The sequence below is a fragment of the Pleurodeles waltl genome, chromosome 4_1 (genome assembly GCF_031143425.1).
Source record: "Pleurodeles waltl isolate 20211129_DDA chromosome 4_1, aPleWal1.hap1.20221129, whole genome shotgun sequence".
Lineage (NCBI taxonomy): Eukaryota > Metazoa > Chordata > Amphibia > Caudata > Salamandridae > Pleurodeles > Pleurodeles waltl.
The window spans coordinates 926,320,732-926,464,910 of NC_090442.1; positions in this window are offsets into that span (position 1 = coordinate 926,320,732).

Genomic DNA, 144,179 nt, shown 5'->3' on the forward strand with positions numbered 1-144,179 from the left:
TAACAGTATGAAATAGGAAAGAGGTGAGAGGGGAGGGGTAAAAGTTCTGGAGGGCAAAATGTCTACGGATTTGCCCTCCGTACTGTTCGCCGGATGGAGCGCACCTTCTTTTTCACCTCAGCCATGTCCTCCGTCAGGGTGTCAACTTTTGCAATCAACCTGTCCAATTTCCTGGACAATGCGTGGAAGTCCGCTGGGTTGATCGGAGAGTCAGTGCAGGTCTGGGTGCCGGTGGAGGTGGATTGTGTTGGTGGAGTGGTGTGGGCACGGGACTGCCCTGCTCCCACCACACGGCTGGGTCCAGGTCTGGATGAGGATGCCTGGTCCGTTGCTGGGTCCACTTGGCCAGACCTGGTGGATGTAGTGGCGGGGGTTGTTGGGGGCACCGTTGGGGGAGCCTGTGGTGTGGCATACCACGCCCCGGAGGCCCGTTCCGAATTGTATCTGCGGGCCATCCTCCGATACCCACACTGCACCTGCAGGATGTGTCTGTACCTCATTGCCCGCCGCTCAAACTGGTTGCGAGCTGCGGCACTCAGGTTTGCAGCTGTGAAGGGAAAAGGCAAATATTGAGCATAGAATTTACAGTGGGTTGAATACCACAATGGGTAATTTGACCATTACTAGCAATGTATTGGTTGCAGCAATTGTTACAACATATTTCACGGGAAGGCTCAGAGGAAGTACATGTGAATCATGCATACTGAAGGGCATATCACATATAGCATATCCATGTCTCTACATGATGGATGACATCACCCTAAACTACTCCTACAATTCATACCTAAGCCATTATACATTATGGCACCAGCTCGTCCGCATACTGACTTCACTACATATGTCATTCTATGTGATAAGAATCACACTCCTCACTCAATGGCATTTCGAAATAGTTGTGTGCTAAGATTGAACCCCTGGCCATGAATCATATGTCGACACTATGGGCCAGATGTAGGAATTGATGGGAAATCAACTAGCAAATTGCAAAGCTGAACGGTGTCTCTGACACCGTCTGCGAGTCACTATGGGGTCCCTAAATCCCACCTCATGAACATCAATGATGTGGGTTCCAACTTGCACCACCTTAGCAACTATGGGCACTCACGGGGATGGAGGCCTGCTGGGAATAGCAGAACTCCATAGACGTGACTGCTTTTAAATGAAGCAAGTTATTTTTCACCAAGTGTAGGCCCTTTATCTGAAAGGAAAATGAGCTGCGATTTGTTTAAATTCACAACAATTGATTGTTCGTAATTTACACAATAATTATTGCTCCCCTAGACCACTGGCTGTTTTGTGCAGGAGTATTTTGGTCCACTCACAAAGGTGAAGGTTCACAATGAGGACCCCTTCCAGTCAGCAAGTTGGTTAGCAGCCACTTCAAGTGGATGATAACAGCTACTCACTTTGCAACCACGTACTCGTTAGCAAATGGGATTGCCTAACACTGTGATTTGCAAGTAGGGCTGGTAAACTCCTTTATTTTTTTACTTTAGAAAAGCATTTTGCGAATATGTACATGACCACCAAAAACATTTCGGATTAGGAAACAGACGTTTGCAACTCACTAACATCAAATTATGCTATTTGCAATGTGGAGACATTTTGCTACATCTGGACCTAGGTACAAACTCAAGTCACAAAAGGTGTTAAGTACGTGTAACACACTGTTTGCTACAGTCCTAGGTACCCTGTTTCACAGTAACATCCCAGTCTTTGTGGGTGGTGTGGGAAGAACAAACAACAATCCCATGATCAATGCACAACCAGGAGTGTACAGAAAGTTCAACAAGCATGTGCCTTCACACACAACACCTATGAAGGGCTAGCAACACGTTGGAGTCAGCCCAACCTTGTCACATCCCAGGTCCACACATGTCAAAATGATATGACTTAGCCAAACATAACATACTATTAGTGAGGCATGTTTTACAACACACACAGAGGAGGTAGAACACCCATTCACATGATTCAACAGAACACCTAGGCCATTGCACTCAAGTCACACACACTTCGAGGTCACCTTGTGGAAGTACATGCCCCCGGAAGATCCGACCTACAGTGTACACAGTCCATCCTCAACTAGGAAGAAGCACTTGTCATCAAAGCCATGTGCCTAAGCTATCTGGGAGACTGTCAGTCTGATATGCTGACTCAGTTAATGGCAAGTTCCTGACCAAGTCTAACATTGACCAGTGTATTCAAAATGAGTCATGCTATTCCCAATTGTCGCACTAATTGAATGACCTACTGCCCCTCAATCTGAGAGATGACTAGGTATTGCTTTACCGAAACATTATTCCAATTTGATATCACACCAAAACAACAAAGCCAATGAACGGCCAGCACATCATATCATGAATTGTCCTGAACACACAGTAATCCATCATGCTTCATTTCCAAACAATGTAAATAGCACTTAGGCAACACTCACTGTAGGTATTGGGGTCGTCAAAATGGGCTACCTCACCAACGGTGTACGGGGCTGGTCCACCTGTAAAGCATGAAAGGAAGATTATACTCAGACTGGGTGAACAGACAAATAATTTCTGTTACAATGACAGTGTGTGAATATTACATGGTAATGATACACTTTCACACATGCTCATCCTGCCTGGCTGACTTTGTATTCTAGATTATCATTGGATGAGTCTCCTGCTCCAGTGACACACCCTACTACACTCATGCAGTGGCCAGGACAGTCATGTGTCGTCCAAGTTACTCCTCCATTAGTAGGCCCCAACAATCATGTGATCCATACATCTCAGCATGTGCATCCCAGAGAGAAACATTCCACAACTGGTTCCATGAGGACTGCATGACCACTCACAATCAAACAGGCTATGTGGACAGGTTCAACACACAGCAACCAGACACACATGTGACATATGTGTGGACAACATGACTAACTTCATGTGACGTGAAGGCAACACACAGGTGTTGCATCATCATGTGTTTGCAATTTTCGGTCTAGCTATGGCGTCTACATATGTAGGTATGTTGTTTCTACATGACGTACTCACTGGCCATTATGACCAGTAGAGTACAAATAGAGCAGTTCACGTGTTGCTTTTCAGACTCAAATGCAACACTACATTACATGCAGCTACAGCCATCTGGTATGTGTTGCAAAAATGAGGCATCGGCCTGGTAGCATAGGTCTTCATACACACCCGGCAACAAATACACATTTGGACACATATGTATACCTTTGTAGCGCAGCATTTGCATCATTTTGTGACGCAGAGAGGGGGCTACTTAGCAAAATACAAATAGATGTTGCATTTTACTGCTGTTATTGGGTGTACATGTGTAGCAAAAATGGGGATTTATGTGTATGCCCATGGGCCTAGGTTTCCCTAGTATAACACGCAGTCAGCTACTTATTTTGCAGATTGGCTACCAATCATCACATGTTCACGCACACATTCCTATTATTCCCATGTAATTGATTATTACTCACCAACATAGCCACCAATCCGGAGTCCCAGGTGGTCCAGCAGGTCCTGTTCCCTGCTGATCAGATCTGCCCAGCGGTGCTTGAGTTGATGGATATTCCTCAGACTCCCGTAGACCCGGACCAGGTGATGGCGCACCTTCTCCCAACGGATTTTCCTCGCCTCCGTGTGATACCCCTGTATCACACGGCCCCCAGCCTCCAGCATCAGTGGGAGGAAATGGCTTACGAGCCATATGAAGCCCCCCAATTCGTCCTCACCCATCCTGGACAGGCGAGGCCTACCTGACATGATGCGAGGTGTAAAAAAAGTACCAAAGAAAAATGAAAGAAAAAGTGGGAAATTGGGAAAGGTAGAGGTGTGAAAGAAAAAGAAGAAGGAGAAAAATAGCCCAACTAACCCCCCAAACTATGCTACCCACAACAGACTCCCACAGACAATACAAACTCTCACAGGTATAGACAAAACAACACTAAACAGACTGAGACAATGTTTGACAACAATAAAAGATTGACACAAAGACAAAATACAAGGCACACAGGACACTAAAGCAGTAAAACACAGGACAACACCTTTCACACAACCACACAGTCTAGATAACTCTGAGACTGCAAAGTGAAAGTGAAAGTCAACTCCCAGTACAGATTTGGTAAACAGGATATCCTATTACATCACTTCCTGCATAAAATGGCCGCCGTTTTTATTTTCGCGTAATGCGTCATATTTTCACGCATACACAGATGTGCGTCATATTTTTTTGACGCATTACAGTGCACATGATGCGGAGTGTAAAAATATGCTATGAATATTAATATTTCAAATTGTACATGAGATGACCAACATATTGTGCATGTAGCGTCAATTTCACCACGCATACATCATGGGCGTCGTTTTTTTTACACGTACAGTGGTGCACATGATGCGGAGTCAAAAAATATGATATGAATATTAATAATTAATAATGTACATGAGATGACCAACATATTGTCCATGTAGCGTCATTTTGACCACGCATACATCATGGGCGTCATTTTTTTTACACGTACAGTGGTGCACATGATGCGGAGTGAAAAAAAATGGTATGAATATTAATAATTAATACTGTACATGAAATTAGCAATATATTGTGCATATAGCGTCATTTTGACCACGCATACATCATGGGCGTCGTTTTTTTTACACGTACAGTGGTGCACATGATGCGGAGTCAAAAAATATGATATGAATATTAATAATTAATAATGTACATGAGATGACCAACATATTGTCCATGTAGCGTCATTTTGACCACGCATACATCATGGGCGTCATTTTTTTTACACGTACAGTGGTGCACATGATGCGGAGTGAAAAAAAATTGTATGAATATTAATAATTAATACTGTACATGAAATGAGCAATATATTGTGCATATAGCGTCATTTTGACCACGCATACATCATGGGCGTCATTTTTTTTACACGTACAGTGGTGCACATGATGCGGAGTGAAAAAAAATGGTATGAATATTAATAATTAATACTGTACATGAAATTAGCAATATATTGTGCATATAGCGCCATTTTGACCACGCATACATCATGGGCGTCGTTTTTTTTACACGTACAGTGGTGCACATGATGCGGAGTCAAAAAATATTATATGAATATTAATAATTAATAATTTACATGAGATGACCAACATATTGTCCATGTAGCGTCATTTTGACCACGCATACATCATGGGCGTCATTTTTTTTACACGTACAGTGGTGCACATGATGCGGAGTGAAAAAAAATGGTATGAATATTAATAATTAATACTGTACATGAAATTAGCAATATATTGTGCATATAGCGTCATTTTGACCACGCATACATCATGGGCGTGGTTTTTATTACACGTACAGTAGTGCACATGATGCAGAGTCAAAAATATTGTGGATGTAAATAATAATTTGAAGGTGAAATATCAAGACACTTTTGGATACATTTGTATCTGACTCTGCATTGTGTGCACTCATGTACATGAACAAATTATGACGGCCATGCTGTATGCGTAGAATATGGAGCAAATTTATCCAAATGTCTTCATGTGTTTAGCTTTGGAAAGGTGATTTGTCATGGTAAAACGGTGCGATGTGAGACACATTTGTGTTTGTATATGACAAATGTCCGTACTTTTATGTATAGACGGCCTTCACACTGTGATGTTTGGGATACGTTAACTAATGTATTGACCATATTTGACAACATATTTGGTGTAATTGCTGATGGCTATTTTGAAATGAGATTTTTGATACCATTATGTATTCCGTCTCCAAAATGTCCCCACCTTTATGATGGGGATGCTTTTATCTGTAGGCCTAACAGGGAGTGGGAGAGTCACTTTCAGTTTTTAGGGGGCTGACCATGTCCCATTATGATTTTGTGTTTCATATTTGTGTAGGACTTGTGACATGGAGGCCACATATGTGCCTTATGCATGTGTTTAGTTCACAAGTACATGATTCCTGTATGTTTTGGGGGGGTAGAGGTGGAGTTAGGCCCCCAGCACCCTAGGATTTGACCATCCAGAATAGCTACTGTATCCATGGAGTATTTTTATCATATCCTGGCAAACCTGCAGCAGCGGGCGAATGTAAGGCCATATGGTATGAATGACTGTTGACCATTCATTCATCTCATTAGCCCATTTGACGTTTGCAGTATTGATGATTTGGAGCTAAGTTGCATACCATTTTCATATGACTAAGGGGGTCATTCTGACCGCGGCGGGCGGCGGTCGCCGCCCGCCAAGCGGTTCCCGCCGAAAGACCGCAGCGGTCATTCTGGCTTTCCCACTGGGCTGGCGGGCAACCGCCAAAAGTCCGCCCGCCAGCCCAGCGGGAAACACCCTTCCCACGAGGACGCCGGCTCAGAATGGAGCCGGCGGAGTGGGAAGGTGCGACGGGTGCAGTTGCACTCGTCGCAAATTTATGTGTCTGCAAAGCAGACACTGAAATTCTTTGTGGGTCCCTCTTACGGGGGCCCCTGCAGTGCCCATGCCATTGGCATGGGCACTGCAGGGGCCCCCAGGGGCCCCGCGGCACCCCCTACCGCCATCCTGTTCCTGGCGGAAGACCCGCCAGGAACAGGATGGCGGTAGGGGGTGTCAGAATCCCCATGGCGGCGGAGCGCGCTCCGCCGCCATGGCGGATTCTCAAGGGCAGCGGGAAGTCCGTTTCTGGCCGCGGCTGAACCGCCGCGGTCAGGATGCCCATCGGTGCACCGCCAGCCTGTTGGCGGTGCTACCGCCGACCTCCGCCATGGCGGTAATTACCGCCAGGGTCAGAATGACCCCCTAAGTTTGCAAGACTCTCAGCGTTCACGATGTGATAATGTGAAGATTGTTTTGCTTGTCTGTGTCCCTTTCTGCATAAACTGGTTTAGTGTCATGTTACAATCTTCCTGCTCGGTTCAAACTGGGACACAACTGTGATGGTCTACTTTCAAATATTAGGTTGGTTGTATGACATATGTGTACATGTGTGTGGGAATGTGGATCCAGTATGACCTGTCTGTGTGTATGTTGTCACTGTAACTTCAAGGTCTCCTCCTGAGTTAGTGTCAGCTGATGTTGTTCCAATTGTGTATTGCTCACATCATACACTTGAGAGAAGCCATTGATGACATGTTCACGTACACATGGATGGTCCCACCCTGTCTCTGAACACGTGTGATGTGACTTTCAAATGATCTCCAATTTTGGGCTGGGTGACAGACTGTTTCAGTTGTTTGGATCCGGCATGTGTAATTGTCACATTTGTACTCTTGTTGGGCTCTGTGTATGGTAATGTAACATGTCACATCCTACCCTCTGTGCATACAGTTGTGATGTTTATTTTTGGTGTGATGAATTTTAATGGCATTCTTGATCAATGAGACGACATTCATCTTCAGCTATTTCAAACTAAAGGTGGTCAGAAATGAATAGGCCAAAGCATGATGTGGTGTTTGTGATCTGTGTTTATTTACAAGTGTGGAATACAAGTGATTATAATGACTTAAGTAAAAAAATTGTTCACAAGCTGTTGGCGCCTACGCACTCCTGCTGCGGTGTTAGGTTGTTCCCCCTCCTGTTGCAGGCCAGCATCCTCCTCCTCATCATCCTCAGGCATGTCTGGGTCCGGTTCAAGGAGGGGAATGTTCCTTTGAACACAAATATTGTGTAATATGGCACAAGTGAGTATGATTTTGCATACCATCTCTGGGGAGTATAGTAGGCTTCCGCCAGTGATGTCAAGACAGCGGAACCTTGACTTTAGGATCCCAAAGGTCCTCTCCACAATGCTGCGTGTCCTCTTGTGGGCGTCATTGTATGCCCGCTCAGCAGCAGTATTTGGGTTCCCATATGGTGTAATTATCCAAGGCTGGATGCCATACCCCTGATCAGCTGAAAGAGAAACACAGAATGGTATCAATTAGACGTAGGAGGCACTGTTGTACGTATCTTTGATGGCAGTAGTTGTGTTGTGTTGTCTGTGACTATGGTTGTTGGTGGAAACTTTGGCATTGTTTTTTTTCATTGGCTGAGCAAGTGTTTGTTGTCTAACTGTTTGTCAGCAGGATGTATTGGTTTCTCAAGTACAGTGTGCCCTCCCTTGCATTGTGACTTGTGACACAGGTGTCCGTGTGTCCTCACTGGGGGTGTGATGATAGTTCCATGCAGAGTTGAAACATGAAAGGGTATTAGAAACGTCCATATGAACATAGCCAGGCCATCCCATCCCTTAAAAGTTATGCATTGTATTAGTGTACAGGTTATTGTGAGACTTCCAATTTGCAAGGTGACATTTAGGCAACCACAAGTCATGAATGTCTTCACACTAAGCTGTGGAGTAAATTCAAATGTGTGAGAGGTTCAATGGTGACTTGTGACACATGGCTAGTGATGTGAGTACCTCAGTGTGTCCCTGTCTAGGTGTTGCTATTGTGGTGTATGTGTTGTTTATCCTAGAGGGTTTCTGTGCAGTGAGTATATAAGTAGATTTTAGTCCTTACCAACAAGTAGTCCATTGCCATACCGTCCATCCTGGAAGTGTTGGTTGATGGTGCAGTGACGGAAGATGAATGCGTCATGTACACTCCCAGGATATTTAGCCACAATGTTGCTGATCAGTCCTTGGTGATCGACTATGGCCTGCACGTTGATGGAATGTGTGTGCTTCCTGTTGCGGTAGAGGTGTTCACTCGCAGCAGGTGGCACAAGGCGTACGTGTGTGCAGTCAATTGCACCAAGGACGTGCGGAAAGCCACTGATGGCGTAGAACCCCTGTTTTGTTTCCTGCTGCTTCTGCAGTGTGTTAGGGAAGCAGATGTGGCGGGGTGTCAGTCCAATGATGGCATCCAGTACTTTAGGCAGGAATGCGGAGAAAGATGGTTGTGAGATTCCACCAACCAGGGCACCGGTTGTCTGAAAGGAGCCACTTGCCAGCATGTGAAGTACGGCAAGCAGCTTTGTTTCTGTTGGGATAGTGCGTGGAGTCACTAAAGTGGGGGCCAATTGCTGTTCAATATTTGTCAGCAGCTGCTGAATGGCCTGCCAGTTCAACCGGTACCTCTGGATGATGTCTCGTTCCCTGAGGCCATGCAGGGTTGTTCTTGGGCGGAATATCCTCTCCTGCCTTCTGCGCTGTCTTTGGGGTCCCTGCTGTTGTTGTTGTGGCTGCTGTTGTTGCTGCAGGGCTCTGCGTCTACGTGCACGTTGAAGAAAAAGCACCTCCATGTCTCCCTGTTGCTGCTCTGCTGCTCTGCTGCTCTGCTGCTCTGTTGTTTGTTCTGTGTGTTCTGATTAAGTACAGGTGTGTTTGCCCCATTTTAACGCCTGCCCTGACCCAGGCGTTAAAATTTCACGCTATTCGTGCTTTGCGCCATTTTTTTGCGCCGCCTGCCGCGCGGGAGTGATTTTTGCCCTGGAGCATAAATACCACGCACCGCTATGTGCGTCTGTTTTTAGACGGGAACGCCTTCCTTGCATCTCATTAACGCAAGGAAGGCGTTCACGCCAAAAAATTACGCAATTTGCCCATACTTTGGCGCTAGACGCGTCTAACGCCAAAGTATAAATATGGTGTTAGTTTTGCGCCGAATTTGCGTCGAAAAAAACGACGCAAATTCGGCGCAAACGAAGTATAAATACGGGCCAAAGTCTTTGCATGAAATAAGTTATGCTGGAGGTACCTGCTACTGTAGTCCACTCCATCCTCCTTCTTTCTTAATTTATGGTGGTAGGAGGGTGTACGGAGCTATAGTAAAAGATTTGTCAGGCACGGGGTATTTCACCCAAGGTAAATATGTTTTATGTAGAGGCTGATGAGGGATTTAATCACAGGACACCGGGTGCTGCTTGGCAGAGGGAGAGCAGGAGAATGGGAGAGATAGGGGAAAGCAAGCTGGGGGAAACAGGTGCCATAGTGAGTGGAGGCCCTAGAAAAATGAGTGCCAAAGAAAGAGGAGGGGCAGAATAAATATGCCACGGACAGGAGGAACACACATGAAAATGTGTTCCACGAGTTTGGAGGGGCCAAGAGAACACCTGATGGGAGCAAAGGAGGAGGTGCGATTGGTTGAAGGGGGCCATAAAAATGGGTGCAAATAAGCCGAGGTGCAGCAATAAGAATTGGTGACATTAGAGGAGGGGAAGCCTAGAAAAAAGTGCTAAGGGGAATGGAAGAGAACTGGAGTCATGGAGGAAAAGGGGCCAGGAGCATGGTGGCTACAAAAAATGAAGGCTTCCAAGAGAATGGCTGTCAAAGAAGGCCAGGATGATCACATGCCAGCTGAGTCCCAGGCTCCAGAAGTCCTGGCCTCCTGATGGTGGAATATGTGGATCTTCAGGCTCCACTTCTACAGGAAGTTGGTCACATGCCAGGCAGTGAAGGAGAGAGGTAGAAAACGTCTCTCTCCTTTAAACCATCCGCCAGTAGCGCTGGGTCAATAACACCAGAGACAAACCACGTTTGCCGATTTTGCAGAGGCTTCTGTAAATAGTGCAGTGTTTTTGCAAAAGTCCCGATTTCAGAATTATTTCAAATCACGACTTTTCCATGTCCTTGAACGTGTGATGGTGGATATTCTTCACAGATACCATGTGGATGTAGACTTAAAGTGCTACCGCAAAGAAAGAGCAAGATCATTCATTCGAAAGCACGGGAGTGCTGCTTCCGCCTCAAAATCAGATCCTCCAATAGCTGCTTTATTTTTTAATCACTGATAAACTCTGTAGCAGAGAAATATGCAAGACGAGGGGACACTGCTGTTAAATCAATAGGACGCCCTTTCACCCGTGAGCAATACAGTCTGGTTTCTAGAGTGCCAGGGCATGGAATTACAACTTGGAATACTGCTTGCTATACTTTGGCTGACATAATCATCAATACCGTAAAAATAGATTCGTGAAAGGTCATGCTGCTTCCGGCATGCTGTCCCATGTAAATTTAAGTATGCAGTGAAGGATTTGTACTGACAAGGGAGAAGGCCAGTATTACACGTTTAGGTTGAATTATATCAGGTATGAGATGGTGGCAGTAGGGGCAAGCTGCAAGGACAGAGTTTGCATTGTCTAGAAACTCTACAAAAAATCATTTGTGTGTTCAGATGGTTGCTATAAGTGCAACATGCATACTTCTCACTGCATTGCAGCACTTTAGTGCATTTTCAAATATAATAACAGGATAATTTCACAATGCCTCTTTCCAAGATGAGGTAAAGCCCGAAAATGGGTTTCTGCCCTGTTGGTTCCACTCGAACATTTAACAATACCGAGATCTCTTACCAGGAGATGTCCCTTAATCCTTTATCTGCACCAGACATATGCATATATAGTATGATTTCACATAGTTAATGTAGGCCTCATTCTTAAAACTGACTTGTATCAATTTAAAATGCTTTTCGGTCTGCTGTGTATTTTTCCTTTCTCTAATTTCAGGAGCCAAGCTACAACAGTCCACATTAATTAAATAGTATGCAGTTGTTTTTGATTTCTGTGTCGATGCTTATCTATATATGTTTCTTGGAGATCTGAATAATGAACCCTGCACCTGTGTGAATGAACACTTGATCACTATGACCGAACTGTATCATCCAGCTACAAGATATCCACTGAAGGTGGTGCAGCAGTGACTTCATTGTGTGGTAGGTGAGAAGAAGGCTGTAACCATGTCATCATGAAGTGTTCTATCTTGATTGGTTCCCTCCATTGGAGCAGTGGGGAGTGAAGTACCATAGAATACACAATTTAATTATACATTGCTGAGTTAATCAGACTAGACCACTTTCCTCTCTCTTGAGAGCAGATGCTTTTCTTTGCCACTGCCCAAAGAGTTAGGGGTCTGAGTAAATCTATCATCACTTACCTTAACCAAAGGGTTCACTTGATTCTGCATTTAGAGATTTTACTTGCGGACACCTTCTGCCTGACTTCTTATTTATTTTCCAATTCCTTTAGCTTAGCAAATTAAAGAACTTCCTTTCATTGGAAAGTGTGCCTGCTTGAATTTGCTTAGTGACAACTTTGTCTTTGTATTTGATGTTTTGAATTGGTTTGGATTATATACAACTGAAGAATTTTTGTGTTGATTACTAATTTATGGCTAATTTGGATGATCACCACTCTGTCATCATTGTGGGGCCTTGTGTGCTTCACTGCCATTGATGTATTTGATCTTTTGAATCATACCTCAGTCTGAGACTAAAGGTCTTTCTGCTAGAGTGCAGCTTGAACTTGAGTTTGCACCAAAGATTCACATGGTGCAAATGCCACTAGATGAATAGACCTCTCTGCAGCTTTCGACACCGCATGCAACCAAACCCTTCATACACGCCTTTTTGACGCCGGAATTCGCCACAAAGCCCTGACTGGCTCACCTCCTTCCTTTCTGAAAGAACTCAAAGAGTTCACCTCCCCCCATCCCGGATGACACCATGAAAGCAACATGGAATTCCATATCTGAGTACTATCCATGAAACATCAGGCTTAGCTTTCTACAAAAAAACAGGAATTTCCAGTCTTAGACACAGTTTTAAAAATAACTGCTGATAAAATTAATTTGCATCTTTTTTGCCAGATAGAATTCCACAGACCTGCAAAACGTCTCCTTCTAAAACCACCTCCTTTGCTATTCTGCCAAGAACAGTAGCCACCCAGAACCGTTAGAAAAGCCCAAAATTACTTCAAATTATGTGAACTGACATAACTGATTCGTTTTCAGTAATTTTGCACCTCAAGAGTAATATGAAATTACACAAATTAATCCTGTTACTACAGCATATTTAAAATTTTGCCCAGGTGTACTAAAATGGAAAAACGATGAACTAATCCTAGTGATTCTCAAGACTTTTGGGATCAAATGTGCCAGCTAAACATAGTAACAATAGGTAAGTATTGTTACACTCAAACACCAGCGGGAACAAGTAAATCTGAATCCTTTTTCAAGCAATTCTATATACTGCAAACTTGCCCGAAGACATTAGAGCACCAGATTACATTACTCGAGGTCAGATTTATCATTTTATATTTTGATGACATGGCGAGATTAAGCATTTTGCCTAGAATTACTGGATATTGAGCTAAGGCCAGGACACGACCCCGGGTCTCCTGTTCCAAACCTCCAGCCGTTTGGCCATATCTGCGTTGATATCAATAGATGATTGTTTGGCCCTGCTGCACAAAGCCAAGATGCTTCAGGGTTTAGGGTGACACAACCTCAAGCGTTTTGCTTGAATCCAGTTTATGGTGCATAGAAAAAATGGCCAATGAAGAACATCTATGCTCAATATAATAACAAAATGTATTCAGTTTGCATTTGTTATTACAGTTACATTTGTAGTTTCGATTACTGTGTGGAAATATCGAAGACAATTCTGCTTTTTTGTCAGCTAATCAAGACACATTTATTTTTGGAGAAGGGATTTGTTTTTGGTTTATCTCACTCTCAGGGAAGCCAGGAAACTCCCTGATATTCCATCACGCATCTCAAATCTTACATAACAATAGCACACTCATATATTGATGTATTACTTGTTGTTGAAAAAAAACAACCAACACCAAATTATAAAAAACAAGGGGTTTCATATTGTTAGCAAACATGTAATATTGAAACCCACCTAATCTGGTCACAGGGGTCAGTATTAAAATTAGAAAGGAGTAATTCGTTGCCAGGTGCTGGTCTTCTTCTTTTATTCAATGAATCAGGCGCATCATCATCTGTGTAATGGGCGTAGTGCATCGGACTCACACACAACAACTTGCCGTCTTGTTTTTTATGATGTTTCTCAAAAGATGTGTTGCAGAGGAATTATCTCACAAAAATGTAGGCTTTGTAGTGTTATTGTTAAAAACAAATCGACTGAAGACTTCCATTATCTATGTTCTTGTTTAAAGTTCATGAAGTCGGCAAAGCCACCTTTCTAGTATGCCCTAATGTCAAGTATTCTTCCAAAAAAAGTACGTTTTTGTTATTTTTCGTCGATAGCCAAAATAATACTCCTACGATGCTCTGGAAATTTTGGAAAAATCATTAGATTATTTTGACAGATGCTAGCATTTTGCCTTTTTCTGCAGAGAGGAATTTCACATTTTCAGATAATGTTGTGTATTACCATGTGTTGTTTTTTATGTGCATATTTGTAAACGTAAGAGAATTGTACATTGATGTTTTAAGTGCAGTTTTCTCCAGGTACTAGCTAACAGAAATTATATAGTCTAAGAAGCATGGAAATTGGAATTTACTGATCGCAGACTGTTTTTGCAGATTAGGTACACTTTTTGCAGCTGGTTCTTCTGCAGCACTCAAAATGTCGTTATCAGTGTGTTGTAGGATTAAGTTGTAACATTATATATTTGTTTGATAAAATGCACTGAGAAACATATTTTAGGGTTGTCTCTGTGTATCTTTTGTTCTTAAGGTGGAACTCATAAAGATGTCCAATTCGATCCTAACACACTGCATCCCACGTAGTAAAGTGATGTAAATGGGGCTACATTTAGCCAGTTGGTTTCTATAGTTAAAGACACATGAAGAAGATGCACAAGAATGCTTTTTTTGAGCTATGAGGTTGTTGAGTCATTTTCTATAACTTGTGTGTTGTGCTGATATTTTGGCTATTGCTTTTGTTTTTCAGATCCTCCCACCATGATTTCAAATGTGGACCATAAACACTCAAAGCTTTATGCACTTTAGTGAAAAGTATATTTAGGTCTCACCTAGAGGCAGCCTTTAGCTGTATATGGTGGCTGTGGGGTCAGCTGATTTCTCACCACTAGTTGGGTTTGACTGAGGTTTTGCAGACATTGAGACATTTGGTGACCCATCCACATCTTGTGGTTGCCTGTCAGGGTGGGCTTGGCCTTCTCAGAGAGCCTCTTAAGATTTAGTACTGCAAGGGAACGTGACCCTGTGAGCTTAAAATTATCGCTTGGGATCGCTAGACTGGTTTTCTTTACTGTGGGTCCCAAAAACAAGGTTAAAAGCAATTATGATGTGAAGGGGTTATTCTTATTAACACATCAAAAATGCTCTACGTGTTTCAGCCTGAGTGAATGTTATAAAAGGTCAAAAGCTTTCAACAGGGCTGCGATCCAGTCTGTAAAGCCTGACCTGTCTCAAAACTGATCATTCATACAATGGCATTCATTCAAGTATCCAATCATGCACCTGTAAAACTTAACAGGGCCTGATTATGACCTTGGCGGATGGGATACTCCATCACAAACGTGACGGATATCTCGCCAGCCGTTTTACAAGTTCCATAGGACATGAGGGATATCCGTCACGTTTCTGGTGGAGTAAACAATCCGCCAAGGTCGTAATCAGGCCCTAAGTGATAAAAGACAACATAGGACATGCACATTTAGGTATTGGAAACTTTGCCATATTAGAATTCTAGAGCTTACCCTAAAGAGCATTGTTAGCAGGTCCCGTGGGGACACAGAAAGGGCAAACATTGTAGACACAGAAATCAAAATAAGAATTATGAAAGAGGCAGTTACCGTGAATCCACCAAGCATTGTGAACAAAAAAAATAATAATTTCTATATCATTTCATCACGGTCCCAATTACCTATGACGGTCCATGGTATTTCATTATTCATTCCTGTTCTATGTGAAACTAGTGTATATATCCACTGTTGCCCCCCGTTCATTAGATACTCGAAATATAAGTGGATTTTCCAGATAATTCTTCTATGACAACCCACTGAATGTAATGTACGGTAGTTTCTGCTTCAAGAAAGTGGTTTGTCATTTTGATGAACTATTCCTTATGTCTATTGGTGCTTCATTATGAAGTCCCTATTGCTGGCCCCATTAAGTCTGCTGCCCATATTTACAAATACTGGTGTACTGGTAGTTTACAAAGGTCAAAATTAACAGGTTCAACAGGTGGAAATCAGAGAATCCCCTGAGAAGTAAGAAATGACTGAGGGAATTGGATAATGCCACAATGAATATTTATTTTTACAAGTAGTTTCACAAAGAGGGTTTGGCTGCTTTCCGCAGCAGGGTCTGTGATTTTAACTACTGACGTTGCAATCCCTTATAGAGCACCATTGGAAATTCTGTGGACTTTGTAATCTGCCCGAAGCAGTTGTTTATGAAAGTAGAGAAGACTGCCATAGCTTTTGCAGGAAATACAACACTCTAGTTATTCAATGGTCTGCTATTGACTGGATCGGTTATTTCACAGCAACGAATGTATTTTGTCATAACATGGATTGGTACCATGCCCTCCATCTCTGACATTAGATTTCCTGTCAGGCTTTTGAACTTTTTGTTGTTTAATACTATATGCAAACCAAAATATTTTTATAGGAAAGGAACCATGTAAAACGGAAGAGTAAAAGTATTACAAACATTTGATCAAAGAGAAACATTTGGTTTAATGCTGGTCCAGAAAATAACAAAGCTATACAATGGGTTTACTATTTTTTAATTCAACATTCATATGTGCAAACCCATTCCAATATTATTCTTTACTATGAAAAACAAAAGGGCTGCATTCGTAGATAACTAGATGTAGCAGTGAAAAGCTTCATAATAATCAAAACTGTTTTAGATTTCCAGTGTCATACACTCAGCTGAAATAAACGTGTGGCAAATATAACTTTAGCAAAAGTATTGCCTTAAAATGCACTTGCTTGAAAGTGAACAACTTTTCCTGTATTTGTGAGAGACATAGGCCCTCATTACAACCCTGGCGGTCGGTGATAAAACAGCAGTAATACCGCCAACAGGCCGGCAGTAAAAAAAATGGAATTACAGACAGCCACTTTAACACTCCGACCGCCGTGGCGGTAGCAACAAGCACTGCGGCGGTAACCGCCAACAGCCAGGCTGAAGACAAGGTTCCACCCACACTATTGCAACAAGCCAATCCCCCACCTTTTCCGGGGCGGTACCAACACCATCAAAAGCACGGTGGAAACAGTACACAGGAGCCTCTCACAACTACAGTGGCTCCAGAAACGACAGTGGCTGTGGACTGGGTGGCTGAGGTGCTAGCCTGGCTCCTGACCACCCTGGCCCGAAGTGAAGGATGGGGGCGGGGGGAATAGGTCAAGGGTGGAGAGAAAAAGCTTTTTAGGGACACTGGGTCTGGAAGAGGGTGAAGGCTTGGGAGTGGAGGAAGAGGGAGTGGTGGTAGGAGGTGTCTGTCTGATGTGTTTGGGTGCAGGTGCATGGGCTAGATGCTGTCGTGAGGTGGATGGCTGTGGGTGTCTGAGTGCTTGCGTTTGTGTACTTTGGGAGGAGGAGGCACAGACACAGTGGGAGAGGACACAGGGGACGTGTGCATGGGTGTGGGGATGGTGACTGCCAGTGAGGGGCATGTACTGATAGGCGTGATGGTGGTAGTGGATGAGGATGTAGTGCATGCAGGTGTGAGTGGAGACGCTACTGGGAGGGAGGTGTATGAGGAGGGTGACACAGAGGAGGCAGTGGATGTTGGTGTGTCTGCATCTGGATGGTGCTTGTGTGAGTGCCTGTGGGTTGAAGTGTGGTGCTTGTGTTTGCCTGAGCCACTTCTGTGTGTTGATTTGGGTGTTTGCTGGTCTGATGGTGTATTTGGGATAGGCTGGGGTTGAGGGGAATGGGACTTGATAGAGGAAGTTGGAGGGGGAGGCTAGAGTCAGGGACAATGGCTGCTGTCGGGGAGTTGGCCAGAGCCTGGAATGATCTCTGTTGGGCCGCCGCGCCTGAGTGAATGCCCTCCAGGAATGCATTTGTTTGTTGCAAATGCCCTGCCAGACCCTGGATGGCATTCACTATGGTTGACTGCCCAACAGAGATGGATCGCAGGAGGTCAATAGACTCCTCACTGAGGGCAGCAGGGCTGACTGGGGCAGGGCCTGATGTGCCTGGGGCGAAGGAGATGCCCACCCTCCAGGGTGAGCGGGCATGGGAAACAGGCTGAGGGGCTGCTGGGAGGGCAGTGCTGGTACAAGGGGTCTCGGCTTTACCTGTAGTTGGGGTGGCCACAGAGGTGTCTCCCACCACCAGGGAGCTTCTATCAGAGGAGGTATCGCTGTCCGAAGTGTCCCCTCCATTCTCTGCCGTGGTGCTCCCCTCGCCCTCCGTCCCACTGGTGCCCTCACCGTCGGTGGATTCGGCCTCATGGGCCATGTGGGATGCAGCTCCCTTCATCGCCAGTGCCTCTGCTCCTCCGCCAGATGATGCTAATGCACACAAGGACAGGGTGACAAAACAAAGAGGGGGGAGAGAGACAGAGAATACACTTGGTCAATGCCAGCAACAAGACCACCGTTGGCATACACAACACACAGGGAACAGCCCTGTGCACTAGGCCATGCACTACCAGTTACAATGCTAGTCACCAGGCCATGAAGTACAATGCCTAACACCGTTAGCAGCACACCTGAAACCCACAGGACCTTGCCCAGTAGTAGATGCCCACTAGCATATTTGGGGCTGGAGTGTATCAGAGCCTGCCCAACATGGGACCTTCCCTGCCATGTTCGTTCTGGCTTAGGGGCACCCACAGGCCTCATCCCCCACCCTGGTAGCACCTCACCATGCGCACTTTTCAGAATCTGAAACTGTACTCACACCCTTGTGGCTGCTGTGATGCCTTCAAGTGCCCATCTAACTCCGGATAGGCCAACGCCAGGATGTGGAATATCAGGGGGGTCAGGGTTCGACGGGCACCCCTTCTTCGTTGGGAGGCAATCCCCAGCTGGGCCTCTGGCGTCTTCCTTGCCCAGCAGCACAGGTCCTCCCACTGTTTGCGACAGTGGGTGCTCCGCCTGTCAAAGTCCCCCAGGATCCGCACGTCCTTGGCGATGGCACGCCAAATATCCTTTTTCTGATGGGCGATGACTTGCAGACAATGAGACATAGGAAATGGGATCTGCCATACCGTCCGGCCTGTTACACTCATGGCCCACCATATCCCTCCCATCCCCTTACATAAAGACATTGTCCACCATACATGCAGCACTCTGCCCAGGGCCCCTCAGCCACCCCCCCTTACACGAGGCTTACACACACAGCACTCCATGCATTCATGCCCCATGCATTGTTCTTACAGTGTACTCACCTGTTGGTCTGGAGGACCATAAAGTAAATGGTACTGGGGCAGGGCCCCATCCACTAGTCTCTCCAACTCCTCTGAAGTGAAGGCAGGGGCCCTTTCCCCAGACACTCGAGCCATGGTCGCTTCCAGACACAGGTCACAGCACTTGCAGTGTAGGTCCTCTCCTGTTGAAGGTCAGGTAGCAAGTGAGTGAACAGATAGAAAATGGCGGTCACGTCTGCGGCGGTGCGTACCGTCACCACCGGCGTACATCACCATTGGCTACTGGAACCCATAGGGCCCAATGATAACCAATGAGGTGTTGCACGGCGGTCCTTGACCACCTCCCGTAATGGCGCACAACGTCAGCGGAATTACCTCATTTCCACTTGTCCCTCCACACAGGTCAGGCGGCTGCCATTTCAGGGGGGAACAGGCCATGGCACCTAACTGCGTCACAGCAGACATAGGCACATTTACGGGACTACACGTTAACATACTGTTTCTGTCAAAACATGCAAGCCATTTTACACTGAGGATATGTTTGAATATGACCATCTGCTCACCGTTTTTCACCCTAGAGTTCAACTGCTGAGGATGAATAGGAGATGGAGAGATACCCCGTGTACAGACTCCTGGTGGACCTGGCAACAATGGAGGACAGGCACATTATCCTCACCTACAGACTTGATAGGGCCACAATCACAGAGCTGTGTGCCCAATTGGAGCCTGACCTGGTCTCAGCTATCCGTCACCCCACAGGGATCCCCCCAACTTCTGCAAATCCTATCAGTGCTCAATTTCTTGTCAAGTGGCTCCTTCCAAGAGACAGTGGCCATGGCAGCAGGGATGTCACAGCCAATGTTCTCATTAGTACTAACTAGAGTGTTGTCTGCCCTTATGAAACACATGCGTAGCTACATCATTTTCCCACGGGTGGAGGATTTGGCCACAGTGAAGGCTGACTTCTATGAAATGGGACATATCCCCAACATTATTGGTGCTATGGATAGTACATATATTGCCTTTGTCCCCCCCTGGAGAAATGAACAGGTGTACAGAAATCGAAAGAGCTTTCACTCTATGAATGTGCAGATAGTGTGCCTGGCAGACCAGTATATCTCCCATGTCAATGCAAAGTATCCTGGGTCTGTGCATGATGCCTATATCTTGAGGAATAGCAGCATCCCATATGTGATGGCTCAACTCCAGAGGCACCGGGTGCGGCTAATATGTGAGCCCACCCAGTGTAGGTTGGTATATGGGTGTGGGGTTGGACCTAAGGATGAGTGTCTGGCTAACAGGTATCCCTCAATATTTGCAGGTGACTCTGGTTATCCCAACCTCTCATGGCTACTGATCCCAGTGAGGAATGCCAGGACAAGGGCAGAGGAACGTTACAATGAGGCACATGGGCGAACAAGGAAGATCATTGAGCGCACCTTTGCCCTCCTGAAGGCCAGGTTCAGGTGCCTCCATCTGACAGGTGGATCCCTGTGCTACTCACCCAAGAAGGTCCACCAGATAGTAGTGGCATGTTGCATGTTGCACAACCTTGCCTTGAGACGCCAGGTGTCTTTTCTGCAGGAGGATGAGGCTGGAGATGGTCGTGTGACAGCAGTTGAGCCTGTGGACAGTGACGAAGAGGAGGTAGAGGAAGAGGATGTGGACAACAGAACAACTATGATACAACAGTACTTCCAGTGACACACAGGTAAGACACTGTAACCTCACCTTCCATTGCTGTTTTGTGAAGTGAATTTTCTGTGGCTGGCTGCTGTTCCCGCTACAAAGGCCACTTATTGTACCCTTTGGCATGTCTATTTACAGATATTTGTGCCCTTCTGTAGCTCCTGGTGTATTGATTGCAGCACATTACAAGTCATACCTATGTATACATCACTGCACTGTTTATTTGCAATGTCTACAGATTGTTAAACAACTACATCCTTAAATCATTTGACATACTCCATACTTGTTTTTTCCAAGGGTGCTTATTTCAGTGCTGAGAAGTAAATGGGGATGTGCAAGGGGCTGGGTGATGGTGGAGGAAAGTCCAGTATAGAGTCCAGTCTATTGGTATCACAGGTGCATTGTCCAAGGGGGCATAGGAAGGGGAGCAATGTCAGTTGAAGGTGGACAGGGTGACAGAGTGGGACACAAGGGTGACAATCAGATAGTCTTATTTCCTTTTGGGGATCTTGGCAATGTTCTCTGGCTTCTGCCTGGATCGCAAGGACGGTTTGCGGGGTGGTTCTCCTTCTACAGGGAGAGGGGTGCTGGTGGCCTGTTGGTCCTCTGGCGGGGCCTCCTGTCCACTAGCGACAGCAGATGTGGAAGGTTGTTCATCGGTGTGGCTAGTGTCAGGTGCCCGTCTCCCTCATGGTGTTGGCCATGTCTGTCAGCACCCCTGCAATGGTGACCAGGGTGGTGTGAATGTCCCTCAGGTCCTCCCTGATCCCCAGGTACTGTCCCTCCTGCAGCCACTGGGTCTCCTGCAACTTGTCCAGTATCTGGCCCATGGTCTCCTGGGAATGGTGGTATGCTCCCAGTATCCCTGCAAGTGCCTCGTGGAGAGTCGGTTCCCTGGACCTGTTCTCCCCCTGTTGTATAGCAGTCCTCCCAGCTTCCCTGTTGTCCTGAGCCTCTGTCCCCTGAACTGTGTGCTCACTGCCACTGACCCCAGGTCCCTGATCATCCTGTGTATGTGGGGTTGCCTGGGGTCCCTGTAGTGGTGGACACACTGCTGATTGATGTGTCCTGGGGACAGTGGTATGGGCCCGCTGGGTGGGTGCTGTGGTGGTGTTTCCTGAGGGGGGAGGCTCTGTGGTGGGATGGGACTGTGCCTGGGTAACCAACTGTCCAGAGGTCCCTGATTGGCCAGGTTGGTCATCCTGATCCAGGCTTGCAGAGCTGCTGTCATCACTGTGGGCCTTTTCTGTGGGGGGAGTGGATGTTGCTGGCACCTCCTCTCTGGTGACGTTGTGTGGGGGTCCGGTGGGGAAGTAAATGCAGTGTTATTGTTTCTGCATGTGACATCTTGTGCATGGGTATGTTTCACTCTATGGTTGTTATTACCAAGGCAGCTTCGGCTTGTGTGAGTTGTTATTTGGTTGACTAAGAGATTGTCACTAGTGTGCATGCTGTGGTGATGGGTGTCCATGCAGGGCTGTGAGTGGTGTCCATGCATTGTTGTTGCATGCAGTGCGGGGTACTGGGATGGGTGAGTTCTGATGGTGGAGTGCATGTGCGGTGGTGGGGTGACGGGGGTGAGGGTAGTGGTGGGGGTATGTGATGGCATGCAGGTAGGGGGGTGATAGTAATAGAGATTTGACTTACCAGAGTCCAGTCCTCTTGCTACTCCTGCCAGGCCCTCAGGATGCAGTATTGTCAAGACTTGCTCCTCCCATGTTGTTAGTTGTGGGGGCCCATCGCCAGTCCTCTGTTCAGCTATATGATGTCTTGCAACCACAGAACGCACCTTCCCCGTAGGTCGTTCCACCTCTTCCTGATGTCATCCCTTGTTCTGGGGTGCTGTCCCACGTCATTGACCCTGTCCACGATCCTCTGCCATAGCTCCATCTTCCTTGCAATGGATGTCTGCTAAACCTGTGATCCGAATAGCTGTAGCTCTACCCAGATGATTTCCTCCACCATGACCCTTAGCTCCTCCTCTGAGAACATGGGGTGTCTTTGTGGTGCCATGAGTGTAGTGTGTGTGGTGTGTGTGTGTGTGTGTGAGGTGATGTGTTGGGGTGTGTGCTGTGAGGTGCGTGGATGTAGTATGGGTGATGGTGTTCTGTGGCTCTGGTTCTGTGGGTGCTCCTGGTGTGTGTCTCTCTCTGTTGTAAATTGTTTGTGGTGGTAAAGGGTTGTGGGTGATGTAGGTGTGTGTTTTATAGTGGTGTGGGTGTGTGGGTGTGGTGTGTGTATGTGTGTCAGGTGTGTGTAGTTTGAATTGTCCAATGTGGTGGTGTTTTGTATGTGTGTATGTATTTTGAGCGCAGCGGTATGTACCGCCAATGGTTCATGGTGATTTGTGGGTCATAATGTTGTGGGCGTAGTTCTGTTGGCACAACCCATAATGTGGGATTTGGTACCGCCACTTTATCACTGACCTTTGGTCTGGCGGACTTGTGAGTGTGTCTGTATAGTGGTGGATTTCTATATGTGGGTCATAATACGGGTAGCAGTATACCGCTGCGGTCGTGGTATGTTGGCGGCAGTCAGCATGGCGGTAAGCGGCACTTACCACCAATGTCATAATGAGGGCCATAATGAGTAAAAACAGCAGCAGACCAGAAGGACAAGAGGCAGTAGAACTCTTGGTGTTGGTCAACTGGCGCATTTTAGTATACCGTCACCTCTGCCACCACATTTTAAAGGCACAAGAGAATGACTGCTGATCAGCAAACAGCTGCCTCATGGGCTGCTGGAAAGAAAGCTATACTAACACATCAGGAACGAAGGTGGGACACTACATGAAAGCTCAGTTGTGTCAGAGGTGAATCATACCCTTGGTTCCATATTGTATGGAGAGGCAATTGAAGTAGGAGGAGAGGTAACAAGGAGTTCAGTCCAAGGCCTGGTTTTTGTGGGATCTTCTTGAGTGGTGAAGGCAGCTTCAGGCACCAATGGTGAGACGCCATAGATGTATCTTCTTGTCCCGCCTCTTCTGTTAAGAAGGTCTCCTCTTTCTGTTCCCATCTAGGGGTTGAGGTCCTCTATCATCTTCATCTCTGGTCCTGCTGTTCCACACTTTGTTGCTGGCTGCCAGATGAAAAAAGATTTGAAAAAAAACCTCACAAGTGCTTATGCCCAGGCTTTATGTACAAAAAATACAACTTTCAATATTAGACCCTAAAATGTGACATAAAATAACATTCCATAACCTCGTCCACTTTGTCATGCCAGGTTAGAATTAACTCATGCCAGTTTTTATAATGATTGACTTAGGTTACAAAATCTGCTGCTGAAGCCATTTCAATGTCCCATATTAATTCCCAAATAAATATTGTAGTTTTTCTATGACTTTGAAATGGGCATGTCATCTTATCAAATGGGATTACTAGACTTGCCAAGAGAATATGACCATTACATTCTTTTATTTTGTCAAACTGGACCACACATGATTTGAAGGTCAAGAGGTGATGATTGATCGGTAGAGCATGCATGAGTATTATATGAATGTATGATGGCTGATACTTGTCAATGTACATAATATTTATATCACGGTAATGATCATTATGAGTCTGTTACTTTATCAAAATGGCCAAGGCACTTGTTTCACATTGTCTATGCCATATGACTGGAATGAAAATATGTACCTCATATGTGTTATTATATGCACATAACATTGCTAAATCACTCATTTTAATACATAAGCCTTTTAGGGGAATGGTTACCTAAACATTTTAGTCAAAACAAAGCCATTTTTTCAGTAACAAGTTCCTGAGTTCTAATATATCATGCAATTAATTAAAAAATATTAAGAATAAAAAAATATAAATTAATTAACAAATATTAACATTGATAACACTAATTCAACTACAACTACACATTTTAAAGGACCACATATAATAAAAGCAACAAGGACATAAAAAGAGACTTTAAACGTGTATAAGAGTAAACCTTTGATCCATACATAAAATATTATTTTTAAGATGCTAAATCTTACCTCTTTGCTGCTGCTCATAAGCCTCCAATGGAGCATGGGTATTCAACCAAACTGCTCTCTGGGGTAGCCTGTATAGGGCTGCGAGAATACTCTCAGCAGATCTCATATCTTTATCTGTATTCAGAGCCAGCGGTCCTCCTGTCGCTTGAGGCACTCTCTGGCTGTTTGAGTGAAAATGCCCACTGCCCTGCTGAGTGTGCCAATGTCCTGCCAGATCTCACCTCAGGCCACAATGCAAGGCTCAGCTGGGTGTCAGGCCATTAACAGAGCTAATGATACTTTTTGAGGACCCAAACCTCCATTCCATTTCCTCCTGGGAGAAACTGATGGCCCTCACTTCCCAATCCTCAGTCATTTGGGGGATTTGAAGACAAAAAGAAGCATCAGGATTAAGAGATGGCCCTTGGGAGGATCATGAATGCACTACTTCTAATTTGTGTATATCTTGTCTGTCAAACAATTCTGCCCTTCTATGGAGGTTTCCACCACTACTATGGAGTTCTCTACCTATCCAGATCTATGTGAGTGTTACGTTGTATAAATGTACTTCTACATGTGTTATTCTCCAGACAATACAAGTGGGGTGTAATGATGGAAATTCCATGTGTGGGTGAATGATGTATGTATAGTCTGTCCTGTTTTCATTTTTTGCTTTTTGTGGATTTCAATGGTATTTTATCAGTGTTTTTCAAACCTTTTTAAATCTATGCTTATCAATGTTTGTTCAGCTGCCTAATCCCCAAAATAGACAAAAACTGTGTTTTCCAGTGCTTACAACACATGCTGTTATTGTAGTGACTATTATAAAGCACACATGGAATTAAAAGGAAAGTAATGCAAAGCATGTAGTGTGTTCTCATTGGCAGTGTGGCCAATGTATTTATGTTAGGGTGTTTTAAACACAGAAAGTCTGCGTAGTGCACTCTCACTCACATCTCATTATCCTCCCTCACATCTCATTAGCTCTCACACACACTGTCAAGACTCCTTCTGTTTAAAAGGACTATTAATGGATTAATAAAGTAAGAGTTCTATGTTAAAATGTTTGGACAAACAAATTCTTGGATGCAGTTGGGGTTTATTCATCTACTCCTTACTGAATATGATGACATTGTAAGGGTGGTGAACCCTGCCAACAGTAAAGTACAATTGTGAAATACACCAGATTAATTTGTAGCCCTGCATTCTAAGGCACCTGAAACGTAAAGTGTTAAGCATGATCACGACTGCTTTTTCTGCACTCTATGCCTGACTGTACGGAAATGCCTTTGCATGTTCAGCCCCACATTTTATGAATGATGCTGCTAGTTTTTCGACTCTGACAGTGCACTGAGGCTTACCCACCAGACCTCAGTGCCAGTGCTCTGACCCTGTACAAATTACATGTCAAATTGGATACCCCACAGTTAGCAAGGATTGATTTACTTATAAATCACTAGTATATGGTACCCATGGCATGTAAGGCAGAGTGTCCACTCAGGGCCACAGCATTGTTTGTGCCACCCTGTGTGTGACAAAGTACAAAATGACTCCCAGCCTGCCACTGCAGACTGGAAGGGCAATGTTTTCACTGCCAGTTCAACTTTACCATTCACTCCAAAGGCAAAACTCACCCTAACCCTTAACATTATATACATGTATCCCCTAAGGAAGGCCTATAGAGCCCTATGGCAGAAAGCTCTATTTGTTAAGTAAGACATCTATTTTAGATATGTTTTAATAGCAATGCTTCCGAATTGTTGTTTTGTTGTAGATAAAGTTAGCAGCCCTATTGGCTAACACTGGGTACCGTTGGCACCCGAACCTGGCTAACTCCTCAATGGGACTACCTAACTGGGACATGTAAGATATTAAATTAATCTTTTAGAAAGTTGCCACTCCAGCTAGCCCAGTGGCCTCACAAAGACCTAACTATGTCCCAATGATGCAAATAACATTGAGGTGAGGGTGGTCATTGGTTCCCAGATTTCCATGGTCTGTTTGCAGTGGGATCGAGCATTGAGGATAATGCACTGCATTGGTTCCGGTGGGTCGTAGTCTTCCGGTGGGTTGTGGCGGAAGATCCGGAATTGGCGGATGGTTCTGTGTTGCAGGAGAAGTGGCAGTGACAGCAGGTGAAAGGTACTTTTGTGATGCCAGCAAAGGAGGCGTATCAGTTGTTGTTGGCTCATCTGTGGTGAGTGCTCGGGCTTCAGAGGAAGGGTAGCAGTGGTTGGTCATAGGGCCAGGGTTTTTGGCACTGAGCATGGTCCAGGCACAGACGGGTGAGGATAGGCTTGTCTTTGCAGCCTCCATTAAGTAGATCCTGGGAAGGGAGGGCATGGGAGTCATTGGGCGGGCCTGGTGAGAACGGGTGAGAAAAGGAGCGGTGGGAAGAGGGCGCAGCAGGAGGGCAGCAGTACACAGCAAGAAACAGACTGACGCTCAGGACAGAATGGCACAAAAACAGGAACAGAATGGCGGAAAATAACTAAACTAAATGACAGAGAGACAGAATAGCACAAGAACAGAACAGAATGGCACAAGAAACTGAGTGACAGAGAGACCATAAAGCACAAGAGCAGAAACAGATTGGCATAGGAAACTATATGACAGAGAGACAGAATAACACAAGACAGAAGCAGAATGGCACAAAGAAACTGGATGTTAGAGAGACAGAATAGCGAGATACAGAGGAAGGCTCAAGAGGCTGGCTGAAGGGAGCAGGTCGATGAGCACATGGGGTGGGAATGGCCTGTTGAGGCAGGTCATGAGTACAGGAGAGGATGAGCGCTAGCAGCTGAGTCAGAGACCGTGCAGATGAGAGCTGGCAGAAGGACCTGCTCTCACTGGTCCTGGGAATAGTTATGGCACCCCTGGCACTCTGCCCCTCAGATCATCCTGGAATCAGAGGAATGACTGAAGAAGAACTGCCAGGCTGCTCTTGAAACCACACAAAGAGAGGCTCAACCTACCATCAGAAGAACTGCACCTACTGCACTTCGGCCTAGCAAAGTTTGGACAGTGCCTGCGGCTGCTGGCTCGGGGAAAAGTTGACTCCCAGCCCCAAACGCCAGTGACTCTAAGGATCAGCTGGCTGATCTCCTGTAACTAGCTCTAGGGACCCAGGAGCTGAAATAGCCCGACCCAACAAGTTTGTAGCCACCAGAGACATTTTGCTGCTACCAGTCGCTGAGTACCCAAGAGGACAAATCTGAGATTGGCAAAAGTTGCATCTAAGTCTGCATGACCTGGGAGAGGTATCCAAGTCCAGATTCGTCTTATCCAAGAGACACTAGCCCCCACCTAAGGATTTCACCCCCAATACAGTGCAGATTGACTAGTAACCCAGCATCAGCTGGCCTGCTGCTGCAATGTAGAGGACTTTGAGGGACCCTGATCTCTGTGGTCAAATTCATCCCACTTCACCCATGGACCGAGGAGCACCCACAAAGAACCCCCCGTCTACCGTACCACAACTGGAGCATCCTTTGACATCTTTTGCTTGTATCCCTCAGCATCAGGACCACTCTATTGAAGTCTATGGTGCTTGTCTTTTAAAGTTTTGATTTAGCTTAAAAAATGCTCTGGTGGACAGGTAACTGTCAAAAGTGTCTACTCTGGACCCCTAGACCTCTGTCCTGTTAGAAGTGGTCACCCAGCTGTGATTGGAGTAGCCAAATTAAGTGTTTCAAACTTTTCAAACGTTTTCATAACTTTTGTTGTTCAATACTTGTTTTACGATTGCATTTAAACTTGATATCTTCTATAATCTGTATCGCAGAACCATCCTGTGGAAAAATTCTTAAAAATGTAATCTGTTTTTATAAATTGGAGTCTTTGTCTTTCATGTGTCATAGCTTTCTTATTTCATTGTATTGGTGCTTTACACACAGTCCCTTTGCTAGTCCTTATTGCTCGCAGCCACAGCTACCCAAGGCTGAGCTTGAGGTTAAGTAAACAATCCTGACTGGACCCAAGATGGTGTTGGTGAGTGTACTGCACGATAGGGCCCCACAGAAATATCATATAGTACACTCAGATCCTCACATTGGTGCCTACCAGTGGGATCCAGAACTTTTGTTTGGCTGTACCATACAGTTAAGAAGTCAGTGACCACTGAAAGAAAATATCCAAGTGAACATTGAGAAAAGGTTTTTCTGAGACTGCCAAGTTCTGTTATAAGGCATTTGCTTTCCAAGTAAAAAAGTTGCACAGCTTACAAAGCTTGCAAAACCTTTTTGCCAAAGGTCTTCAAGATGGGGAACCAGGGAGTCGACTAGGCCACCTTGTCCACATTGAGGATCAATGAGCTAGAAGCACAGTGAAAGGAGAGGAAAAACATTTCAGGTCACTCTCCCAAGAATGAGGAACTGGAGAAACCACTGAGAGCCTGTGAAGAAGGCAGAAGGAACCAGGCTAAAATGAAGGAAGTGATCACCCCAACAAAGGCAATGAAGAAGAGGGCAGCAACCATTCTGACGCAAAGATGGACACTGAGAGTGTGGTCCCCTCCATGAGACCAAGGAACAAACCTCTGTCTGGGAGTAAAATGAGCTCCACAGTGGTGAGAAGACCAAGAAACCTAGATGCCCAGCTTACCCTCTTTGAGATTCAGGAGAGAAAGCTTGCCCTGGAAGTAAGAAGGTTGCCCCTAGAAGAGAAGAGTTTCAAGCTGGGGATCAAACCCCAAGGAATTTGTGGCAGCCGGCAGTAAAGAGGCAGAGGTACCTGAAGATGGTATCTATGATCCTAGATTGTCCCAAGTAATTGTGCCTAAATATGTAGAGTGGAATGACATTAATAAGTGGCTGGAACCCTAGGAGACAGCTCTTAGAATGAAAAGGGTGGATGCACTTAATTGGGGGTCCTTGCTGTGGGAACTGACACTTGAGGATGAGTCTTACACTCACCTGAAGTATGTACATATTCATCCCTTTGGCTCACCACAGAATAGTACAGACAATTGTTTAGAAGCACACAGAAGGGAGCAACACAGAAATGGGTAGATTGTGTAGATGCCTCTTTGAAGTAACTGGATGGCTGGATTAAGGATAACAAGGTTGATACCTATGAGGACTTGAACACTTTAATGGTTAAATAACACATACTTACCAATTGTTTCTCAGAGAACTTACACCAGCATCTGGTAGACTTCAAGTTATCTAGCCTTAGAGATCTGGAGAAGATAGCTGATAAGTGGATATGCACTAGGATATCCAAGGTCCTCAGGCGGTGGACTGAAAAAGAAAGGACAGAAACCCAAAGAGTACCCAAAAGACATCTGGGGGAGTGGGGGTGGCATAGCCAGTCAAAGGGGGGGTGGGGTATCAGGAAAATAACTTTAACCCCCAAAGGCTGGGGTGTGCTTTGACTGTTGGTTGTCTAGGCACAAGAGGGATGATGCTGCATGCACCAAAAAGTCACCAACTGGTGACACTCCAAAGAGGATAGCCAGTTTAGGGATTGGGTGTGAACGCCTTTCCCGGGAACTGCAAAGGGTACACTAAAGACGCATTAGTTTCTCTGGGTGGTGAGGAAGTTAAACCTTTGGCCCATTGGCCTACCAGTATCCTAAAGTACAGGCAGTAGACAAAAATAAACGGGGCAGTAGTTCAGACCTCGAGGGATACATAACCATTTTGATGGACAAGCTGGTTTCCCCAAGCCAGATCTTACCAGATAACATGCACAAGATAGTCACCTCTGACAATGTGACAAAGTGCCATCCAATAGCTGTGGAAGACTTTGAATGGGGAGGGGGTCAGGGACCCTAGAAAAGTAGCTGTGTTCCCTGCCATCTCAGTGGAGTGTCTATTGGGCAATCACCTTGAAACTTCTGCCTGGGCAGAAGTGGAGAGTAGGACTCATGCAGCAATGCTGGGACTCCCTGAATGGATTTGTGTCTCACTAGAGCACAGAAGGCCTTAATGGAAAAGTAAGTGATTGTGGATCCTTAAACAGTGAACCATATCCCTTGTAGCAATAAGAATGGCAGGAAGCCTGGCAAGGCTTTTGAAAAACGTCCACAGATATAGGAGGAGCCTAATTCTCAGGGGGAGGGTCTGGCCTCTGAAGAGGAGTGTGTTGCCTTGAGAGACTTGTCTGACTTGGCAGAAATTCAAGGAGCAGGTGGTCTCTCCAGGGAGGACCTGAGTCAGGGATAGAAGACTTGTCTCACTGTTGAAGGCTTGAAACAGTTGGCTTTCAAATAGGAGGAAGGAGATGTCAGTGGTACCCGTAAGATAGACTGGGAGGAGGGAATCCTATACAGCAATACAAGAGACCACAAAGAAGGGGCAACAAGGAGAGTGGTGGTCCCCCAAATGTACATAGAGTTCCTCTTTAACCAGGCCCATGCCCTCCCCTTATCTAGACATTTGGGACAGACCAAAACTTGGAACAGGTTCGTCAACCATTTTTATTGACTCCAAATGTCTGAGAAGGTGAAAAAGTTTTGCTGCTCCTTTATCACCTGCCAAGCCAGTGGCAAAGCTGGTGACAAGCCAAAGGCTCTCTTGATTCCACTTCCTGTGGTGGGGACTCCCTTAGAGAGGATGGGGTTTGATATTGTTTGTCCCCCAGGCCCACCTACTGCCTCTGGGCATAGGTCTATCCTGGTGGTTGTGGACCATGCCACCAAATATCCTGAAGCCATTCCCCTTAGGATAGTTGCTGCTCCTGCAGTAGCTAGCACACTACTTTTTTTCACCATAGAGGGTTTCGCTAAGGAGGTTATTGCACATAGAAGCACAAACCTCATATCTGCCTACCTGCAAGCAATGTGGGACGGGTGTGAGGTGACTTATAAGTTCAGCACACCATACCATCCATACTATCCATACTATCCACAAGGAAATGTCCTTATTGAAAGATTTAACAATACCATGAAGGGCATGATTATGGATCACCATCGCTGCATTCACTGTTCAGGACTCTCTGTTCCACTGGGCTTAGCGGCAGGAGCTGCCCCCAGGAGTTGCCACGGGACTGGCGCACAAATTCCAGCTGCACTCCTCCTGCGCCGGGATCACCATCGCTGCATTCACTGTCCAGGACTCTCTGTCCCAGGGGGCTTAGTGGCAGGAGCCGCCTCAGAGAGTTGCGACGCCATTGGGTGTATAAATTCCAGCTGCACTCCAGATGCGCAGGACGTGCATGGACAGGCCCACCCCTGGCCCAGGCTTTGCTCATAGACACGGGTACTGCACGATCCCTTGTTTTGTAGCAACATTATTTTACCTAGGATGTTGGCCTATTGCCTTTAGTCATTGGCGTACCCAAACTAAGTTGCATTTGCGTGAAGCAATTTGTAAAAGAAAGATGACCAAAGGAGGACCAGGAGTTGGGGAGAAGAAGTGCAGGAAAAACATAAAGAAGACGGGTGACAACTATGTGCTCGACCGCATTGACAATCTCCTGTCGGTCTGTGAAGAAATTCTAGTTCCACCGGCTGTTACTGCACCTTGTAAGAGTCCTACCCGGAGCCCAGTGCCTCATGTGGTGACAAACAAACAGGAAAGTATATCTAAAATGTTTAGCAAAGTTAGGGACCGGGCTTGGCGTAAAGTTAATTAATCATCTTACAGCTCCACAAATCCATCCCCCAGTTTCGATCCTCCAAATGGTTTGGTGATAATATCCCCCAATCTTCCCATCCCCTGTAACAACTGCTTCCAACCACTTCAAAGCCCTTATGATATTTTCACATCTCAGCGTCCCTCAGCCGTTTCAGTCCAAGATGGGGAGGCACAATCATTCACCCACCAGGCTCATCCACCTTCTACAACTGCTGATTTACCCAGTTGCGTTTACGTACTAAGGTCAGAAATAGCAGCCCTTAAGTCTACGATTGGTGACCTCGTGGGTATTGTGAGGCATTTTGTGGCAGAGAGGGTGGGGAAATGTTGGGAGGGCACTGCTAAATCTGTCACAGCCAATGTTTTAGCTTCTACTACTATCGACTCTTTCCCCCCTCCCGCAGGTTACCCCATTGTACACACATGCCCTACCCTTGAAAATATGAACTCAAGAGTTCCAGTTGGTGTTCACCCTGAGGGTCGTTTTGCATCTGTGGGCACACCAGCTGGAACTGCCTCTAGTTATCCTCTGAGCAAAGGCCCTAGCACCTCGCTTCCCGTATTATGAGACGGCCAATATTCTCATAGATGAAACGATGATAGTCTTATCATTTCTTCCCCCCGTAAAATCTTTATGATCAATGTACCAAAACTTGATTTGCAGGTGGTGCTATAAAAGGGGGTTCTCATTGACAAACAAGGCCATAGATTGGATTTGCCATAGCAGAGGGTGTCTCTCGGTAATCAGAAAAGACATTCTGAGGGCCAGATAACATAGCTCCTTAAGTTCCCCTCTCAACTGCATTGAACGTCTCTTAGCCAATGGGCACTAGTTGAAGACCTAGTGGATCTGGACCAAAAAAACAACCCCCAGGAGGGTCCACTATTCATTTTAAGCTCAATTTGCCCCACATTCGGCAAGACCCTCCCCCTCATTGTGCCCAAGATGATGGCTCTGCCTGCAACAAGTTAGATTGATCCCAGCTGATCAAGGCACAGGCCTCCTCAGGTAGCTCTAGTGGTCCTGTGAGATCTGCCAGTAGTTGCTGTGACAAGGGTTATTTAGATGATATGTGGTTCCTCAGTAGCAAAGAGGTTTCCATTACTTTACCTCAGACAGTTATATCTGCCTCCAATGATGCTTGCAGTTCATCTGTACCCTGGTCCGACCACCTTGTCAATTCTTCTCTTTCACCAAATGGCAAGAGTGTTCGACCTAAAGTAAACAATGTGTCTTGGAATGTGGCAGGGCTAACGTCCAAACTACTGTTGCCCCACTGCAATGTCTTTATGGACGCCTATGACATTTGTATTCTGCAGGAAACCTGGCTTGTTGAACCAGCCTATAAACCTGGCTATGCAACTTACCATCTTCCAGCTATCCCTAGTAAAGCAGGCCGTCCATCTCTGGGCCTACTAATCTGGGTGAAGATTGCTCTACAGTGCTCAGTGAAATGGTTGACCACGGACAGCTCTGATATTTTAGGTATTAGCCTTAAGGGGCCTGGAAGAACCACCATTGATGTATTTAATATCTATGCCAGGACAACAAGGGGGGGTAGTTACTCCACTACCCTGTAATCTCTTGAGAATCTGCTGTGTGAGAGACCTAGCAATCATGCCCTCACAGTAGCAGGGGATTTTCAATGTTACGTTTGAACTTCTTGGTTTGAGCGACATGGGTGATTGCTTGGAAAAGGATGATTTTTGGCACATACTGAGGCTCGAGCTCCCCCCGTGAAGAAGTGGTTTCAGACCGCTCTGCAGCTGAAGGCCTTGTCCCTTGGACTAGGCCTTAGGGCAGTCAATGGAAGGGCAAAGTCCAACAGGCATGCTGCTCGTACATTTATTGGTCCTCGGGGGAAGAGTCACACTGACTATATCTTGATTGATCTTAGACATTGGCTTTTGGTGGACGACATATTAGTCTGGAATCTAACTGACAGTGACCATAATCCCCTTTGCCTTAGTCTAGTGTCCCCATGGGAAAGGGCACAAACTGCTCTCCTTCCTGTTCAGTTCACCAGGGAGGTCCAGTCTTCAAACAACAGAGGCCACTTAAGATGGTGTAAGGTTGTCCTTGACGATGATATCCTCTGCCACATTAGCTAAGACCTGGCATCTTGTGTGGCATTAATTGACAAGTCGGATGAGGAGGCATGTTCATAGACATTCATACTGGTTTCTTTAAAAGATTACAGCTGTCGTTCACCTTGCCAAACCTCTCATTTCTGCCAGTGGTTCCCAACCTGTGGTCCGGGGACCCCTGGGGGTCTGCGAAGCCTACTCAGGGGGTCTGTGACTGATAAGAAAATTAAATATTATTTAATTTAATTATTTAATAGATTAGGTCCACAGTTTTCAGTAATAAGTCAGTGGGGGGGTCCCCAGATCCAAATAATGATTCAGTGGGGTTCCTTGGCTTGCAGTTGTGACAAAGTGGGTGTCCACTTTAGTCAAAAGGTTGGGAACCCCTGGCTTCGGCCAATACATGGTGGTGGACCTCAGTGGTTTATTAGGGAATGTAGGGCAATAAAACTGAAAGATGTTTCCCACATTAGGACCTTGCGGAAAAGGTATAAGTTGACACAGATCAAGGCTAGGCAGGATTGGGATGAGGAGAGATGGTGGTCTATAAGGGAAGCTTGGGAACACAAAGACTCCAAATCTTTTTGGTCTTTCGTCAAAACAACAGCCATGGGGGGGGGGGGGGGTTGCCCTCTCAGGTAATAATATACAGCCTTCGGATTGGTTCATCATTTTAACTTCCTATTTAATGTGGAAAGCTTACTTAGGAGTAGCCCTGTCTCTATCTCTCCTACCCAGTTGGGCAATAGCAGCTGTGATGGCCTATTCAACTTGGGTGACATATGTAATTCTATTGATACCATAGTACACTCTAAAGCTGCTGGTCCTGATGGTATCCCTGGGGATCTTTTCCTGCAGATCTGTATATTTTACTGTTATCCAACGCAATCACCAGGGCAGCACCGATACATGAGTCATGGAGGGGTGCAGAGATGATACCATTTATAAGAAAGGCAATAGGTGTTCACCTGGCAACTATAGGCCCATAAGCCTTCCAGACTCAGTTCAGAAGGTGTTTTCCAGCGCTCTTCTATCAAAAATCCATGATTGGATCATTGATAATAATATCTTGTCACCATTCCAGGCTGCCTTTAGGTCCAAAATGAGCACTATCGATCAAGTTTTTGGTTTTATGCTCTTGTTTTGGAAAGAAGTAGTGATTGGAAAGGGAAGTCTTTATGTAGCCTTCATAGATCTGAAATCTGCTTTCGATCTGGTCCCTGGGAAGTGCTCAGTGATATGGGAATGCCTCCAGCGATTCTGGCTTTAGTAGTTCGCCTCCACTAAGGCAATTTTTCAACAGCACGTAGAGTAGACAGGGCCAGCTCACCGATCCCATAGGTTTTGCTAGAAGTGTACCGCAGTGATGTGGACTGGTTCCAACCCGTTTTTATATATACCTGAACCAGGTCATCGAATACCTTACCTCTCAGCCCTCGGATGCTCCAACCTTAGACAAGGATAAAATTGCCAGACTTTTGTTCACTGACTATACCCTGTTGGTGTCCAAAACTCCAAGGGGACTCCATGTGTTACTGAATTGTTTTGAAGAAATTTGTACCTTGAGAGGGCTAGAAATAAACAAAACAAAAACCAAGTTTATGGCGATTAACCCACACAGATCTTATAGGGGGAACCCCCCTGTGGGCGGTACGAAATTAAAACAAGTCAATACCTTTGAATATCCCAGTCTAAAATTGTCTGACAAAGGGGTTCATTACAACCCTGGCGGTCGGTGTTAAACCGGCTGTAAGACAGGCTGGCGGTCTTACTTTGCGGAATCATGACCATGGCGGTTACCGCCATGGTTATCCGCCGGTTCTCCGTTCCGTCCGGTGGCCGTCACAATACCGCCGCCGGTATTTTGACCAGGCTTTCCGCCGTGGATTTCCAGCGGTAGGAACCTCCATGAAATCCATTGCGGTAAGCACTATCAGTGCCAGGGAATTCCTTCCCTGGCACTGATAGGGGTCTCCCCCACACCCCACACCCACCCCGACTCCCTCCCCTACACCCCCCACCACCCCTGCCACCCCCCCCAAGGTGGCAGGGCCGCCCTCCCCACCCCGACATTACCTTACACATACACACCCGACACGCACGCAGGCACCACCAACACACATACACGCGCACACACCGACATACATGCCAACATCCACACACACAGTCAGACACGTACACCCACATTCAAACATACACCCACACATCCATACAGACATACCCACAGACATACACGCACTAATTCCCAAACACACAACACCCCCGCAAGCATACACGCACTCACACACCCCCCTACATACACAGACGCACACCCCCATGCACCGACACAACACACAACACCCCCCACCCCCTCCCCTAACGGACGATCGACTTACCTGTTCCGTCGATCTGCCGGGAGGGGACGGGAGCCATGGGGGCAGCTCCGCCGACACCACACCGCCAACAGAACACCGCCGCGCAGAATCACAGGACGTGATTAGCTGGGCGGTGTTCTGTTGGCGTGGCGGTGAAGGTGGAGCAACCTCCACTTCCCCGCCGCCCGCAAGTATGGCTGTTGGCGGCTCTCCGTTGGAAAAACGATGGAGGGCAGCCAACGGTCATAATACGCCGAGGGGCAAACCGCCACTACTGGCGGTCTTCCGCACGGCGGTCCCTCGGCGGTCTTGTTAAAAGACCGCCGAGGTTGTAATGACCCCCATAATGTCCTGGAAAGCACATATCAACTCTATATACTTGAAGTTCAGACAACTGGTTAAGGTTTTATTGAGGGAGCGCCATTTAACTGCAAACAGACCTATAGCTGCAGCCCTCCAGACCTATGATGTGAAGTCAATTAGAACAGCACTCTACAGGGTGGAATTATGGGCATTTGAGAACCTTAACGACCTTGCCTACATTGAACATATATTCTTGAGAAAACTTGTATCCCTCCCTCCAAGTACTCCACTTCTTCCCCTGTACTTGGATATGGGTCGAAAACCATTAGCTGCCACAGCCATCCTTAGACCATTGCTGTTTTGGAGGAGAATCATGGTGACACCTGAATTGTCCTCCTATGCCAACACTTTCATGGGAGTCTGTTTGCTAGACACATCTAAAAGGATCATGTGGATACATTCACTAAAATCATCCCTATTTGCCATTGGGTTGGGAGAGTCGTGGAACTGTCTCCCCTCTGGGCCTTTACCTTCCAAAGAAAGGGTGAAGTTCCACTATTAAGAATGGGTAGCACACGTCTGTTATGCTTGAATACCAGCCTGGACAATTGGTGTGGGTGTTAGAGCCGGTGGCACATAGAGCCTCCCAAGACAAATGGACTGGGCCTCATCCCATCTTGCAGAAGAAAGGGGAAGTCACATGCTTGGTACCCCAAGGATCCCTCATAGAGTGCAATAAGTGAATAAGCTCAAGTTGCAACATGACAGAGCAGATGAAGCAACGCTCATGGTGACAGATGATGGAGAAGAGGTCGAAATTGAACCTCTCCCAGGCTTGATGTCAACCAATGTCAAAGATGGTTCAGTGGAGGGAGAAGTTCTCTCTTCCACTTTGACAAGCCAGCAACAGAAAGACTGTTGCAACTTACTGTTTTCCCTGACTCCAGGTCTGACAACATGGTGTACCCATGTTGTGGACTAGTATTCCATGGGCCAGGCCATTGGCTCTGGTGCCCAAAATCAATCCAAAAGGAGGGAAACCAGAGATAAGATTATGTGTCAACTACAGTGGCCTAAATGCAGTCACCAAGACTGATGCTCACCACATACCTAGAGATGATGAGCTCATAGACAAGTTGGGGGCTGCAAGATATCCAAGTACCTTTGACCTGACATCAAGTTATTGGTTCTCACACCAACAGCCAAGGAGAAGTCTGCCTTTTTAACCCCCGAAGGCCACTTTTAGCTCAGAGTGATGTCCTTTGGGTTGCCAAAATGTACCTGCTACCTTTGAGTGGTTGGTGAATAGAGTACATTCAGGATTGGAAAGTTTCAGTGCAGCATATCTAGGTGATATGGCTGTTTTTAGTTCCTCCTGGGAGGATCACCTTTTCCAACTCAAGGAAGTGTATCAAGCCCTTCAAGACGCAGGGCTGACTATCAAGGCAAGTCAGTGCTAGACAGGGAAAGGTTCTGTAGTGTACCCTGGCCACCAATTAGGTAGGGACCATGCACAACCTCTCCAGCCTAAAATCCAGACAATTCTGGCCTGGAAAGCTCCAAAAACTCAGACTCAGGTCAGAGCCTTCTTAGGCCTGACAGTGTGCTATTAGAGGTTTGTAAAATGTTGTGGTACCATAGTGGCACCTTTAACAGAGTTAACCTCCTATAGGCAGCCAAGGGAATTCATATGGACTGACTCCTGTCAAAAGTCCTTTGACATCTTTAAGGAATCTCATTCCTCAGCACCTGTCCTAATAGTACCGGACTCTGGTAAAAAGTATTTTGTCCAAACTGATGCTTCATAGCATAGGATAGGGACAGTTCTGTTGCAGCTATATGGCCAGGGTCAAGATCAAACAGTTGCCGTTATCAGCAGGCGGCTCCTCCCCAGAGAGCAGCATTGGAGTGCGATTGAGATGGAAGCCTTTGCTGTGGTTTGGTCCCTGAAGAAGCTAAGGCCCTAATTGTTTGGGATGCACTTCACAGTTAAAACTGGCCACAATGGTTGATGCAGATGAAAGGAGAACTCCAAGTTGTTAAGGTGGTCCATTTCCCTACAGGGTATGGACGTTACAGTAGAACACAGACCTGGGACTGACCATGCCACTCCAGATGTCTTCTACTTAGCTGATGAGAATGACCAGGATAAGGGTTTGATGAGCATCACCTTTCATGCGGAAGGGGGCTATGTAATGGAATGCCTCTTTTCGCATGTTAACCACCACATTTGTAGACTCTTCCTGCTGGTTTTTGACTCTGATAGTGCACTGAGGCCTGACAACCATACCTCAGTGCCAGTGTTCTCACCCTCTAGAAATCACATGTTGATTTGGATACACCCAATTGGTAAGGACTTACTTACTTATAAGTCACCAGTATATGGTACCCAGGGGATGTAAGGCAGAGTTTCCACCCAGGGCTACAGAACTGGTTGTGCCTCACTGTGTGTGACAAAATATAAAATGGCACCCAGACAGCCACTGCATACTGGAAGGACAGTGTTTTCACTGTCAGTTTTAAAAGCAACACTTTTAAGCTGTCATTTTGCTGTGGATAAGGATAGTAGCCCCAATGGTGAACACAGGGTTACTGGTTATCATGCAGTACACTCACAAATATTGTTTTGGATCCAGTCAGGCTTGGTTACTTAACCTGGGTGGCTGTGGCTGCGAGCAGTAAGGCTTGGCAAAGGAACTATGTGTAAAGCATTTAACAGCACCAATAAAACAAAATAAGGAAGAAAAGACATGTGAAAGGATGAAGACACAAATTTATGAAAGTAGATTATATTTTTATGAATTGTTAGAGACTTTGATTAACAAAATCCACAAGAGGGTTCCTGAGATACAGATTTTAGAAGATATTATCAGTTCTAAATGCAACTGCAAACACACATTGGTCAACAAAAACTGAAAACTTTTGATTTTTTTAAACAGTTAGTTTGGCTACCCTGGCCTAGGTTGGGCAACCAATCTGACAGGGCTGTGGTCTAGGGGGTCAGAGTGGACACGTTTGACAGCTACCTGGTCACCGGAACATTTTTGAAGCATAATCAAAACTTTACAGGACAACCACCATAGCCTTCAATGGAGTGGTCCTGATGCTGAGGGATACAGGCAAAATATGCTGAAAGGATTACCCAGTTGTGGTGTGGTTGACAGTGTTGTCTTTGAGGATGCTCCTTGGTCCATGAGTGAAGTGGGATGAACTTGGCCACAGAGATCAGGGTCCCTCGAAGTCCTCTATGCTGCAGTAGTAGGCCACCCGAAGCTGGGCTACTGGTCAGTTGCAGTGCAGTTGGGGTAAAACTTGGATAGCACTCCCTGGACAGGCAGACTTGGATGTAACTTTTGGCTATCTCAGATTTGTTCTCTTGGGAACCTGACCACTGGGAATGGCAAAACGTCTGCAGTGACTACCAACTTATCAGTTCAGGCTACTTCAGCACTTGTGTTGCTGGAGCTGATTTCAGGAGATCAGTTGACTGATCCCTTATGTCACTACTGTAGGTTGGGGCTGGGATTCAACTTTTTCCCAAGCCAGGAGCTGCAGGCACAGTCCAAACCTTGCTACCCCAAAGTGCAGCAGGTTCAGTCCTTCTGACTCTGTAGCTTCTCTTTGTGCAGCTTCAGGGGCAGCTGGGCAGATCTTCTTTGGTCCTCTCTCCGATTTCAGCATGTTTGAGGGTCAGAGTGCGCAGGAAAGTGTGCTGAGAGGACCATGAGGTCACTAGCCAATGTGCTTCTGGGTCCCCTACCTAGTGATGAAGCTCCTGTGATGTGTGGCTTTCCCAGAATATGGCACAACACTTCTTTTGTTCTTAGGAGCTTAGTAGCTCATCCCAGAGGTGTGGTTACCAGAGGGCTACACGCCCATGGTAGAATCGGGTTAAAAGCAAGTTTTCCCTTCTTGACCCTGTCTCTACTACTTCAGGAACAAAAGGCATCCTGCTCAGTGGTGTTGGTGCTATTTCCCTCACAGAGGTCTCTTCACCCTTGAAGCAGCTGGCCTTTTGGGCTAACACCTTGAGTGGCCATCCTGGTGGAGGAGGTGACACCTCATGCCTCAGCAACTGCCTTTGTTTCTGTGTTGGGGAGTCATTCGTACTTCTCGCAAGGCTGTCAGATAACTGTATGTGTACCAGAACCTTTGTGAGGCCGCTGGGCTCCCTGGAGCACAGAGTGGCAACTTTATCAGGTTGCATGCCATTCCACTATTAATTTGATGCCTTACAAGACCCAGTTAAGTAGTCTCATTTAGCGGTTCGCTGGGTTGGCGTCACAATAAGGCCCCACAGCCATATCTCATAGTACACCAAAACCTCACACTTACTACGTTAGGTGGTGCTGGTGTTGTGTGGACATTCATAGCTGCCAAGTGTCCCCACGGCAAATGTTTTACTTTGTCAGTCCTGACTTTTTAACAGAAATCACATTACATTCTGGTACTTGAAATGTTGTTGTTAACACTGTAACAGTGACCTCTATAAACCCTCACATTAAAGTGCAGATGAGAACAGAGCCAGGGTTCGCTGAAGGTATCATGTATAACAATGGGACACTTTTGCCCATATTTATACTTTTTGACGCAAAACTGCGCTGACGCAGTTTTGTGTAAAAAATATTACTGCCGGCTAACGCCTTTTTCTTTGCGCCGTGCGGGCGTCAAATTTATACTTTGACGCACGGCGGCGCAAACCACAGGTGTGAGTCATTTTTTTTTACTCAAACCACTGTGTCACGTCATAAAGGAAAATTACGTTAACGTTGCGAAAATGACTGTGAGCTGGTTTTTGATGCTGCAAACCGGATATGCGCCGTTTTTGACACAATTGCGTCAAAAAGCGCCACAAACAATGCAAAATGTGCATAGGAGAGCCAAAATGGATCCCAGATGCTTGCACAGACCCCAGGAAGATGACAACAGACCAGGAACTAGCCAGGAGGACCCAGAGAAGACCCAGGACAGGGAGAAGAAGAAAAGAAAGTGTCGCTTGAGTGCAGAGGAGCAGGAAATTTTTGTTAAAGAGGTGACGGAACACCAGCACCAACTGTTTGTCACCTCAAAGTTGCCAATCGGTAGGAGAGAGGCAATATGGCAACAAATTGTTGACAAGATCAACAGTGTGGCAGAAGTACAGAGAACAGTCATCGAGTGCAAGAAACGCTGGCATGACTGCAAGCGCAGGACCAAGGAAAAGATGGCCAGGAACAGGAAGGCAGCACTGCAGACTGGAGGTGGGAGTCCAGCACACCAGGAGGCCCTGGACCACATGGAGGAGATGGTGGTAGCTGTCATCCCTGAGGAGATCGTCACAGGGATTCAAGGACAGGACAGCACAGACTACCAGGAGACAATGCACATGCAGGGTAAGTCGCATGGGGAATTAAAATGCACAAATGTTAACTATAAGCGGGGGGTGGACATACCTACTACAAAATGCATGTAAGTCATCATATTCAGGGAGTGGAATGGGTAAAGGGGCACGGCACGGGGGCATGGCCTGTTCTGAGGAAACCTGGGGCACCCTACTACACAACACCAACGACCTTTGCATGGGGGTATACTGCCATGCCAAGGATGTTGCAAAGGTAAAGCCAGGGCAGCAGGGCAGGGTACAATGTAAAACTGTCAGCACATCACACATCAGCCAGTATTCTCCCTACATTAAAAAGGGCCCAATTAACAACCTCCGGCCATACCTGCAAGTGGAATGTAACATTGACAACAGTTGCCACTACCACCTCTGCTGTGTGTGCAGGCCAAGTTGCTATTGGCAGTAACGTCCCCATGGATCAAACACACCCAAATCAGAGGGTTCAGGATGACAATGTTATCAATTCCCTGAAATCTAGACAAATGTTCCAATCCTGTCAAATGTGATTGTCTAAAGTTGCTACAAACATCAGCCATTGTCATTAACATTAGGAGGTACACAGCACTAATGTCATACCCATGCTGCATATGTCAGGGTCCACCCTGTGCCTGGGTCACAATAGCTCCAATGAAACCATGCAACATCCCAAATGTCATACTGCTCAGACAACAGCATTGAGGGGGAGGACACATGTAACTAGTTACAGAAATACACCTGCACAGTCAGAGGCGGAAATAGAACACTGCTACGACTATCAGTGCAATCCAATGTACCACACATTACCCAACATCAGCAGTACACTTTACCAATGCTGACATCCATATCGTGCCATTACAAAGCTAGACAAAGTATATGCTACATCTCAACTACAAATAGGTGGACGTGAAAGATCAGAGGCTGGGGCAGGTCCAGATTATTAAGTGTGGTGCTTCTGCCATCAGAGCACCCACAGCCAGTGAAAGGCCTCACCATGAGAATGGAAGTAGACGGAGGGTTGAGTAGGACAAGAAGGTGGCAATTCACAATTTGGCCAGAACCAACACCTAGAGGATGTGATGCTGAGAAGTCCACAAACTGACCACAATACATGTGACATGCAGGTGGGGCATAGGCCTGGGAGAATGCTAATATGAAAGACAGGAACAATGAACAGGAACCAAGATCACAATGTTACAATGATCGGAAGGCAGGCATGTCACATTACAAAGCCCACAACACAGACACACTAATTGTACCGTATCTCATTGCAGAGGACGATGGCTCTCCTGCGGATATGCCTGTCCTGGACTTCCCTGATGACATGGATGACGAGCTGACAAACATCAGCCAGCAGACTCTCCAAGATGTCCTTGGAACCCTCCAGAGCCCACCTTCAGTCACACGGAGGAGCACAGATACAGCAGCCATCACGGAGGACACACCCACCACCCCAATTGTACGACCTGGCAGCTCCTACACAGCTGAGGACTCTGGCGACCCTGGCACCAGCTTTGAGCAAACTGTAGTTGGAGTACATCGGGAGTTGGCCAAGGAGGTGCTGGTGGGGATGCAAACTATGGCAGCCAGCCTAGAGGGGGTACGTTCATGCATGGTGTCAACTGAAGAACAGGCAGCAGCTATGCAAGGGCGAACAACAATCATGCAAGAAGTTGAAAAAAGGTTGAAGGAAATCAGCACAGCTGTAATAGAGTTGACCCAACACCTACAACAACAATCCTGTCAACGCGTGCACAAATGCAATATTGAACCCCTCAGGGCCGACCTGGCTACCTACCACCGTGATGTGGCTGCTATTCCTAAGAACCAGCAGCTCTTCCTTGCTGCAGTACTGCCCTTAAGACCCCCACAGTTAGCAGCTACCCGGATGTCTGACTCCACGTCTTCAAACACTGAGGTGTGTGTTGCCCCTTCACAACCACCACCACCAAGGGCAGAGGAGACAACACACACATCAGAAAATGAAGACGTGGAGCAGATCACCTTCACTCGTAAGAGTACCCAGTAGCACTAGTCCCTGCCACATGGCCACCTATTACCAAGGTCCTGTGCTTTGTAACATGCCAGTCTTGCAACAACTGTACTCAAGCACTGTTCTTTAACCCACTGTTTATCTTGTCAGCCTGCCCTGTGATTGTCTCTCACTAACTGATTGGCAAATCCTGACCCTCTGCACTGTCTGACACTTCACCCAAGCATGTCCAATGACATGTCCTTTTGCACTTGTGTAGCATCACAATGGAAGATGTCACACTAATGGACTCACAATCATGGAAAATGTACATATAGCACTAAAGCACTTTTAAATAAGTAGCACTTACACAACAACTTTGTCTCTGTGCAATGTGACAGATCAACCGTGAAGGCCATCAGTGATGTTAACCTCAGGTCAATGAGCATTGATTGTCTAGACACCTGACCTGAATGATTCTTGGCTGATAACTATGCACAATGGCCTGGATTGTACCATCATCTGCCCTCCCTGAGGGTTATTTCTGAGCAAAATATAAACTATCCACCAAAATGCTGTGTTGTACAGAATAACGCTTCCTCAAGGGATGTCTAAGCCAGAAAAAAGTCCCTTCGATTGTCACTGAAAGTCAAAACTTACGTATGTGACATATTCGCCAAATTTTACCTAACACACACCAAACAGCATGAAGGGATGTGTATGAGTTTCCATACAAATAAGTAACCGTGCTGAACATTGTAAAAAATGATAGGCGTGAGTTATGTATACCATACTACATGAGAGCATACTACCACTCACCTTATAAGGATTTGCTGGGACATCAGGCTGCAGGCAGACTTTACACAGTGTCCCCAATACCAAATGTGGTAGCAAAGTATGCGACTTTGAAAACATACAGCACAAAATAACCACACTTTGGGATCCATAGTAACCGTGAGTGGAGGGTGCAATGGATGGCCGACTCTTAGCTAAGTAGCTTTGGTGTAGCTGCCAATGTAACAGCTCAGTTGGGATCTGGTTGCAGCATGGGACACAAAAGCTAATACAAAAGAGACACTGTTCACTCATGGCAAGGCCCTGATTTACAAGCATGTGACACTTACTATAAAGGGTTACCTAGATATTTATTAAACCGTAAAAACAGAAGCTAAAACCAGGGGAAACACATAACCTAACCTATTCTACTCTAACTACACATTACCCACAACTGTCCCTAACTAACCTAAGCTAAACTTACTTATCACATTTAACTAAACGATCTAAACTTCAACCCCCCACCTCCCTTATAAGACGGGACACATGGAGGACAACAGATACTAACCTAAGCACATACTATCTTATACTAAACAAATATGTATTTTTTTGTATATATATATTTTTTTTAAACACCAAAACCCCAACATTGCCCCCCACCCAACTACCCACACACATAATAAAAAACAGTTGAAAAAAGTTTGAACCCCCCACCCACTACTACTGACTAAACTAACAGCCTATACTAACCTAACACTAAGCCCTCTAAACCCACTAAGTTAAAGATCCAGGAAAGAGGAGGGAGGTGAGAGTATGTATTTCTTTGTATATATATATATATTTATATATATATATATATTTTTTTTTTAAACACCAAAACCCCAAAATTGGCCCCCACCCAACTACCCACACACATAATAAAAAACAGTTGAAAAAAGTTTGAACCCCCCACCCACTACTACTGACTAAACTAACAGCCTATACTAACCTAACACTAAGCCCTCTAAACCCACTAAGTTAAAGAACCAGGAAAGAGGAGGGAGGTGAGAGAATCATGTTGGAGTAGAAGCCTACAAGTTTGCCCTCCTCAGGGTCTTTTTAATGGCACGCACCATCCCGTTAACTTGTGCCACCTCCTGCTGTAGTCTGGTCATTTTTTGTAGGATATGGTCCAAGTTCCTTTGCATCTGGGCAAAAGCTGCAGGGCCTATGGCTGCATCAGGGGTGGTCTGGGTGCCAATCGATGAAGTATGAGCCCTTGTCGGTGCCATGTCCGTAGGCTGAGGTGCAGGTGGTGCTGTGACTGGTCCTGGTGCTGTTGCTGTAGATGGTCCAGCAAAGGTCCCAGCTGCTGTTGGTGCCACCTGGGTGGTAGTGGTGGTGGTGGCTGTGGTGGACACGGAAGGGCCCCCTTGTGCAAATGCCCTCCATACTCCGGAGGCTCTCTCATGGCGATATCATCGTGCCATGTTGCGGTACCCAGACTCCACATCCAGAATGTGACAGTAAGGCATTGCCCTGTGTTGAAACTCTCGAAGCTGGATGGGAGTCATATTAGCTGCTGTTAAGACAAATAGAAAACCAAACATTGGGTACTGCATTGTGTGAAATGGCTCAAGAAGTAAATCAGACAATACATCTGATGTACCTGTAACAGCCCATATCATCATACAGATCACTGATAGTCCCTGAGTAAGTACATGGCAAGCCAGCCTACAAATGTCCTATCACCAAATAGCACATCCAAACCCTAAAAGATGGGTAAGAACTGGAATGACTTTGGCATCATAGTACCGTGTTTGTGACAGAGAGTCCCAAATATAATACACAATTGTAATGTTACGCCACAGTTAGAGTCATATAAATGAGCCATGTCTCTCCTGTGGCAGTGGAGGACCAGCAGACCAAGCAGCACGTGTTCACATATTTCCAGTGGTAAAAAGCACAAAGGTGTCTGGTTCATGTGTGTGGGCCAATGTTTAGCCTGTATAATTATTGGGGTCTATGTTGTCACAGTTACGTGCTGGTCTAGTCATGAGTCTGTGGAGCTATTTCCTGTATCTACAAAGTATTCTTTGCAGATCAATAGAAGGAAAGCCAATGGGGATTTGAGAACACACATAGGGATGGTCCAACCCTGTCACTGCAGACATGTTATGAGACTGTCAACAGGGCAACCTTGGTGTGCTGACAAAGTTAATGTCTCAGGATTCTTATACCGGCAGGTTTCCTCACAGAATTTGTACACAGGTTGGCCTTTAAATTCCCACAGCATCGGGGAACATCAGTGCCTCTGTGCTGATTACTCTCACAGCTATTCACCACACAAGCCCCATCAATATGTTGGGAGCAATGTGAATCAGCGTGTGGACTGTCAGGGTCCTAACATGTGTAGACATTTCATGCACATTATCTGACGTTGTTTGTTGTGCTGGAGGCACCATACCCAATCCTTGCATACAGCCATGGTACACTGTCACAATTTGTCACTCATGCATACATGAGACCCAGACAAGGGGTAGGCCATGATTGGGCTATTTGGAAACAAGTTTCCCCCCATGGTGCAATAAATAAACTGATTATACCACACAATGTCTTTGAGTATGCATTGTAGAACCACCTGACACAATACCTCAGGAGGAATATGAGGGTTTGGAAAGCAACTATGATACAATGTAGGCCCAAGGAACCTTTAGGGTAACGCTAAGACAGGAGCCAGTCAGGCTAACAGGATGCAGGGTCAATCAGGATCCAAACATTTCACAAGGTAAATACACAGTGGTCAGATTGAGAGTGGTCAAAGGAGGAACAAGACAGTGGAAACGGAAAAGTGTGTTTGTCCTGTGCGTTGGAAAGTAACACATTAACCCAAGTGCTGTGTGTCAGGGAGACCAGATCCTCGGGGTCTGCGCACGTTCCCAACATGTCCACCACCAGACAGCTCCCAGACTCTGATGGAATAATCACAGAGACTGAGAGAGTCCAAGCGGGGGGAAAGGGGATTAGGATGGGAACAGCTGGGAGGGAGACCTGTAGGAAACAAAAAGGTTAAACACACACAATATAAAAATTATATCACATTATTTTTTACTAGACTATGATTCTAAGCATTGTCATACTGTAACCATGGATAACTTAAGCATGGACTAAATAACTAGGCCTCAAGACGTCTGGTTACCTGAGAAGGAATCAAGAATGATTAATACAACTTCTCAATGAATCTCTTAATGAAAAGTTACACATTGACTAGGAACATAAGAACCCTCTAGAATATTGTTTTCAAAAATCAAACATGGTCTTTTTGCATGAGGACAAGAAAATAATCTGAACGTTTTTCTGGAAAACAATAGGAGTTGTATTAAGGGACTTATTATGCACATATAATGTAACATCTAGAATTTTAACTCTTAGTTTTAAATGCAGAAACATGAATTGCACACATTGCTGATTTCAACAAGAATATGCTAATGCCATGAAATAAAATGATCGCGCACACTGCAAGCGATCTGAAACATCAAGTTTTTGAATTGCGGGAATGAATCGCGCGTTTTGCCAATTCAAATGCCACCTTGTAAATGCCAAGAAATGGTTGCGCACAATGAGTATCAAGAGTTAGACACAAGGAATGAATCGCGGGTCTTGCCAATTCGAATGTCACCCTGTAAATGCCATGAAATTGTTGCGCACAATGAGTATCAAGAATTAAACAAAAGGAATGAATTGCGAGTCTTGCAGATTCGAATGTCACTATGTACATGCCATGAAATGGTTGCGCACAATGAGTATCAAGAGTTCAACATGAGAAATGAATTGCGTGTCTTGCCGATTCGAATGCCACCATGTAACTGCCAAGAAATGGTAGCTCACAATGAATATCAAGAGTTAAGCATGAGAAATGAATCGCGCGTCTTGACAATTCGAATGCCACCATGTAACTGCCAAGAAATGGTAGCGTACAATGAATATCAAGAGTTAAACACGAGAAATGAATCGATCGTCTTGCCGATTCGAATGCCACCATGTAACTGCCAAGAAATGGTAGCGCACAATGAATATCAAGAGTTAAAACACAAGAAATGAATCGCGCGTCTTGTCGATTCGAATGCCACCATGTAACTGCCAAGAAATGGTAGCGCACAGTGAATATCAAGCGTTAAGCACGAGAAATGAATCGCGTGTCTTGACAATTCGAATGCCACCATGTAACTGCCAAGAAATGGTAGCGTACAATGAATATCAAGAGTTAAACACGAGAAATGAATCGATCGTCTTGCCGATTCGAATGCCACCATGTAACTGCCAAGAAATGGTAGCGCACAATGAATATCAAGAGTTAAAACACAAGAAATGAATCACGCGTCTTGTCGATTCGAATGCCACCATGTAACTGCCAAGAAATGGTAGCGCACAGTGAATATCAAGCGTTAAACACAAGAAATGAATTGCGCGTCTTGCCGATTCAAATGCCACCATGTAAATGTCAGAAAAAACCAAGAGCACATTCACAAGCACAAGGTAAATTCTCTCAACATGAAAATTAGGCCAAAGAACTTGAATGCCTTTGAAAACGGGATCAGGAACCCAGCCCGACCTCCGTCTTACCGCCCTGATCAAGGACCGCCAATACAATGAAGGGCAAGGCCTGGAAGATCAAAGTAGGCCTCCGGAACAGGAGCTCAGGAAGTTGTTGCTGCTCTGCACCGAGACCTCTGAATAGTGAGCACTATTATATAGAGTCTGGCCCAGCCCACAAACCACACCCAGTCATGCTGCAGAAAAAGCTTCTAGAAGGCCCTGGAAAGGGACCACACCCTAACACACTCTGAAAGCCTGCAGCAGTACATTGCAAATGAACAGTATTTATAAGCACCTTGAATATAAGTCTTCAGGATTAAACTCTGCAATGCAAAAGGTTAAACAACAGCATATTAGCATAATGCATGAATTACGTTATCTCATAAGTGCTGGGTTTTTGCATTCCAGTCACCCGTAGAGCGCGCACTGCCCTGATGTTGACACTGTGTTACACAGCTGATTTATACGGCAAGGCATTACAGTGTTGTGGATGAAATGGCTGCTTTTATGCTGTTCCAAGCAGCTGCAAGGGCAGTGCATGTTCAAATGGCTGGTGTCCGTGGAGGTGCTTACAGGTGTGTGCAGCATCAGTCTCTCACATGTCCTGTAGGTGGGATTCAAGTTCAAATGGCCAACAGTACCTTTCACATGGGAAGCAGGGCTTAGAGACTACAAGCCAGTGCATTATTTAACCTGACGTCCATGCAGACAGAAGTACAATGACTATGACATACCATACTAAAGAGGGTAGCACACTGGATTTACATTGTGAGTCTGGGAGTGTGTAGAGGAGGGATTATATGGGGACACATATTACCATTCCAGGAACCTCTGACGAAGGGTGGGGTGAGACCGGGAACATGGGTGTGTCAGGACTTAGGACATGGGCTGCCATGTGCAGGGGATGTCATGTGAGCAATGCTAGTCACACCTGGGGCACTTGTGCTATGAATTTGCTGCTTCTATGGAAATCTAGTCACACATAGTCCTTGCAAAGATAGGTGATGTATGACTTACTGCTGTCAAGGGTCTGATCATACATTCCTGTTACCAATGCAATAGCACATTCACTGCCTCATGTATGAGGCATTTTTTTCCATTATTGACTGACGGTGTCTTAGTTGTGTGCCATATGCTGCGATGAACCATGTTGCCAACATGTATTTGTGATATAGGTGTGGCCCTATGCTATTGCCCTTCAAATGTGATATGAACAGGATATATGTCATTTACAGTGTGAGTGAATGTGGCTGTACATTCATACGCATCTAACTAGTTTAGGAATGTTCTGTGTCCTAATTGGTATTTCAGCAATGCTCCATTAGGCTACACTCTGATTCTGAAAGTTAGAGATAATGTTATCCAAAAATGATTATCCAGACCATGATACAGTGATTAGTATAGGTGTTTATTTACATATGGTAAGACAGTGGTGATGGGCGAGTAGAGTTAAAAGAAATTTTGGGCAATATATTGTCTCCAACGCAATCCTGCAGCTGTGTTTGGATGGTCTCCCTCATGTTGATGGACAGCATCCTCCTCTTCCTCCTCTTCAGGCATTTGTGGGTCGGGTTCATATAGGGGAATGTTCCTTACACATATATTGTGCAGGATGGCACAGGTCAAAATTATTTTGCACACCATCTCAGGTGAGTATAGGAGGCTGCCTCCGGTGATGTCGAGGCACCTGAATCTTGACTTCAGGATGCCAAAGGTCCTCTCGACTATGGTGCGTGTCGTCCTATGTGCCTCATTATAGGCATGCTCTGCTGCAGTGCTTGGGTTTGCAAATGGGCTCATAATCCATGGCTGGATCCCATACCCCTGATCAGCTGAAAGAGAAAATGAGTGAGAACATGTTGATGTACCTTGCACCATAAATATCACCTTGCATGGCAGTTGTTCTCTTGTGTTGTCTGTGACTCATTGGTGTTTGTGTTATTGTGTGGATTCCTAGGCTTCTAGAATGTACCATCAGCATTGGGTTGTTTCCTTATCTGAACGGGTGTTTGGCTGTTGACCGGATATCAGCAGTATTATTGTAGAGTTGCAGTACAGTGTGTACTCCCTTGCATTGTGACTTGTGAAATAGGTGTCCCTGTGTCTTAACTGGGGGTGAGATGATACTTCCATACACAGAATCAATTCGACAGTGGTGGTAACATGGTTGCATCTATGTACCCTGGACATCCCATACAATTTGATATATGCAATAGATTAATTTAAGCATCAGTGAGACCCTTACATTTTGCAAGGTGACAATGTGCAAACATCTCCGTACGTTGTAAGCACTGACGTGTTAACAATTGACTATGCACTAATTTCACATGTGTGACAAGTTCACTGCAGGCCTATTCCTCTTCTCTTGCCAAGTCGACTCAGGTTGTAACGTGTAGCTATACTACTGAACATGTTCAGGTTCAGATAGCTAACTTGGTTGTGAGGATGTCATTTAGAGTTTCAGAAGGTCCGTATGGCAGTACATCTGTTGTGAGTGTTAATTTGTCGCAATGCGTATGTGTAGGAATGTGCACTTTCAATATTGTCCCATCAAGATGGGTTCTTCGCACAGTCCACTTGCTTCTTGGTAGTGGGCAATGTGAGAGCAGGAGTGATGTGAGATATTGGTACAGACTCAATGATTGCACGTGACCTTCATTGTAGTCATCATCATGCTATGTGTGTCATAGTGTTTGACCTGCAGCAAAACACATTACACACCCCTTACACAGTACGTATTGGTTTAAAGGGTGTTGGATTGAGTGTTAGTGATGTGATATTGAAAGTTTAATCTTCCCAGATGTACTGCCAGTTGGGGCCATATGTTTGTCATTGTGTTGTTTTACATTTTCCCTTGTGTCTGTGGAGGGGCATCAGTTGTTATTTGGAACGGTCATTTGTCCCTAGGTGTGTCTCCCATTGGGTGAGGATATCAAACATGCCTAGCGGTGTCACAACCTAAGTGTGTTCCTGTCCACGTGTCAATGTTGTGGTGCATGTGTTGTGTGTCCTAGAGGGTTGCTGTGCAGTGTGTATATGAGTAGGTTTCTGTACTTACCAACAAGTAGGCCATTTCCATATCGTCCATCCTGGAAGTGTTGATTGATGGTGCAGTGACGGAAGATGAATGAATCATGTACACTCCCATGATACTTTGCCACGGTGTTGGTGATCAATCCCCGATGATCGACAATGGCCTGCACATTGATGGAGTGTGTGTGATTCCTGTTGCAGTATAGATGTTCGGTTGCAGCAGGTGGCACAATGCGTACATGTGTGCAGTCAATGGCACCAAGGACGTGTGGGAAGCCATTATTTTGGTAAAACCCCTGTTTTGTCTCCTGCTGCTTCTGCTGTGTGTTGGGGAAGCTGATGTGGCGGGTGGGAGTGAGATGATGGCATCCAGTACCTTGGTTAGGAAGGCGAAGAATGATAGCTGTGAGATCCCAGCAACCAGGGCGCCAGTGGTTTGAAAGGAGCCACTTCCCAACATGTGTAGTACAGCTAGCAGCTTGGTTTCTGGTGGAATGGTGCGGGGTGTCCGCAAGCTGGGTGCCAACTGTGGCTCAATGTTGCGCAGCAGCTGCTGAATGGCTTGCCAGTGAAGCCTGTACCTCTGAATGATGTCTTGTTGGCGGATTCCCATAAGGGTTGTTCTGGTGCGGAATATACTCTCTTGCCTTCTGCGTTGCCTTTGGGGTCACTGCTGGTGTTGTGGAAGCCACTGTTGTTGGTCCTGTGCTCTGCGTCTGCGTGCATGCTGGATGAAAAGCACCTCCATGTCTTCCTTTTGGAGCTCTGCTGTTGCTTCTGTGTGTTTTCCTTAAGTAGTGGTGTGTTTCCCCCATTTTAACGCCTGCCCTGACCCAGGCGTTATATTTTGACGCAAATCGGGTTGTGCGTCATTTTCCGACACCGCCTCCTGGCCGTGCGTCATTTTTGCGCAGTAGCATAAATAAGGTGCACAGCTGTTTAAGTCATTTTTTGGACGGGAACGCCTACCTTGCATGTCATTAACACAAAGCGTTGTTTTTTTTGCGTTCGCGGGCTCGGGCGTCAAATTTTAAATATGGTGCACGGTTTGTGCCGATGGTGCGTCAAAAGTTTTGACGCACATTCGGCGCAAACAGAGTATAAATATCCCCCTTTGTCCCTATGAATTTTGTTGGTATGTGGAAAGTCTTGTGTCATGATTTATCCAATGTACAGGGTGACAGCCCTCTTCACTACACCTTTTACTGAATGTTCAAAGCCCGGGTTCTTTGGCAGTTGACCTCCTCTCAATTCTGACTTGTTACAAAAATGACCTGAGATATCAGAGGATGTACCTATTCTGAGTCTATGGGTAAATTTGAGAGTACATATTGGCCAAGATTCTTATGAGCTAACCATATCACCAATCAATGAAAGAATTAAATACTGCTAAAAGATCAAAAAAGAGTTTAACATTCCCGGTTCCCCACAGTGTCTAAAAAAATTAAATCAGCCCTAACCTTGCTTCCAATCCCTGCACCGTTAACCCAAGCACACAAAGCTGGAGAGAAAGGCAGAATAAACTATATTTTAGTGACATCCCTCAACATACATAACAAACCTCAAACAGAATAATCATAGGCTACCCTTTCTTACTGCTAACATGTATATGCAAGTTACATTGTGTTGGCCCCTTCAGGAAGAAATAAAAATTGATAAATTCTCTCAGACTTTCCTATCCTTGAACGGCATTTTAGTTTGTGGTTTGGCAGTTGTTTATCATTATTTATATATTTATACAAATGAGGGCTGTTTCCCTTTCAGTGTGGTTTTATCAGTTATTACAGGTTTAAACCTAAAACAGGATAGCCTCTGTTTGTAGTTGTAAGATGGAACAATTGTTTTAATAAGCATGTTTGCGTATTAATTTTTTATAGAAATATGCACATTTGCATGTGAGATCATAGATAGCACAACAGTGGTGTCTTATGATGGTATATGTGGCAGGTGACATAGTCCACCATTGGACTTTGACTCAACACTGTCCAATCACTGTGATGCAGCAACCAAAGTAGCATCTCAGGTAAAATATGCGGAAACTACTTGGTCACATTCCTGCAGACACTGACCTTTGTTCTTTGTCCCACCCTGAGAACCTGGATGGAGAAATGATTCAGCGTTAAGGCATAAATGTAAGCACCGTTGTATGCTGATATTGTGCAAATGCAACAGATTACAATTGCTCTGCACACTATTTCTGAGGGGGTACTGAAACAAAGTATGGTCAAGACATCTGAAGCATGTCTTGAAGTTGCCAAAGTGGGCTTATTAATGTGTGCCATATTATCCATTTTTCCAAGCTATTTGGTTGGGTGGTAAATGGGGGTGAGGATATGGAGAGAGGGAATCCCTGGTATCACATCTAACAAAGATATGTGGTAGTTGTTAGGAGATGGTCACTTTGAGAATGTAGCCAACATTCTATGCTTATATGTATTTAATGTTATTATGATGTGTGTGTATTGTAATGGGGTAAAGTTATGAGTGACTACATTTGTGATGCCATTCCTGAGTTATAATGCAATCCCAATCTGAGCTATTTAGACCTAGCTAGTAGTCACATGTCAACAAAATCCCCATCCACCAACTGAATTTTAAAAGAGGACTATTGGAAAGTGTAGCAGTTATATATGCACCCTGGAAAGGCAAGTAACTGCTCCTCAAAATGAGGGGAAATGCAAGACAGATATTCACTAACAAGGTAAGAAATTGTTTTTGGTTCTATCTTGTCAATTTATGTGGATAGCTTGCGTACAATTAGTTGATGTTATGGTGAACTTCACCTGTCGATGGGTGTTGTGGAGTCCTGAATTTTCTGATCCTTTGCATCAGCAAGTGTATGGAATGTGACGGAAGGATTGTTACAGTATATGGCCCTCATTTCAACCCTGGCGGTCGGTGATAAAGCACCGGTAAGACCGCCAACAGGCCGGTGGTAAAAAAAATGGAATTATGACCACAGCAGAAACTGGTCACAAAGTCAGACACTTTAACACACCGACCGCCATGGCGGTAGCAACAATCACCGCAGCGGTCACCGCCATCAGCCAGGCGGAAGACAATGTACCGGCCACACTATTACAACAGGCCTATCCGCCACCTTTTCCGGGGTGGTACCAACGACATCAAAAGCACGGAGGAAACAGTACACAGAAGGACCCACCTCTGGAGACTCAAGGAAGAACCATGATGCCATGGAGCCTGAGTTGCAGATGTTCCCCATGCTCGTCTATCTTCTTCTTCACTATGAACACCAACGTCAGCGAAGACGACCACAGTGAGTACTGACGCATACCACACAAGGGAGGGGGGAGAAAAAAGAGAGTGACACACACACACCCAACACGCTACACCCCCACCCCCAACACCATACACACAAACAGATGCAGTAACATTACATTTTCACCCCGTACCCCTCAGGAATAATGCAAGGACTACAGGAATTGAATAAAGTGAGTGTAATAAGATAAAATAGTGGAAAGTCGTGCTACAAAATCAAAACAGTATATACATATATACAAATGGAGATACACTGCCCAGTCCACAATGTCCGTGGCCCACAGGGCCACATCACATAGGCCAAAGCCCCACTTGACTCCTGCAACAACACAGAGAGAACACTGCAGGGGCATCAGGTCAAAAAATACACAGGCACTTCAGGGGGACGAGGAATGGGGGGGCACCTCAGCCGGAAGATGGTACAACACCACTGGTCCTGGAGGGGCTACATGCCCTGTGCGATGTCCTGGGGAGTGCAAGGTCACAGTCTCACAAGTGGGTGGTTTGCTGACTGTTTGCTTCTGGGGAGTGCAAAGCCACAGTCTCTCAAGTGGGTGGTTTGCCCACTGCTTGCTCCTAGGGAGTGCAAAGCCACAGTCTCTGAAGTGGGTGGTTTGCCCACTGCTTGCTCCTTGGGAGTGCAAAGCCACAGTCTCTCAAGTGGATAGTTTGCCCACTGGTTCTGGAGGGGGCCTTGTGCCCAGTGTGCTTCATCCTGGGAAGGATGGGGTGAGTGGATGGCTTCTTTCACCGGTTCCGGAGGGAGCCTTGTGCCCAGTGTGCTTCATCCTGGGAAGGAGGGGGTGAGTGGGTGGCTTCTTCCACTGGTTCTGGAGGGGACCTTGTGCCCAGTGTGCTTCATTCTGGGAAGGATGGGGTGAGTGGATGGCTTCTTCCACTGGTTCTGAAGGGGGCATTGTGCCCTGTGATGCAGGACTTTGGGAGTGCAAGGTCACAGCCTCTCACCTGGGTGTCACACCTACATGATTTGCAGGTGCCAGGATGCACTATAGCCCTTGGAGTGACAGCTGCTCAGTAGTGGCATTGCCGGTGGTGGTGTCGGGGATGCTAGTGGTTGGGGGAGGCTCCAGTCCTTCCCCTGCAGCCTCGGACAGCTGCCCACTGGGGCTGCTGCTGCTGGTGGGGGTGCTGGTGTTGGGGATGCCAGTGGTGGGGGGAGGCTCCAGCCCTTCCCCTGCAGCCTCGGACGGCTGCCCACTGGGGCTACTGCTGCTGCCGGTGGCGGAGCTGGTGGCGGTGCTGGTGTCGGGGATGCCAGTGGTGGGGGGAGGCTCCAGCCCTTCCCCTGCAGCCTCTGACAGCTGCCTACTGGGGCTGCTGCTGCTGGTGGCGGTGCTGGTGGCGGTGCTGGTGTCGGGATGCCAGTGGTGGGGGGAGGCTCAAGCCCTTCCCCTGCAGCCTCAGGTGGCTGCCCACTGGGACTGCTGCTGCTGGTGGCGGTGCTGGTGTCGGGGATGCCAGTGGTGGGGGAAGGCTCCAGCTCTTTCCCTGCAGCCTTTTATGGCTGCCTATTGGGCTGCTGCTGCTGGTGGCAGTGCTGGTGGCGGTGCTGGTGTCGAGGATGCCACTGGTGGGGGGAGGCTCCAGCCCTTCCCCTGCAGCCACCGACGGCTGAACCGCCGTGGTTGGTGGTGGGGGCTCAGAATCAGTCCTAGCACCAGGCCTTCTGTCCTTCCTGCCTGCAGATGCAGGCCTCTTGCCCTTCCCCTTGGCACCTGGTGGTGCCTCTTTGCCCTTCCCCTTGGCAGCTCCATCCCACTGGTGCCCTCACCGTCGGTGGATTCGGCCTTCTGGGCCCTGTGGGATGCAGCTCCCTCCATCGCCAATGCCTTTGCTCCTCCACCAGATGATGCTAATGCACAGAAGGACAGGGTGACTAAACAAAAAGGGGGGGAGAGACAAAGGATACACTTGATCAATGGCTGCTCCAACACCACCGTTGGTGTACACGACACACACACACAGGGAACAGCCCTACTCACTAGGCAATGTACTACCAGTCACAAAGCTAATCACTAGGCCACGAACAGGAATACCTAACACCAATAGCAGCATACCTGAGACCCACAGACCCCTCCCAGTAGTGGATGCCTTCTAGCTTGGTAGGAGGTGGTGTACATCATACCCTGCTCAACATGGGACCTACCCTGCAATGTCTGGCCTGGCGTAGGGGCACTCACAGACCCACATCCCCCACCCCGAGACCACCCCACCACGTGCAAGTAGCATATTGGGAAACTGTACTCACCCCCTTGTTGCTGCTGTGATGCCCCCAAGTGCCCATAAAGCTCTGGATAGGCCACCGCCAGTATGCGGGCCATTAGGGGGGTCAGGGTTCGACGGGAACCCCTTCCTCGTTGGAAGGCCATCCCCAGCTGCGCCTCCGCCGTCTTCCTTGCCCAGCATCTCAGGTCCTCCCACCGTTTGCAACAGTGGGTGCTCCGCCCTCCCCCAGGGTCTGCACGTCCTTGGTGATGGTTAGCCATATACCCTTTTTCTAATGGGCGCTGACCTGCAGGAAAAGAAACATAGAAAAAGGTATCAGTCATACCGTCCGGCCTGTTACACTCATGGCCCACCAGAGCACTCACATCCCCTTACGCACAGACATTGCCCACCATACATGCATCACGCTGCCCAGAACCCTTCCACCAACCCCCCCTACATGAGGCCCTCACACACAGCACTCCATGCATCCATGCCCCTTGCATCATGCTCCCAGTGTGCTCACCTGTTGGTCTGGAGCCCCATACAGCATTCGGTACTGGGGTAGGACCCCATCCACCAGTCTCTCCAACTCCGCAGCGGTGAAGGCAGGGGCCCTTTCCCCACTGACACAAGCCATTGTTGGTTACAGACACAGGTCACAGCAGCACTTGCAGTGTAGATCCTCTCCTGTTGAAGGTCAGGTAGCAAATGAGTGAACAGATAGAAAATGGCGGTCACGTCCACGGCGGTGCGCACCATCACCGCCGGCGTACATCACCATTGGCCACTGAAACCCATAGGGCCCAAAGACAACCAATGAGGAGTTGCACGGCGGTACTCGACCGCCTCCCGCAACGGCGCACAACATTAGTGGCATTACCTAATTTCCACCTGTCCATCCACACAGGACAGGTGGCTGACATTTCGGGGGGGGGGGGGGGGGGGTCAGGCAATGGCACCAAACTGCGTCACAGTACACATAGGCACCATTTGGGCCTATTCAACAATATACTATATCAGTCACAACATGCAATGCAGTGTAGTGTTTGGAAATGTGGAATACTGACCAGCTGCTCCCTGTTTTGCACCCTAGATTACAACCGCTGCGGATGAATAGGAGATGGAGACACCCGCCCGTCCTGAGGAATAGGTGCATCCCATATGTGATGGCTCAACTCCAGAGGCACCGGGTGTGGCTAATAGGTGAGCCCTGGTTCCCACCCAGTGGATGTTGGTGTATGGGTATGGTGCTGGCCATAAGGTTTAGTGTGTGTCTAACATGTATCCCTCGATATTTACAGGTGACTCTGGTTAACCCAACCTTTCATGGCTACTGACCCCAGTGAGGAATGCCAGGACAAGGGCAGAGGAACATTACAATGAAGCTCATGGGCAGACAAGAAGGATTATCAAGAGGACCTTTGGCCTGCTGAAAGCCAGGTTTTTCGTTGCCTCCATCTAACAGGTGGATCCCTGTACTACTCACCCAAGAAGGTCTGCCAGATCATCGTGGCATGCTGCATGTTGCATAACCTTGCCTTGAGACACCAGGTGCCTTTTCTGCAGGAGGATGAGGCTGGAGATGGCCGTGTTGCAGCAGTGGACCCTGTGGACAGTGAAGAAGAGGAGGAAGAGGATGAGGATGAGAACAACAGAACAGCAATCATATGACAGTACTTCCAGTGACACACAGGTAAGACACTGTAACTTCACCTTCCATTGACAGTTTTGTGCTGGACATTGTACATGGCAGGCTGATTTTCCCACTTCTAAGGCCACTTACTGTACCCTTTGGCATCTCTATTTTCTGATAATTGTGCCCCACCCTGGCTCCTGGTGTGTTGACTGCAGCCCACTACAGGTCATAACTATGTATTCATTACTGTACAGTTTAGTTGCAATGTTTACAGCTTGTTAAACAAAAAACAAAGTTCATTCATTTGACAGACTCCATCCAAGGTGTTTATTTAAGTGCTAATAAGTGAAGGGGGTATTGCAGTGGGCTGGGATGATGATGGAGGTAAGTCCAGGGTACAGTCCAGTCTATTGGTAGCACAGGTGCATTGTGGAAGGGGGCATAGGACGTGGAGCAATGGCAGTTCAAGGTGGACAGGGTGAGAGAGTGGGACACATGGGTGACATTCAGGAGAGTCTTATTTCCTGGCGGGGGTCTTGGCAATGTTCTCTGGCTTCTGCCTGGATCGCAGGGACCGTTTGTGGGGTGGTTCTCCTTCTGCAGGGGTAGGGGTGCTGGTGGCCTGTTGTTCCTGTGCTGGGGCCTCCTGTCCACTAGCGGCAGCGGAGGTAGAGGGCTGTTCATCGGTGTGGCTAGTGTCAGGGGCCCGTTGGTGTGCCACTGCCTCCCGCCTGGTGTTGGCCATGTCTGCCAGCACCCCTGCAATGGTGACCAGGGTGGTGTGGATGTCCCTCAGGTCCTCCCTGATCCCCAAGTACTGTCCATCCTGCAGACGCTGGGTCTCCTGCAACTTGTACACTATCTGGCCCATCGTCTCCTGGGAATGGTGGTATGCTCCCAGGATGTTGGTGAGTGCCTCCTGGAGAGTCGGCTCCCTGGGCTGGTGGTTCCTGAGGGGGGAGGCTCTGTGGTGGTATGGGACTGTGCCTGGGTAACTGACTGTACAGAGGTCCTTGATGGGCCAGGTTGTTCATCCAGATCCAGGCGTGCAGAGCTGCTGTCATCACTGTGGGTCTCTTCTGGGGAGGGAACTGGATGATGCTGGCACCTCCTCTCCGGTGACGTTGGCTGGGGGCCCTGTGGGGATGTAAATGCAGTGTTATTGTTTCTGCATGTGACACCTTGTGCATAGGTGTGTTGCCCTGTATGGTTGTTATTGCCCCGGCAGCTTTGCCTTGTGTGAGTAGTGATTTGGTGGGCTAGGTGACTGTCTCTAGTGTGCATGCTTTAGTGATAGTTGTCCATGCAGGTCTGTGATCAGTGTCCATGCATTGGTGTTGCATGCAGGGCTTGGTTTTGGGAGGGGTGGGTTGTGATGGTGGGGTATGTGGGAGGTGGTGGAGTGATGGGAGTGATGGTGAGGGTGGGATATTTGATGGTATGCACGTTGTGGGGTGATAGTAGTAAAGATTTGACTTACCAGAGTCCAGTCCTCCTGCTACTCCTGCCAGGCCCTCAGGATGCATGATTGCCAAGACTTGCTCCTCCCATGTTGTTTGTTGTACTGCTATCCGGTGTCTTGTTAGCAAAGAACGCACCTTCCCCCGTAGGTCGTTCCACCTCTTCCTGATGTCATCCCTTGTTCTGGGGTGCTGACCCAAGGCGTTGACCCTGTCCACGATCCTCCGCCATAGCTCTAGCTTTCTATCGATGGAGGTCTGCTGCACCTGTGATCCGAATAGCTGTGGCTCTACCCAGATCCTCCACCATGACCCTTAGCTTCTCCTCTGAGAACCTGGGGTGTCTTTGTGGTGCCATGGGTGTAGTGTGAGTGGTGTCTGTGAGGGTGTGTGGGGTGATGTGTTGGGGTGTATGCTGTGAGGTGCGTGGATGGTGTATGGGTGATGGTGTTCTGTTGCTCTGGTTCTGTCGGTGCTCTTGGTGTCTCTCTCTCCCGCAGTTGTCAATATTTTTTTGTCGTAAAGGGTTGTGGGTATTGTGGGTGTGTTTTTTATAGTGGTGTGGGTGTGGTGTGTGTATGTGTGTCAGGTGTGAGTTATTTGAATTATCCAATGTAGTGTTGTTTTGTTAGGTTGTGTGTATTTTGAGCACAGCAGTATGTACCGCCAATGGTTTACCGCCATTGAATGTCCGCCACGGTGCTTCGTGGGTCATAATGTTGTGGGCGTAGTTTTGTTGGCGTAACAGTGTGGGTTTTGATACCACCAGTTTATCACTGACCTTTGGGCTGGCGGATTTGTGCGTGTGGCTGTATAGTGATGGATTGCTATGTGTGTGTCATAATATAGTTAGCGGTAAACCGCCGCGGTATGTTGGCGGCAGTCGGCATGGCGGTAAGCGGCACTTACCGCCAATGTCATAATGATGCCCTGTGTTCTTTGATAATTCTATGTTTACTGTTGCGTCCCTGTCATTATATATTTTTAGAAATATACATATTTGAAAACGAATAACTTTTTCACACGTAAAAAAATTTTTTCCTATTATTTTTATGTTTTTCTTTATGTAGCGTTGGCTTTGATTTCTATAAGAACTGCCCTTCAGTACATGTGATTGACCATATGTGGTGTGTGATTTACACCAAGGCTTGGCTCGAGTAGGTTTGAGCCTCTTCAGTGAGTAGCAGTAGATGTGGATATAACCTTGGTGAATAGCCAGTGTCTAGGCGTGGATAAAATTTAAATTACACCGATGTAATTTTGGTAATTTTGCATTATGTTTCAAAATTCCTGAGACTACTCCATTGCGTCACTTCACATAATTACACACCATTTGTGATTCCATTTACTATCAGTTCTCCAGTCACAGTAAAAATTTACCATGAACGCTAAGGAACTACAGAATGCTGGTGGCTGTTGTTCATGGTGCTTTTGTTTAAATTTTGACATGAGGACACATTTCTCTCTAAAATATAGCACAAAATGACAGATTTGAATTTCACATAATTATATGTAATTTCGTATCATTTTGCTAAAATTTCACATAGTTTGCTTTTGGACAATTTCACACCTTTACAAGTGGCTTACTCTTTTGCAGTTATGTTTTAGTATTGCATGTGCCTCTATATGGCCCTCCTTCATTTTCCCTTTCAGAAATCCATTTAACAGTAGATATTCCCCATTGTTCAGCCACTTTCCCTTGTTCCTCCCACATTTGGCCAAAACAATAGAGTCCTCCACATGCAGATTCCCCTGGATCGGTTGAAGAGAACTCCAGTTATAAAAGATAGCAAAGGCCTTAGTAGAGATCTCTGTACGTGAATAGTTTTTGTGAGTATGTAAAGTAGTGCTACTGGAACAATACTTTATATACTTAAAAAAAGCTTTGGCATAAACACCTCACATTCTATAAATTTGTGTATGTGATACATAAATCAGCCAAAAATTAATTCAATTATAGATTACAAATGGTTAAGTCTCCATATTTACAGAAGATCATAGAAGGACAGGGTAAATACTTTAACATTAAGGGCTCGAAGGAGGTGGAAACTCTGTATAATTTGACATGGGTCATAATGACAACAAGATACATCTTCAGTTGCTCTGTTTTATACTTTTGATCTTAGTGTTTGAGTTCAAAGTCATTATGCTATTTGTCCCTGACCCCCCCTTTGGTGAGAAGGCATTTCAAGATTTGGTGAAAATTTGGCATAAATGCAATAATGTGAGGGAATTATAACTGGCTGAAAATAGAGCCATGGGAATACATTAGGGGGATTAGTAAGTGATTACCTAGGCACCTGTGAAAAGGTATCCCTTTCAGCATTAAGTTAGACTTGTAGGAAATTGGGTTAGTAATTGTGCAGGATGTAAAGCCTACACATGTAATAGGTTGACAATTGTCTCTATTCTGGGAACCAAGCACCCTATTTTAGCATTTGACTCTCTCAGGGTAGTGAAACAGAGCAGTCCAAGGCTTACTCAGGGGACGTGGTGTGGGCTAGTAATCACTGTTCGCTGGCATGCGCTAATAACACTCAATAAATGATTGCCCATCAGTGCTTTTTCTTGAAAAAGGAAAAGTATATTTATGACACACACCAACTACATTCTACACATTAATTTATAAATATATTCATGAGGCAGATAGAAATACCTTTGGTGACATTCTGAAATCACAGTTAAACCAGGGGATCTCACTTTAATAAATCAGGCCTACAGGCTTTGTCAAGGAATCAGAACAGCAACATATGAGATGAGCCTATTGGCTTTGTCAAGAGGTCACTAAATTAAAAAGACCAATAACCACATGTTAGAAATATCACCATTATACACTGACATATAAAACCATGTTTAAATATACTCATTACTGTTAATAAAACATTATAATGTTCAGTAAAAATCACTGCCAGCAATATCATATCAATAGTATTAAGAAATCAACATTACATGTGTCTGTCTTTCTTATATACCTGTAGGCCACATAACAGGTAGCCATAACATCAACCACCAGAGACCACTGAACTCTGAGGCTGTAGAATAACAGTTTCAGCCTTGGGAATGCTTAGAATCAAGACTGGGAAGCTTAGAGATCATGTATTCCTTGACTCCAGAAACTTAAGGTCACTTTTTAAATCCTTTGGCGGCGACTGTTGCAACTGCTGCAGCTCTCCTTTAACCCTCTGTTAAAAAGCTGGTGATGCCCCTGCATCTTGGGCCCCCCCATAGAAGGAAAATCCTAGGCAGATTAGCCTGCGCAGTGCTTTATGGGGGTGCTCTCAATCTGGGAACATCCATATCTGCATTGTTTTGCAGCTGCATGGACTACTGCTACATGGTTTCTTTTTATCTTTTTTTTTTAATGGGAGTCCCTTGTTCCATCTGGAACACCTCAATCTCAATCCCATGTTGGGACAGCGTAAAGAGCCCACGTCTGTTCTGCTATGCTAGCTCCTCACCTGGCCGGCCTTGTCTCTGTTGGCGCACAAGCCGGCAATCTCATTATCCCTGCCCACTCCATGCAGGCAGGGCATTGTGGCTGCGGTGGCTGCTCTTCTCCCCCCAGACATGGGCACCGGAAACAGAAGTGAGGCCACCGCTATTGGGGGCTGCAATGACACTCCCCCTTCCTCTTTTCTGCTTCAGGGGGCCTGGAGTTTGAGTCCCAGGCCCTCTTTTGTAAATTATCAACCCATGGGATAGGGTCACTAGGCTGTGGAGAGCTCTGGGGAGATAGCTCCATACACAGATCCTCCCAAAGCATTCAGCATCCAAGAGCTGGCACTGACCCCCATTTCCTGACCACCCGGGAGGTTCTTTATGAAAATGCAGTGGAGACCCACATGCTCCTTCGCCCACTTTGGAGGTCTAAGGTCAAATCTATTTAAAGTGAATATCTTGGGCCCTGATGAGCCAATTTCAGCGATTTGGGGCTCATCTTACTCCTGGTGGTGAGCCCTAGCCACCTGGAGCCTCAGCAGCAGGCCTACTGTTCTCTAAAGCAGCATACAGTGCAGAGAGTTGGTTCCACAGGCTCCCTGTGCCATCTTTTCTCCTTTCCTTAGCCTCTGGTGCCCCTCTCCTCCTGCAGGGGCATAGAAGTCCAGATCCTCCACCAAGTAGTCTTTAGGGGATGAAGATGAGCCTGCCTCATTGGTTCTTGAAAGATCTACTGGTCTTGAGGTCAGCTGTAGATCTTTAGTCCGTTAGGGCATCAGGACACTTGTCCTTCCATAACTCCATGGTATTGATGCCATTCAGTTCCAGTGTCCAATGACTCTCTCTCCCGTGTATATTTTTACATGGGGGTGAAAAGTTCTAGATGTCAATCCTGGGGTGCAACATTGCCACTGCCCACATGGACCCTTGTCCCAACCTTCCTGCACAACATGCTGGGACAATTCAAGACAGCACTGTCAAGAGGTCTCTATGCACACCTCCTCTGGGGGCCTCAGCTCCACCACTAGTTAACATCACTGCCAGGACCTTTCCTACCAAACTTCAAAGGGAGGGCCCCTCGTGTATTGGCTTCAGATGTCTGAGCTTCTTCCTTTCCTCAGTGGGCCTGGGATGACCTGGCCCTGGTATAATGTACTATCTAATTAACAGATGCAGCTTTTCTTCTCCACCCCTTACTCCTCAGGACCTGAGTGAAACCCTGTAATTACTCTTTTTGTGGGGAGGCCTTTGTTACCTCTGCTGGGAAGAAGAGTAAATATTGTGGCCCAACAGGGTGACAAAGGGCTTGGAATCTGATCTTGAGCTAAGCCAGAGAATTATGAGAATTTTGGGTGACCCATAAACTGCACATGTAGGTTCCTGGGACCGATGTATTCAAACTTGGTGCACATGTTTTACTCCACTTTGATGACTTACTGGTCTTTTTAGGTCTAACGGAAGCAAAACTGCACTTTACGGCAGATTTCCCCCTATGTGTATAATCCGGTGAGACTGCAGATAAAACAGTTGACCCTACTAGCCTTACCTATGGGTGCCCTCTCTTATAAGGCCTATCCCTGGACATCTAACTTTTCAAAGTCTCCTCTGTGCCAAGCTATCTATGAGTAGTTACCAGGCTGCACGTAATGGTAACCTCACGAGTAACCCATACATGTGTGCACATGTGTGAGCACCTGTGTTCAAGTGTAACCAGCCAAGTGCTCGTAATCTAGCTGTATTGCAGTGGCCTTATCTTAAAAGACAGGCACTGGTGGTAAACATGTGCAGTCCACTTACTATGTGATTACCATGGTCACCATAAAAAGTTGGAAAAACGGGTGACGAGAAATCAAAAAACCTGGGTGGATTAAATGGTGGAACCCACTTGCAACATGACTTTACTAACTACTGTTCCTTAGATTTATCCTGTGTACTGACTAGGTGGGGGGGTGAAGTTAGCACACCAACATGAATGTGACACTGATTTAACATTGACTGAACTAAACCGCAAGAACTGTAGCCTATAAAAAGATGTAAAGCAGGATAACCAAAGGAGTGATATACTTGTGAGGTGTTTTTTAGGGCAGTGATTTAGTGTGCACTCGCAATAATGAGGACCCACAGAATTTAGAAAAAAATCACAATTCAACAAATAGGTACCTTCTGTCGAACTTTTAAAACCAGCATAGTTTCATGTTTGTCTGCTGGGACGTTTCCCCCCCCAGTGCTGAGCCCTTTTTTGGCTATTTGGGGTAGTTCGCGCTTAAGCCTTCATAACTTTTTGTCCACGTAAGCTATCCCTGCCAAATTTGCGTCCTTTTTTTCCAACATCCCAGGGATTCTAAAGGTACCCAGAGATTGTGGTTTCCCCTGGAGGAGACCAAGAAATTAGCCAAAATAGAGCAAAAGTTTTGTTTTTTTCAAAAAAATTGGAAAAAGGGCTGCCGAAGAAGGCTCGTGGTTTTTCCCCTGAAAATGGCATCAACAAAGGGTTTGCGGTGCTAAAATCACCAGCTTCCCAGCTTTCAGGAAAAGGCAGACTTGAATCTGGAAACCACATTTTTCAACACAATTTTGGCATTTTTCTGAGACATACCCCATTTTTACTATTTTTTGTGCTTTCAGCCTCCTTCCATTTAGTGACAGAAATGAGTGTGAAACCAATGCTGGATCCCGGAAAGCTAACTGTTTCTGAAAAATAAACAAAATTTTGAATTCAGCAAAGGTTAATTTGTGTAGATCCTACAAGGTTTTCCTACAGAAAATAACAGCTGAAGTAAAAAAATATTGAAATTGAGCTGAAAACAACAGACATTTTTCTTTCTGTTTTACTCTGTAACTTTTTCCTGCGATGTCAGATTTTTTAAAGCAATATACCGTTATGTCTGCTGGACTCTTCTAGTTGCGGGGATATATAGGGATTGTAGGTTCATCAAGAACCCTAGGTACCCAGAGCCAATAAATGAGCTGCACCCTGCAGTTGGTTTTCATTCTATACTGGGTATACTGCAATTCATTTGCTGAAATATGAAGAGTGAAAAATAGGTATCAAGAAAACATTTGTATTTCCAAAATGGGCTCAAGATAATGTGTTGAGGAGCAGTGGTTATTTGCACATCTCTGAATTCCGGGGTGCCCATACTAGCATGTGAATTGCAGGGCATTTCTCAAATAGACGTCTTTTTTACACACTCTCTTATATTTGGAAGGAAAAAATGTAGAGAAAGACAAGGGGCAATAACACTTGTTTTGCTATTCTATGTTCCCCCAAGTCTCCCGATAAAAATAGTACCTCACTTGTATGGGTAGGCCTAGCGCCCGCGACAGGAAATGCCCCAAAACACAAAGTGGACACATCACATTTTCTCAAAGAAAACAGAGGTGTTTTTTGTAAAGTGCCTACCAGTAGATTTTGGCCTCTACCTCAGCCGGCACCTAGGGAAACCTACCAAACCTGTACATTTTTTAAAACTAGAGACCTAGGGGAATCCAATATGGGGAGGCTTGTGGGGCTCTGACCAGGTTCTGTTACCCAGTATCCTTTGCAAACCTCAAAATTTGGCTAAAAAAACACATTTTCCTCACATTTCGGTGACAGAAAGTTCTGGAATCTGAGAGGAGCCACACATTTCCTTCCATCCAGCGTTCCCCCAAGTCTCCCGATAAAAATGATACCTCACTTGTGTGGGTAGGCCTAGCGCCTGCGACAGGAAATGCCCCAAAACACAACGTGGACACATCCCATTTTTTGACAGAAAACAGAGGTGTATTTTGCAAAGTGCCTACCTGTAGATTGTGGCCTCTAGCTCAGCCGGCACCTAGGGAAACCTACCAAACCTGTGCATTTTTTAAAACTAGAGACCTAGGGGAATCCAAGATAGGGTGACTTGTGGGGCTCTGACCAGGTTCTGTTACCAAAAATCCTTTGCAAACCTCAAAATTTGGCTAAAAAAACATGTTTTCCTCACATTTCGGTGACAGAAAGTTCTGGAATCTGAGAGGAGCCACAAATTTCCTTCCACCCAGCATTCCCCCAAGTCTCCTTATAAAAATGATACCTCACTTGTGTGGGTAGGCCTAGAGCCCGCGACAGGAAATGCCCCAAAACACAACGTGGACACATCCCATTTTTTGACAGAAAACAGAGGTCTTTTTGCAAAGTGCCTACCTGTAGATTTTGGCCTCTAGCTCAGCTAGAACCTAGGGAAACCTACCAAAAACTATAGACCTAGGGGAATCCAAGATGGGGTGACTTGTGGGGCTCTGACCAGGTTCTGTTACCCAGAATCCTTTGCAAACCTCAAAATTTGGCTAAAAAAACACGTTTTCCTCACATTTCGGTGACAGAAAGTTCTGGAATCTGAGAGGAGCCACAAATTTCCTTCCACCCAGCGTTCCCTCAAGTCTCCCGATAAAAATGATACCTCACTTGTGTGGGTAGGCCTAGCGCCCGCAACAGGAAAGGCCCCAAAACACAACGTGGACACATCACATTTTTTGACAGAAAACAGAGGTGTTTTTTGCAAAGTGCCTACCTGTAGATTTTGGCCTCTAGCTCAGCTGGCACCTAGGGAAACCTACCAAACCTGTGCATTTTTGAAAACTAGAGACCTAGGGGAATCCAAGATGGGGTGACTTGTGGGGCTCTGACCAGGTTCTGTTACCCAGAATCCTTCGCAAACCTCAAAATCTAGCTAAAAAAAACACGTTTTCCTCACATTTCGGTGACAGAAAGTTCTGGAATCTGAGAGGAGCCACAAATTTCCTTCCACCCAGCGTTCCCCCAAGTCTCCCGATAAAAATTATTCCTCACTTGTGTGGGTAGGCCTAGTGCCAGCGACAGGAAATGCCCCAAAACACAACATGGATACATCCCATTTTTTGACAGAAAACAGAGGTGTTTTTTGCAAAGTGCCTACCTGTAGATTTTGGCCTCTAGCTCAGCCGGCACCTAGGCAAACCTACCTAACCTGTGCATTTTTGAAAACTAGAGACCTAGGGGAATCCAAGATGGGGTGACTTGTGGGGCTCTGACCAGGTTCTGTTACCCAGAATCATTTGCAAACCTCAAAATTTGGCTAAAAAAACACGTTTTCCTCACATTTTGGTGACAGAAAGTTCTGGAATCTGAGAGGAGCCACAAATTTCCTTCCACTCAGCGTTCCCCTAAGTCTCCCGATAAAAATGATACCTCACTTGTGTGGGTAGGCCTAGCGCCCGCGACAGGAATGGATCACACAAGGGTCAATGTTAGTCTTTGCATGAGGGCTACTGTTAACCCTGGAGTGATCCATTCCTGAAGCAGGCATACAAGCGGGGTTGTGTTTTTATCAGGAGAAGTGGGGAAACACTGGGTGGTAGGAATTTTGAGGATCCCTGCACATTCCTGTAGTTTCTGTGATAAAAAAGAAATGAAAAATAGTGGTTTTAATCAACATTTCACTTTTGCAGGGTATTCTGGGTAAGAAAACTTTGTTAAATCCAAACACGCCACATTTACGTTGGCTGCCTTGGTTGTCTAGTTTTCAGAAATGTCTGCGTTTTGTAGGTTTCCCTATATGGCTGCAGAGCCCAGGACCAAATACTTAGGTGACTGTCTTAAAAAACGAGGGTGTTTTGTGGTAGGTAATTTTAATGTCTCCACAATCCATTTTGGGTACGTCCCTGTTGTGGTCACTTGCCCACTCACTAAAGTGAGGCAGTTTTTCGATGGAGAATTAGTGGAACTTGGGGCTCCCTGCAGATCCCTGGATTTCTGCTCATTGGAACGCAAGGCAAATGTGTTTTTTAAGCACATTTTGTGATTTCAAGGGGATTCTGGGTGAAGGAAAACTTGTGAGAGCCACGCAAGTCCTGCACCCTTGGACTCCCCTGGTACTAGTTTGTTAAAGTTAACCCACCACTCACACTGGTTGGTTTTAGCACCTCCAGAAATTATGGTTTCAAAGCATGAATACTTATCAAAGTATCTGAATATTGAAACCAAGCCTTCTCAAGGTGGGCCATAAAGCCGCGTCCAGGCACCAACCTCTTTATGGTCCATTCACACGGCATTCACGCACAACAAACAACCCTTTCAACTCGCCAGCCACGGTCCCAATCCAACCAATCACTGCACTCACATTAACTTTCCACTGCCAGACAAGGGCCCATCACGTTCACACGCCACAGAACGGAATAAGTTTGACTACATTTTACCACCTGTCAAGTAACTGCCTCCTTTTTCCTTAACATTACCAAATGCATGCGTAACAAACCTTTACTAATGTCTCCTGTGACAGCCACCTGAGGCTCAGGAAGACATGTTTTTCATGCGCCTTTAACGCACTCTCTGTGCTAAATCCAACTCCTTCCAGTTTGTGGATGCAAGTAGGGGGTGTCCGAGTATGCCGTACAAAGCGATTCCTCGAACTGAGTGAGCATATCTACCTTTGAAACTAAGGGAGACATGCTGGGGATTTCTCATGATGTTACCTAAAGAGAAGGTCATAGGCCAACTGCCTCCTTCTTCCTTAACATTACCAAATGCATGCGTAACGAACCTTTACTAATGACTCCTGTGACAGCCACCTGAGGCTCAGGAAGACATGTTTTTCATGCGCCTTTAACGCACTCTCTGTGCTAAATCCAACTCCTTCCAGTTTGTGGATGCAAGTTGGGGGTGTCCGAGTATGCCGTACAAAGCGATTCCTCGAACTGAGTGAGCATATCTACCTTTGAAACTAAGGGAGACATGCTGGGGATTTCTCATGATGTTCCCTAAAGAGAAGGTCATAGGCTATGAAAAAGGGTAGTATTTGGTACATAGGGGAGTCCATGAGAACATAGCATATGTCCCAGCCAACATTATGTGCAGTGATGTGACTGTAATGCACTTATACAGAAAACTGAACATCTACTAAGTTCTGATGGAGGATGAACATGAAAAGCAGGTCAAACACTGACCTATACAAGTCATTCTCCTTCAGTGCTGGGATGGCACCAATGGGTTTGAATCCATAGGTGTAGATGATGTACATCTGTACTACCTTTACTATCTGCCTTCTACCTGTGCAATAACCCTGTGAAGGCACACCTACCATAAGCTTTCCTTACCCATTCATGTCTCTGTTCTCATCAGAGTCCTTGCTAATCCTGTATAATTGCCCAGTGAACCTATACTAGTTTGTGGATGCAAGTTGGGGGTTTCCAAGTATGCCGTACAAAGTGATTCCTCGAACTGAGAGAGCATATCTACCGTTGAAAGTAAGGTAGCCATGCTGGTGAAGAACGGGTACTCCGTGACAAGGTGGCATATGTTCTGTTCACTAGTATATGCAGTAGGGGGAATATAATGCATGTTAATTGAACAGAACACCGACCACGTTCTGACGGTGGATTTAGCTCTCAAGCAGTCCAAAAGGAAGTCCATGATGAAGTAAAATTCTGTGGCTCCTTGCCTAACGAAGCAGTGGCCCATGGACGTTCGGTATCCATGCACTGCCACTGAAAGGATTACCCAACGGCAGCTCAACCTCAGTCAATTTCCTTGAACTTTGCTTTAGTATGATACAACGTAAAGCAAGTAGGGATACAGAGGCCTGGTTGTGATGGACACTGGGGACAGTAATACCGACTCTCCTGCCGCTTTCCATGCTTCGAGCACACTTTACAGCGACGACATGGACAATCCTTTTTGGGTGTTTTAGGAATGCGATCAGCAAAGTGTCGCTCCTGCAGCCTTGCCACATCCTCCAGAACATATGAGGTGGAGGCTGCTGCTGCTTCTGTAACAGCAGTGAGGCTTTCAATTACAGACAACTGGAAGTCAAGGAAAGTTATGAGTCTTCCTGTGGTCGTCTAACAGTAAACAACATACGCATTATATGTTGCCATCTGAATCAGGTGGGTAAACAGTTTCTTGTACCAAGTGCGAGTTTTACGACACGCATTGTATGGTTGAAGAACCTGGTCGTTCTTGTCCACTCCGCCCATGTACTTATTGTAATCAAGTATACAGATGGGCTTGTGGACTTCGGCCATCTGACCCCAAACCATGATGGTAGAAGTGCTCTCAACATGAATTGTAGTGAGCACGTATACATCACGCCTATCTAAGAACTTGACTGCAAGCAGTTCATTAGAACGCAATGCAGTACTCTGGGATTTCTGGAGCTTCTTGCAAACAAGCTCCTGCGGGAATCCTTTGCGGTTACAACGAACTGTACCGCAGGCCACAGTGCCAGCTTTGTAGAGCTCACTGAACAGCTCTACTCCTGTATAGAAATTGTCCACATAAAGGTTATAACCTTTGTGAAGAAGTGGCTGGACAAGTTCCCATACAATCTTACCTGTGACCCCTAACGTGGGAGGGCAGCCTACAGGGTTTAGGGTAGAGTCCTTCCCTGTATACACTCTCAAGCTGTACGCATAGCCAGAAGAGCTCTCACACAGCATGTACAGCTTTATGCCATAGCGAGCTCTTTTGCTCGCAATGTACTGTCTGAAAAGCAGCCGTCCTTTGTACAGGATCAAGGACTCATCGACTGCTATATTCTTTCCAGGAGTATAGATCTCTGGAAACCTGGCAGACAAATATTCCACGACAGGCCGAATTTTGAACAACCTGTCATGGTCTGGATGGTCCCGGGGCAATGCAGCAGAATTGTCATTGAAATGCAGCATGTGCTGCAGTAGCAAAAAACGATCTCTGCTCATGTATGGTGCGAAGATGGGGGTTACCCAAACCGAGCGAGTCGTCCAGTAGGACTGTTAGGTGGGTTTCTGCATTAACCCCATTTTGAGCGTAAGGCCCAAAAATATATTCAACTTCACCAGCGAAGTGGGAGTCCACTGGCGTGCCCTAGAACGGGGCCTTAGGGGGCCTCCACGCTCCCTCAGAAATTGGTCTGCACGCCAATTTGTTTGCTGCACAATTTCCTGAAGGAAGTCAACATTCAAAAATAGATGGACGTAGTCGACTGGCAAAAAGTTAGCTGTATCGACTTTACATCCAGCGTCACCAGTAAAAGGTGGAATTTGGGGCTGAACTAAACAGGGGGGCTGCCAAGAGAGCACTCTCTCTGTGCTTGTGGCCGCTTGCACCTGCTCTCTGGGTTTGACTAACCTGATGTTGTCCCGCTGCACACACTGTGCTTGCGAAGGGACAGCACGGCTGTCGTCATCCTCTCCTTCAGAATCACTGGAAGAGGTGTCGTCAGATGGGACTCCACCGACTGAAAAATCACTCCCAGAATCTACCCCATTGTCCTCTCCCTTAGATGCTGTCTCAGTATCTGCTGTCTCAGTCTCTGATCCTACATCAGAGCTGTCCTCTATAACCCGAGTTAGGGCTTGAGCAGCAGTCATCCAACGAGACGCCATCTCTGCTACTGGCTAAACTGTCCCTCTAGAGTACTAGCCTACGTAGAAGGCAGATAGAGTCACAAAATTGCTCCTGGGTATGTGTCCAATAGGAAATGTTGTCACCTTACCTTCACTTCTTCTCCAATTCGGCAGATTCTCTGCAGACACTGGAAAAAAACAAAAAAGATAGTATTACTTCACCTTACCACATACCCATCATCACAGCCTTTAGCGCTGGTGGCACCGAGTGCGACAGTCAGCTAAATACATATAAATGTATATCCTTTGCAGCAGGACAATAAACCATCTGCGCTACTTTATGTCATCAAAACTGCCACTAGACAAAAGACAGATAAATATATATATACATATATCTTTTATATATGTGTGGTTTCCCTGGGGGGCCAATTGTGGCTTCAGGAAAACAACACATGAAGAAAAAAAAACACATATATATATATATATATATATATATATATATATATATATATATATATATATAAAACACCACCCAAGACTGCCGGAATCCCAAGGCTCAATTGCGGCGCGGTCCAAGTGTGGTTCCAGCAACCACATATATAAGTCCACACTTCCTCCAAATATTTGGAGAATACTCGGACACCAATGCGTGATCCAAATGTCTTTACTAAGCGAATGCCTTCACACAACGCGAAGCGCGTTGTGTGAAGGCATTCGCTTAGTAAAGACATTTGGATCAAGTGGGTGAAGTGGGTGAAGTGTGGACTTATATATTTATATATATATACATACACACACACATCTATATAGATTTGTCATATATATATATATATATATATATATATATATATATATGTGTATATATATATATATATATATATATATATATATATATATATATATATAGAGAGAGAGAGAGAAAGAGACTGACTCTCTACATCACTTTTTTTTTTTCATACATGTGTGCTTTCCCTTGGCAAAGCACACATGTATAAAAAAAAAAGGCCCCATAGGGGGTCAGCCTAAGGACTGACCCCCAACATTTTCTATTTTTTTTTTTAAATATTCCCTGGGGAAGCCCGATCGCACCCCCAGGGAAAACTAGAACTAATTATTGCCCCAGGGGTCGGCCCATGGTCAGAGGGCCGACCCCGCCATTTTTTTATTTTTTTTAACAAAAAAAATGTTTTTTTTTAAATCTGGGGGCGCGATTGCCCCCCAAAACATCCCCAACATATTTAATTTTCAATATATGCCCCCGCGGGGGGGCATCCCACTTACACGGGGGCTGACCCCCCCAAAGAAGATCCCTGGTGCCTAGGGGCATTTCCAGGCCATGGATCGCAGCCGCGCAGCGATCCATGGCCAGGAAACGGTGCCAGGAAGGCATCGATGGAAAGGGGAGACTCTCCCCTTTCCATGTATGCCTCCCTGGCATCTGGGGAGGCCGTTTTGGCCTTTTTTTCCCCACCGGAGTAGGGAGAGATCGCTTACCTGCTTCTCTCGCTGCTACGGTGGGGAAAATGTGACGGGCGCGCTGACGTCACAGAGGGGTGGGAGGGGGGCAGGGGGAGATGCGAAAGTTGTTAGGCGTCTCCCACGGGGAAAAAAATTAAAATTAAAATCCTCCGGTGCTCTGCACCGGAGCATTTATAACCCCCTCCCTGGTGTCGGCCACTGGTCGTGACCCGCACAAGGTAGGTAGTGCAGGCGTCGGCCAGTGGCCGACACCCGCACCCAAAGGGTTAAAAAAACAGCAGTTGTTGCGTAGGTTTAGAGGACTACCAGCACCTCTCATGCAGGAGCAACAGGCATTATAAACACTGAGCTTGTCTTTAAATATGGTGTCTGGCCAGTATCGCTCAGAAAGGTGAGTGCACACTGCTGCCACCCCTGGGTCCAGCAAATCACAAATTTGAATCCCGGCAAAGGAAACTCAGCCTTGTGATCTCCAAAGAGGTCGATAAATTGAGTACCATAGATTGGGTCATAGTAACATCTATCATTTACAGTGTTTAGAAATATAAAACACTATGGTACTTAATTCTAGATAATAACACTAGTCTTGGCACGACCTCACTGGCGAGTTACCCTTATTATGCAGTCTGTGAAAACTGGTGATAGGCACCAGTGTACGCCTGATTTGCGTGCTCCCAGGGCACTTTGGTAATACAGCAGGGGCCGCAGACTCTTGAGCGGCCCTTTCTGCAATACTGATAGTGCTGGTGCACACATAACACTAGTGCTATCTTGAGAGGGTATTCCCTCGTTTGCCTGGGGGTGTGGTCCCAAGCAAATGAGGTAATCTCTTTGTCTCTGTGCCATGCCGTATTATGGGCATGGGCACAAAAGCAAAGAAGCCAAAAGCAGGTGCGCTGTAAGTGAGCCACAAAAAAAAGTGGTGCACTCTCAGTGCTCCCACTAGGGGCAGCCCTGTGGAGGAGACAAAGGGGTCCCATGGACCCCCAGACATCTCCCTGCAGACAGGTGTGTTCGCTCACTGCACTTAAAAAGGTGGTGATTTCATTGCTTTACTCTTTATTCTCTGCAGCACCTAAGGATGTTCACAAACAGTTCTAGACATTTGCATGTAAAGCATTTTCTCATTCGAAACGTTAAGTGTGCAATAACTGATGAACACTACAGAAGCCTTACAATACAAATACATGCCATGATTAATCAAGTGTCTATGCTCTACTGTTTTTGATGCACCAACATGCATCACCAGAGAAAGGCTATAGATGTGAAGCAGCAGTTAAGTAAAAAAGTAACTGTATTGGGGTTGGGTTACATAGATTAAACTGGGTCAGGTGTAATTTTACACTGACATTTCAAGGTTATATTAATTGCAATGGTGATGGTGCACGTTACACTGTGGGTAATCAGTTTCAATGACCTTCCCCAACCCAGGAGCAAAAAAAGACATTTGCACTTACCAGTGCAAGAGCGTTACTTTGTGCAGCCAGGTCGGACAAATGTTAGTTCAAGACTGGTGCAAAATGTACTGGCATCAGTGCAAAATCGGCGGGCACAAGTTCAATTTGGCCACCCTGTGATGGCAATATCAGATTAAAGTTTCTATTTTTTGAGTGACACTCTAGGAACCTCGAACTCAAAATGAGCCGAGCCTTCAAATGGCCTCTGCTTACCCTGCCACCCAAGCTCCTACCTCCTTGTTCAAGCCTTCCTGCATAAACCCCTTCCCTTGCCACTTTAGTGCGGAGGGTCTGCTTCCACCTTCGCCCAAAGCACAAAGCTTTCATAGTGCAAACACTGTTATGAAAGTCTAATTCTGAATTGTGCAGTGTGAATCCAAGAAGCCAGGAGTCAATCCTGGCTCCTCACCTCATTTGAACAAACTGTGATCTTGGATGACTATTTAATTTTACTGTGCCTTCTTTTCCTTCATCGGCGCGGTTGACAGCACCTTGAACTACATCAGTTTAGGATATTTTCTGAGTAAAGTCATGTCTTATATGTAGGAGGCAGATGGCACCTGACTTTTGACTTGGTTTGAAACTGTCATGTCATATGGGCAAGGCAGGTAGGTGGTGGCATGAATGTTTTTAAATTCATTTTCAGAAATTACCACTTCTAGCAAATGGCTTTTCCTTAAACAATGAAACTAAAGTAAAAAGATCATACTTTACAAGGAATAACATTTTGGCAATGTGGAACTTATGTTTTTTCTATTTTTAAAAGACGCCTGTTGCAGGGCTTACTTGCCAAACGTTTTACTTGCTCGGCTCGTACTTGGGCTCCTTGAGCCCAGACCTGGTTCGGTTTTGTCTGGGGTCTCCCTGTTAATTTGCTGGCTCGCCCACGTGTAGTGATGAACTCTGGCTGTGGGACAGAACCAAATGCGTCCTGTTTACTCAGGCTGTGCAAGGTTTTTATTTTCCTCTGTGCTTATGAAATCACAGGCCGTCAGCGGCACAGGCTCTTCTATGCTGCCAACACAGATTATCACTCAACTTTGTGCATAACTGCTTTCTTTACTCTCTGAGAACCGGTTCGGTCCGGCACTCTGTATATTTTGACAACTGTCCATAACCTTATTTTCTCATAGGAGCTTCACTGAAATTCGTCAAGAAGCAAAACATATCATTGAGGCTCAAGGAACACCGAATGCGGCCGTCAATTACTTCTTGCGAAAAGTTGATCAAGTATCTCGATTGTAACATCGAAAAATGTGAAAATTGCGAAATGTATTTGTGTGCAGAAACAGGAACACCGTGTAGGGACGGTACGGTCCTACCGCTGCACATACATTATATATTCGAAGGATGTGATATTGTTATGCACCCCCAATAAACAGTTACATGATGTCCGTGTACATAGTGTACGGAACACAGCCTGCAATCCCGGCCATTCTCAATTCAGCATCAACTGCAGACTGTGCACTTGCTGACCTTTCACCTGCATGATCCGCACAACACATAATTAATTTTCTGAAACAAGGTGCTACCTCATCATTTGAATTTAGAGTATTAAAAATGAAAAACCAAAAGTTGAGAAAAAAACGAAACCAGGTAAAATGAAAAAAAACTAAAAAAAAGTCAAAATGAAAAACACTGAAACATGCATTTATTACAAACATTTTCCCTACCACTGTTCATCATTTCAGATTGCCCATTATTTTTTTTCTAATTTTCTGATTATTTTAACCACACTCTTAACTAGCCCACGGCTCCTGCTAATTAAGTAGTCGCTGGTATGTACTCAACAGTAAGGTCAGTTACTATTCTTAATGGGAACTGTTTTTGTACCACTCTTCTTTCTACTTTTTCCACGTACGCAATTCGCTGTCATCTTAGGTCCCGTGATCAGGCACCCAGAGGCAAGGTCTGAAATAAGGGTTATAGAAAGGCTATTACCACACGATGCACTAAAAAGGCTCCAATTTCACAGCTCTTGGTAAGATTAATTGATGTACATTAAGGAGAGATATAAGAGCTGTCCCAAAGTAGTGGGTGTTGACAGCTCAGATTTACTTGCTTGTGTGGAGTCATAGAGAGACAGCTATCCCAAGTCTATGACATACTCCTGGCACTGGTGATGTGATCAATAGTGTTTCTAACAAAGACTCCATTCTTTTTATAAAGCACTTGTATTTCCTTTTAATGTACATGTTGTTCTGAAACTGTTATCTTTATGGGGGCACTGAGCTTAAGACGAGGTACAGAGAAGTGGCTACAGCACAACAGAGGAAGATTAAAATAATGTTAGACACATTAATACGGTGGCGTAATCTGCTTTGCTCAGAAATTTCAGTTGAAATGCCCTTGCAGGCAAACACTTCAATAACGACTGATGGACCATGCAGACAGCAGAAAATGGATGCATTGTCCGTCTAACACAGACTTTGTGAAAGTAATTCCTTCAAATAAAATACAATAGTAAAAATAGTAGGTGTCTGACGTATTAGATAAGGGCTGCATTGTCTTCAAATTGGATTGGATTTAAAAAGAATGTGTGCTGCATCGAATATATACCTGCAGAGTGTGACCTGCCCAGGAAGCCCTAAAAGGAGCACCCCACCAGGAAATTATTTAGTTCCAAAAAAACTGAATGGCTTTTCAAGTACCATTGTCATTCGTGTGGCTAAACGGCCCAAACCGGTTGCTAAAATTGAATCAGATACATTTAGGTCAACTACCAAAAATCCAATCGATAACCATGATTGCAAGAAGACATAAGACAGTACCTAACGGGCTGATTTAGTTACCTCTATCGAAATGGTGGATGACAATACCGCCATCATCCTGATGGTCCTCTACCTGCCAAATTTTCAGGTGTCTACTGACACCACTGACATCTGACATCTCTCTCCATTGCCAGGAGCTGCTGCCTTCCTAGTTCTGTCATGGTGGTCCCTTCAGTGTAGGAAATGTTTGGTGGATGATACCATCAGCCATGACAGCCAGTCTTCAAACTTTTCAAAAGTTTTTTGTTTTTCAAAAACAAACTCCCATCATGGCAGTTTATTTTTGAAAAATTAAAAAAACTTATGGCCCCCACCCCATGGAAACTGTTTCCAGGGTGTGAGGTTCATTTTGGATGTTTTCCTTTCCCTCACAGCCAGGTATTTCTTGCTAAAAACTTTGCAATGCCCTGCTTCCAATGGCCCTAACTTTGATGGACAGCAAAAGAAAGTATTCAGTCAACATAGACAAAAAAGTCTCCTTAGATGGAATATTTATGGTCAGCCCATCTGTCTGTGAGATGGGCGAACCCAGAGATTGGCGGGCAGTGTACTCGGTTGTGTTTGCACCAGAGAACCATGTCCACCAAACACTCAATCACTCCCTAAGTCTAGAAACCTGATAAATAAATTTTTCTCCTATCAGTTTTCTTTGATTTCTGAAACTGTAAGTGATATTGTGTCTCATGATGTAATATTTTTTGCCCTCGTTCACCACAATCACTTCTGCCTGTGCACCTTAGCTCTCATTTTGCTGCCCATCTGTCTTATATTTGGAGAACAATTAGGCTGCTCAGCTGGGGAAGAAAGTTATGACTCTTACGGATCAGGTTTTGCCCAGCTGTGTATCAGAGATCCAAGTCTGGTGTAATCCTAGGACAGTTGGAAAACCATAGCTTCTTTTAGGTATGGTGTTGTTCCTTCTAATTGTTCCCCTAGTTATCGCCCCCATGCATGTTATCAGCAGTGTCAAAATCCTTACTCTTCTTACACAGGCAGTATTTGTGTCCAATATAAAGATGTCCAGAACAGGTTTGATGGGACTTGACTTAGATGGTCATTGTCTGTATATTTCTCTTCTCACTAATAGAATTAGGTAAAACAGCAATTTACAGTTATCCTTGCAGAGTTTCCTGAACGCTGGAGTACTCCCAAAAATAATCCTTTAGAGGATTACCTTGATGTGAACTAGACACGTGTTACTCAGGATCTTATCAACATCGACACAGAAATGTTGAATAATAGGGCAAGCCATAAGATATGGATATTATCAGAGTCTCTTAATCCACATTTTGGGTAGGATTCTGAGACCATCCCTCTTAGTTTCGCAATTCTTCTTGGTGACCAAAATGATCTGTGGAGGGAGAAAAAGATGATTCCTTCTCAAAAAGGCTGGTGTAACCTTGCTGTAAAGTGTATGCATTGATACTTGCCATAGATTTTTCATCTGCCACCTTGGTAAGTACTCTCCCCAAAGAGCCTCATGTACATCGAAGTCTCCATCCATAATATCCAACACCAGCCAGTACCATAGTGACACGTCTCTCCTTTGGACAGAATCTCTTCAAGTTCATTGGTGCTACTCTTCTTTTACGCCAAGGATCATGCCCAGCTGCGCTGATGAAGATATTTAAATTCTGAGGTGGACCCCCCTGTCCTTTTCTGCTGATCATCCCAACTACAGAGTTTCCCCTTCTGTAATAGCTGGCCCCATTCAAGTATATTTAACTCCCTGAGTGTGGTTGTTAACCTGTCTTTCAGATACTTTGGGGAGCCCGGTGAGTCCCAAACTGAAGTATATTTACTGTAGTACAAGAGGTTCATTGCTGGTCTTATCTGTGCCCAAAGCAAGGCCATCACCTGTAAGACCTTTAACCTCACCTTTTTTAAGAACGTCATATTTCTGAATTTATACAGGACCTTGGAATATCTGCCTCTCACCTCTTTCAACATTGCCTTGAGCATGGGGCCAACTCCTGTTTTCTCTGAGATTGTCAGCAAACACCTACTATTTTTTTTCTTAAAAGTCCATGCATAGAGCTGGAAATCTGGCAAAGAGTTACCTCCCTTATCTTATTTCCTGCACAGTTACTTCCAGGAAATCCGTACTCCCTTTGTGGCCCATACAAAGGAGCTTACTTTTTCTTGCAGTTTCTCTAGCCAGTCTTACTTAAAATTTAGGGGGATAGTATTAAAAAGGAAAGTGAATTTTGTCAGGTTGGTCATTTTTTTCAGAATTACCCTTCCAATCAGTGTTAGTAGCAGGTGCAACCAGCTCAATAGTAATTTGCTAGTTTCTGCCAATGCCATGTTGGAATACAATTCTGTTATTTTATCTAGGTCCTGAAAATCTTTCAGGACCAGATATTTCAACTCATTTTTTATTAGGTGGTTTTCTCCCTCCAAGTTCCATACCATTATCTCTGATTTTTAGGGATTTGCTGCATAGCTGGAAATTTCACCAAAATCGGTTATCAGCCGCTCCACAATCGATTGCGTGGATCTTAGATTTGCTCTGTAAATCATGAGATCATCGACGTAGAGAGAAATTTTCTTTTCACAGGCTTCATAAGTGAAGGACATTATTTCCCTCTCTTCTCCAATCCATTCAGGCCAAGGGTTCTATATACAGATTAAATAACAGTGGCGGTAGAGGGCACACCTGTCGAGGACCCCTTGTTAATTTAAATCCTGAGGTTAAGTTGTCGTTTAACAGAATTCTAGCCGAATGTTTTCTTTCAGATCAAATGAACTGCCCTGCAAAACTTGTTCCCCAAATTGTAATGTTTTAGCATTCTATTCAGAAACAACATATTTACCCTGCCGAACGTTTTGGTGGGATCCAGCCTTAGGACAGTAAGTGGAACTTTGCCCAAAATGGCCAGACCAATAGCCCCTATCAGCTCATGTGTTAACTCATGCAGGTATCTTCCTTTCATAAAGGCCTTCTGGTTGTTGTGCATTAGCTCCCCAGCCACCCTACTAAACCGTTAGGCTAAAATACTAGCAAAGATTTTGTAACCACTATCAGGAAGTGAAATAGGTCTATAAGAATGCGTTTCGACATCCTGTCTATTTGCTAAAATTTGACCAGTCTCCCCACATCTAATAACTCTCACTGCATTCCTGAGTGAGTCCACCTTAGTTTTCCATGCTAGGAGTTTCCCTGCGTTCTAGCTGTACTCAAAATGAGCCAACTTGCTCACCTCCCATCTGGACCTCACTTTAGCATCCAAAACTGAAGAGATCCTGAGCTGTCCCTCCTTTATCTCATTTCTGACTGGTGCTGGACCCATAGACACCTCAGGAGGAACACCTCTTTTTCTAATTCCTCTTTTTATGTTCTCTGTTCTTTTGGGCAGATATGCTAATTACGATTCCCTTCATAAAGGCCTTAAAAGCATCCCAGACTGTGTTCAGAGGTGCTAATTCGATGTTCACGTCTAAGAATCAAGCTACCTCCAATTTCAGTTTGTCTACAACTTCTTAGTCCAGCAGAATTGTGCAATCTAGGGTCCACCTCATTGACGTGTGCCCACTCCTTAATTTCATTTCCAGGATGACTGCCACATGGTCAGACAGGCGCACAGCTAAGTTATTTATATCCAGAGTGTCTTCTCTTATTGACTAATCCACAAGAGAATAGTCTGTTCTTGACAAGTGTCTGTATTTTTTATTGTAGTAGATGTATCCCGCTCTGCTCCAACCCTTAACCTCCAAATATTGCATAGTCTCATCTGCCTCATCATGCATCTGATGTATGTTTGCATTTTGGAGGATAAATTAGACCTGCTATTAACAGACTTATCTAGGATATTATCCATCACAGCGCTGAAGTCTCCTGTCATTATTACTGGGTAGGAACGTTCTGATAGCTCTGAACATAAGTTCTTGAGGGGTTCCACATACTCCACACTCGGGCCATAGTGCCTCACTAGACTATAACTACTATCAGCTAGCCTCAGATTTGACATTATCTATCTGCCCCTCTTGACTGTCTTACACTCCTTAATAGAGGTCTCAGTTTGCTTTTTAGCAAGATAGTTACTCCTTTAGTGTGACAGGTTTGGTCTGAACACACCACCTGCTGAACCCGGTTCTGTGTGCTAAACATCTCCACGCACTCTAACCTGGTCAAGTGTGATTCCTGTAGCACTATAATCTTGGCTGGTGAGTCCCTCAGGCACTGTAGTATACTTGCTCACCTTTTTTATACGAAGCTAGTTCCAGCTAGTTCCTTTCACCCACAGGTCATATGACACCACATTGTCTGAACAATGAACCAAAGTAAAGGCTGCACAATGGCCTGGACTATTGCATGCTCTTGAGGGAAATTGGTTGACTGCTTGCCAATTGTGCATTGGATAAACGGCTAAAAGTTTGTAAAATCAATAAATACTTATTTTAAAAAATTGAGCACTACTCAGAAATAACATGTTTCCCGATACTCAGGGTGGAGAGTGAGTACTCTACGTTCTCCTTAGGTCCATCTACTCAGTGTGGCCTTGACTTTTCTATATACTTACCTCTTTACATAATCTTGGTGACAAAACTAGGCTCTCTTCGACCAGCATTGTATCTGAGGAGTAGATGATAAAAATGATCCTTGAATGACTCTCACAGGCTCAGTTATAGAAATTAGCAAAACTGGAGGCAAATACCATGAATAAAAATAATCATTACCATAAATTATTAAAAGAGCTAATATCTGTTAAGAAATTACTTTGGCCCATTTCTTTTCTTCAGATTTACCAGAAGCTGATGGAAGATGGTCGCATTTATTGTATTGGAAATCTATTTTAGGACAACACTGCCTAATTATGTGTCTGGTAAGAAGATAACAACCAATTTCTACCATTTGTACAGAGATGTGAAAGGACACGTACAAGTTGTTGTACTGAGAAAAGATTCAAAACTAAGGTAATTATATGTCTTTCATGCTGACAACAGAAGGCTAATATAGGAAGCTAAACCAATAGAATCAGGGTGTTGAACACTGCAAAGAGATGACACAGCACCCATGATAGACAGATGCCACTATTCATAAAAATAAACAGCTCATTAGAAATCGCCATCAATGCCTTGGATCAAAGTTGAATAGATTCTGAGCCTCCGATTTGTTACAGTAAACTCATCAGGTAATTATGCTATTCATAGGTGTGTCAACAAAAGGCGTATCTGAAAAACTGTGCACGGGGGCCTACTCTTCTAGAAGTACTTCACCGACACCTCTCTCGCAGGTTCGCATCTGTGGATGGGATATGGACCTGACAGAAAACAAAAATCCCACTGCCCAGAGCAGCCAAGACATTTTATGAATAAAAGTAAATAAACACCTAGTGGTCATGGATTTCAGTAACTGTTCCAGAACGATTCCTGGAAAACCCTGACTGTTCCCAGATTATCCCTGATAAAGTCTTTGCAAGTCAGAAACAATTCCAAACGGAGGAGAAAGCCTACAGGAGTAAACTTCCAACTGTTGTTGTGAATTGGACTCATAATTCTTAAATCCCTCTGTTCATATATGCAGCTTCATTGCTCTCTAGCAAGGTTAAATAATTCCTAAATTCTGATTAATAAATATAGCTAAACGCTTTAACTGTGGTTGACAACTTCCATAGGGTAAACTGTATTTAAAGCCTTCGTATACACATACAGTCAAAATAGTTGTTAGTAACGGATACATTCAGGCAGAAGTAAAGCAGTTACAGAGCCCCGAGCAGAGCTAGCAATAACTCTGTGACCCCAAACGCTAGGCCTCAGTCCCACAAAGTGAGGAATTTTAATGTATGCAATCAGTTATGCAGGTGCAATAAACCTCTATGTTTTAGTTCACTGTACGTGAACCTCCTCGGAGATGTGAGCATGGATGCAATCTGCCGTACCTGCAGGGAATGCGTTTCTGCTGAAGTGGCACTTGTTAGTTTTCCCAGGCTCCCCGGCTCACGGTGTCATCACAGATGAATATATGCATCATTACCTGCACCTGCTGATGTGGCACACTAGAGTGCACAGCAGTTGTGTAAGAAAATAATCTCTGCGCACATGAGGCTTCTTTTATTGGCAGAGCAGGACGATTCTCTTACCCTAGCACATACGGGCACAAAGATTAGGAGCGCTCGAGTACGCTGGGTTTGCAGAGCGTCGCCTGGGAATTGTGGGTCGCTGAGCTTTGCCCATTAGCCTCATAACGCTTTTTGATTTGTTGCTTTAATGCGGCGCTTAATTTATAAAAGAATAAGTGCTGGTGTTATTTTTTCCAAGAAGGCAACCGATGTTGCTGTCGAATGTTGAGGCAGCCGAATACCAAGACTGACTAGTTTTCAGTTCACCTCATTCCTTTTTCATCCATCAACACAGTATCCCTGCCCCTATATCACTCTCTCGTAGGTTCCTCTTCATCATTGCCTTCTCCCTTGGCCTCTGTCTTTCCCTCTTTCTCTTCTGCGTTCTTGTCCTCTTTTCTGGTTCTTTCTCTTTTGTTTTCGATCAAGACCTGGTGATTAAAAAGTAAGTCTAAGACCCCCAAAAAGTGAGCAACAAATGCAGGCATCAGCTCGAATTAAACACTGCTTTAATGAGTGAAAAATATTGGAAGTAGGTTAAAAATATTAGCACTTTCTTTTTCGATGACAAAATTCCAGTACTATTTATAAGAAAAAACGGTCTGACTGCCACTTAGGGGCCTTGTTATTGGTAGTGTTGTAATTCCAAATCAAGCTAAGTATGTATATATATATGGTACCAACAAGCATGGAAATGTTATTACTTGTGCTGGCAAACTCAGTGGAAAGCTCTCTTCACATCAAGTGGGGGCTGGAGAGGATTCGCAATCGTGTGCATTAGGTGGGATCTTACCACGTTTTACCTACCACAATTGCATTTCACAGTGTTGCAACGAAAAAGGAAATTTAGTGACTTGCTCAGAATCACACACTTTTTGGGCAAGCGCAGACCCCGTGATTAGAATTAGAGCCTCCAGGTTTAAAAATGAACAGCTAAGGAACCAGACCACATATTCTGTCTCAAATGCCATCATTTTTGGAGAGCACACAAAGCATATACAGTGATAAGGGTCAGCAGCAGTTTGCCACATGCTCAGAAGGTCTTGATTTCTGAGAAGGTAACCCGCTTGAATATATGACCAAGGCTACTAATGAATGGCACTGTTATTCAGTGATTTCTTTGATAATGTATGCATACCCATGCAGTTGTCAGACATCAGTGTTTAGGGGCAGGCGCCATTTTAAAAGCTTTAAAAATGCTCATTTGGAACACGTTTCTAGCAGGCTCAGCACAGGCGCCAGGAACTGCATGAACATCAGGGGAGAACTGTCTTTTTATCCAATATATCAGGTTTGCTATACAAGGTAGATCAGCATGAAAAAACCCTACTGCTGTGAAGGCAAGCATCAGTTTAGGCGAAGATCATTTCATAAAAGGATTATTCAGTCACAAATTAAACTTCTTAAGTGTAGTGCAATGCACGTACCCAACGTTCATGTTCTTAATCTCCAAGCACAATATGAAAGAATGTATAAAAAGTACAAAAGCATGGCCCAGCTGTTTACCTCAGCAGAGAAGCGGTTTCCCTCAAACTGTCACCCTGGTTTCAGGTCGCAGGTTGGACATTCTATCAAGGTGTGGATCATCAACCCGTTGTTTCAATGATCAAAAATGAAACAGATCAGGTGAATTACAATAGCAATGACACAAAAATGGGTTGTAAGCAGCAGCGGCACAAGCATTGCCCACCACTAGCAGCAGCTATTAACTATGTTTATTATTCTTTCGTAGTTAAAGGGGCGGAGCCATAGGGGATGATGGGGACGAGGGGAGTGCACTGTGCATTCCCTTCAGTGCGCATGTGTGTTTGGCCGGTCATCTCGGGTTGGCCAAACACACATGCGCACTGTGCTCTCACCAGCCCTGCACTGTCTTGCTGGGCTGGAGGGAAAAGGCACAGGCTCCCAGCCTGCCTGGGAGCGGCCTGTCTGATCGCTCTGGCCAATCCTAGTGCTGCTCTGAGCAGAGACAGGATTGGCCGCAGGGCAGGCTGGAAGCCTGTGCCTGCTATGAGGATGGAGGAGCGGCGGTGAGCGGGTAAGTTAAAAAAAAAAAAAATCTTTACGTCTCTGTTGGACTTTTTGCCTTACGCAGGGTCATCCCCAGTCTTTTTTGCCTCCTTCCTCCTGCTTTTTCTGACCTCTCGCTGTTGGCTCTAGGACTCTGAGCAATTCATCACTGCTGACCAGTGCTAAAGTGCAGGTGCTCTCCCATCTAAAGTTGGTATGATTGGCTTATACCTAATTGGCATATTTAATTTACCTATAAGTCCCTTGTACAGTGGTATCTCTATACCCAGGGCCTGTAAATTATATACTACTATTGAGCCTGCAGCGCTGCTTGCGCCACCCACCGAAGTAGACTTTCAAACCTGTCTCAGGCCTGCTAGCGCAGGGCCTGTGTGCGCAGTTTTCTGCCACAGGGACCTGGCATCTAAATTTACTTGCCAGGCCCAGAACTCCCCTTTTACTACATGTAAGTCACCCCTAAGGTATGCCGTAGCTAGCCCTATGGGCAGGGTGGCATGTATGTAGAAAGGCAGGACATGTGCCAAGTTGCGTGGCCTGTCCTGGTAGTGACAAACAGCCTAACTGGTGTCTCACTGCTGTGAGTGCTGCCTTCTCATAGGATTGCATTAGAAATGCCCTGCCTTATGTGTAAGGGTATTGTCTGACTTATGAGGGGTAGCGTAGGCATGTTTGGTATGGTTGTGATGGTGATAATAAATGCTGCTTACTGGTGTGGGTGTATTTTTTATTACTATCACAGAAATGCCACTTCTAGAAGGTGCGCATTTATCTGTGCTTATGACTCTGGTGTTTTGCAGCTTGACTCCAATCCACGTCTGGGCAAAGTGACAGTTGGGGCTTTGTGCATACTTTTCAGACAGCCTGTAAACAGGGAGGGTGGAGGTGTCACAGAGGTGCATCTGCATACTGAATAGTCTTCCTGGGCTGAGAGAAGGAAGAGGCGGGGCACACCTACATTTGTAAAGGCTGTGCCCTGGCCTCACACAATAGGGTCGCTAACCCCCCACTGATGTTTGGAGCCTGTGCTGAAAGGAGAGAGGGGGCACTCCCAGAACCAGTTGTAACTGGCTGGAACCTCTTCTCCCTACCATTGTAAAACACTGTAAGAACTGACTATAAGTACAGGGGAATTTTCCCCACAATTTGAACACTCTTGGAAATTGAACCTGGACACAAGACGCTGCTGAATCGACTCACCAGGAAACCGCTTTGGACTGCTGCTGCTGTGCTAACCTGTGACCTGCCTGTTCACTAGGAGGAACTGCCATCGTCTGCACCCCTTGTGCTGGCCTGTAGCTGGACCCACCAGCCTTGTGCTCCTTCCTGCTTCATTGTTCCCAGGGGCAGGGTGCCGTAGCCCCTGACCCCTGTAACTTTTCCCTGCACAAGGAGTGCTGCCTTGATATCCCCTTTGCGCTGAGAGAGCGCTCTTCTGTGCCCTCAGGCACTTCGAGGCACCTGTTTCATGCTGGAATCACCGCCGCATCCCGGGCTATAAGTATGGCCTTAGCGCTTTGAAAAGCGCTTCCTGGATGGCCACCAATAATCAAGGTCCCTGGAGGGGCCTGTCAATGGTCTAGAGGAGGTGCGTGCCGCCCTCTTCTCCTCAAAAGGATGTCAGAGGCCCCCATTTTGTGCACAGGAGCGCCGGGGGCCCCATTGTTCATCTTCTAGGCACTGGAGGTGCCTTCAGCAAGCCAGGTACTGTTAAAGGAACAATATATAGAACATCAGTTCTTACTAGAGACTTCGTCTGATTTATATGTTGCCTACCTGTTTTTGATGGTGTTTCATAGGCATATGCAAATGTTCCTGTATGGGCATGACTTGCTAATATGTTTCCCTAACTTGCCATATTTTTTCTAATGTTCCTACTATGGGCGTTTTATGATATTCTTATGACAAGTGTTCTAATGTGATAACGTGTTTCCTGACTACTGCTTATGTTGCAGAATACTGAGTAACCTGTGTGTTATGTGTGACTACTGCTAATTTGCAGAGTAACTAATGTGTAACGTTCTGACAACTGCTAAGGAAGCAGGATAGTACTGATATGTGATGTTTGGTCTGATAATTGCGTTGTGTACAATACAGTATATTTTCATATAATCTGGTGTTGTGTTTCCTTTGTGGTGGGGATATTGCGTCACATGTGTGTGTGTGTTGTGCAAACGCTTTACACATTGCCTCCGGGTTAAGCCTGACTGCTCGTGCCAAGCTACCAAGGGGTGAGCAGGGGTTATCTTGAACGTGTATCTCCCTTGACCCTGACTAGAGTGGGTGGGTCCTGCCTGGCTGAGGTGCATACCCTAGCCAACCAGAAACCCCATTTCTATCAGTCTCTTAAAATGAAGCTGGAGTTCTGAGCACCTGTCATCATTGACAAAGTTGGAATTGTTGTTATTTGGAGACGCATATTGCAGGTGTCTGTTATTGTTTTGGTGCATTTGGTTGTTCTACATAGTATCAGACAGAGCAGAATTTTCACTGTAACATTTTGTATTTTTTGCACTGAAAGGACTGTGGTGACTTAGAATAAAGAATCAATTTTAAATTCACACCCAAATAATTCTCTGATATTACTTGGTTAAAACAGATGTAGACCAGCACACCCCATTGACTCTCCTCTAAAAAAACTCTCTAAGCTCTCCTTCACTGGCTGGCAAACAAGAATGCCAACACACTTCTCAAGATATTCATTACCTTCTTGAAATGCCACATGGACACTGTTAGAAATGGGGTCTTTGGTTGACAGTCAGGTTACCCCCTGTTCAAGCAAGGACCCTCACTCTAGTTAGGATAAAAGAGAATCACCCTCAGCTAACCCCTGCTTACCCCCTTGGTAGCTTGGCAGAGCAGTAGGCTTAACCTCAGAGTGCTGGGCGTAAAGTATTTGTACCAACACACACAGTAACTTAATGAAAACACTACAAAATGACACAACACCAGTTTAGAAAAATAGGAAATATTTATCTAGACAAAACAAGACCAAAACGACAAAAATCCAACATACACAAGTCAAGTTATGATTTTTTAAAGGTTTAAAATAAAAAGAGTCTTTAGGTAGTTGTAACAACACACTAGCGCTGCTAGCGTGAAAATGTACCTGGTTTGCGGCAAAAATAACCCCGCACGGGCGGTGTGCGTCGAAAATAACCCGGCACGGGTATATGCGTCGAAAACAGCTCGGCACGGCGAGGCGCGTCGAAAAGGCCAGCCACGCGACGGTCCGAAAGTCCCGCGGCGCTGGTTGCGATCTCTCAGCCTTCGTCAGCGATGCTGCGCGTCGTTTCTCCTGCTCCGGGCGTCGATTCTCCGGTCGCGTTTCCTGCGGCGTCGTTTCTCAGCTGCGGAGCCGGCGTCGCGTCGTTTTCTCAGCCGCGATCGGATTCGCGTCGATCTTTTCTCCGCACGGCACTCGGTGCGTGTATTTTTGTCCTTAGGCTGCCAGCCTCTCCTTTCAGGGTCCCAGGAACTGGAAGGGCACCACAGAGCAGAGTAGGGGTCTCTCCAGAGACTCCAGGTGCTGGCAGGAAGAAGTCTTTGCTATCCCTGAGACTTCAACAACAGGAGGCAAGCTCTACATCAAGCCCTTGGAGATTTCTTCTTCAAGATGGAAGGCACACAAAGTCCAGTCTTTGCCCTCTTACTCAGGCAGAAGCAGCACTGCAGGAAAGCTCCACAAAGCACAGTCACAGGCAGGGCAGCACTTGTTCCTCAGCGATCAGCTCTTCTCCAGGCAGAGGTTCCTCTTGATTCCAGAAGTGTTTCTAAAGTTTGTAAGTTTGGGGGCCCTTCTTATACCCATTTTAGTCTTTGAAGTCACCTTTCTTCAAAGGGGACTCACACCTTCTTGTGAAATCCTGCCTTGCCCAGGCAAGGCCTCAGACACACACCAGGGGGCTGGAGACAGCATTGTCAGAGGCAGGCACAGTCCTTTCAGATGAGAGTGACCACTCCACCCCTCCCTCCTAGCAGAGATGGCTAATCAGGAAATGCAGATCACACCCCAGCTCCCTTTGTGTCACTGTCTGGTGTGAGGTGAAAAACAACCCAACTGTCAAACTGACCCAGACAGGGAATCCACAAACAAGGCAGAGTCACAGAATGGTTTAAGCAAGAAAATGCTCACTTTCTAAAAGTGGCATTTCCAAACTCACAATCTTAAAATCAACTTTACTAAAAGATGTATTTCTAAATTGTGAGTTCAGGGGTCCCAAACTCCACCTGTCCATCTACTCTCTAGGGGAATCTACACTTTAATCATATTTAAAGGTAGCCCCCATATTATCCTATGAGAGAGAGACAGACCTTGCAACAGTGAAAACGAAATTGGCAGTATTTCACTGTCAGGACATATAAACCACACTACTATATGTCCTACCTTATCCATACACTGCACCCTGCCCTTGGGGCTACCTAGGGCCTACCTTAGGGGTGCCTTACATGTAAGTAAAGGGAAGGTTTAGGCCTGGCAAGTGGGTACACTTGCCAAGTCGAATTTACAGTGTAAAAATACACATACAGACACTGCAGGGGCAGGTCTGAGACATGATTACAGAGCTACTTATGTGGGTGGCACAACCAGTGCTGCAGGCCCACTAGTAGCATTTGATTTACAGGCCCTGGCACCTCTAGTGCACATTACTAGGGACTTACTAGTAATTCAAATATGCCAATCATGGATGAACCACTTATATACAATTTAAACAGGAGCACTTGCACTTTAGCACTGGTTAGCAGTGGTAAAGTGCCCAGAGCAACAAAAACAGCAAAATCAGAGTCCAGCACACATCAACAACCTGGGGAACAGAGGCAAAAAGTTAAGGGAGACCACGCCAAGGATGAAAAGTCTAACACGTGTCCCCCCCAGCTAAAAGTGGGGAGTAACTACCCAACCTCATGGGAGTTCTCATCACTAAGGCGGAAGAACCTGGACAGACCATCAGCATTGGCGTGCTCTGTACCGGGTCGATGTTCCACCGTAAAGTCCATCCCCTGTAGGGAAATGGACCACCTCAACAGTTTTGGGTTCTCACCCCTCATCTGCATTAACCATCTGAGGGGTCTGTGGTCGGTCTGAACTCGGAAGTGAGTCCCAAACAAGTAGGGTCTTAGCTTCTTCAGTGCCCAGACCACAGCAAACGCTTCACGTTCTATGGCACTCCACCTACGTTCCCTGGGTAGTAACCTCCTGCTAATGAAGGCTACGGGTTGATCTAGGCCCTCTTCATTCAGCTGTGAGAGTACTGCTCCAATACCATGCTCTGAGGCGTCTGTCTGTACAACAAACTCCGTGGAGTAGTCAGGTGCCTTCAGCACAGGTGCTGTGCACATGGCCGCCTTCAGGGCATCAAAAGCGTTCTGGCAAGCCTCTGTCCAGATCACTTTCTTGGGTTGCTTCTTAGAAGTCAACTCAGTTAAGGGGGTAACAATGGTACCATATCCCTTAACGAACCTCCGATAGTATCCTGTGAGACCTAAAAAGGCTCTCACTTCAGTCTGGGTCTTGGGAGGCTCCCAAGCCAGAATCGTGTCAATCTTAGGCTGTAGGGGTGCCACCTGGCCACTCCCCACCTGGTGTCCTAAGTACACAACAGAACCCTGCCCTATTTGGCACTTGCTCGCCTTAATAGTGAGGCCTGCCTTCTGCAGGGCCTCTAACACTCTCCAGAGGTGTTGCAGGTGTTCCTCCCATGTGGAACTAAACACAGCAATGTCATCCAGGTAGGCGGCACTGAACTCATCCAGTCCTGCCAACACCTGGTTGACCAACCTCTGAAAGGTGGCAGGGGCATTCTTCATCCCAAAGGGCATCACATTGAAGTGGAAGTGCCCATCGGGGGTAGAGAATGCTGACCTCTCCTTTGCCCCTTCAGTTAAGGCAATCTGCCAGTACCCAGATGTTAAATCAAACGTACTGAGGTACTTGGCAGCTCCTAACCGATCAATGAGCTCATCAGCTCGGGGGATGGGGTGTGCGTCAGTCTTGCTGACCGCATTGAGACCCCGGTAGTCCACACAGAACCTAAGTTCTGGAGTGGCACCAGGAGCAGTAGCCTTTGGGACCAAGACCACTGGGCTGGCCCAAGGACTGCTGGAGTGCTCAATAACCCTTAGGGTTAACATTTTGGAGACTTCCTCCTTAATGCAAGCCCTCACCCTGTCAGTCACTCTGTAAACCTTATGTTTAACAGGTGTACTGTCCCCAGTGTCCACATCATGTGTGCACAGGTGTGTGACTCCTGGGATCAGGGAAAACAGTGAGGCGAACTGTCCCAGCACGTGGCGACAGTCCCTCTGCTGTTCCTCAGTCAGGGAGGGGGAGAGGATCACTCCCTCCACAGACCCATCTTTCTCTCCTGCAGACAGGAGGTCAGGAAGAGGCTCACTCTCTTCCTCCACCCCGTCATCTGTCGCTAGGAGCATGGATAGCTCAGTTCGCTCAAAGTGTGGTTTGAGGCGGTTGACATGTAGGACCCTCAAGGGGTTCCTGGGGGATTGCAAGTCTACCAGATAGGTGACCTCGCTCTTTCTTTCCACCACCTCAAAAGGCCCAGTCCACTTATCTTGGAGAGCCCTAGGCTCCACTGGTGCCATGACCCACACCTTTTGTCCAGGCTGAAACTCAACCAGAGTGGCATTCTGGTCGTACCACCGTTTCATGTCCTCCTGGCTTGCTTCCAGGTTCTCCTGAGCGAGACTCCTGAAGCGGGCAGTCTGGTTTCTTAGTGCCAGCATGTAGCTAAATACATCCTGGGGTGGTTTACTAGGAGCTTTCTCCAAAGCCTCCTTCACCAGACTGAGCGGTCCCCTCACAGGGTGGCCATAGATGAGCTCAAAGGGGCTAAAGCCAAGTCCCTTTTGAGGCACCTCCCTGTAAGCGAACAGAAGGCATGGCAAGAGGACGTCCCACTTACGCCTCAAGGGCTCTGACAGGCCCTGAATCATGCCTTTCAAGGTGCGGTTGAACCTCTCAACCAGACCATTACTTTGGGGGTGGTAAGGGGTGGTGAACTTGTAGGTTACCCCACACACCTTCCACAGAGACTTCATATAAGTGGATATGAAGTTTGTACCCCTATCAGATACTACCTCCTTGGGGAACCCCATGCGGGTAAAAACCCCCATCAAGGCACGTCCCACCACGGGGGCGGTGACCGTCCTTAGAGGAATAGCTTCTGGGTACCGTGTGGCATGGTCCACCAAGACCAGGATGAACCTGTTGCCCATGGCTGTCTTGGGATCCAGAGGCCCCACAATGTCAATTCCTACCCTTTCAAAGGGAGTACTGACTACCGGTAAAGGTTGGAGGGGAGCTTTGCATTTCCCCCCACTCTTGCCACTTGCCTGACAAGTCTGACAAGATCTACAATAAGCAGCTGACTGCTTGTTCATCAAGGGCCAGTAAAAGTGGGAGACAAGCCTCTTATAGGTCTTGTCCTGCCCTAGATGTCCTGCCAAAGGCACATCATGAGCCAAACCCAGTAGGAAGGTCCTGAAGCCCTGGGGTACCACCAGCATACGAGCTGACCCCGGCTCAGGAACCTTAGGCTCACTATACAGGAGGCCATCCTCCCAATAAATCAGGTGAGTACCTGGCGCCCCGCCAGCCGCCTGGGCTGCAGCCTGCTGCCGCAGTCCCTCAAGAGTAGGGCATTCCTTCTGCGCTGTGCAGAATACTTCCCTGGTGGGTCCCCCTTCCTGCTGCCACTGCGACAGCTCAGGGACCTCCCCCAGTTCAGCCACCTGTTCCCCTGTAGGTTCCGGGGCATCACCCTCAGGCTCTGCCTCCTCCCGGACCGTGGGAACTTCTGGGGCGGGTTTCCCGCGCCTCCTGCCTTTCCTCTTCTTGGCGGTCCCCTGGGCCACTGTTTCAGGCTCCAGGGGCTCTTGACTACCCTGATTGGCTGCCATAGACCGGGTGGATACGCATACCCACCCAGGCAGACCCAACATCTCCAAGTGAGACCTGTGTTCCACCTCCTTCCAAGGGGAATCTTCCAGGTCGTTGCCTAGCAAACAATCAACAGGCATGGTTGGACTCACAGCTACTTTCCAGGAACCTGAGACCCCCCCCCATTCAAAGGGAACCTGCGCCACTCTGCAGAGGCGCTCAGAATTGTCTACTGCAACTACTTGGTGAAGTACCCGGGGATCAATCTGCTCTTCAGACACCAGGTGACTCCTCACTGTAGTCACACTGGCTCCTGTGTCTCTTAGAGCCTCCACCCTCTGTCCATTGATGGTCACCCATTGCCTGTACTTCTTAGTGTTATCAGGCACTAGGTTTCTCTGGACCATCTCACTGTCCCCTAGTGAGACAAGGGTCATTTCTGCTGGTTCCCACCCACCTGAAACCAACTCCTCCCCAAGCGCTACACTGGCCAAACCCTGGGACGGCGCACCAGTGGGTGCCGGTGTACTTTTGGGGCATTTGGGGTCCCCCCTCACATGACCCACCTGGTCACATGAATAGCACTTACGTAGGGGACCACCTGCCATTGGCTTCCCTTTGGAGAACCATGTCTTCTTTTCACTGGGGGGTTGGGAATCCTTACCCTGGGAATCAGTTTGGGGCCCTTTAGAGAACTCATCCTGTTTGCCCTTACCCCCCCCTTTCTTCTGAGAGGGACCCTGCCCACCCTTGGCGTGGTCTCCCCCATACCTCTTTTGGACCCTGGTGCTCTCCCAGCGGTCCGCTTCCTGTGCAAGCTTCCTGGGGTCAGTCAGCTTGCTGTCAATGAGGTGCTGGCGCAGCTCTGGAAAACATAAACTGTACAAGTGCTCCCAAGCAATTAAATTGTAAAGCCCCTCATACGTGTTTACCTTACTGCCCTTCACCCAACCATCCAGTGACCTGCAACAAGAATCAACACATTCCAACCATGTTTGGGATTCCTTTCTCTTGTAGGATCTAAACTTCTCTTTGTACTGCTCAGGGGTGAGACCATACCTGGTAAGTAAGGCCTCCTTCATGGCAGGGTAGGTGAGACTCTGAGCATCCCCTAAGGCCGTCAGTGTGTCCCTCCCCTCTGCCTCAAAATGCTTCCACAGGGCTGCCCCCCAATGAGCTTCAGGGACCAGGTTCATGTGGAGAGCTGACTCATAACCCTTGAACCACAAGTAGATATCATCCTCCCTCTTATAATCCCTCACAAGGTCTTTTGGGATGTGTACCCTTCTCTCAGGCTGCACTGTAGAATTGCTGCCACCATCCCTACTGGACTGGCTTCTATGATCTATCTCTTTCAAGCTAAGCTCATGAGCCATTGTTATCTTCTTCTCCTCAAGGGCTAGCCTTCTCTGCTCCAATTGGTACTCCCTTTCTGCCTGTCTGTCCTGTAACTCTTCAGGTGTCAGACCCTTGGAGGATACACTGCTACTTGCCCTAGAGATTCTCCCCTGAGACATAGCAGGCCCACCCACTACATCAGTGTGAGTGACTTGCAACTCCTCTTCCCCCTCTGGCTCCTCATCTGTGTGCCCCTCAGCTGCTTTGGCTGTCACCCAGGCCCTCAGCGCCTTTTGCAGCTCATCCTTCTTGGATGAGCTCTTAATGGGACAGCCAACATTACTACAAAACTGCTTCAACTGAGCCACTTTGTAGCTCTCCAATTTCTCCAAGTCAAAAGCAGCTTCAGCTAGGACATCTCCAGGCTGAGACATGATAAGAGGTTAAAAAAATATGCACAGTTCCAAAAACAGAAAAGCAAGTTCTCAAATGAAGTTCCAGAAAAGTCAATCACGGGATCAGCGAAAAAAAAAAGAAACTGAATGCAGAGAAAAAACAGTCCAAGTAGAAAAAACACAAATCACAAGACTAGTAGTATGTGGTCACGTAATGGTCTGAGATCAAACAGTAGTGTACACTTAATTACTGTATGTCAAGCACAAATACAAGTCCAAATCCCGACCGCTGATCACCAATGTTAGAAATGGGGTCTTTGGTTGACAGTCAGGTTACCCCCTGTTCAAGCAAGGACCCTCACTCTAGTTAGGATAAAAGAGAATCACCCTCAGCTAACCCCTGCTTACCCCCTTGGTAGCTTGGCAGAGCAGTAGGCTTAACCTCAGAGTGCTGGGCGTAAAGTATTTGTACCAACACACACAGTAACTTAATGAAAACACTACAAAATGACACAACACCAGTTTAGAAAAATAGGAAATATTTATCTAGACAAAACAAGACCAAAACGACAAAAATCCAACATACACAAGTCAAGTTATGATTTTTTAAAGGTTTAAAATAAAAAGAGTCTTTAGGTAGTTGTAACAACACACTAGCGCTGCTAGCGTGAAAATGTACCTGGTTTGCGGCAAAAATAACCCCGCACGGGCGGTGTGCGTCGAAAATAACCCGGCACGGGTATATGCGTCGAAAACAGCTCGGCACGGCGAGGCGCGTCGAAAAGGCCAGCCACGCGACGGTCCGAAAGTCCCGCGGCGCTGGTTGCGATCTCTCAGCCTTCGTCAGCGATGCTGCGCGTCGTTTCTCCTGCTCCGGGCGTCGATTCTCCGGTCGCGTTTCCTGCGGCGTCGTTTCTCAGCTGCGGAGCCGGCGTCGCGTCGTTTTCTCAGCCGCGATCGGATTCGCGTCGATCTTTTCTCCGCACGGCACTCGGTGCGTGTATTTTTGTCCTTAGGCTGCCAGCCTCTCCTTTCAGGGTCCCAGGAACTGGAAGGGCACCACAGAGCAGAGTAGGGGTCTCTCCAGAGACTCCAGGTGCTGGCAGGAAGAAGTCTTTGCTATCCCTGAGACTTCAACAACAGGAGGCAAGCTCTACATCAAGCCCTTGGAGATTTCTTCTTCAAGATGGAAGGCACACAAAGTCCAGTCTTTGCCCTCTTACTCAGGCAGAAGCAGCACTGCAGGAAAGCTCCACAAAGCACAGTCACAGGCAGGGCAGCACTTGTTCCTCAGCGATCAGCTCTTCTCCAGGCAGAGGTTCCTCTTGATTCCAGAAGTGTTTCTAAAGTTTGTAAGTTTGGGGGCCCTTCTTATACCCATTTTAGTCTTTGAAGTCACCTTTCTTCAAAGGGGACTCACACCTTCTTGTGAAATCCTGCCTTGCCCAGGCAAGGCCTCAGACACACACCAGGGGGCTGGAGACAGCATTGTCAGAGGCAGGCACAGTCCTTTCAGATGAGAGTGACCACTCCACCCCTCCCTCCTAGCAGAGATGGCTAATCAGGAAATGCAGATCACACCCCAGCTCCCTTTGTGTCACTGTCTGGTGTGAGGTGAAAAACAACCCAACTGTCAAACTGACCCAGACAGGGAATCCACAAACAAGGCAGAGTCACAGAATGGTTTAAGCAAGAAAATGCTCACTTTCTAAAAGTGGCATTTCCAAACTCACAATCTTAAAATCAACTTTACTAAAAGATGTATTTCTAAATTGTGAGTTCAGGGGTCCCAAACTCCACCTGTCCATCTACTCTCTAGGGGAATCTACACTTTAATCATATTTAAAGGTAGCCCCCATATTATCCTATGAGAGAGAGACAGACCTTGCAACAGTGAAAACGAAATTGGCAGTATTTCACTGTCAGGACATATAAACCACACTACTATATGTCCTACCTTATCCATACACTGCACCCTGCCCTTGGGGCTACCTAGGGCCTACCTTAGGGGTGCCTTACATGTAAGTAAAGGGAAGGTTTAGGCCTGGCAAGTGGGTACACTTGCCAAGTCGAATTTACAGTGTAAAAATACACATACAGACACTGCAGGGGCAGGTCTGAGACATGATTACAGAGCTACTTATGTGGGTGGCACAACCAGTGCTGCAGGCCCACTAGTAGCATTTGATTTACAGGCCCTGGCACCTCTAGTGCACATTACTAGGGACTTACTAGTAATTCAAATATGCCAATCATGGATGAACCACTTATATACAATTTAAACAGGAGCACTTGCACTTTAGCACTGGTTAGCAGTGGTAAAGTGCCCAGAGCAACAAAAACAGCAAAATCAGAGTCCAGCACACATCAACAACCTGGGGAACAGAGGCAAAAAGTTAAGGGAGACCACGCCAAGGATGAAAAGTCTAACAGACACCAATGCAACAATGAAAACATGGCCCTCTAAGCCCAACCCCCAGCACTCTAGAAAGCTCAACACGTGCTCTATATGCAGACAAGTAAACAAACCATGGCCCTGGCAAGCTCAATTTACTCCAGAAACTACACTCCAAATGCAGAGCCATTATCACCACAGGCAAAGTCTCTTTCTACAAAACTATCTACAAAGCTTCTAGTTGAAGCAAAACACTCTTCATGACAGTCAAAAACTGTGTCATTACTCTGCTCGACATCCCGGTCCCACATTCTATTGACAAGTACAAAGCCATTAATCCAATCTTCATTGAAAAGAATAATAAGATCTAAAAGTTTTTTTTAACCCAAAACTGCTAACTAGCCTGCTCCTAATCCACCCCGAATAACTCAAAAATTACACTATTTGACCTCAATCGTTAATGGCATAATCAATAACCACTATTCCTTTAAGGCCACCACCTAGAGTGACGACTTTCTGCATCATCTTCAAAAACATTTGTTCACAGAGATACTCTCACCTCTCTCCTTCAACATTGTTAACCCCTTCGCTGCCAGTCCTTTTCCCCCTCCTGTGCCAGGCCTTTTTTTGCCTATTTGGAATAGTTCTCGCTTAGGCCCTCATAACTTTTTGTCCACATAAGCTACCCACGCCAAATTTGCGTCCTTTTTTTCCAACATGCTAGGGATTCTAGAGGTACCCAGACTTTGTGGGTTCCCCTCAAGGAGGCCAAGAAATTAGCCAAAATATAGTGAAAAGTTCGATTTAAAAAAAAACAAAATGGGAAAAAAGGGCTGCAGAAGAAGGCTTGTGTTTTTTCCCCTGAAAATGGCATCAACAAAGGGTTTGGAGTGCTAAAATCACCAGGTTCCCAGCTTTCAGGAACAGGCAGACTTGAATCAGAAAACCCAATTTTTCAACACAATTTTGGCATTTTACTGGGACATACCCCATTTTTACGATTTTTTGTGCTTTCAGCCTCCTTCCAGTCAGTGACAGAAATGGGTATGAAACCAATGCTGGATCCCAGAAACCTAAACATTTCTGAAAAGTAGACAAAATTCTAAATTCAGCAATGGGTAACTTGTGTAGATCCTACAAGGGTTTTCTGCAGAAAATAACTGAAATAAACAAATACTGAAACTGAGATGAAAAAAACAGCCATTTTTCTCTACGTTTTACTCTGTAACTTTTTCCTGCAATGTCAAATTTTTGAAAGCAATATACTGTTACGTCCGCTGGACTCTTCTGGTTGTGGGGATATATAGGGCTTGTAGGTTCATCAAGAACCCTAGGCACCCAGAGCCAATAAATGAGCTGCACCTTGCAGTGGGTTTTCATTCTATACAGGGTATACAGCAATTCATTTGCTGAAATAGAAAGAGTCAAAAATAGGTATCAAGAAAACCTTTGTATTTCCAAAATGGGCACAAGAGAAGGTGTTGAGGAGCAGTGGTTATTTGCACATCTCTGAATTCTGGAGTTCCCATACTAGCATGTGAATTACAGGGCATTTCTCAAATAGACGTCTTTTTTACACACTGTCTTATATTTGGAAGGAAAAAATGTAGAGAAAAACAAGGGGCAATAACACTTGTTTTGCTATTCTATGTTCCCCCATGTCTCCCGATAAAAATGGTACCTCACTTGTGTGGGTAGGCCTCGTGCCCGGGACAGGAAATGCCCCAAAACACAACGTGGACACATCACATTTTTCCACAGAAAACAGAGGTGGTTTTTGCAAAGTGCCTATCTGTGGATTTTGGCTTTTAGCTCAGCCGGCACCTAGGGAAACCTACCAAACCGGTGCATTTTTGAAAACTAGAGACCTAAGGGAATCCAGGACGAGGTGACTTGTGGGCCTCTCACCAGGTTCTGTTACCCAGAATCCTTTGCAAACCTCAAAATTTGGCTAAAAAAAACACTTTTTCCTCACAGTTCGGTGAAAGAGAGTTCTGGATTCTGAGAGGAACCACAAATTTCCTTCCACCCAGCATTCCCCCAAGTCTCCCGATACAAATGGTACCTCACTTGTGTGGGTAGGCCTAGTGCCTGCAACAGGAAATGCCCAAAAACACAAAGTGGACACATCACATTTTCTCAAAGTAAACAGAGGTGTTTTTTTTGCAAAGTGCCTACCTGTGGATTTTGGTCTCTAGCTCAGCCGCCACCTAGGGAAACCTACCAAACCTGTGCATTTTTTAAAACTAGAGACCTAGGGGAATCCAAGATGGGGTGACTTGTCGAGCTCTCACCAGGTACTCTTACCCGGAATCGTTTGCAAACCTCAAAATGTGGCTAAAAAAACACTTTTTTCCTCACATTTCGGTGACAGAAAGTTCTGGAATCTGAGAGGAGCCACAAATTTCCTTCCACCCAGCGTTCCCCCAAGTCTCCCGTTAAAAATGGTACCTCACTTGTGTAGGTGGGCCAAGTGTTTATGACAGGGAAGAGGCAAAAACACGTTGAAATTGAGGGGGAACCAAAGTGGGTCCAAAAGGGCAGTTTGAAAAAATTAATTTTTAGGCTGACAAGTGCAGCAGAAATGTTATCGGTATAGATGAGACAATGCTGGGTGGTAGGAATTTTGTGGATTACTGTAGATTCCGGAAGGTTCCATCACAAAAATTTAGGAAAAATGCCTGCATTGCGATCGGGCAGCAGAAATGCTCAGAGAAGCCTGAAAGGAGAGGAAAGGTCTTTCCTCTCCTTCCAGGCTTCTCTGACCCCCTCCACGTGATCGGATCTTTGCATTTCTCCTCCGATCGGATGCTGGAAGCTGAGCTTCCAGCACCAGAGGGAAGGCCTCTGATGAGGTCAGCAAGCGAAAACGCACTGACGTCATCAGACGCCACAGGGGGGTCACAGTGGGGGCGGGGGTGGAAGGGGAAGCGATTCCCCTTCCATCCCTGCCTGGGGGAGGGGTGTGCCTGGCCATCGGGCATCGCGATCGGGCAGCAGAAATGCTCAGAGAAGCCTGAGGTCTTTCCTCTCCTTCCAAGCTTCTCTGACCCCCTTCACGTGATTGGATCTTTGCATTTCTCCTCCGATCCGATGCTGGAAGCGATTCCCCTTCCATCCCTGCCTGGGGGAGGGGTGTGCCTGGCCATCTGGCCATCGGGGGGAGCGCTAGCTCTCCCCCCGGGCCCCCATAGCAGGACGAGGTGGACTCGTCCACGGCACCGGTTCACAAAAACCTAGGCAAGGAACAGCAAAATCATGTCTTCCCTGAAATGGAAGAAAAGTAACTCTATTGCTTGGTTTCAATGGCACAGTGTGCACGGGACCCACGTCTGAGCATAGGTCTTCTAATATTAAGTAAAATGACAGTTTTAAATCCAAAGAAACACTCAAATTTCATATCTATATGTAACTGACAAATTGATGAGGTACAATTGAATTGTATACTTTGAAAAAGTATTATGAAGTGGTACCAAGAAGCCTTGTTTGAAATAAACATGTTTGTATGTATTTTGTGGTTTATTCGTATTTTTTAAAAGTGACATCAGGCGAATTATGTCACAATGCACGGTAAAACACTAGCTGACATCATCAAAAAGAGTAGCATTCTAGAATGCCTATTTTTCTGAATGTTAGGGATGCAGAGCTGCAAAAAGAGAACCGTATTTTCCCTTAACTCTGCATGGCTTTGTCCTTTGTGGTTTGTTTTTATAATGTTGAAAGCACTTCAAACCCTCATGAAGCTTCAGACCTAACTTTAGCAAAAGTCCAATGCTAGTGGAGTTGGTGTTATAGCCTCATAGTGGAGTTGATATTACAAACCGATTGACCCATCATGATACCATAGAGATTACCGTTTGGCCTGCCATTACCAACTCAACAGTCCCCAGTGGCAGCTGATGGACTGACGAAGGTAGTGAAAACTACAGAATCCTAACATACATTTTAAAGCCCTGTTTACTTTCTGCTTCTTTTGTTCCCTTCATCGCCGCTGAGATCGGACATATCAGGGTATGGTGTCACGTACACCACACTGGTTTACGCTACAACCCCACACTACTACAATAAGAAAGATTGATTACAACTATCGGAGTCAATGCAATATTACTTGCTCAATGTTGTAAATAAAGTAATTAGTCTAAGCAGTCTGTACTCCACAGATGATCTCCAGCCATATGGATATGGGTATGAGATGCTTTTTCTTTTTAAAGTATCTCAGATATTTTGGTTTCAACGCCTTGCCCAGTCAAGGCGTACTACATGTCAATCTTATTAGTATGCTCATTCACACGCATAGGCAGTTAAGTGAACATGGTTCACCACCCAGAGGCTTATTTTTGTATGCCAATTACTAGTCACTTCATTGATGGCAGTATATTTTCTAATTTAAGGGGGAAGCCCTCAACTTCATATCTTTAAAACTTCACCCCCTAATGGCTCTCTAGCACCCAGGATTATATTTTCTATTTCCAGAATAAACCATACGATTTTTAAGTTTTAAAATAAATGAGGCATGGGGAAAAATAATGAATTTCAAGTTAATTATATCATTAGACATAAAGTATGCAAATTCCACACTGAGTTGCAAAAGATGGTTAATATTTCCTGGTATCAGCGGGTATATGGGACTTGTGAGTAATTATTCGGAATGAGCCTGAACTTTCCAAATGGTACTTTGGAGGCCACCTTCATTACCCCCCCTACTCTCCTGACTCACAAAACCTTGAGAAACTCTCAAAGAAAATAAAGGGTAACTCTGTAGAAGGTATGTCCTATCAATGTAAAACTGGTTCAGATTGCTTTTGGCTCTCTCTTTAAAGAGAAGTGAAGCTGTGCGTTTGATGTCCATAAACAAGACACTTGCCATTGGTTATACACCCTACCCTATTGTCTGAGCTTGCTTCACTATTTAGTTTGGTCAAGTCTGACACGTTCTGCACTCCCAGCAGCTCTGTTGCTGGCAAGAGAGTGAGCACTGGGAACTAATTTCACTGCTATTGCAGCCTACTGGCATGTGTGGGCACATAACTGGCATAATTCCATGTAGCGTAATAATGAGGAATTACCCAAAAAATCCACAAAGTTATGCAGAGCTATACAAAAAGAGTAATTCTGCATTTAGCACTATTTTAGTATCGCAAAATGCACCTTTGTGTCCAAAATAAACGTGAGGTTATAACTAAGAAATAGCTCTAAATGTGACAGAAGATAAATAGTGAGCAGCCACTAACGCATGCTAAAAGGGCTCTTGCAGTAGTTTATCGAAATTACTCATAATTGCGCAAACGTGCATAATTGCATTGTTATCAATAATTCCAGTCAAACAGTGATGTGAAATTACCGGAATCACTCCGGAGTATTTTATATTCCAACCAGGCCTACCTACTGGCCAGGCAGTTAGGTAACCTTGACTCCCCTGATCTTCTTTTCATTTTTTCGGTAGTCCACGGTGACCAATAGGACGATGGTGTGAAAGCTGCAATCTTCTGGCCAGAAGACCGTCCCCACTTAGCCTGTTTTAGCTTCATTCCTGTGATACATTTTCATAGGAAGCCACCTGCCTTTGAAGGGAGTCACTAGCTGCTTTAGAAGCGGCCTCTTCATATGTTGCAGAGCATAGCTTCTGCAAGAAACGAGAAATCATTTCTCTTAGTAAAAGTTCCTTTTTCACATTTTAAAGGCATTGGTACATTAATGGTTCTTCTATTCATTTTTTTGAACAGCTAACCATGTCTAATGTTCATACTCCCGATTCTTCGAGTGTGCAGAGCTGCTGAAGTAAATGCTGAAGCTTCTGAATGCATCCTGAACTTTTGACCCCGGTCCTCCTTTATTGGCATGATTTCCATGCAGCCTAACCACCGATCGGGACGAGATCAGAGGCGTGGAGGGAATCTGTGGCTCCAGTAGAGTGGTTCCATCCTTCCTTTTTTTTAAATTCACCCTTTACAGATTTATGAATGGGAAGACTGAATGAATGTTGACATTTTTATGATTCAGTAGTGCGTGAGTACTGATTGTCATCGATTCCGAAAGGTGTCTGCCTACCTCCTGATGAGAACTCCTTTTACTGAATATAATAAGGAGACAAAGGTCTCCTATTTACAGTTTAAAGAGTTCATTGCGGCTTCAGATGTCCACATCTCACCTACAGATGATGGGGGTGGAGGGTTTGGTAAGTTTATCTTTGAAATTTGGCAGTGGTTTCTCCACCACAATATGACCCTCATTATGACATTGGTGGTAAACACCAAATACAGCCGCGCTGACTGCTGCCAGCATACCGCTGCGTAGACAGACATCTGTCTGCCAGATGATGACACATACATACAAGAATGACAGAAAACAGACACAAACACAAATCCGCCAGACACACTGAACGTGAAAAACTGTCGGTACTACCACCCATACTGTTACACCACCAATACAACACCCTCCAAATAGTGACCCACGAATCACCATAGCGGACATTCAACGGTGGTAAGCCATCAGCGGTTCACACCGCTGCGGCGGAAATGGCCACACAAATAAAAAAACAAGACAACATTGGCCAGAACAAAAAACCCACACCTGACACAAATACACACACCCCACACACCCACCAACAGCACTATAAAACTCACCCCACATCACCCACAATCCTTTTCAAACACGAAAAGATGGCTACAGTTTTCTACGCCAATCCTAAAAAAACTGCACACGCATTTCACAACTACCTATTCATCCGGCCCGCACCACACACCCCACCACTTCACACATCACCCGCTGCACAATATACACACACCACACAACACCCATGTCCCCACAAAGGCACCCCCGTTTCACCGATAAGGAGTTGTGGGTCATAGTTGAGGAAATAGTCAGGATAGAGCCATAGCTGTTTGGAGCAAAGTTCCTGCAGATTTCTGTTGCCAGGAAGATGGAGCTATGGCGGAGGATCATGGACAGGGTGAATGCTGTGGGACTACATCCACGCACAAGGGACGACATAAGGAAGAGATGGAACGACCTATGGGGGAAGGTGTATTCCACTGCAGGAAGGCACCAGCTCACCATCATAGAGGACTGGTGGTGGACCCTGATCTCCTCCTCCACAGCTGACAGCATGGGAGGAGCAAGTCTTGGCAATCTTGCATCCTGAGGGACTCAATGGAGTAGCCAGAGGACTGGAAACTGAAGAGTCAATATTTACTACCTATCACCCCCATACCTGCATGCCACCACAACCCCTCACCCTGACACCCATCACCCCACTCCATCCCACACAGTGCACCACCACAATTACCATAATTAAATGCCAAGCCCTGCATGCCGTACCCACTGAATGTACATTCCTTCCAGCTCTCCATGTACACCCACTATCAATGCATAAACATGATGGGGAACTAACAATCCCACAATCCATCACCATACACAACCAAAGGTGGTAGGGCAACAGCAATAACATTGGGGAAGCTAGTGATCCATAATATGTCCCAGATATGTAGCATAATACACCACTTACATCCCCACAGGTGCCCCAGACAATGTCAGCGGCGAGGAGGTGCCACGGCAACCCAGTCCCCCACCAGAAGATTCCTCCAGTGATGACAGTAACTCAGGAGCTCTAGATCTAAATTAACTACCTGGCCTATCTGGGACCACTGGTCAGTCGGGTACCCCGTACCCCCTCAGAATCCAACACCACAGCAGTCATCCAACGTCTCCAGCCCTTTGTCCCCTTGACACGTCAATCAGCAGTGTGCCCACCTGTACAGGGACCTGAGTCCACACCGCACAGGCAAGACAACGAGGGTCCTGGGGTCAGTGGGAGTGGGCACACCGTTCAGGGGACACAGGCACAGGGGACCAGGGACAGTCAGAGGACAGCTGTGAACCAGGGGGAGGACAAGCCTAGGAAACCGACTGCCCGGGAGGCACGCACTAATGTCCTGGGGGCATACCAACAATCCCAGGACAAGATGGGTCAGGTGTTAAACATCATGTAGGAGAACCAGCGGCTGCATGGGGGAACACCACCAGGAGATCAAGCAAGAATTACAGGCCTTGAATATCACCATGGTCTCCATTGCAGGGGTGCTGGGTGACATGGCCAACATCATGAGGGAGTACACAGCACACCACTGGGCCACTTCCACTAGCCAGTGTACAAACCAGTCCTCCACATCTGCCTCAGCTAGTGGACAGGAGGCCCTGCCACAGGACCCAGAAGCCATCAACGCCCCTACCCCTGCAAAAGGTGAACCACCCTGCAAATGTTCCCTGTGACCCAGACAGACACCAGAGACAGTTACCAAGACCAAGACCACAGCCAGGAAATGAGCCCCTCCTGAATATCCCCCTTGTGTCCCACTGTGTCACCTTGTCCACTTTGAACTGCCATTGCTCCCCTTCCTATGACCCCCTTGGACACTGGACCTGTGCAACAAACAGACTGGCCCACTACACTGGACTTTTCCCACCCATCACCCCACTCTATTGCTCTTTGCACTGTATACCAGAATAATAATAAACACCCTTGGACACAATTTGAGTAATAGTGCTTTATCTGAAGTATATTTAAAATGTATTGAACTGTTTTGAACTGCATAGTCCTGTGCAAATGTCCAGTAATATGTTGATCCATCTTACATATGTGTCCTAGCATTCTGTACACATCACAGCATCACACTTTTGTAACCACACCAATATCTGCAATATGGGAAGCTGTAGGTGACAGTTAGTTGGGATGCAAAGGCAGTGACTGGCATTATGCTACTGCCACAGAGCACAACACTTAGATGGAGAAATGTTTAGTTCAACAGTCGCACTGAGTGTCATTGGAAGTACTGCTGTATCATATGTGTCCTTTTGTCCACATCCTCCTCCTCCTCCTCACTGTCCTCATTGTGCACTGCTGCCACAGGTGCATTGTCACCACCCTCCTCCCTCCTGCAGAGAGGGCACATGGTGTCTGAGGGCCAAGTTGCGCAGCATGCAGCACACAACAACAATCCTGCACACCTTCTCAGGGGGGTAGCATAGGGATTCACCTGTCAGATGGAGGCACCTGAACCTGGTCTTCAGGAGACCGAAGATCCTTTCAACAATCCTCCTGGTATGCTCATGAGCATCATTGTACATATTCTCAGCCCCTGTTCTCGGATTCCTAACAGGGGTCAGAAGCCACAACAGGTTTGGGTAGCCGGAATCACCTGCAAGAAGTGAGGGGCACACATTAGCGTTGCACAATGGCGGGGGTATGACTCCTGAAGGCATGCACTGACATACATTTGGTGGGGACTCAGGCTCACCTATAAGCGACACTCTATGCCTCTTTAGTTGTACCATCAGCTGTGGGATGCTGCTATTCTTCAGGACAAAGGCATCATGCACCGACCCAGGTACTTGGCAGTGACGTGGGAGATGTACTGGTCAGCAAGGCACAACATCTGGACATTGAGTGAGTGTAAACTCCTACTATTACTGTACCCTTGTTCATTGACCCGGGGTGAGGGGGGGATTAAGGCAATATGGATCCTGTCAATGGCCCCAATAACATGTGGTATATGTCCCATTGCATAGAATCCAGCCTTCAAAGTGGGCAATTCATCTACCAGGGGGGAATGCGATGTAGCTGCACATGTGTTTGATCAAGGGTGCCAAAATGCTTGCAAGCACAATAGAGAACATTGGCTGTGACATTCCTGCAGCCAAGCCCACAGTCACCTGGAAAGAGCCAGTTGCCAGGAAATGGAGCACTGATAGTACCTGCACAAGAGGGGGGATTACTGTGGTACAACGGATAGCAGGTAGCAGATCAGGCTCCAATTGTGCACACAGCTCTATGATTGTGGCTGTGTCCAGATGACAGCTGAGTATGATGTGCCTGTCCTCCAGTGTAGCCAAGTTCACAAGGGGTCTGTACATGGGTGCTTGCCTCCTCTTCCTATTCCTCCGCAGTGGTTGGTACCTAAGGGACCCAAAAGTAAGAAGGGAGTGGCAACAGGAACTATGGACACACTACATCAATGTACACAGAGCATGTTTTTATGTTGGAAACTGGAATTGTCTAGGTGTGTACGTTCGACAACGTTCATTATCTAACATGGGCCTCTATGGAGTATAGGAACCAATGATGATCAATGCCGAGGGTTTTCACCGCCGTGGCCGTGACCGCCATTTTCTTTCTACCAATTCACTTCACTTGATTCCTGACTATCCACAGGACAACATCTCCACTGCATTTGCTGCTGTGACATGTCTCTGGAACCTGCAGTGGCCCGTGCAACAGAGGAAAGGGCCACAGCCTTCACATCCAATGAGTTGGAGAGGCTCGTGGATGGGGTCCTACCCCTGTATGGGCAGTTGGATGAGCCTCCATGCAAACAGGTGAGTACACCATGGGTACGTTGCATGCAACATGGCTGCATGGAGATGTGTGTGTGCTGGCAGTGTGTCATTTGGAGGGATATAGCTGGTGGTAGTGACTGTGCAGTGGTACAGGTCAGGTGTGAGCTTGATGAGGGGCAAATGCAGTGTGTGAGCCATTTGTTTGACAGGCTGGATGGTATGGTTAATGGTGTCCTTCTCTCTGTGTTCCTTCTGCAGGTCAGCACCCATCAGAAGAAGGGGTTTGGACGTGCGGACCCTGGGAGGCCATAGCCGGCGGAGCACCCACTGCAGGAAACGGTGGGAGGACCTGAGATGCTGGGCCCAGAAGATCGCGGAGGCCCAGCTGGGGATGGCCTATTAACGAGGGAGGGGTGCCCGTCAGAACCTGACCCCCCTGATGGCCCCCATACTGGCAGTGGCCTACCTAGAGCTGGATGGGCACTTGAGGGCATCACAGCAGCCACAAGGGAGGTAGTACAGTGTGTGTGACAACCATATATGTTGCCTGGCATGGGATCTTGGTGCAAGGTTCTAGTCAGTGAATGCCCCAAAATGGCAGCTTAGACATTGCAGCGTGGTCCAGCTTAGGTATTTTGGGTGTAATTCATATTTAAGATGGCTAGGTAGCAGGCTTTCCATGTCAGACAGGGCTTAGTTGGTTCCAATTGATGTGAAAATGGCAGTGTCTGTCTCCTACCTGCTGTGGTAGCTAGGCAATGGTATACCAATGTGTTCCATACTGTGAATTCTTAGTCCCTGTGTGTGATGGTGATGTGTATGCCATCTGTGCTGTTGTTGCTGTGATTGACCCTGTCCTCCCTTTCTCCCCCTTTCCTTTTGTCATCCTGTCCATGTGTGCATTAGCATCATCTGGCAAAGGAGCAGGGGCACCAGCGAGTGAGGGAGCTGCAGCCCACAGGACCCAGGAGGCAGAGTCCACCGACGCCAAAGAGACCAGTGGAATGGAGGGCAAGAGGAGCACTATGGGGGGGGGGGGGGCAGGAGCTGATTCAACTTACTCTGAAACCTCCTCCAAATGGAGCTCCCTGGTGGTGGTGGACCCCTCTGGGACCACCCCAGCTACAGGTTCAACCGCCACCCCCCATACCAGCACTGCCCTCCCAGTAAGCCCCCACTGAGTTCCCTGTGCCTGCTCACCCAGGAGGGTGAGCGTCACCTTCGTCCCAGGTACCTCAGGCCCTGCCCCAGTCAGCCCTGCTGCTCTCAGTGAGGAGGCTAGTGACCTCCTGAGATCCATCTCTGTAGGGCAGTCAACCATAGTGAACACATTCAGGGGCTGGCATCCCGGACGCAGTAATGCAATGCCTTCAGGGAGGGCATTTATGGTAGCTTGGCGGCCCTACAGAGATCATTTCAAGCTCTGGCCTCCTCCCTGATAGCAGCCAGTGACCCTGTTTCTTCTCCCCCCCCTCCAACTACCACTTCACAGTCCCAGTCTCCTCACCCGAAGCCCATCCCATGCACACATTCTGACAAGCATGCACATAAAACAACGGACAAGACTCGCACAGACAAACACAGGCATCACACTTCAGTCCACAAGCACTCACACAGCCAACACCTAGATGCACAGACAACATCATCCACTGCCTCCACTGTCTTCCCCTCCTCCTCCTCCCTCACAGTCACATCCGCATTCACACCAGCATGCACTGCATCAACAGTCCCTGAACCTGCCACCTGTACAGCCTTCCCCAAAGTCACCACAACAGCAGACCCACAGACATGAGTGGACTCCGGCCCCCTGACTCAAGCCCACTCCTCTGCCCCCAAAACGGAAGGCTAAAGTGCTGCCCCCTCCCAAACCAAAAGCCAAAACCAAGGAGACTCCTCCCAAAGCCAAACCCAAGGAGCCCCCTCACAAACCAAAAACCAAGGAGCCCCCTCCCAAAAGGAAAACCCCCACCCCCTCACCCCCAACCAATGAGGTACCTGCCTATTTCTAACATGATGCCCCTGTACAGTTGAGTCCCGATGTTGTCAGGAGTCAAGTTGGGGCTTGGACTTTGCCCTATGGGCATTACAGACTTTGAACTGGCCAATGGCCCTGCCTGTAAATATGTTTTTCTATTTTGTTTGGATTTGGGCTCTTCATCCTACTGGATTACAGTGGTTGGAACAGAGGTATGTGTCCTGGCTTTCTTTTCTCCTGGGTTCTGTTACTGTTGATTTACTCTGCAGATAGTTATGGGTGTGTGGTGTGTGTGTATGGTGTGAGTTGTGTGTGTGTGTGTCACTCTCCCCTTCCTCCATCCCTCACTTGTTGCTAGGTGGCTGCACTCACCGTCGTCATCTTCATTGGCGTTGGTGCTCTTGGAAAGACATGGCGTGGTTTAGCATCGGGAAGACTTGGAGTTCAGGTTCCATGGTGGTCGCTGACTCCTCAGTGTCCCTGGAGGTGAGTGTCTCCTTTTATATGATGTGTTTCCGCCAGGCTTTTGGTGGCGTTGCTACCGTCCCGGAAATCCTGGCGGTGTGCTATGTGATAACATGGTGGTCAGATCCTTGTCTTCCACCTGCTTGGAGATTGCTACCACCATGTTCAGTGATCGTACCACACTGGTGGTTGGTGTGGTACATTGGCTGTCTATGGGAAGGATCACCGCTATGGTCATTATTTGGCGGTCATTATCGCTGGCCTGGTGATGGTACTACCGCCATTGCCGGCGTGTCGGTCACCTGACCGCTAAGGTCATAATGAGGGCCTATATCAGGTGTTGGCTACATATTATAATCTGTAGGAGGAGAAGAATATAGAATAAGCATTTGCAATGCAATGGGTCTCGCGTTTGCTTGAGATAGAGCTATTAGCGTTGTAAATTCCTAACTGGACTTTTGTTGCCACATAAATTGAAAATGAAAAGTGAAGTAGTTGACATAAGCTAGCAAATCTGTGGTTTCCAAGTAACTGTGTGAGAATTTCTGGGGTTAGTAGCAATGACAGGAGAACTCAATGTGCCATGTCACAAGAATAAATTTCAGGGTCTACCTCAAAACTATAGGTTTTTCCCTCCTCAAGCACCTGCTTGTTCTACAGTGCTTTGTTTGAAGAAATTAACAATTTAATTTAAGTTTTTCAACTAAGCAAGAATGTTTTTTTCCAGGACAGTTTGAGCTCTCTCTTTAGGTCCCATACAGATACCTGTAACTGTTTGTTGGAAAAAGACCTATTGTGTACAATACTAATACTTACAGTGGGCTTTTGAATCAGCCCATTGCATTTCATTGGTTTGCCTTCTTTGCAGTCGAATTTGCCTCTTTCTTACTTAGTGGGATTCCTCCATGTGTTTCACCCTTCCATGTAATACAGGCACTTTGACATTCTTTTGATTGGATGAATTGTATACTTCCACTGCTGACATTCAAGGAACTACCTTTTTCTTTTGCTTCCAGCATCCAAGGAAGAGCATGTATTTTCTTGCAGTCTCCCTGTCAACTCTCTTGTCTGGTTCCTCTTTCATGTTGTTACACCCCTCACACAATTTTTGTTGCTCTCCCAATCCTCAGCTTGCCTGTTGCTTTCCCTACCCCACCATGTACAGCTTGACATTTAGGGGGTCATTACAACCCTGGCGGACGGTGTTAAAGCTGCGGTAATACCGCAAACAGGCCGGCGGAAAAAAAAAGGGAATTATGACCGTGGCGGAAACCACCAACATAGACAGCCACTTTAACACTCCGACCGCCACGGCGGTACAGACAAGCAGTGCGGCGGTCACCGCCAACAGACAGGCGGAAGACAATGTACCGCCCACAGTATCACAACCCGCCAATCTGCCACCTTTTCCGGGGCGGATTCACCGTGGATAAAAACACAGCGGAAACAGCCATTTCAAAGGGAAAACGCTCACCTCTACACACTCCACGAGGAAGGAGGCCACCATGGAGCCGGAACTACAAATACTCCCTGTTCTTGTCTTCCTGCTCCTCTACGAACACCAGCAACGTAGGCGCCGAAGACAACGGTGAGTACAGCACCTACGACATAGGGGAGGGGGGACGCAAAAGTCACGGACACACACATGCAACACCCCCACCCCCAACCCGACCCTCACCCACTACAACACACACACCAATGCATTTCCAAACAGCACAGTAACAACCCACAACCCCCCCGGATGAATGCAAAGACAAAAGGAAATCAGTTCAAACTTTGTAATGTATCAAAATACAGTAACCAATGATATACAGATATATATCAACATTATAAAAATCCTACATCACGATTAGTACTGCAGGTATGCACATATCAATGTCCGTGGACCACTGGGCCCACAATGCATGGGCGAGGCCCACACTAGATACCTGTCCACAAACGGAGAGAACACTGCAGGGGCAACAGATAGAAATACAACAGGCACCTCAGGGGGAAGGGAAGGGGGGGCACCTCAGCCGGATGACTGCACCACGCCAGATCCACGGCGGGGCTCCATTCCCATTGATGTATCCGGGGGAGTGCAAAGCCATAGTCTCTCAAGTCTCTACAGTGGGTGGGTTGTCCACTGTACCATCCTGGGGAGTACAAAGCCACAGTCTCTCAAGTCTTTTCAGTGGGTGGTTTGCCCACTGCTTTATCCTGGGGAGTGCAAAGCCACAGTCTCTCAAGTCTCTACAGTGGGTGGGTTGCCCACTGTACCGTCCTGGGGAGTGCAAAGCCACAGTCTCTCAAGTCTTTTCAGTGGGTGGTTTGCCCATTGCTTTATCCTGGGGAGGGCAAAGCCACAGTCTCTCAAGTCTCTACAGTGGGTGGGTTGCCCACTGTACCATCCTGGGGAGTGCAAAGCCACAGTCTCTCAAGTCTCTACAGTGGGTGGGTTGCCCACTGTACCATCCTGGGGAGTGCAAAGCCACAGTCTCTCAAGTCTCTACAGTGGGTGGGTTGCCCACTGTACCATCCTGGGGAGTGCAAAGCCACAGTCTCACAAGTCTTTTCAGTGGGTGGTTTTCCCACTGCTTTATCCTGGGGAGTGCAAAGCCACAGTCTCTCAAGTCTCTACAGTGGGTGGGTTGCCCACTGTACCATCCTGGGGAGTGCAAAGCCACAGTCTCACAAGTCTTTTCAGTGGGTGGGTTGCCCACTGTACCATCCTGGGGAGTGCAAAGCCACAGTCTCTCAAGTCTCTAAGGTGGGTGGGTTGCCCATTGTACCATCCTGGGGAGTGCAAAGCCACAGTCTCACAAGTCTTTTCAGTGGGTGGTTTGCCCACTGCTTTATCCTGGGGAGTGCAAAGCCACAGTCTCTCAAGTCTCTACAGTGGGTGGGTTGCCCACTGTACCATTCTGGGGAGTGCAAAGCCACAGTCTCTCAAGTCTCTACAGTGGGTGGGTTGCCCACTGTACCATCCTGGGGAGTGCAAAGCCACAGTCTCACAAGTCTTTTCAGTGGGTGGGCTGCCCACTGTACCATCCTGGGGAGTGCACAGCCACAGTCTCTCAAGTCTCTACAGTGGGTGGGTGGCCCACTGTACCATCCTGGGGAGTGCAAAGCCACAGTCTCACAAGTCTTTTCAGTGGGTGGTTTGCCCACTGCTTTATCCTGGGGAGTGCAAAGCCACAGTCTGCACATATCAATGTCCGTGGACCACTGGGCCCACAATGCATGGGCGAGGCCCACACTAGATACCTGTCCACAAACGGAGAGAACACTGCAGGGGCAACAGATAGAAATACAACAGGCACCTCAGGGGGAAGGCAAGGGGGGGCACCTCAGCCGGATGACTGCACCACGCCAGATCCACGGCGGGGCTCCATGCCCATTGATGTATCCGGGGGAGTGCAAAGCCATAGTCTCTCGAGTCTCTACAGTGGGTGGGTTGCCCACTGTACCATCCTGGGGAGTGCAAGGCCACAGTCTCACAAGTCTTTTCAGTGGGTGGTTTGCCCACTGCTTTATCCTGAGGAGTGCAAAGCCACAGTCTCTCAAGTGGATCAGAGTCTCCACTGGTTCAGGAGGGTGACTGGTGCCCAGAGTGCTTCATCCTGTGCAGGAGAGACAGAGTGGATGCAGGTCTCCACTGGTTCTGGAGGGGGACTGGTGCCCAGAGTGCTTCATCCTGTGCAGGACAGACGGAGTGGATGCAGGTCTCCACTGGTTCTGGAGGGGGACTGGTGCCCAGAGTGCTTCATCCTGTGCAGGACAGATGGAGTGGATGCAGGTCTCCACTGGTTCTGGAGGGGAACTGGTGCCCAGAGTGCATCACATTCCCTGTGACGGTCCCAGTTCCGTCACTGTCCCAGCTGCACATGGGCTAACGATGCTTGATTTGGCGGTCTTTGCCCTGTTCAGCGGTCTTCACCATGGCGGTCTTTGCCCTGTTCAGCGGTGCTTGCCTTTGCTGTCTCTGACCTGTTCAGTGGTGCATTGCCATGGCGGTCTTTGCCCTGTTCAGCGGTGCTTGCCTTTGCTGTCTCTGACCTGTTTAGTGGTGCATTGCCATGGCGGTCTTTGCCCTGTTCAGCGGTGCTTGACTTAGCTGTCTCTGACCTGTGCAGCGGTGTGTGGCATGACGGTCCCTAAGTGCCCAGCGGGGCTGTGGCTGCCGGGGCCCTCCAGGGCACTGACGCTGTCGGTGGTCTCCGGACCAGTGACGATACTGCTGCCCTCCAGGGCACTGACTCTGGCAGTGGTCTCCGGACCAGTGACGATACTGCTGCCCTCCAGGGCACGGACTCTGGCGGTGGTCTCCGGACCAGTGATGATACTGCTGGCGGTGGCGTCCCGGCCGGCGGGGAGGATGGCAGCCTTCTCCGCCGTGCTGCTCTTACCAGACCTTGGAGACCTCTTCTGCCCCTTCACCACCTTGGGAGGAGTCACAGCTGACTCGGCACTCCCCCCGGGACTCTTGTGAGCTGATTTGCCGGCAGGAGTCTTCACCCTCTCCCGTCGGGCACTTTCCAACTTAAGGTGCTTTACAGGGGGTGGACTGGCAGTGCTTTGGCTCCGTGTCACACTGGCTGCCCTGGTGGCAGGTGCACTCCACAGACCTTTAACACGCACCACTGGTACCAGACTTTTTTGGGCTGAGGTGCTACTACGGGACCTGTGAATTGGAGGGGGGGTGGTGGGAAAGAGGTCAACGTTGCTCAGGAAGAGTCTCTGATGAACACTGGGATGGGTAGCTGGAGGGGGTCTGGTAGTGGAGGAAGAGGAGGTGGTTGTAGGAGGTGTAACTTTCAGTGATTTGGGTGCAGGTGCATGTACTGGAGGCTGTCGTGAGGTGGATGGATGTTGGGTGTGTGGGTGCCCGCGTTTGTGTACTTTGGGAGGGGGTGTCACAGACACAATGGGAATGGACACAGGGGACGTGTAAATGGTAGTGGGGGTGGTGAGTGCAGGTGAGCGGGGTGTGGTGCTGGGTGTTCTGGTGCGAGTCCTAGTGCCTGTTGATGTAGTGCATGCAGGTGAGAGTGTAGACGACACTGGGAGGGAGGAGGAAGACGACGAGGAGGGGGACACAGTGGAGGCAGTGGATGCTGCTGTGTCTGTATGTGGGTGATGCTTGTGTGAGTGCCTGTGGGATGTGTGGTGCCTATGTTTGCCAGAGCCACTTTTGGGTGTTGAGGTGTGTGCATGCTGGTCTGATGGTGTGCTTGGGATAGGCTAGGATACAGGGGATTGGGTCTGGGTGGAGGAAGTTGGAGGGGGGAGGCTAGACACAGGGACAATGGCTACCATCAGTGCTAAGGCCAGAGATAGCAGGGTTCGATGAAGGGCAGCCTGACCAGAATGAATGCCCTCCAGGAATGCATTACTGTGTTGCAACTCCCTTTCTACACCCTGGATGGCATTCACAATGGTAGACTGCCCAACAGTGAGTGACCTGAGGAGGTCAATGGCCTCCTCACTGAGGGCAGCAGGGGTGGCTGGGGCAGGGCCTGAGGTGCCTGGGGCGAAGGTGATGCCCACCCTCCTGGGTGAGCGGGCACGGAGCGAAGGCTGAGGGGCTGCTGTGAGGGCGGTGCTGGTAGGGGGGGTGGCGGCTGTGCCTGTAGAAGTGGGGGGCACAGATGGTGCCGCCACCACAAGGGAGCTCCCATCAGAGGACGAGTCCGTGTTGCTGGTTGCTGATCCGGTGACCGACGTGAAGCTCCCCTCGCCCTCTGTCCCACTGGTGTATTCGGAGTCCGTGGTTTGGCCCTCCATGGCCATGTAGGATGCAGCTCCCTCGTGCTCCGGTGCCACTGTACCTCCGCCTGATGATGCTGATGCACAGAAGAACAGGGAGAGCACAAAAAGGGTTGGGGAAACAGAAGAAAGACAGGTTGAGTTCATGGCTTACCGCTACCGTTGGCGGACAATACAGACACAGCAGTCCCCTGCACTACGCCGTGCTCTTAGCCTCTACAGATGCAATTTCTGGGATATGGCCTACATGGCTATAAGTGTCATCTGTCCACATAGATGACACAGGGGCATCTATACCTGTACTTGGCACTCTACAGAGGTGGGGTGGGGGGCCACAGGGCCATGCCTTATGAATGGGCCTAGCCTACAGAACTCGCCCTGGCCTAGGGAAACCCACAGCCCTCCTCCCCCACCCAGACCCCTCCACTGCGCACTAAGTCCGCAGAATGTGAGTGTACTCACCCCTTGTGTCTGCTGTGATGCCCTCAAGCGCCCATCCAACTCAGGGTAGGCCACCGCCAGGATCCGGAACATCAGGGGGGTCATGGTGCAACAGGCACCCCTCCCACGTTGGGAGGCCATCCCCAGCTGAGCCTCCGCCGTCTGCTTGCTCCAGCGGCGAATGTCCTCCCATCTTTTACAGCAGTGGGTGCCCCGTCTCTGGTGGACCCTCAGGGCCCGGACATCCTTGGCGATGGCACGCCAAATGTCCTTCTTCTGGTGGGCGCTGACCTACATGACATGTACAGGGGAAGAAGAGAAGTCATTACCAACTGCACCGTCGAAGTGAATGGCCCCCATCCCTACCCTTGCCAGGTGGCACATGCATTCACAGTCCTTAATGGTCGCAGAACTCTGCCCCCTTCCTACTGACATCCAGCCCTCTCCACCCAGCATAGCCCATACAACGTGCTCCCTTTGTACTTATCTGTTGGTCTAGAGGACCGTAGAGTAGCGTGTACTAGGGGAGGACCCCGTCCACGAGCTTCTCCAACTCCTGAGCAGTGAAGGCAGGGGCCCTTTCCCCAGACGCAGCAGCCATTGTCTCTTCCAGACCGAGGTCACAGCAGCACTTGCAGTGTAGGTCCTCTCCTGACGAAGATCAGGTATCGAGTGATTGAACAGATAGAAAATGGCGGTCACGTCCGTGGCGGTGACGTCCGCGGCGGTGCGTATCATCACCGCCGGCGCAATTCATCATTGGCTCCTGGGACCCATAGGGTCCAATGTTAACCAATGCAGCATTGCGCCGCGGTCTACAACCGCCTACCACGACAGTGTACAACGCCAGCGCAGTTACCTCACATCCCATTGTCCCAGTTTAGAGGTCAGGCAGCCACCATTTCAGGGGCCCACATGGCTTCATTTACTCCTGCGTCACACATACCTAGGCCTACACTCAACACACATACAGGAGGAGTTTAGTATTTGGTGTCGTGTTCTGTGTAGCTGTGGGTACATACCTGAGAATTTGTTGACTCTGTGGTCGCTGTTGTCCTTCTTAGGCACCGTCAGCTGGGACATTTGAGGAGATGGCGGAATCCTCCGGTGTACCGACCGCTGGTGAACCTGTTAACAATCGAGGAGCGACATTTGATCATCACCTACATGTTTGACTGTGCCACAATCCAGGAACTGTGTACCCAGTTGGAGCCAGACCTGATCTCACCAATCCGCCATCCCACAGGAATACCCCCTGAAGTGCAGGTGCTATCAGTGCTCCATTACCTTGCAAGTGGCTCATTTCAAATAACTGTGGCCATGGCATCAGGGATGTTCCAGCCTATGTTTTCCAACGTGTTGTCCAGAGTGTTGTCTGCCCTGCTGAAACACGTAAGGAGCTACATCGTTTTCCCTCAGGTAGAGGATTTGGCTACAGTGAAAGGTGACTTCTATGCCCTGGGACAAATCCCCAACATCATAGGTGCTATTGATGGCACCCATGTAGCTCTGGTCCCCCCACGCAGGAGTGAACAGGTGTACTGGAACCGGAAGAGTTATCATTCCATGAATGTACAGATGGTATGTTTGGCAGACCAGTACATCTTGCAGGTAAATGCTATGTTCCCTGGCTCTGTGCATGACGCCTACATCCTGCAGAATAGCAGCATCCCGTATGTGATGGGTCAACTCCAGAGGCACTGTGTGTGGCTATTAGGGGACTCTGGTTACCCCAACCTGTCATGGCTATTGACCCCAGTGAGGAATCCCAGGACCAGGGCAGAGGAACGCTACAATGAGGCCCATGGGCGGACTAGGAGGGTGATCGAACGCACCTTCGGCCTCCTGAAGGCCAGGTTCAGGTGCCTGCATATGATAGGGGGTTCCCTATTCTACTCACCCAGGAAGGTGTGCCAGATCATCATTGCCTGCTCAATGCTTCACAATCTTGCTTTGCGATGCCAGGTGCCTTTTCTGCAGGAGGATGGTCCAGATGATGGTGTTGTGGCAGCTGTGGAGCCTGTGGAGCCTGTGGACAGTGATGAGGAGGAAGCTGAGGAAGAAGACATAGACAACAGGGAGTCAGTCATACAGCAATATTTCCAGTGACACACATGTGAGAAGATTTTTTTTACTATTACATTCACTTTCACACTTCTACCTCTATCCTGTCTGTCGATTTCAACCAGTATATGGTAACTGAGTTGTACATTTCCATTACGGTTTCACAGGTGTGGTTACTAACGTGTGTCATCTGCTTGCATCCTTCATGGACTTGTGATGTGTGACATAGGTATGTTGGCATTACATTTGAAAACGCATTTTGTCACTGCCATTGCTAATACACATTTTCAAAATCACAGACTGACTCCAGATTGTTTTGTGGTTCAAGGGTGTTTATTGAGGTGCTAATTATTGGAGGGGGTGGCAAAATGGTGATGGGTGATGGTGGAGGAATGTCCATGGCAGAGTCCAGTCTATTAGTCACACAGGTGCACTGCCCATATGGGCATAGGGAGTGGAGCTGGGGCAGTTCCAATCTGGACAGGGTGACAAAGTGAGACAGTGGGAGGACAATCAGGGTGGTCTCATTTCCTGGTGGGGGTCTTGCCATCTTGCTCTGTCCTGTTCCTGGATCTCAGGGACCGCTTGCGGGGTGGTTCTCCGTCTGCAGGGGGTGGGGTGCTGGTGTGGTGGTCCTGTGGTGGGGCGTCCTGTCCACTAGCGCCGGCGGAGGTGGTGGGCAGTTCATCGTCCAGGCTAGTGTCAGGGGCCCCTTGGAGCGCCACGGTGTCCCTCATGGTCTTTTGTATGTCCTTCAGCACCCCTGCGATGGTGCCCAGGGCGGAGCTGATGGTTCTGAGCTCCTCCCTGAAGCCCAAATACTGTTCCTCCTGCATGCGCTGGGTCTCCTGAAACTTCGCCAGGACCGTAGCCATCGTCTCCTGGGAGTGGTGGTATGCTCCCATGATGGAGGAGAGGGCCTCGTGGAGAGTGGGTTCCCTTGGCCTGTCCGCCCCCTGTCGCACAGCAGCCCTCCCAGTTCCCCTGTGTTCCTGGGCCTCCGTCCCCTGGACTGTGTGCCCACTACCACTGCCCCCAGGTCCCTGTTGTTGTTGGGGTGGTGGGTTACCCTGGGTTCCCTGTAGTGGTGGACACACCGCTGATTGACATGTCCTTGGGACGGAGGTATGGGCCCACTGGGTGGGTGCTGTGCTGGTGTTACCAGAGGGTGGAAGGTCAGTGTTGGGCTGTGCCTGTGCATGGGGAACCGACTGTCCCGAGGCCCACGATGGTCGGGGCTGGTCATCTGGATCCAGTTGGCCAGAGCTGCTGTCGTCACTGTGGGCCTCTTCTGTGGGTGGGGTGGAGATGTCTGGACCCTCCTGTGTGGTGACGTTACGTAGTGGTCCTGCAGGGGTATAAGAGCATGAATATTGCATGTGTGTGTGTCATGGTGTGCAATGGGTGGGTGTGCGTGTACCCCAGTGCAAGCATTCCTGTGTGGGGGCTTGTATGATGATGGTTGGGGGGTTGTTATGGGTATGTGCAGTGAGCATGCTTTAGTGCTGGGTGTCCATGCTTAGTTGTGTCATGCAGGGCTTGGTGTTGGGATGTTTAGTTTGTGTTATTAGTACATTAGTGAGGAGTTGGAGTGATAGGAGAGGGGGTGAGGGTGGGGGTGTGTGATAGCATGCAGGTAGGGTGGGGGATATGATAGTTAAGATTTGACTTACCAGTGTCCATTCCTCCACCGACTCCTCCGTGGCCCTCTGGATGCATGATGGTCAAGACCTGCTCCTCCCATGTTGTTAGTTGTGGGGGAGGAGGTTGGGGTCCGCCGCCAGTCCGCTGAATCGCGATGTTGTGCCTGGAGACCACTGAATGCACCTTCCCCTGTAGGTCATTCCACCTCTTCCTGATGTCCTCCCGATTTCTTGGGTGCTGTCCCACAGTGTTGACCCTGTCGAAGATTCTTCGCCATAGCTCCATCTTCCTGGCTATGGAGGTGTGCAGCACCTGTGCTCCAAATAGCTGTGGCTCTACCCGTAGGATTTCCTCCACCATGACCCTGAGCTCCTCCTCGGAAAACCTGGGGTGTCTTTGGCGTGACATGGGGTGGTGTAGGTGATGTGTGGGGTGGTGTATGTGTTGATGAGTGTGGTGATGTGGGGTGTTTTGTGCGTGGATGTTGTATGGGTGATGGTGTTGTGTGCCTCTGTGTGGTGGGTTTGTCTGTTGCTGTGCTATCTCTCTGTCGCTTTCGTCTCTAATTTTTGGTCATAGTGGTTTGTGGGTGATGTGGGTGTGTGTTTTATATTGTATTGAGTGTGTGGGAGTGATGTTTGTATGTGTCTCAGGTGTGTGTAATTCGAATTGTCCAATGTGGCGGTGTTTTTGAGATGTGTGTGTATTTTGAGCGCGGCGGTGTGTACCGCCAATGGAATACCGCGGTTGAAGGACCGCCGCGTGGATTCGTGGGTCGTGATAGCATGGGCGTGTTTCTGTTGGTGTGACGGTGGAGGTTTTGTTTTCTCCAGTTTATCACTGACCTTTGGTGTGGCGGACTTGTGTGGGTATCTGAATTTCGGCGGATTCCGAGCTGTGGGTCATAATAGCTGTGGCGGAATTCCGCGGCGGTGTATTGGCGGTTTTCTGCACGGCGGTAAGCGGCTTTTACCGCCAATGTTGTAATGACCCCCCTAATGTCTTCTCTTCATCTTCTGGGCTTTTCCCCAGCTCTTAAGTCCATGTGAGTTGTGTTGGCTGGCTCCCCTTTTCCCACCAGCTCCTCCACCATTCTTCTGCCTACTCCCATGCTTCAACCTGCTCCCATGCAAAGCCAAATGATTCATCTATTGCCTTTAAAAGGCGAGACCTGTTGACTTTGCTGACACTTGTTAATCTAGGTTGCATAATCAGATTTTTTTCCAGCTTTGCCTTACCTTTCTATCTTGCATGTTTCCTGGTGAACAAACGAAAGAGCACACACAGTGTAAGATGTGTCGCACTGAGTAGTCAGCAGCATCTTCTGCACCCTGCCCTCAACATGCTCAATGTATATACATGTAATTTTTTGGGGGATTTGGCCCATGCATTAATTCAGATTCAAAGTACCTCTACACATGATCAGGGCCAACTACCTTCATTACTTAGGAATGCAGGAGTTAGAACCCCTTTCAGAGGGCCACGGGGCAAGCAGGGCTTACTGGACCCAACTGTGGTGGTTGAAGCCTTTTACTCATGATGTCCCAGGACATGATCTACTATTGTTCCTGCTCAACCTGGCCAAGTACCCTTTTGGCACTTGACTCTCAGTGGTAGCTGTGATCGAGCAGTTGAGGCTCCCTGGGGGTGGAAGGGGAGAATAGATTCAGGTCAATGAACCTGACTCATAATTCAAAGTGCAGTCAGTGTGATCAATAACCCAATTTCCAGCTAAATACCGCCTTTTATAAGAAAAAGTAGTATTTTATTGCTAACTGTACACATACAAAAAAAAATACAACATTCAGACACAATCCCCCTTGAGGTGGGGGCTCTAGTAGTTGTCAGAGAAATCCCTGTATCACCCTCCTTCATGCAGTGTGTTCAAGGTTATTACCCCATTCACTGGAGGCTGCATCAAGGAATTAAAACTATTAGGCCAGACTCAAGAGTTCTCTTTTCATTCTTCAGGATTCCAGTCAAAAGCGTCTATATACTGTAATGCTGCAGCACTTCAGCATTGAATCCCCCAGGGCCCCAAAGCCCGGGGTTAGTCTTACCCACTCTGTCTGACAGTGTTCAGCAGTGCAGCAAAAGCCCTCTCTTTGGGGGCTCCCAAGCCTGGAGCCAATACAGCGAGGTCGGGCTGTTCATGATGGACAAAGCAGCAGCTGGTAGCACAGACTCTTCCTGTTGAGCAGCTTCTCCTGCTCAGTGAGCACAAAGGGAAAGTTGCACTTCCCTTAGAAAAAGAGGGAGGGAAGTTCTCCAGTTCCTGACTGGAGCTCCAGCGAGGGAACAACATACTCAGGGGTGCCCTACGATCCACAGGGAAACAGTCAGGTGCAGGTGGTGGGTTAGACCTGCTGATCACTCTACTAATCCTTTCATCTGGGCCACAAACTGAACAGTTGGCCACAGAAATATTGGCAACCCCTTGGGATGCCATGTTGCTCACTATCGGGTGCAAGCTCTTTGGTGTGATCAACCCACACATGGCAGATGAAAGTCTCACACTCAGGCCCAATTAAGTCACTGGTAGCTCACTTTGGCATACGTGGTCACTGGCACAAGTCTGTGTGAGCCTGGCACCCTTCACACAGTGCTTGATACTTGGCATAGTCTACGGTAGCCCCATCCTGTCATAGAGAGGTTGCTGAAAACAGTCTTAGACATGGGCTACGGTGTGATTGGTGCACAGCAGGATCCTCACACCTCACACAGGGAGTCCTCAGGGTATGGCTTCCCACTGGACCTCGCTCCAACCTACGCACTCCTCTTCCAGGGCAACTGTTCTTGGCAAGCAGGCAGGTGCTGGTGCTCCAGTCTCCAGGCTCCAGGGAAGTTGCTCTTGGTTTCTATGGGAGATGTCCCCTCACCCAGCAGGGTGACTAGTAGGCCATGGCCCCCAGTCCTGGTCACAGGAAGAAGTCTTGAAGAGCTTCCCCTTCTCATACAGCCCCTCTGGCAGCATGGCAGATGACACATTTTAGGGACTCAACATCCCCTTTTGTAGTCCTCTTCCAGATACCAAATGAAACTTAGGGTCTGGGTCTTTGATGTTTTATGTTGGGGTTCTGTTTCCTTTGAAGTACTTCTCCTCTTTATCTTCCTTCATGAAAAAGGTCTGCCACAACAGGCCCAACTCTGAAGCTGATTGTCCACAACATAATTCATGGGAGTGACCAGAGTTTACAACGGGATGTCAGCCACAGTGATATATGCATCAAAGGGTTAATCCCAGGCCCATAAACTTACTCTTAATCATCCTCTTTCTGGAATGCGTTTGGATCCCTTCCATGTGATTTATCACTGAATCAAAGAGCATTCCTTTGAGATGTAAAGGGAGCCTCTTCCTTCCCTTCAGTAACCCCCCTCCCCCAGCTCACATGAATGCAGCAATACACAAATCTGACTGAGGGGATTTATTTTCTCCTCATGTCTTTACTAGGGAGGTCTGGGCTTCCCAAAATAGAACCCAGGGTCATCCTTACAATGTATAATTACATGCACACTCACTTAGGGGGTCATTCTGACCCCCGCCGGCGGCGGTAGCCGCCCGCCTGGCGGGAACCGCCAGAAGACCGTACTGCGGTCAAAAGACCGCGGCGGTCATTCTGACTTTCCCGCTGGGCTGGTGGGCGACTGCCAAAAGGCGGCCCGCCCGCCCAGCGGGAAAGCACCAGCAACGAGGAAGCCGGCTCCGAATGGAGCCAGCGGAGTTGCTGGTGTGCGACGGGTGCAGTTGCACCCGTCGCGATTTTCAGTGTCTGCTAGGCAGACACTGAAAATCAATGTGGGGCCCTGTTAGGGGGCCCCTGCAGTGCCCATGCCATTGGCATGGGCACTGCAGGGGCCCCCAGGGGCCCCACGACACCCGTTCCCGCCAGCCTGATTCTGGCGGTGAAAACCTCCAGAACCAGGCTGGCGGGAAGGGGGTCGGAATCCCCATGGCGGCGCTGCTTGCAGCGCCGCCATGGAGGATTCACAGGGGCAGGGGAAAACCTGCGGGAAACCGCCGGTTTCCCTTTTCTGACCGCGGCTTTACCGCCGCGGTCAGAATTGCCCTTGATGCACCGCCAGCCTGTTGGCGGTGCATCCTCCAACCCCGGCCCTGGCGGTCCATGACCTCCAGGGTCGGAATGACCCCCTTAGTGTATTTTCACAGAACACTTTCAGTCCAGTACTGTTCCTCCATACATTGTATCCTTACACGTACCCATGAATCCAGCACACACACTCAGTTTACGTGCATTGTTCAGCACTGAAACATTTTATATTTAACCAGAATGTGGTCTTTACTAACACACACTCTGTCAGCACACACTTACTATAGGCGCACTGCACAGCACTTCACTCTTCATATATTGTACTTCAGTCAAACATACATAGACCCAGCACACAGCCTTGTACATGCACTGCACAGCACTTCATCTCTCCTGTTCTGTACTCCTCTCAGGTATACATATACCCAGAACATGTACTAATCACACACATACTGCACAGTACTGCTTCATCCTTGTACTGCACCCTTCTCAGGCACACATACAACGAATGCATAGTCACCCCTCCTATGCTATGCATCACTCTACATCTACCTGATTTAGTCCACTGGTGAGTTAAGCACTCAGCAGCTGAACTTTTTTTAAAGGTGAGTGAGCCTGTAGGCATCACTTCAGTGAAATAGGTAAAAAGATCCAGTTCAGTACTATTGATCACTACACAGTATGCTGCAACCACTACTCTGGTGCTGCTTAACTCCTGGTGAAGGCGCTAGCATTCCACCACCATGAAGGTAGCACTTTTTGTTCCCCTCCTCGTCCAACAAGATTGCAGTCCATGAGACAGGCCTATGTCATGATGCACACGCATGATTTGTGTTCACCTATGACAAAAAAAAAAACTAGCATTAAGATTTCAGACTGCAGTATGTTGGGCACTCAGGGCAAGGGTACACATCTCTTACCATGCAGAGGACTTTCCATCCAACAGTATGAGTATTATTTATATTTATGTCTGTGTTTGTGACTTACACTGTACCACTGAAAGAACTACTTTAAAAAAGGTGTGTAATTTGAGACATTAGAAAGCAGAAACATTTAGATGGTTTTATAGCTCTCCATAGTAGTGATGGCGATGCATACTACTGAGCCAGTGTGTTTGTGCCTCATCACTGTGCCAGTACCAGAGTCTTGAGTCTGTGCTATTACAAGTGAAGATGATTAAGAGTTTCCCTTGTACCTGTTAACAGATGTGTCACTTAAGTACTTGCTGAAAAAAATGCAATCACTTCTTTTGTCACTTAGCTGTTGATCACCTTAAATCAAATTTCAAGTGTTCATTTGCTTTAACATTCTAGTCTTTGTGTAGGGAAATATAAAACACCTTTCATAAATGCTTTGCTCAACTTAAATAACATGCTAGGCTGAATAGGTAGGGAGGCAAGGGAAGTCAATGTGCTGTGATGTCTTCTGATTCTGAACAACCATAATGGGAGAAATAAACACCAGGGATAGGTTACTTAGTCAAGAGTAACATCTATCATAGCAACGAGAAAACTAAGTCCTGCAAGTGTATCTTGCCATACTTGCATCTGTTGTGCGTTTGATAAAGACGTTTTGCCAGTCAGAGGCTTGCAGAATATTTAGGGATGAAGGTTAGAAACTGAAATTTTAAACATTGGCACATAGAACACTACTGGTTTAATATTTATTTATATACATGTATTCTTTATTCACGCAATGCTAAAATTCTAGGCAACATCAGTAATAATCTCTGATCTATCATAATTCAAATTGTAGACATTATTAAACAGAAGAAAATAAAGAGCACAAATTAGGACATTATGGCCCTCATTACAACCCTGGCGGTCCATGGTAAAGCGGCCGTAATACTGCCAAGAGGCGGCGGGAACAAAAATGGAATTATGACCATGGCGGAAACCGCTCAGACAGACAGCCACTTTAACACACCGACCGCGAGGGCGGAATCAACAAGCACCACGGCGGTAACCGCCAACAGCAAGGAGGAAGACAATGTTACACCCACTGTATTATGACCGACCTATCCGCCACCTTTTCTGGGACGGTACCAACGACATCAAAAGCCTGGCGGAAACACTGCACAGAAGGGAAACGACTCACCTGTGGAGACTCAGGGAAGAACCACGATGCCATGGAGCCTGAGCTGCATGTCTTCCCCATGCTTGTCTACCTTCTGCTACATTATGAACACAAATGCCGGCGAAGGCGACCACGGTGAGTCCCTCCGCCTAGCACACAAGGGAGGGGGGGAGAAAAAAGAGAGTGACACACACATGCAACACCCCCACCCCCAACACCATACACACAACCAGATGCAGCAACACAACGTATTTACCCGTACCCCTCAGGAATAATGCAAGGAAAAAATGATTTGAAGAAAGTGAGTGTAATACGATAAATAAGTGCATCTAAATCCAATACATATTTACAAATGTAGGGACACTGCTCAGTCCTCAATGTCCGTGAGCCACAGGGCCACAACACATGGGCCAAGGCCCCACCTCACTCCTGCAACAACACAGAGAGAACACTGCAGGGTCATCAGGTCGAAAATAGCCAGGCACCTCAGGGGGAGTGGGTATGGGGGGGCACCGCAGCCAGAAGATGGTACAACACCACTGGTTCTGGAGGGGGCTACATGCCCTGTGCGCTGTCCTTGGGAGTGCAAGGCCACAGTCTCTCAAATGGGTGATTTGTCCACTGCTTGGTCCTGGGGAGTGCAAAGCCACAGTCTCTCAAGTGGGTGGTTTGCCCACTGCTTGGTCCTGGGGAGTGCAAGGCTGCAGTCTCTCAAGTGGGTGACTACTTCCACTGGTTCTGGAGGGGGCATTGTGCCCAGTGAGCTTCATCCTGGTGAGGATGGGGTGAGTGGATGGCTGCTTCCACTGGTTCTGGAGGGGGCATTGTGCCCAGTGAGCTTCATCCAGGGGAGGATGGGGTGAGTGGATGGCTTTTCCACTGGTTCTGGAGGGGGCATTGTGCCCAGTGATGCTGATCTTGGAGAGTGCAAGATCACTGTCTCTCACCTGGGTGTCAAACCCACAGGATTTGCTGGTGGGAGGCCGCACAACAGCCCATGGACACAGGACTACACACTGTCCGAAAGTGATGACGGCTGCTCAGTGGTGGTGCTGCTGGTGGTGCTGGCAGTGGTGGGGGGAAGCTCCAGCCCATCCCCGAAGCCTCGGACATCTGCCCCCTGGGGCTGCTGATGCTGGCAGTGGTGCTGGTGGCAGTGCTGGCAGTGGTGGGGGGAGGCTCCAGCCCATCCCCTGCAGCCTCGGACGGCTGCCCACTGGGGCTGCTGATGCTGGCAGTGGTGCTGGTGGCGGTGCTGGTGGCAGTGCTGGCAGTGGTGGGGGGTGGCTCAAGCCCTTCCCTTGCAGCCTTGGATGGCTGAACCACCATGGTTGATAGTGTGGACTCCAAATGAATCCCAGCACCAGGCCTCCTTGCCCTTCCTTGCAGCACTTGGTGCAGGCATCCTTTATGTGTGTCTTCCTGGTGCCCGAGATCCTCTCCCACCTGGAGTAGCTGTGGACACTACTGTGGCCGTGGACTGGGTGGCTGAGGTGCTCACCTGGATTCTGAACACCCTGGCCTGATGTGAAGGACGGGAGGGAGTGGTAGGGAAGAGGTCAAGGGTGGAGAGGAAAAGCTTCATTGGGGTGGGAAGAGGGAGACGGTTTGGGAGTGGAGGAAGAGGAAGTGGTTGTAGGAGGTGTCTGTCTGCTGTGTTTGGGTGCAGGTGCATGGGCTGGATGCTGTTGTGAGGTGGATGGCTGTTGGGTGTCTGACTGCTTGCGTTTGTGTACTTTGGGAGGAGGGGGCACAGACACAGTGGGAGAGGACACGGGGACCTGTGCATGGATGTGGGGTTGGTGACTGCCAGTGAGGGGTGTGCAGTGATAGGCGTGCTGGTTGTAGTGGATGAGGATGTAGTGCATGCAGGTGTGAGTGGAGATGCAACTGGGAGGGAGGGAGGTGGACGAGGAGGAGGAAGGGGAACAGTGGAGGCAGTGGATGTTGGTATGTCTGATTCTAGATGGTGTTTGTGTGAGTGCCTGTGGGATGATGTGTGGTGCTTGTGTTTGCCTGAACTACTCCTGTGTGTTGTCTTGTGTGCATGCTGGTCTGCCTGTGTGCTTGGGATAGGTTGGCTTTGAGAGGAATGGGATTGGGTAGAGAAAGTTGGAGGGGGGGATGGAAACAGAGACAATGGCTGCCATCAGAGAGGAGGCCAGAGCCTGGATTGATCTCTGTTGGGCCTCCATGCCAGTGTGAATGCCCTCCAGGAATGTATTTGTCTGTTGCATTTGGGCTGCCAGCCCCTGGATGGCATTCGCAATGGTTGACTGCCCAACAGAGATGGTTCGCAGGAGGTCAATATCCTCCTCACTCAGGGCAGCAGGGCTAACTGGGGCAGGGCCTGAGATGCCTGGGGCGAAGGAGACGCTCACCCTCCTGGGTGAGCGGGCACGGGAAACACGCTGAAGAGCTGCTGGGAGGGCGGTGCTGGTACGGGGTGGCGGCTGTACCTGTTGTTGGGGTGGGCACAGAGGTGTTCGCCACCACCAGGGAGCTTCCATTGGAGGAGGTATCACTGTCAGAACGGTCCCCTCCAGTCTCCGCCGTGGTGCTCCCCTCACCCTCCGTCCCACTGGTGCCCTCACCATCGATGGATTCAGCATCCTGGGTCCTGTGGGATGCAGCTCCCTCCGTCACCGGTGCATCTGCTCCTCCGCCAGATAATGCAAATGCACATAAGGACAGGTTGACAAAACAAAAAGGGGGGAAGAGACAAAGGATACACTTGGTCAATGGCGACAACAACACCACTGTTGGCGTACACGACACACACGCACAGGGAACAGTCTTATGCACTAGGCAATGCACTACCAGTCACAATGCTAGTCACCAGCCCATGGACAGGGCCACCTAATGCCAATTGCAGCATACCTGAGACCCATAGACCCCTGCCCAGTAGTGGGTGCCTACTAGCTTGGTTGGGGAATTTTACATCTGAACCCTGCCGAACATGGGTCCTACCCTGCAATGTCAGGCCTGGCCTAGGGGCACCCACAGGCCCACATCCCCCACCCGGATAAACACCCCACCACGCGCAAGTTGTAGATTGGGTCACTGTACTCACCCCCTTGTGGATGCTGTGATGCCCCCAAGTGCCCATCCAGCTCTGGATAGGCCATCAGGGGGGTCACGGTTTGATGGGCACCCCTTCCTCTTTGGGAGGCCATCCCCAGCTGGGCCTCCGCCGTCTTCCATGCCCAGCATCTTAGGACCTCCCACTGTTTCTGAAAGTGGGTGCTCCGCCTGCCGTAGACCCCCAGGGTCCTCACGTCCTTGGCGATGGCATGCCATATACCCTTTTTCTGATGGGCGCTGACCTGCAGGGAAATGGACACAGGAAAAGGTATTAGTCCCACTGTCCTGCCTGTTAAACTCATGGCCCACAAAAGCCCTTCCCATCCCCTTACGCAGAGACATGGCCCAGCATACATGCTGTACGCTTCCTAGGGCCCATCCACCAAACCCCCCCTACACAAGGCCTTCACACACAGCACTCCATGAATTCATACCCCATGCATCGTGCTCACAGTGTACTCACCTGTTGGTCTGTAAGCCCATACAGCAGTTGGTACTGGGGTAGGGCCCCATCCACCAGTCGCTCCAACTCTGCTGAGGTGAAGCAGGAGCCCTTTCCCCAGTGACACGAACCATGGTTGGTTCCAGACACAGGTCACAGCAGCACATGCAGTGTAGGTCCTCTCCTGTTGAAGGTCAGGTAGCAAGTGAGTGAACAGATAGAAAATGGCAGTCACGTCCGCAGCAGTGCATACCGTCATCGCTGGCGTAGATCACCATTGGCCACTATACCCCATAGGGCCCAATGATAACCAAAGAGGAGTTGCACGGCGGTTCTCGACCGCTTCCTGCAACGGCGCACAACGTCAGCGGAATTACCTAATTTCCACCTGTCCCTCCATACAGGACAGGCGGCCACCATTTGAGGGGGGTGCAGGCCATGGCACCTAATTGCGTCACAGTAAACATATGCACCATTTGGACCTCTCAACAATATACTGATACAATCACAACATGCAATGAAGTGTAGTGGTTGGAAATATGAGATACTGACCAGCTGCTCACCGTTTTGCCCCATAGATTGCAACCACTGCGGATGAATAGGAGATGGAGACATCCCCTGTGTAAAGACCCCTGGTGGACTTGGCAACAATGGAGGACAGGCACATTATCCTCACCTAAAGACTGGACAGGGCCACAATCACAGAGCTGTGTGCCCAATTGGAGCCTGACCTAATCTCTGGTATCCGAAACCCCACAGGGATCCCTCCTCTTGTGCAAGTCCTATCTGTGCTCTATTTCCTGGCGACTGGCTCCTTCGAAGTGACAGTGGGATTGGCAGCAGGAATGTCTCAGCCAATGTTCTCAATAGTGCTGACCAGAGTGTTGTCTGCCCTGGTTAAACTCATGCGCAGCTACATCATTTTCCCCCAGATGGAGGATTTGGCCACAGTAAAAGCTGATTTCTATGCAATGGGACATATCCCCAACATTATTGGGGCTATTGATGGTACACACATTGCATTTGTCCCCCCTCGGAGAAATGAACAGGTGTTCAGAAATTGAAAGAGCTTTCACTCAATGAATGTGCAGATAGTGTGCCTGGCGGACCAGTACATCTCCCATGTCAATGCAAAATATCCTGGGACTGTGCATGATGAATGTATCCTGAGGAATAGCAGCATCCCATATGTGATGGCTCAACTCCAGAGGAACAGGGTGTGGCTAATAGGTGAGCCCTGGTTTCCACCCAGTGGATGTTGGTGTATGGGTATAGTGTGGGCCCTAAGAGTTAGTGTGGGACTAATATTTGTCCCTTGATATTTGCAGGTGGCTCTGGTTACCCCAACCTCTCATGGCTACTGACCCCTTTGAGGAATCCCAGGACAAGGGCAGAGGAACGTTACAATGAGGCACATGGGCGAACAAGAAGAATTATAGAGAGGACATTCGGCCTCCTGAAGACCAGGTTTCGTTGCCTCCATCTAACAGGTGCTTCCCTGTGCTGATCACCCAAGAATGTCTGCCAGATCATCATGGCATGCTGTATGTTGCACAACCTTGCCTTACGTCATCAGGTGCCTTTTCTGCTGGAGTATGAGGCTGGAGATGGTCATGTGGCAGCAGTGGACCCTGTGGACAGTGAAGACGAGGAGGCAGTGGATGAGAATGAGGACAACAGAAGTTCAATAGTCCGTCAACACTTCCAATGACACACAGGTAAGACAGTGTAACTTAACATTTAATTGACAGTGTTGCGTTTGACATTGTCACAGGCAGGCTGATTTTCAAACTTCTATGGCCACCCACTGTACCCTTTGGCGTCTCTATTTTCAGATGTTTGTGCCCCACTGTCGCTCCTGGTGTGTTGACTGCAGCCAACTACATGTCATTCCTATGTATACATTACTGTACAGTTGAATTGCAATGTTTAAACCTTGTTAAACAAATACAAACTTGAATCATTTGACACACTCCATACTTGTATTTTTTCAAAGAGTGTTTATTTAAGTGCTAAGAAGTAGAGGGGATGTGCAATGGGCTGGGGTGAGGGTGGAGGAAAGTCCAGGATAGAGTCCAGTCTATGTGGATCACATGTGCATTGTCCAAGGGGGCAAAGGAAGGGGAGCAATGGCAGTTCAAGGTGGACAGCGTGATAGAGTGGCACACAAGGGTGACATTCAGGAGAGTCTTATTTCCTGGCAAGGGTCTTGGCAATAGTCTCTGGCTTCTGCCTGGGTCGCAGGGAATGTTTGCCTGGGTCGCAGGGAATGTTTGCGGGGTCTCCTGTCCACTAGCGGTAGCGGAGGTGGAGGGCTGTTCATCGGTTTGGCTAGTGTCAGGGGCCCGGTGGTGTGCCACTGCTTCCCTCATAGTGTTGCCCATGTCTGCCAGCTCCCCTGCAATGGTGACCAGGGTGGTGTTGATGTCCTTCAAGTCCTCCCCGATCCCCAGGTACTGTCCCTCCTGCAGCCGCATGTTCTCCTGCATTCTGTCCAGTATCTGGCCCAGCGTACCATCTGAATGTTGTTATGCTCCCAGGATCACAGTGAGAGCCTCCTGGAGAGTCGGTTCCATGGGCCTGTCCTCCCCCTGTCGCACAGCAGTCCTCCCAGCTTCCCTGTTGTCCTGTGCCTCTGTCCCCTGGACTGTGTGCCCACTGCCACTGACCCCAGGTCCCTGATCGTCCTGTGTTTGTGGGGTGGCCTGGGGGTCCCTGTAGTGGTGGACACACTGCTGATTAACGTGTCCTGGGGACAGAGGTATGGGCCTGCTGGGTGGGTGCTGTGCTGGTGTTTCCTTAGGGGGGAGATTCTGTGGTTGTTTGTGACTGTGCCTGGGTAACCGACTATCCGGAGATTCCTGATGGGACAGGTTGGTCATCCAGATCCAGGCATCCAGAGCTGCTGTCATCACTGTGGGCCTCTTCCAGGTGGGACTGGATGTTGCTGGCACCTCCTCTCCAGTGACATTGACTGGGGGACCTGTGGGGATGTAAATGCAGTGTTATTGTTTCTGCATGTGACGTCATGTGCATGGCTGTGTTGTCCTCTATGGTTGTTGTTGCCCTGGCAGCTTGGCCTTTGTGTGAGTAGTTATTTGGTGGGCTAGGTGATTCTCTCTAGTGTGCATGCAGTGGTGATAGTTGTCCATGCAGCTCTGTGATGGGTGTCCATGCATTGGTGTTTCATGCAGGGCTTGGTATTTGGATGGGTGGGTTGTGCTGGTGGGGTGTGTGGGAGGTGGTGGAGTGATGCGAGTGAGGGTGAGGGTGGGGGTATTTGAAGGCATGCAGGTGGGGGGGTGAAAGTAGTAAAAAGTTGACTTACCAGAGTCCAGTCCTCCTCCTACTCCTGACAGGCCCTCAGGATGCATGATTGCCAAGACCTGCTCCTCCCATGTTGTTAATTGTGGGGGAGGAGGTGGGGGTCCACCGGCAGTCCTCTGTACAGCTATTTGGTGTCTTGCTGACACAGAACACACCTTCCCCCGTAGGTCATTCCACCTCTTCCTGATGTAATCCCTTGTTCTGGGGTGCTGTCCCACGGCGTTGACCCTGTCCATGATTCTACGCCATAGCTCCATCTTCCTAGCAATGGATGTCTGCTGCACCTGTGATCCGAATAGCTGTGGCTCTACCCGGATGATTTCCTCCACCATGACCCTTAGCTCCTCCTCTGAGAACCTGGGGTGTCATTGTGGTGCCATGGGTGTAGTGTCAGTGGTGTGGGTGTGTGGGGTGATGTGTTGTGTGTGTGATGTAAGGTGCTTGGATGGTGTATAGGTGATGGTGGTGTTTGGCTGTGGTCTTGTCTGTGGTCTTGCTATCTCTCTTGTGGCACTTGTTTTTAGTTGTAAACGGTTGTGGGTAATGTGGGTGTGTGTGATATAGTGGTGTGGGTGTGGTGTGTGTATGTGTGTCAGGTGTGTGTAGTTTGAATTGTCCAATGTGGTGTTGATTTGTATGTGTGTGTGTATTTTGAGTGCAGTGGTATGTACCGCCAATGCTTAAGCGCCATTGAATGTCCGCCGCAGTGATTCGTGGGTCATAATGTTGTGGGCGTAGTTCTGTTGGTGTAACAGTGTGGGTTTTGATACCGTCAGTTTATCACTGACCTTTGCTCTGGCGGACTTGTGTGTGTGGCTGGATTGTGACGGATTGATATGTGTGTGTCATAATATGCTTGGCGGTTATCCGCTGCGGCCGGGGTATGTTGGCGGCAGTCAGCATGGCGGTAAGCGGGACTTACTGCCAATGTCATAATGAGGGCCTATGTTTATCTTTAGTTAGATACAGAAACCTTCCAATTGTTTTTTATCTAAATACACAAAACTCTGCTCTTACTATACGAGGTCCTTACTAGATGCACTGACACACACACACACACAAAACATGAGATACCTATAATTATGAGGACCAGCCATTTACCATAATGTAGTGTGTATTTACTATTCTAACTCCACGCACGCTTTGATAGTAGGGAAGGTTATAAAGCGGACCAAGGCAAATACAACTGGACTTTTAGGTTTTTGATACAATAGCTTGAAACTACAACACACACACACACAATGGAAATTGCAGGTATACCAATATGACAGTATGAGGGTTTGTCATTCCAGATCTTTCACATCTCATTCTCCTAGTCTCTGATTCAGGATGTAGAATTCAAACAAGTTAAAAATGCAAATGCTGCAGACTTTTCGTGTTCTTTTGGCAGCAGTCCAGCAGCATCCCACCCAACTTTCCGAACCCCTCTGGCTTGAGAAAAAAACAAGAGCTAATATTGGAGAACTAACCACTTATCTTGATTAGAAACGAACACCTGCAGTTATCCTATTGGCCTTAATACAAATACAACGATCTCATCTCTAGACCTGAACAAATCAAATTAAGGAAACTTCATACCTGGCTTCTGTACGTCTTTAAATGTATACTTTTCTCTCTGACAGAAAGATATCTCTTTACTTCAAACTCAGGCCGTAATTCAGGTCTAACCAGATAATATGACCTATCATTGCATTCTGCGTTCCAGCGTTTGAATTGTAGCTGGACCTAGCACTTGAATTACATAGGCCAGTGGTTCTTACCATTTTGACTTCTGTGGACTCCTACTGAATCAGTGTTGAAAGCCAGGACTCTGGTCTAAGCAATGTCTGTGCTTTTGACATTTAGAAAATACACACAACGACAGAAACAAGTAAATATCAAACAAGTACATATATTTAAGAAAGGTTTTTTATTTCACAAACAGACAAACAGATTAAAATTTAAGTTTTATTTTAGCAGATTACACCTGATGTTTTGGCTTTGCCAATGTGTTTCATCTTGACAAAAAGGAAAAAAAAAACATGATTGTTGGCTGATGCATGCCACAATCAGCCAGAAAATAGTTTAGCGTAGTATGATGACATAAATCTGCATAAAGGTCATCAAGCATTCACATGTATAGGTTGCGACCGGGGCATTTTAACAAAAAACTACTCATTTAAAAAATACAAAAATATGCAAGAAAACACATTGGTGAAAAAGGAACAACCCATCAGAAGATTGCAGCAGGCAGAGACCCTCCGAACAAAGAAAAAAAAGAAAAAAAATATGCAAACAGAACAGGGTGGGGAAGGAAAGCATCAGAGGTGAAGGTGAGCAAATGAAAGCCTCAAATAGTGAGAGTAATAGGAAGCGCAGCAGGGGAACAATAAACATATTAAGTGGATATAAAAGAAAAGAAAAGAAGCAGAAAAAGCTTAAAGTGGGAGGATGGTGTGACAGCAAATGAAGCGGGTGCGAACAACAGAGCGTGGGGTGCAGGGATTTGAGGTGGGAAGCAGAACATGAAGGAGGGACCAAGAAAGGACTGGCATTTTCATAAAGTGATGAAAGTAAGACACAAAGGGGGTCATTCCGACCCTGGCGGTCATAGACCGCCAGGGCCGGGGACCGCGGATGCACCGCCAACAGGTTGGCAGTGCATCCAGGCCAATTCTGACCGCGGCGGTAAAGCCGCGGTCAGAAAAGGGAAACCGGCGGTTTCCCGCCGGTTTTCCCCTGGCCTGAATAATCCTCCATGGGGATTCCGACCCCCTTCCCGCCAGCCTGGTTCTGGCGGTTTTGACCAATGGCATGGGCACTGCAGGGGCCCCCTAACAGGGCCCCACAAAGATTTTCAGTGTCTGCATAGCAGACATTGAAAATCACGACGGGTGCAACTGCACCCGTCGCACCCTTTCCACTCCGCCGGCTCCATCCGGTGCCGGCATCCCCGTGGAAGGGGGTTTCCCGCTGGGCGGGCGGCCTTCTGGCGGTCGCCTGCCAGCCCAGCGGGAAACTCAGAATGGCCGCGGTACGGTCTTCTGGCGGTTCCCGCTTGGCGGGCGGCTTCCGCCGCCCGCCAAGATTAGAATGACCCCCCAAAGTAGTTAGCGGAATGTGAGCAGTGGAAGGATACCAGTCATCCAATCCCAAGGGTGGAAGAGAAATTGTGCTTCAGTGACTGGATAAACACAACAAGAGGATAGCTTCCTTAAAGTTCAGTTTGCATGATAAAACATCTTTTGCATACTTGGACTGTTCCTACACTTCACCAATAAATACATAATGAGCGAGACACACAGGTCGCCAAACTTCTATATAGGAAAATTTTAACACACAGTTGCCAAAAAGACATACGCTGAAAGGACATTCATGAAATATTCCTATCGTGAGTCAAGTAAACATGACCCTTTACAGAAGTATTACAGGTTCCGTGGCCACAAGATAATTTTGAACCAAAAGTGGCAAAATTGTGCATTTTTCAGAACAATTTCAGTGAAAAATGTCTGAAAATCTGCAGGTCATATATGCACTTCTTAAAATGCACCTTAATCTGGCCAACAATTTATCGTAGCATGCATGCCCATTGCCACATTTCACTTTATCTCCTACTTTCATGCTACCTCACCAAAGTGGATTCTCAATCACATGCTACTCCTGAGATTCTCCCAGAAAGGTGCAGGGTGAGGAAAAAAGAATTACACTCTGTGCCTGCTTACGAGTTAAGGAGTTATTTATCGCCCCTGATAAATAATGATACTACAGGGTAGGTTATTTATTGGATGAGATAAATAACACCTTTTATGGATTCATGGGGAATAAAACATGGTATTTGGTGTTTAACGCACAAAAGGCCGCATGATACAGTAAATACCATATGTTTTCGCTGTTAAATTTTGGCAGGTTTGACCGAAATTTAATGAAGGTTGAGATATTTAATGCATTCGATAGTTACCGGATGTGTTAAATACCTAACAACACATAATTTCAACCCATGCATAAACAGGAATTTATGCATGGGTCAGAATATTAGGCGAAACTCGAAATCAGTCCCTGATAGTGAAATTTCAGAAAGCACTACAGAGTTTACAGATTCTTGCAGTGGTGCTTCATTCAGATTACAGATAACTTTTAAGTCTGAACAGCAAATGGGCGATATTATTAATCTTATGCATTATAATTTCAGGCAGCCTTTCTAATTAGCACTTAGATCTCTAAAACAAATAAATATAATTGGAAATATGATCTTTTCCCCCCAAATGTAAGATTGTCAATTTCTAAAAAAATGCACATTCTGCTGTAAAACGTGTCTTTCGTGTAGGAAAAATAAACTCAATTACCCAAATAAAGGTCTGTCATTTTCAAGAGAAAAGTCCATTTTTGCCTAAATGTAATTTTTATCAAGTATTGACTTGTATAACTGCCCACATGGATATATATTCTGTGTTGTATACCCATTACCATCCAATGCCACAATCCCTGTGATGTTAGTAATTAACATTGCAAAAAAACTGTGCACCACGTGGATCACAAATAATACTGATAATATAGACCTCCTTCATCACACACAGACATACCTTTCTAGCTACAATATTGTATTTTATATGTTAGTTAGTTCTAAGCATATTCCTTGTAATCCATCTAAACCTGGTCCTAGGTTTCCATTCAACATTCATTTTGGTGGGCCAAAACCCCAAACAACCTCATGCCCAGTTTTCAGTTTATAAACAAAGAACCCAAATCTGGTGTCTTCAACCCACCCTTTGCTTTGATGCTTTGCCATTTATGTTGTACTTTAAAGTACATGACTTCTCTTGCGTTTTTAGTTATGTCATTGTCACCTTGTAGTCAATTCAGAGCATTAATACACAAGGCAGATGATGAACAGGTAACACTTAAGGTTGAGCAGCAGTGTTACCTCGTAGGTGGGGCCCAGTTGTTCGGAGGTGGTGGCTTTCATAGACCAGTTAGCTAGAGTTGGAAGGTAACATCTCTGTTCCCCTTTCCTCAAATTCCATGTGTTAGAAATGGGGTCTCTAGTTGGCAAAGGTATACACCCTTGTCCAAGTAGGGCCCACAATCCTAGTCAGGGTAAATCACACCTAATCCAAAATATCCTGTGCCCACCCTCTGGTAGCTTGGCACTGAGCAGTCAGGCTTAACTTAGAAGGCAATGTGTAAAGTATTTGTGCAATAAATCATGCAATAACACATTGAGAACACTACACAAAAACATGACACAGGTTTAGAAAAATATAAGATATTTATCTGATTAAATGAAGCTAAAAAACGATCAAGATTAGATAAGCACAAGCAGAAATATCACTTTTGTAATGATAAGAAGAGTCTTTTAGTTCTTAAAAGCAACCATTTTCTCTTGCAAGCACAAAGTACCTGGTTTGCGTCAAAATTGCATACACGAAGACTGCAGAGGAGGAGATGCATGGAAAAAGTTAGGTGTGTGTCAGTTTTCCTGGCGCATACAGACGATGCGTCGATTCTTTTCCACACGGCAAGGGGTTTACGTCGAATTGTGGTGCACAGTCTTGAATGCTCTTTGCAATGCGGGGTCTTTTGATGCCCAGGGACGATGCGTGGAAATCCTGGGTGTGTGGGATGAATTCACAGCTGTTGCATCAATCCGGTGGGCGATGTGGCAGAGTTTCTACCGCACAGGTGGTGCTGCATCGATTCCTCTCACAGTAAGTCGGGCTGCAGCCTTCCGGCTCGGCGATGCGTCGATCCGGTGGGCTGTGCATCGAATTTCCGGTCACAATGCTGACGCTGCGTTGGTCTCCACTCAGAGAGACGGGCTGCATTGTTCCCATTCGGCGATGCAGTGATTTTCTCACTGCTGGGCTGGTTGTGTGTCGATTTACGCTGCACAAGGCGTTTCTTTGCAGAGATGAAGTATTTTTGGCCCTGAGGCTTTAGGAACAGGAGGCAAGCTCAATCCAAGCCCTTGGAGAGCACTTCTCAGCAGACCCAGAGGCCAGCAAGGCATCAGGGCAACAGCAGGCAGCAGTCCTTTACAGCAAAGCAGTCCAGGTGAGTCCTTAGGGCAGCCACGTAACTTCTCTTGGCAGATTGCAGGTTCTGGTGCAGAGTGTCTGTCCCAAGAAGTGTCTGATTTGCTAGGGTCAGGGACACAGTTTATTTACCCCAAAGTGCCTTTGAAGTGGAGTAGACTTCAAAGAGTGGTTTTGAAGTGCACAAGGTGCCCTTTCATTACAACCCTGTATGCCAGGATCTCAGTACAGGATTTGGCAGTCCTTTGTGTGAGGGCAGGACGCTGTCTTTTGAAATGTGTCAGTCCTTCCACCCTTCCAGCCCAGGAAGACCCATTCAGTATGCAGATGTGTGCAGGTATGACTGAGCATCCTGTGTTTGTGGTTGTCTGGGTGAAATGCACAAGGGAGGTGTCAACTGGCCCAGCCAAGACATGGATTGGAGACAGGCTGTATGGCACACAAGGATTTAAGTGAAGAGAAATGCTCACTTTCTAAAAGTAGCTGTTCTGAAATAGTAATATAAAATCTAACCTCATCAGTCCACAGGATTTTGTATTACCAATCTGGCCAAACTAAATGTGACCCTTTCTATTCAGAATCTACCACTCAAACAGTTTATGAAGGTAGCTTTAATGTTAGCCTATGAAAGGAGCAGGCCTCGTAGCAGTGGAAAACAAATCTAGGAGTTTACCACTACCAGGGCATTTAAAACACACAGATATATGTCCTGCCTTTTACCTACACAGAACCCTGCCCTCTGGGTTACCTACGGCCTACCTTAGGGGTGAGTTATATGTAGAAAAAGTGGAGTTTAAGGCTTGGCAAGTACTTTTAAATGCCAAGTCGAAGTGGCAGTAGAACTGCAAATACAGGCCTTGCAATGACAGGCCAGAGACATGGTTATGGCCTACTTATGTGGGTAGCACAACCAGTGCTGCAGGCCCACTAGTAGCATTTAATTTACAGGCCCTGAGCACATGTAATTAATGTTACTAGGGGCTTACAAGTAAATTAAATATGCCAATTGGGTATGAGCCAATGTCACCATGTTGTAAGGGAGAGAGCTAATGCACTTTAGCACTAGTTTGCAGTGGTAAGGTGCACAGAGTCCTAAAACCAGCATAACAGTGTCAAAACGTGGAGGGAGGCAGGCAAAAGGCTGGGGGTGACCACCCTAAGGCTGTCAGGTCTAACACCACATGTGCCTAAAGACATTTAAGCAGGCATATCAGGTGCTATATAGAAACTGAGCATCACAGAGACTGTCCCTTTTCTTCTGTATGAGAAAATGTCCTCAAACAGGGCAGCTGGAACACACATGTGAAAAGGACTTGTGCTGGTGAGTAGACATTGTCAATGCAGCCCAAGTTTTAATGGACTCCTCATTTGGTTTTGTGGTACTGTACTCTACAGAGAGCTACTTGTCTTTTACTTTAGTCATGAGTCTGTTGTTGTCAGCCCCTTCCAAGCATTTTGGCTCTGCTCTATGGTTCAGGCCCCTAAAGGTCCTGCTGCTGTCAAAAAGTACTATTTATGTGCAGGGGCTCCAGTCAAATGGTCTCTGTTCTACGTGGAGCCCTGGCCAGGAAGGTAAGTGTTACTCGCTGTCCTTCTAGATCCTCATCCGACACTCTACAAGATTGGGCTCCCTCAGGCACACATCCACTACACAGTGAGGCCAAAGTGACCCCCTCCACCCCATATTCATCCTCCATGGCTCGAGCTTCGCAGAAGGGCCATGTGGCCATCACTGAAGGGCTCACCTGATTCACTGAGGACAGGAGTTTCTGCTGCCATCACAGGGATTCTGTGGGAGGCAGTTAAACCTCCTCCCCAGCACTGACCAAAGATCTCCACTGGCACTGGGAAGCATTGAGGGATACAATTGTGGACCTGTAGTTCGCTGTGGCACTAGACAGTTATGCAGTTGCATATATAACAGTCATGGCCCACAATAATACTAAAACCATAATACGCAGCAGTCAGTTGCAAATTGTAAATTATACCTCTTAAATTCCCATAAGGTATATCTGTTCTGAGGATTGTCAATCACCAGCATTGTACAGCCTAAGGAAATATTACCAATTGAACAGTCATAGAATAGCTGAAGAGATCTGTCACACATTGCTAGATAATTCAGAGGATTTTAGTATAGCCCAACTCTGCAGGTGCCAAATATTTATACAATCTGAACACTTTTTTGCAGCTCACAAAAACACTCAGACATGGGATGAAAATACAAATTCCCATCCAAATAGATCCCTCCAGTCTCTCTCCTTCCAATTATGAGAGCTGAGGTCCACCACGATAGACAAAATTTCAGATGAACAGGACAGTGCAATAACCAGCCAAGCAGACTATATCATAACAAAAAGCGTAAAGTGACCTATGGAGTTATTATAAGCTGCCAGCATTCTGAATACCAAAAACTGCACATCTGTCTCTCACACGTCATCATCCATCACACTGCTACGCTCTACATCCCATAGCACGATAACTACACCTCGGTGGTCATCGTGCACAACATGGAAACACATCTGACATAGGATCAAAACAAAGACAACATCCTTTCAACTACACACCCTACATGGTGTAGCATGCTACCCATGTAAACAAGGGCTTCAGTGCCACACATAGGGGCAATAAGCAATATA